Source organism: Mesocricetus auratus, unplaced genomic scaffold (assembly GCF_017639785.1).
Source record: "Mesocricetus auratus isolate SY011 unplaced genomic scaffold, BCM_Maur_2.0 Super-Scaffold_100010, whole genome shotgun sequence".
Taxonomy (NCBI): Eukaryota; Metazoa; Chordata; class Mammalia; order Rodentia; family Cricetidae; genus Mesocricetus; species Mesocricetus auratus.
The window spans coordinates 69461259-69605437 of NW_024429194.1; the positions used below are offsets into that span (position 1 = coordinate 69461259).

Genomic DNA, 144179 nt, shown 5'->3' on the forward strand with positions numbered 1-144179 from the left:
TCCAGGGCAAAAGCAATGATGACTTTTGTGAGAATTCTTGTTTTCTTTTCTTTTCTTTTTTGTTGTGAGAGATAAGGTCTTCCCATGTCAGGACTTGAACTAGCCATCTTCCTGCCCCCTTCAACTCAGGACAGACAGTCCTGGAGCCATGTACCTCCCAGTACAGCCTGTTTTCCCGGTTTTAACAGGAGCCTCCATCAGCTTTTGATGTTGGCTGTGTGAAGACTTTCTAAAAATCATATTTAAAAAGTATCTTTCTATTCCTGAATGATGCTTAATTATAGTCCCAATGGGAAATATGAAAAGGCATATTTTTGTTAATTCTGTGAGATTGGGCTGTCTTTACACATAAAGTTTGCTATAGAACTTGACATCATCTTTTATCTGTCTAGGCCTTTTCTTCTGGATCTGTCTATGAACATCTCATCTTCCTCCTGGGCTAAGGCTGAGGAGATGAAAGCATGGACTTGCTAGGTGGTCTACAAGACTGGATCATTCTGGGAGAATGATGGCTGAAAATGTGCCTGTTCTTATTTGCTTTTATTCCCTTGCTCTGTCCTTCATGAACTGTGTATCTAATTTATACTTTCAGATATATTGTATGCAACTTCTACTTACGTAGTACATTTTAGGGGCTAGCCTTATACAAGTTACTTTATAAGGCTGATCTTGTTTAATGCTTTTAATATTATATTATTTTTCCCATTTACAGAAGATAAAATTGAGACTAAAGGGAGTTTATTTACATCAAATAACACAGCACTGATTTGGGCCTTAGCAGTCAACTTGGTGTCCTGTGCTGTTACTGCCTCTTACACGACCAATAAGCCACATTTAAGTCTGAAATTTACTGGAAACTAATTGCCATGATTGCAAGACTCCACAGGAAGTAGTCAGTAGATTGGAACCAATCTCAAAATGAAATGACAGTAAATACGCACAACTGTATATAATAAGGTATTGCTGTCTTAAAAGCATTTTGCAAAGTGAATGACACATTCAAATGAGAGGCTTTCATGATAATTTCTCCTTTATTTTAGCATCTGTAACAGATGCTTGCCCTAAAAATCCCCATGTTACTAGGAAGCTAATTATTATCAGAACTTTCTTAATAATGAGTTTGTATAATGTTTTAAGTCTACAGCCACCCTGAGAAGATTATCTAGAATCTCTAACATAATATTGTTTTCCTGAGTGATGGTAATGAGCCCACATTTGTCTGTTATCATTTATAACCACCACTAGTACATTATCAAAATGAAGTCAGGGTGTTTACATTTCCATTATAATGCTAAGGTCTTAAGAAACATTTAGAAAATGACTACCTACAAACAAGTGGAAACTGAAAACAACATAGTCATTACCCAGACTTAAGATTCCAAAGGGACAAAATGATCTCATAAAGAACGACACTTAAAACAATGATAAAATTCCAGTCAGCATAATAAATGGCGAAATCTATTGAAATGCAAGAAAGTCACAAAACGGAACATTTCACCCTCTCAAGCAACAAGACAAAATCATATGTGAATTAATATCTGGAGTTATGCTCTTTAGAAACTGTAAGGCCTTTCACTAGTGCTTACTAAACCTCATGGCTTCAGGGTGCTCTTGTGGTGAACATTCCAGCTAAAGTTGGTTTCAGCCAGCTCAGATCAAAGCTTGGTTGTTACCAGGCTGTTGCCAAGACTACAGGTTGCTCTCCACAAGCTGACAGCAAGGCCACATTGCCGAAGACAATACTTACACAACGCATTGAAGATGGAGAAGTCAAACTGGTGTCTACATTCTAGTATCTTTGTTACAGAGAGGTACTCTGCATGCTACCAAAGGAGAAACATAAACACCAACCCAGTCACACCTTTGGTCTCCATTGGTGCCCTGCCTGCAAAACGTGCTAGGGAAATGGTGGCTAGAAACCAACTCAAAATCTGGTTTGAGCCAAAATCCACTCCATGAGATGGAACCCATACCCCACACTGCTTGGGTTGACCAAGAACCTGAGACTAGACAGCTCAGAAGCCTAGGGTAAAACCAAATGCTAGTGTTCTAATAAGCAAACAAACAAATCCATAGATAAATAAAGCAGCAATGAAAGGACTCCTAATGTCATTGGCTATACTCATAGATCAGTTCAGCTGTCATCAGCAGGGCTTCCTCCTGGAAAAGGAAGAGTGCAATGGTAATCATGATATGGGCTTTCATCACTTCCTAGCAAAAGGGCTGTGGGGAGGATAGTGATGGAATGTTTCTGGGGGTTCGTCTGGGGTTCTATCTGCCTCTCCTTTCTACCTCTCAGCTTCCCCAGGTCTTAGAAGTTGCCAGTGTTTACAGATTAACTGCAGGTGGGACTGCACCACAGCTTCTTTGATGGGGTGGCCTTTTCTGGGATGCAGCTGTTTTTTTTTTTTTTTTTAAAGTGACCAGTGAACCTATAAGACCAACAAAGGCACTGGTTCACCAAGCTGGACTTAGGAAGAACTCTTTCTTTGGTCTGTCCTTGGTGCTCTTTCTAGGGAAATAGCTTATTTATGTCTCCCCAAGAAATGTAACGTTGTTTCCAATGAAGCTGCCTGAATCCAGGTTACCTTTTGAAAGTTCATATTCAAAACTTAAGGATAAGTTTAAAGTACCCAGAATCTGTTAGAGAATTCAGTTTGGTTTTAATCATCTCAGTTCCAGAAGCTAGATTAAAGAGTTTCCTCCGACTGCCAGGGCCTCCAGCTCCTTGATTAATCCTATTAGTTGGGAATGTAATGTCCTTGACACAAAGTAGTTCTCTGAGTATTAGTGAGCACAGTGTGTAGCATAAAATAACAACAACAGCAAAAAAATGAACCTGTACACAAGATGTATTAAACATGACAGAAAATGATCCATAGGGGGTCCACACCGGGAAGTTACCAGGCATAGACCTTAAACTATACACACTAAATTCTGTTTAAGTATAACAAGGTCTCTAATTTAGGAAGGATATTAAGAAATATACGATGGGGCTGGAAAGATGTCTCAGCAATTAAGAGCACTGGCTGCTCTTCTAGAGGTCCTGTGTTCAATTCCCAGTAACCACATGGTGGCTCACAACCATCTGTAATGAGATCTGGTGCCCTCTTCTGGCATGCAGACATACATGCAAGTAGAACACCGTATACATAATAAATAAATCTTTTTAAAAAACTATATGATATGGTACAATAAAAATAGTAAAAATTAAGTTTTCAATAAATGTATTATGTCATCGATATAGATAAAGACAGAACTGAAAGTTTGGTCAGAAAAGAATGTCTGAAATTATCTTTGAGAAAATCAGAGTGGCTAATACATATAATTATATAGTTGGAAAAGCTAATGCATATATATACATATATAATATATAATGCATACATATATAGTATATAATGCATATATATAAACTATGTAATTTTATGTTTAGTTCTCTTTTTAAAGGCCAGAATAGATACACTTTGCTACCTAGTATTTCATGTCTGGTCAAAAAAAAATCTATTATTATATAATTTTTGTTATATATCTACTTTTATTTTAATTTTGTTTATTTATGCATTTATTTATTTTGAAACAGGTCTCATTATGTAGCCCAGACTGGCCTGAACCTTCCCAGTGCTCTGTTTTATATATATTTTATATATTATATGTTATGATATATATATACACACACACATGTATATAATAATATATATATCTATCATGGGGGACTCTAGACTCGAGACCATGTCTTAGTCAGGGTGTATACTGCTGTGATGAAACACTATGACCAATAAAAGTAATTTAGGGAGAAAAGGGCTTATTTCGTCTCGCAACTTGTAGTCCATTACATCAGGAAATCAGCAGAAACTCAAGGCAGAAGTCTGGAGGCAGAGACAGATGAAGAGGACATGAATGAGCGCTGCTCACCGTTTTGCTACTCATGACTCGCTCAACTTGCTTTCTTAACCCCTCCAGGATCACCTACCTTCCCAGGGATGGCCCCACCCACACTGGGCTGGACCCTCCTGCATTAATAGCTGCGTGAGAAAATGCACCACAGGCCAATCTGGTGGGGATATTTCTCAACTGAAGCCCCCTCTTCTCCGATGACTCTCTCTCGTGTCAACTAGACAAAAAAATTAGCCCTGACAGTGGGCCAAAAATAGGAATGGAAGATAAAATGGCTGGTGGATTTACAAAAATCATTAAGATAAATCAAGTAACAGATTCTGAGCGCTGGAGCCCAGAACAGAAGAGACAAACCAAGAGAATCAAATATCAGACTTTGTAAAGCACGGATCCTCCCCACACATTTGTTGAGGTGAAACCCTTATTCGAGGTCCAGCTGCGCCTGTTACTTAGGAAACCTGACCTCTTTTGTGATTGTGAATTCGGGTTTTATTATCGTTGGGTGGTCTTTGAATTTTGTAGCTGAATGTCTTTGCTCTTATTAATGGAAAGTAACATTTTTCTTTTTCTAGTAGGAACTGGCAGAGTCAGATTCATGGTTGTTTGAAGATCAGGGAGCAGTTCCAACAATGGAGGAAAATTTTGAAAAAAGGAGTAGTAGGGTTTCCTGAGGACACAAGGTAATCAAATAGATTAGTTAAGATTTTCAAATGAACTATTTTCAAATAAAAATGTCTGTATATATGTATAACCTGAGCACTAGGAAGGTTGGGGCCAGCCTGGGCTACATAATAAGACTTGTCTCAAAATAAACAAATGTACAAGTTAACAAAACTAAAAATAAAAGTAAACACATCACAGAAAAATAAAATACAAATCATAGGTATTTTTGGCCTAGAACTGAAACACCAGATAACACACTTTTATCTATTCTGGCCTTTAAAAAAAGAGGAATAAACATAAGATGACACACTTTCTATGCCTTATTTTTATATTTTAAAACACATAGCATAAAGATTCCCTTGCAGAGACATTTTTCCTGGAAGAAAAGGAAGACGGTTCCAGAAGTAGATGAGGAAGTTAAAACAATCGAGTCAGCACTCACTGTTTCTCATCAACTGCTCAATTCATCTTTGCTGTTGGCCCTTAAGAAAGAGTTGGAGACAGTTGACCTATCTGCCTCCTGCGACCACGGATAGAATAACTTTCAGGAAATCTGAACTCCTGGGGGTGGAGCAGAGTAGCTGCCTGCTTTCAGGAAAGTTGGCTGGAAGCTGCATTTCAACCCTCCCCATCCCATCAGCTCCCCTGTCCCCCATCCAGACTACTGATAAGAATCCATCCCCAATTTCTTTAATCTGGAGGAATTTTGAGAGAGGAGTTAAGAATTTTAAAAAATTGCCCCATGATTTATAATGAGCATACAGCTGAGCATGGTCACGAACATGAATTCTGGGAATGAAAACCTAATTATACTGATCTTTCCCAAGAATCCATAGAGTTTTAAAATAGGTTCCTTGTTAGGCTAAGAAAGAAAGTGGCGGGCACCAGCACCCAGTGTAGGTTTGCCGTGAGTAACCAATCCTAGATGTCCTGTTTGGTTCTAACTTACTGACCTGGCAGGTTGGAGGAATACATCTGACTGTCGCAAACAGTTGACAGGGGGTCCGAGTATTACTGAAGATGAGATTTTAAAAAGTCTAGAAGATAAAAATGATGGGTTGATTCATAATGGGATAATGGTTGGTATCTCAGGGTCTCATGCTAATTACAGATTATCAGCCAGTGGAAAGTTCAGAGGCATTTAGCTGCTAAAACTGTCAACTTTAGGTGGGTGAGATGACTTAGTGATACAGTTGCTCAAGCATGACCACCTAAGTTCCCAGAACTGACATAGAGGTGGGAAAGAAACAACTCCATAAAATTTTCCTCTAACCTCCACTTACATGCTCCCTCAACACACACACACACACACACACACACACCACACCATATTACCCCCCACACACACCATATACCACACCATACAGGCACCCACACCCTCCATACCCCACATATATACTCACCACATGCACATGCCCCCCACACCCACAGACACCACACCACACCCCACACATCCATCTCCTTCTACATACCCCCCACATATACACATCACACCACACACACACACACACACACACACACACACACACACACACACACTTCTACTCACTTCATTTTCAGATGCCATCATAGACATTAATGTATTGAGTGGTAAAATGAAATTTAAAAAGATGGGGATCATGTGTGACAGTGGATTGAGAAGAAGACATTTAGCAAGTCTAAATGAATGCAAAGTAAACACTCCTCTTACATTAAAAATCAACTGTAGGGATAGAGTTGGCTCGATGGTTCAAAGTAGTGACCACTCTTGCAGAGGACTTAGGTTCAATTCTCAGTCCACATGGTAGCTAACGACCATCTGCAACTCCTATTCCAGGGGATCTGACACTCTCTTGTGGACCCTCTGGGCACTGCACACACATGGTACAGACATACATGCAGGTAAAACATCCATACACATTAAATTAAATTAAACTAAATTCAACTCTACACTAAATGTAGAGTGTAAGTTAAATGTAAGTTTGTATGAAGAAAGATCTTGAGAGTTTAATTGAAAGCAATGAGGACATGATCAAGCTGTGTAATTTGTCCCCCAAATGTCCTCAGCCAAACAAAAGAGGGGGGTGGGAGAAAAGGAAAAAGACCTCATGCTCTTAGGCCAGACTAAGAGAGTGTTCCATGAGAGATGTATTTGCGGAAGGTACATTGTTTTATGTTATATGGAAGAAACATTCCACAGGCTATCAGAATCACAAATACAATCAAGCTTGATAAATATTTGTTTGGTGGTTTAGTGAATTATCAAAGTGGAAGACGATTGTGGCAATCACCATTCTGTAAGGACTCAAAATTCATTGGAGTTGGTGATGGCAGAGTGATCTTTCCCTCCTGACAACAGGGAAGACTTTCTCTCATTAGAGGTCGTGTGTGTGTGTGTGTGTGTGTGTGTGTGTGTGTGAGAGAGAGAGAGAGAGAGAGAGAGAGAGAGAGAGAGAGAGAGAGAGAGAGAGAGGAGGAGAGGAGACAGAGACAGACAGAGAGACAGAGAGAGGAAAAAAGAGGGAGAGACAGATTAATCAGTCCATCATTTTCATGCTCAGGGAATTGTTCCTGCTAGGAGATGAGGGAGCACAGGTGTTGTTCTGAAACAAGGCATGCCTTGGCACACCATGAACTCATCTGCCTCCACTTATTTCTACAAAACTGACAATGCTTCAAGTAGTAAGAGTAAAATAGGAATCTCTTTGTTCTCATCATTATGCATTTTGTGGGGCAGTAGGCACTGTATTGGTGATTGACAAATTTGATAGCAAGCATTCCTACCACAGTACACCTGGCCAGCAGCTTGCCTTTCTCAGAGGACTCTTCAGTAGTCACTGTTAATAATGAAGCTAGTATCTTTCACCCAAGATATTCCATTATAATGGAGGGCTGTTTGTAAGCTCAGCACTATGGTCTGCATGTAAGCAATCGCATTGCTTTCTAGAGACAAAATCAGTTAGGATGTCAGGAAATTCTGATGTGTAGGAAGCACATATAAGTGCATGTATCAACTTTACTTAAACTTACTGATTGTGATATCACAAGTACATCTATCCATGTGAAAGGACTTTAGAGATGGTGTTGTTTCACATTACTCCATTAAAAGAAAAGCAAGTGGAGGAAATACACTGGTATACAGCTGGAGGGATTCATCAGAGGCCTCAGCTTGGAATTTTTTTCTATTTCTAAAGAGTGCATAGGAACTGGCACTGCTCATTCTGATTTTCTCTTTCCCTTTATAAGAAGACTTACTTTATTTTTAAATTAGTTTTTATATTAGAATGCAAAAGGATGGGCTCACTGTGGCATTTCATTTATAAGAAATCTCCCCCTCTGCTCCCCCTCCATCTTGTCCCCTTGTTGGTCCTCTTCTGTGCCCTAAATAATCCCTCCTCTGATTTCTTAGCACACGAATTGCCCTTAATAGCTCTTTCTCCTTTCTCGTGGTCCCCATTCTGACATTTGTACACACAGGAATTTAAACACGGAGGGAAATTAAATATGAGAGAACACGTTCAGTGTTTGTCTTTCTGACTCTGGCTTAGGTCTCTCCACACACCTATTCCCTGGTCCATCTATCTTCCTGAAACTGGCATGATTTCACTTTTTTTGTACAGCAGGATAAAATTCTACTATATATATGTACCACAAAGTTTTTAACCCATTCATCTGTTGATGGACACCAAGGATGGTTTCATAGCCTACTTGTTGTGAGTAGAGCAGCAATAAAGGTGGTTATGCCAGTATCTCTGTGGTAGGTTGTTACAGTCTTCCGGTGTGGCCCAGAAATGGTACTCCTGGATCGCATGCTGCTCCTTTTTTTTTTTTTTTTTTTTTTTTTGAGAAAACTCCATACTGATTTTCAGAGTGGCTCTACCAGCTTATGTTTCTGACATCAGTGAATTCAGCTTCCCTTTACCCACATTCTCTCGCTTGCCAGTAGTTGCTTGTTTTCATGATGACAGTTGGTAAAAATTCTTTCCCCCATTGTCTTAGTCAGGGTTTCATTGCGGTGAAGAGACACCATGGCCACTGCAACCTTTATAAGGGAACATTTCATTGGAGTTGTGTAGGAGGAAGCCTGTATGCCGCCATTAACCATGTGACTTACTAGAGGCGCATACAGATGAGGTAATAAAAGAGCGGTTTACCACACTGCTAACCACACCCACTTTAGGCATGACTAAAGACATATACGGATGGACGTAAAGACGTATACGTACATAGGTGGTGAACTACGTCACTAGCCAGGCCCATTTTTGGGCATGGCTAGGGGGCGTTACGGGGGAAGGCATAAAAGACAGCACAAAGGAAGTCTTGGTCTCTTTTCCCTGGATTTCGGCTTCCAGTTCTGCAGCTGAAAACTACTGGGCTCATCTGCGTTACTTGCTTGGTATCTTGTGAGTAATTTCTACAATAAATACTTTAAGTGTGCCGTTTATTGTTACAGCATCAGAGTTGACTTACAGTTCAGAAGTTTAGTTCATAATCATCATGACAGAAAGCATGGCAGCACACTGGCAGACATGGTGGTGGAGAGGTAGCTAAGAGTTCTACATCCAGATCAACAGGCGGCAGGAAGAGAGAGGAGACACTGGGCCTGGCTTGAGCATCTGCTTATTTGTGTATTCTCTGAGGTCACAGGTCATTTTTACTTTGTCTTTTGAAATCTTTATTTGGCATTTTACCTCTCTTGATATCTTTGAGACAGTAGTTGAGGTGTCACGATCTATTAGAATAGCCATGTTGCCTTGTCTTTCATGTTTCTTGTGTTTTCTGTGGTGTGGTTTGAGTGTCTGTTGTTCTGGATGTCCCTCTGTCTTTATTTTGGAATTTCCATATCTCGAGGGCACAGTTCCCCAACACTGCTCAGAGAGAAAAAAAAAGTACCACAATCAGAACAATTTCAAACTATAAAAGGCATAGAAATACACTTAAGTCAGTTAAGACCCGCTAATACATAAGCAATCACGATAAAATAGAAAATGCCAAAGACAGTGTCGGATGTCAGATAAAGTTAAAAATTATTAGGCTGGAGATAACTTTGAAGTCAAGAGCGTGTACTACTTTTGCAGAGGACCTGGATTCAGTTCCCAGGACCCACATTGGATGACTCAAAGCTACCTGAAACTCCAGCTTCAAGGGGGATCTGATGTCTCTGACCTCATTGGGCACCTACACTCATGTGCATATACCAACCCCCATTGGGCACCTACGCTCCCACAAATGCATAATTGAAAATAAAAATAAGTATTTTTAAAAGGTTAAAATTTATTTACAGTAAATGTGGGAAGAAGTGGATGAGATAAAAGGAATATGACAGGTACAGGAGAACAAGGCTAGAGAAATGAAGGACAAAGGGTGTAGAAGAATGTTATAGAATAGGAGACAACAGAGCAAGAGAACCAGCTGTAGTGGCGCACACATTTGATCCTGGTACTCAGGAGGCAGAGGCAGGTGGATCTCTGTGAGATCCAGGCTAGCCTAGGCTACAAACTAAATTCCAGGACTAAATTCCAGTGCCTAAAAAGCCCAAACAATTAAGTCTCAGAGAGAAACTTCAAAACTATCAGAATAATTTAAGAAGGTACAAAATACAAGCATGAGACCTTTTTTAATAAGGTGGTCGATAACTAGAAGCCTCACCTGTACTGACGTGCATTTGTGGTGCTAGAATAAGCTATGCACACTAACCAGAAAAGAAAAGTTAATCATCAGTATCACCTATCTACCTACAAACCCTGCAACATACAACAGTGACCTCCCTGCAAAGTATACTGGTGCAATAGTGGCACAGACATTATGGAAGTAACCAACCATTTCCTGATTGGATTTAAGGCCACTCCATGAGATGAAACCCATACTTGACAGTGCTAAAGTGACCAAGAACTTGAGACTAGACAGGTATTAGATTCAGGGGAAAACTGAATACCATCATTCTGCTAAAAGAACACAGAAATTAAATGATTTCTGATAATATACTCCTACACTTATAGATTAGTGCCTCACTCAACTCTCATCAGAGGAAACTTCTTTTTGCAATAGATGAGAATTAACACAGAGACCCTGTGATGATTTGAATGAAATGCATAGGCTCATAGATTAGAATGCATGGATACCAGGGAGCAGCACTATTAGAAAGGATTAGGAGGTCTGGCCTTGTTGGAGGAAATTTGTCACTGGGGTGGACTTTGAGGTTTCAAAAAGTCCATTCCAAGGCCAGAGGCTCTCTCTTCATGCTACCTGCAGATGTGGATGTAGGACTCCAGAGGCCCTCTCTTCATGCTGCCTGCAGATGTGGATGTAGGACGCAGCTACCTCTCCAGCACCCTACTTGCCTGCATGCTCCATGCTTCCTGGGGTGATGATAATGTTCGAAACTGTTAAGAAAGCTCCAAATTAAGCACTCACCTTTATAAGAGTTGCAGGGATCATGATGTCTCTTCACAACAATACAACAATGACTAAGGCAGACCCACAATTAAAGTGCAGAAAATGAGAGACTTTGGAACACTCAATCCTAAATGGGATGTCTTAATAAAACCCTTCCCTCAACACTTAGGGGATCTATGTGGAAGAAGAGACAGAAAGATTGAAAGAGCCAGAGGTGATGGAAGGAAATGATGTCTTCCAGCAGGACTGATGTGTATATGAACAACTTTAGCAGCACACTTCACTTTCACAGGGTCAAAACATAGTAGGTTTCAATGGTGAGTAGGGAAAGTAGATTTGGAGTCCTACCCCTCCTCAAGAAGCTATTTACACCTGGTAGCCTAGGGCAAAGGGAAAATCAGTGGAATTAACTACCCAAGCAGCTGGGTACATCTGGGAGATATTCTTCTTAATTAAATCATCTAAAGTGTGAAGACCCACCCTAAATCTGGGTCTTTTGAGGTGAGAAGATCCATCTTAAATCTGGGCCACACCTTCTGTTTGAAATCTAGATAAAGGACACAAAAGAAGGAAGTTTGTTCTACTTGTCAGCTTACTCTCCCTTTTGCTAGCAAGTCCATTCCTTCACTGGCATTAGAACCCGATTCTTCAACATTCTGGTATATATCCAAGACCAGCTAAGACATCCAGCCTTGTGGACTGAACAGCTACTGGATTCTTAGATTTTCTATTGGTAGACAACCATTGTTGGACTATCTAGATCACAGCCTGTAAGTCACTCTAATAAATCTCCTTTTATATATATTCATTCTATCAGTTCTGGTCCTCTAGAGAACCCTGACTCATGCATCTGTTTTCTCCAGTAGAATCTCATTGGGTATTTCAATGGTCCCAGAGTGGTCATCCAACACAAAATGAACTCAATGGTATTTCTGTGGACTTTTAGAGTCATTTTGTTTTGCTTTTGAATTTTTTGTCTTGTTGATTTTGATTTTCATTTTTGTGTTTCTTGGATTTTTTGAAACAGAGAAGTCAGGTGGGAAGGCAGCTGGGGAGGATCTTGGAGGAGTTGGAAGAGAGGAAAATGTGATCAAAATATTATGGCTATCTGGGGGGTTATCCTCTAGGCAGCACAGGGCTCAAAGGGAAATCCACAGCTTCAGCTTGAACTAGACTTTTTTAATCTATGGGGGTTAGGGAAAAAGACAATCACACAATCTCTTGGTGGCTTCCTCCTTTATTTACCATTCTTCTCCTTCTGTATACTTTCTTTTGCAGCTTATATACCTCAACAATATCTTTCAGGCAAGATAGAAATTGTAATATGAATACATTCTATTTTTCAAGTGAATGATTATAATGAATACAGGTAGAAACATGTTTTTCATCTCCCTTATATGATTGAAAACAAAGTCACCCCGATAACCCAATATAATTACATCTAAGTAAATTGTTAACAGATTAACAGAACATGAGCAAGCAGAAAGTATTTTTTATAGCCATCTCTTTTGTTGGCAGACTGCATATTGCAATTACAAAGATCCAATCACTTAATTATCCATCTTGAAAGGTAATCTTATAAGGAATTTTAAAGGAGTCACAAACTTAAACTTTTATACAAAAAAAGTCAGCTGAACTTTGAATCTTTAGGGTGTACAGCCATTCATCAATAGTTTATTGTATCAGAAAGTTGAGGTCAGGAATGGGTACAAGGAATTAATCATCACCTTTGATTATAAATCAGACCTAGCAAGGAAAGACAGACCATCAGCTAGCAACAATCAGGCTATTTGTATTTTCAACACTAGCCTAATGAATCAGGCAGCTCAGCTGTGTGTCCTTGTGAACTTTAGATTGTTTTCTGGGGTTATTTATCTGAAGTTATTTTGAATCTTTGTTTCAGCTAATGATGCACACTGAAACCTATGACTGTGTCTTTTAGCATTAAGAGAATTAGAGCCAACCTGGCTCCTGGGGATTCAATTGTTTTCCTTAATCATTTTAAGCTATGGTCTATGCATCTCCTTAGGTGAAACTCATAGGTCCTGGCTGTGCAGTATTTCCTTGTATTCATCAAAATTCTGCAAAAGCTAACATTATTATTATCAACTAGACAGTACAGCTTAGGGAGGGATCATCCTCATGACAACCCACAGATAAAAATGCCCAATAGAGTGGATGTTGAGTTATTAGCTGGCTTCAAACATCATGCACTCTGTTTTATGGACAGCAGGTAGGTTACTACTGATGTTGCTTCATTCATTGACCTCAGGCCTAGAGCTGTTGAACTCCAGGATTATTCTCAGCTGATGAGATAACTGCAGCCACAGAACACTTTATGCCTGAGTTGAGCCTCCAGCTGCTTCCACCCTTTGAATGGTCAGCCTGTGTCCCCCTTCCCAATGCCTGCCCCACACCACACACACACACACACACACACACACACACACACACACACACACACACACACACAGTTTCCTACTGGGATACCTGTCACCCTTGTTAAATTCTTTTGGTTGTTCCTTGTTGGCTGCTGCCTTCTGAGTCCTCTTGAGACTCTGGATTGATCTCTCCACTGCTGACCTTGTCCTCTGAAAAAAAAAATCAGTCTCTGAAACCTGCAACTGGCTCAGCTCTGGGCTTGTCCTGTGTGTAGGACTGCTGGTTTGTCTTTTTGTGTTCCCTTTGTGGACTTCCAAAGAGCCTTTTTCCTTCTCTTTGCACTAGCTTCTATATTTCCTTTGTTCTGAGTCACATGGAGAGGAAGCATCAGGTCTGCCATCTCATGTGGAAATCCGTTTATTTTCTTTAAAATCCTTTATCAGTCTTAGAAGAAATAGGACCTAGACACGGGATTTGTTTTTAAATGTAAATCTTATTCTAAAAGAGGTTTGGAGACTCCCCTGCGGGGTTTATGGGGTGCCTGGTATCAGAAAACAGAGCTATGTGAAACACTTGGATACCAGTGAAATGTGTTTTTCCCACTTGTAAGCAGGGCTGTGAAAGGTATCTAAAAATACGGTCACACGCCTTACAAGTAAGCAGGTTACAAATAGCATTAACATCCAAACTCAAAAGAGTAGTTCAGTTGTTAGAGGATGGAGAGCGTGTTCAGCGGTTAAGAGCACTTATTGCTCTTTCAGAGGACGCAGGTCTAGTTCCCGGCACCCACACGGCAGCTCATGACCCACAACTCCCATTCCACAGGATCTGACACCTTTTCCGGGCTTCAGTGGGCACTGCACGCATGTGCTGCACAGACATACATGCAGGTGAAGCACCCATGCATATAAATGAAAAATAAATAAACCTGTAAGAAAATGTTTGGTTTAGAACTTATAACAATGATCTAAAGTTGCTCATATTGCCCAGGAATAATGACAGCATCATTTCCTTTCCTCCTCAAACTCTCTTTTAAGTTCAGTAAGTTTGACAAACAGGAAAGAATTAAATAGGTTGATAAAGCATCAAGTTAAATAAAAAAGGATCTAATTTATAGTTTTGCCTGGGACTAACACTGGAAGCAATAACATGCTCTATTATTACCTCTCTAATGAGATTCCGTAATACACACAGATGGTGTTTTAGAATTTCCTTCCTGTTTGTAGACCTCTGTCTCCCATAGTGACATACATCTTGGGTTTTTGCTCATATTTCTTTTGCACTTATTTGCTCCTTTCCAGGACTAAAGAGTGTTGGTTATTTGTTATTCTTTAAAGTGAATCTATAAAAGATACAGGATGTGTTTGGATACATTCTTAGATACACTCAGTGTCTCACAATGCAGCTGTGTTTAGAATGAGAACTCTGATGACATATGACATCTCAATGGTCAGATGGTTCAGTGGTCATTCTCTCTCAGCAGGTAAAGAACGAGCCACCTAGACTGATGACCTGAATTCTATTTCTGGAACCCACATGGTAGAAGGAGAACATTGATACCCATAAGTTTTCCTCTGACTTCCAAGTACATGCAATGGCACTTGCACACCCCCACACAGATAGATAGATAGATAGATAGATAGATAGATAGATAGATAGATAGATAGATAAAGTAAAAAGTCTATTACATCTGACTTCTCTGGTGATTTTGAAATTGATAAACAAAGAAATGGCAATTTTTGAAATCTTCAAAAACATTCATTCCTATTTTTAAAATGTATTTGGAAAACTATAAAAGATCAGTAAGAAAGATATTTTTAAATGTCTACAGCCCAAGCATGCACAATTACTGTTACATAGTGATATATTACCTTCAAACTTTTACTTTGCATTTTCCACATAATTGATACAATTATGTTCATATTCTCTCTCTCTCTTTCATTTCTCCCTTCTTCCCCCACTCCTCTACTCTTCCTCTGAAAATTCCGTACTCATATTTCATATGATAACTGTAACCAATGTTTGTGTAAGATTACACCAGACAATATGGATTGTGGTATATATGAAACAAATAAATTTTGAGTATGTATTTGGGTCTTATCCCCAAGATATATATTAGACATGAACCCCAAATCTAAATAAAAATTGAAATTCAAAACACTTCTATCACAAGCATTTTAGATAAAGAAATTTTTAACCTATGTAATCTGCCTGTACGTTTTAATACCAACTTATACTTATTCACCTTTTCCTATTTCCTTTATCCCTACTTTCGTTGAGAAGCCTGGCCCCTTGCATTTTCCTATATGAGATGTTGCCAGGCCAGTTGGTGTGGAAGGAGACAGGATGATAGGATGGAAGCTAGGCTGCTTCCCATCATTTGGAAATGGTACTGCTTGTTTTGGATACTGAAAAGAGGGAAAGAATGCTTTGGAGGATGGGGGAAGAAAAGAAAAGAAAGAAAAGTGTGAGTGACACAGGAAAGTGTGTGTCTCCACGGTGAAGAATAAACACCATGATTTTAATGTGTCACCCCCAGGCTACATCAGTGTATCCAAGGAGAAAATGAACTGATGACAGATATCAGTAAAATGTCACAGGATGAAAAGAAAGTAGAAAATTGCAACAATGTTACCATTAAAAAGGGGCCGCTGAAGTCTACTTTCTTTTTCTAGAAGAAGTCATTAAAAGAAATGGCCAGTTTATGTCACATAGCCAGGGTAAACCACAGGCACCAAGGACCATGACAGGAGGTGAAACACTGGCCTGAGCTAGGAGGACCTGAGCTAGGTGGAATGCTCACCTCAGAAATAACAACCGGACCTGGTGCAGCTGGCTGGCCCACTCTTCTCTCTCAAGGAACTGAAGTACTCAAGTTAGCAGGGAATGACCGGAAGGAAAGCAGTAGTGATGGGAAAGGCAGCAGGCTGGAGATGTCTGGTCCCGGGAAGGGTGTCCTGCCCTGACAACTGAGCTGGCCCAAGGAAACAGTTTGAAACCCACAGCGTAGGTAAAGAAAGCCTGTTCTGAGGAGAACTGCGCAACAGTAGCCCTGGGAGACTCTTTTAAGGATCAAGAAACTTCAGGCTGGGTAAGAAGAGAAAGAATTTCCAAGGACCCGTTGAAATCTATGCCTTCTTGTTTTGAGCTGTGCATTCGTAAACAGGTTTGAGAAAAATGAATGGCCTTCATGTGAAGACAGTACACACATGGGGACAGACAGCTGCCGGGCAAACGTTCAGATGCACACGTGGTCCAGAAGAGATGCTTGTGTGGACAATAAGATGCTTGTTTCAAGTAAAATTAGCTGAGAGAAGAACGAGGATGCCCAGCGCCTCCTCAGGGGTGTTGAAAGAAGCTCCGGTGTCTGCTACAAGGCAGGCACACACCCTATTATTGTGAGGGCACAATTAGATAGTGTTCATCAACAACTTTGAATTTACTCATTACCTTTGGCTCAAAAGTTCCAAGAACCTCACCTAAGGAAGTAGCGAGAGATATAAATAGCTGTGAATGCTGAAAGATGTTTATGACCCAGTGTCCTTCATAATGTTCAATACATTGAGTTTCTGACAGCAAATGGCCAAACGAATTTTTACCTTGAAGTACTTTAGTAGTATGCCGCCATTACAGCTTACATTTACAGAGGCTGTAGCTTTGAAATGCTGATATAATTATGTTTAACACAGCTGGGCCTTGTGGCACACTTCTTTAAGCTCAGCACTCTGGAGGCAGAGACAGGCAGATCTCTGTGAATGCAAGTCCAGCCTGGTTTACAGAGTGAGTTCCAGGACAGCGAGAGCTACACAGAGAAACCCTGTCCTGAAAAATGAAACAACCAAACAAAACAAATCATGTTTGGCAGCATTAACAATTGTATCAATTAGCCAGGCGGTTAATCCCAGCACTCAGGAGGCAGAGGCAGGCAGATCTCTGTGAGTTTGAGGCCAGGCTGGACCCAACAGCCTCCAACAATACAGAGAAACCCTGTCTCGAATCCCAGCACTCGGGAGGCAGAGGCAGGCAGATCTCTGTGAGTTTGAGGCCAGGCTGGACCCAACAGCCTCCAACAATACAGAGAAACCCTGTCTCGTAAAACAAAACAAAAAAAAACCAATTGTATCAATTATGTGGAAAATGTAAAATAAAAGTTTGAAGGTAATATATCAATATGCAACAGTAACTGTGCATGCTTGAGGCATAGACTTTTTTTAAAAAATCTTTTTCTTATTGATGTTTTTAAGTTCTCCAAATATATGTTAAAAACAGGAACGAATGCTTTTGAAAATTTCAAAAATTATTTCTTTGGTCGTCAACTTCAAAGTCACAAGAGAAATCAGATAAAATAGACTCTTTACTTTGTTCTACCTATCTGTCTGTCTGTCTGTCTGTCTGTCTATCTACCTACCTACCTGGGAGAGAATAGCTAAGGAGATTTTGGAAAGAAAGAAGAGACTTTTGCTAACCAGAGTTAGCAAAAGTTTGCCTGGAGATATGGTCAGACCCAATGGGGCAAGCCTGGTCCTGAGAAGGGTTAGGCAAGCATCTTGGAGGGGGCTGTTTCCCTGGGTGGTGAGGAAATTAACTCCTTCCTTCCTCCCTTCCTCCCTCCCTCCCCCCTCCCTTCCTTCCTTCCTTTCTTTCTTTCTTTCTTTCTCTCTCTCTCTCTTTCTTTCTTTCTTTCTTTCTTTCTTTCTTTCTTATTTCTTTCCTTCCTTCTCTTCTTCCTTCCTTCCTCCCTTCTTTTCTTTCTTCCTTTCTTTTTTTACAACAGTTTATTTATTTGACCAGCTTCTGTTATGTAACAAAATGGAGAAAACAGAATGGACAGTCTTTCCATGCTCCTGTCCCTCCCATCATAGACAGCCTCCCTCCTAACTGATGTTATGGATGTGTTTTCTGCCCTTCCTAATGCCTTCTCACTACATTCTCCACAGCCATGGAAGTTAGAATCTATCTTTTAATAAAATGGGTGCTGAAGACTGACTCGAGACAATGTCCCCAGAAGGGTCGCTCCCCATCTGCCTGCAGCCTCCCTCCCTTCCTCCCCACTTAAGGTCTCCTGTGTAGCCCCTCCCCACACAACTAAGTAGCTTTTGGTGTGCAGCTCAAAACATGCCCTTCCTCCTTTTTCATTTCTGGAGGACATAGAGTGTGAAGAAACATAGTGTAACTCTGGGGATGACCACCATTCATTTGAGAGTCCCCAGCAGCATGATGTCCGACTTGTGTTTCACCCTACAAACCCTGCTGTGTGCCCAATCTTGCTGTGGAATATATGTCACTATGATTGGTTTAATAAACAATCTAACTGACCAATAGTAGAATGGAATGAAATTAGGTGGGAAAGTAAAACTGGGAATGATGGGATGAAGAAGGGTGGAATCAGACAAGTCACCAGTCAGATGGAGAACAAGTTGGACACACAAAATGGGATAGAGGTAAAAGCCACACATCTCGGGGGTAGTACATAGATTAATAGAAGTGGATTAAATTAGAAATGAGCCTGTGCTATTGGCTAAGCATTTATAATTTATATTAAGTCTCCAAGTCAGTTGTTTGGGAAACAGCTGCTGGTTATTTGGGAGTAGGCAGATGGGACAGAAACTTCCACCAACACAATCTATAATAGGCCTTCTTGTCTAAATTATCTTTGTCATGCATAGGGAACTAGGAGTCTATTTAAGACCCAGTGTCCCAACCATCCCTACAGCTACACTTGGAACCCCCATTATCACACGGGTCCTTTTCTGTCCTCAAACCAACTTGACTGATGCCGACACCTGCTCTTTGTGTGTGTGACTTCTTGGCTATGCCCCAACTTTTGTCTGAACTAAGAATCAGCCATTAGACTTTTCCTATCAGATCAAAGCCATGGTTCCTAGGGCCATCCTGCCTCTAGGGCAGTGTTGGGGCCACGCTGAGCCTTTCTCCACATGCCTGTGTTTCTGTACACTTGGGGGTAAGCCCAGAATTGCTGTAGGTAGGCACCAGAGATACTGTATGACATCAGGAAGAAAAATTAGGATTCCTTGAAGAAATTGGGCCCCAACAGCATGTGTCCTGCTGCTACTTTTGTGGAGGACCAAGAGTTTGTCACTCTTGGAAACACATTTAAAGGTTGCTGTGAAGGGCGACAGGGCTGTGTAGAAGAAACCAATACCCACTGAGCAGACAGTGTACACGCAGGGCAACCGGCATGATCGCTTTATTTTTACAGTTGAACAATTCAAGAATCGGGGAGGATAAATAAACTAGAGTGCAACAGAGTCCGAGTTCAGATCTACATCCTCCCAAGCTCCATTTTCGATTATATAGTATTCTGTATCGAATGCTTAAAGAGCATGAACCAAAGTCAGATCAAAGAACATGGTCTAGACCTGAAACCACTCGGGGTCCAGCAGCTGTGGATGGTGGTGCTAGCTTGTCTTTGAGTGTTTTGTCTTCAGATGCAGGTTCCTTCTCTGACCATAGAAGGGCATGTATATCTTTCTCACAAGCGAGAAAAGAGTTTCTTCCTGATGAAACAGAAAATGCAAAGTCCTGGACACACTCTGGAGAGGTATGATTCCAGATACACTGGAAGGTTTGCACGGCAAAACCCGAGAAAGTATAAAACAGCCAAGTGTGTTAGTTTCACACCACTCGGGCCTGTTTGCCGTTATAGTCTGGTAAGGCTCAAGAAATGGAATGCATGCACCATCTATGCATTCTCGAGGGGAAGGAAGCCTTGTTTAAGCCTGTGCATCCTTACCATGGGAAGGAGCAGAGAATCCTGAATCATCAGAGTGGCCTTGTGTTCTCATAGGTGTAGGAGGGAATGGCTGCCTGTTTGTAGCTGGTGTCTGTTGTGGAAGCCTGGGCACACTGGCCTTGTCATCCAAGGCTGTCTGCTCTGGACCAGAGAAGGCATCTGTGGCCACTCTGTCAAGGCCTTTCCTTGGTCTCCAAAGCCTTCTGTTGATTGAGTCGAGGCAGAGAACTGGAGACAGAGGCCCCCACTGAACTGATGTAGAGTGAGCACCAGCCTGTCTCCTCATGGCTGGAAACTTGCCTTGAATTTCTCATTCCTTCAAGCAGCTGTGGAAATAATTAGCCTTTCATCTTATAAGAATGTAGATTCACGAGGCTACCCTCCCTGCTCCCTATGGCACTTGCCTGCTTTCCAGTCATCTACCAGGGCGCAGTGCCTTCCTGGGCTCGTGGTGACACAGTATAGAGCACCATGTGTATTTTGCACTCATCAAAAGGAAATCTTGCCTAAAAATTCCCTAATTAAAAGGAACTTCGGGCCACGCTTTTAAATACTCTCATAGCAATGACGACTCTTTCCAGGTGTGTTTTTGCCGTCGGTACTGCTAACTTGCTTCTACTCCCGGGCTAGAGAGCAAGCTTGAGGAGAAGGGGAAGAGAGAGGTGTGTATGGCAGAGTCACCTGGAGGAATCTGCTAACCAGGACGCTTTTCACGTCTCATTCTCTACTCACAACAACGCCCCCAACCAGTCATCAGCCTCTGGGATGCCTAGTAGGGAACTTCCTAGCAATCTGGGCTTCTAATTATGAGGAACGAGATGAGGTAGATGATTCAGCGGACCCCCGGGGACCTGAGAATGTTGGAGTTGGAGAGAAAAAAGACAACAGAGACATTTTAATTCCAACTGGCAGAAAACAAAAACACACGAAAACAAAACAAACCCACATTTCCCAGCCTCACTTAATACACCCACAATGGGAAGATTAGAATGCATGCAGCCCGTATTGCACTGCGTTCTGAATTTTCTGTTCAAAAAGTGAATGCTAAGTTTCCAGAAGGGGTGTCTGAGGGCTGCCTGGGGGCAAGATATGTGGGGGTGAGGAATGGGGGTATTGAGTTTGGGGGTGGGGTGGGGGTAGAGGTGGGGGATGGGGAGTGAGTGTGGGGGTATTGAGTTTGGGGGTGGGGTGGGGGTAGAGGTGGGGGATGGGGAGTGAGTGTGGGGGTGGGGGGTGGGGGGTGGGGAGGTGAGTACTGGGGTGGGGGATAGGAGTGGTGAGTGTGGGGGTGGTGAGTGTGAGGGTAATGAGGGTGGGGGTGGATTAGGGTAGGGGTGGGGTGAGGGTGGGCGTATGGTACTTTCTAAGGAGCTAGGCTCAGGGCGAGGCCCCCATCAGAGCAGGCCCTGTGTGACTGCCCTAATGGGTGGAGACATGAGAGCTTTTGCACCTTCCCTTTTATATGTGAGAAATTTCAAGTCAGGCGACATGATCATATTGAGCTAACTGTTAGTGACAGGGTACTTCTGTGACTGCTTTCCACGCCATCATTTCTTCGTTTGAATTTCAGTTACTATGAACTGGCACTTGGCTGAGAATTAGAGAACTTACAGGAACTTGTAGAGGAGACCATCCATTCCTTACCCCACGTGGTTTTGGACTTTGACAGCTGATTTCACAGTTCAGGGTGTGTTTACCTCTCTACTCTCAATTCACCGCTCTTGAACAACACTATCGACTGCCCACTGTGAGGGCCCAGAGTGTAGTCCACCCTGCTCACTATCAACCAAGGGCCCAGAGTGTAGTCCACCCTGCTCACTATCAACCAAGGGCCTAGAGTGTAGTCCACCCTGTTCACTATCAACCAAGGGTCCAGAGTGTAGTCCACCCTGCTCACTATCAACCCAGGGTCCAGAGTGTAGTCCACCCTGCTCACTATCAACCAAGGGCCCAGAGTGTAGTCCACCCTGCTCACTATCAACCCAGGGCCCAGAGTGTAGTCCACCCTGCTCACTATCAACCACTGAGTCACTGTGCGCTGACTTCTCCCTCCACCAGGTTTGACAGCTGAGCTAGTATTTCCAGCTCTTCGATTGGTTACTTCTTATCTTCAATCAATACAAAGATGAGAAATGCTCAACCCTGATCTTCTCATTCTATCACTTTTACCAGATCTGAAAAAGGAAGTGAAAAAGTAATATGATGGACTTTTAACAAAAAGCTAGGAAAACTTTACACCTGATGGTTAGAAATACAAAGTCTAGAAGTTTATATCAGGTGCATCATAAGAAAGATTGTGCCTCACAAGAACACAATTGCTATCTGAATTCTTGGAACAGAAGCCAAATAGTCTGCATGTGCCTCCCCTCTGTTGTTCCTGACTTTGTGCCTTCTGCTTGGCGACAAAGGGTAGAAGTCAAACTACCAAGTGAAAATGAAAATGGTATCTGGTAGGCCAGATTCTGGCCCTCAGTGTGAGAAAGCTTTCTCTGAACATGGATGGGAGATGCCCCAGAGACGGTGAGCGCCTCATGGCTCCAAGTGTCTAAGCAAAGGATTGTTGGCCACTCACCCAGGTTCCCACAGAAAAGTAAATGCCCTTTAAATTATTATTATCCCGAAGGCTTTTGATTTTGTTAAATCAGTGCTAATCTCTGTGGTAAATAGTGTGTGCTAGACCATGTATTCTCAACTAGGGTAACATTGTTTCCAATGAGGTGAAAATTGACTATGAGGTAAGTGTGAAAAAACAAACAAAAAAGACCAACAACTGCCAGTATAAAGATTTGTGGAACTCCAAAGGGCCAGAGCTCATAAGCAAATGCGTAGTGTATCTGTATTATTAAATGTTCATGGTAGATAGGTAAGAATGGGGAAAGTTGTCTGAACAGACCAGGGAAAGTACTGGAATCCTAGTTAAAGAATATTTTGCTAGATCCTACATTAATCCATGAGGCAATCATGTTGCTCAAAACCCCTTGTGGGGACACCAGACCTTGTTCAGAGACCCACTTCCCCATCAGCCTGGGAGTAGGCAGCTGTAAGACAATGTTTACTAAAAACATGTTTACTAAAAACAATACAATGCCCGGGGCAATAAGTTCCTGAAAAGGGCTGGCCCACGGGAACCGCCCTGACCTCGACCTTGTCCAAAGACTAACCGCCTCTTCTGACACACACAGATCAGTTTTTGGTGTCAGAGCAGAACCAGACAGGGGAGAGAGAGAGCAGAAGCTTTTCTGGAGGGAGGCCTTTCTTGGGAAGTTTTCTTGAGCCTTTTTGGGGCCTGCTTAAAGTTTTCTTTACATCACTGAACAAGTCTCTGTGTTGTCAGTCCCTGACACCCTCCGCACGTTCTCGGACACAGGCTGCGCAGCAGACTCGGCAACCCCTTCTTTGAGAAGTCTTCTGTAGCTCTGTGGAGAGTGGTGAGCTAAGCCTGGCATGTGGAGAGTGTGGTGCTAAGTTTGAATTTGTAGTCATTTCTAACATTTGCAACATGGTAGAACTAGTAAGTCAGGCATCTCCAGAGACAGAGAACCTATGGGATTTATGGGAATTGGCTCACACGACTGTGGAGGCTGAGAACTTGCAGAATATGCTGTTTGCAAACTACAAAGCTGGGAATATAATGGATTCTGGGGCCAGAGGTCTAAGAACTGGCACGAGAACCTGGGGTTCTGGTACATTAGGCAGAAAAGACAGAGGTTCAGCTCTGGAAGACAGAATGAAGAAACCCTTCCTCTGACTTTTGAATTTACCCATGTCTTTGGTATACAGGGTGATGGCCACTTATATTGATGGAGGTGATATTTACTGAAAACACTGCCCTCTCCTAGAAACAACCACATTGACTCCACTCATATTTTACCAGCTGCCAGGACATCCTTGAATCCTGTCAAGTTGAAATATAGCCTCAGGTCCATGTCTGTAGACCTGTCATATATAAGCATTTTAAACAATTTTACTTAATCTTCAAATAAGGCATCAGGTCATAACTTGACCTGAAATAATAAAATTGACCTGTGTATATTCAATAGCACATTTCTTTCCCTAGAAGATGAAATAAATCATTGGCAAACATTGCTTTTTCTCTTTAATGTCCCATAATTTAATATTACAGTGTAGAATTAGTAATACTTTAAAACCATATGAATACATTTATGTTACATGATAAAGGAATAAAAGAAAGAAAATAAAACATTTGCTTTATTTAATATAGTGTATGTGTATATATATACACATATATAGCTATATACACATCCAACATATTTATGACAAATAGGGAGCAAATAGTCATGACAGTTATAGTCCTGAGTTATGTAACTGGTCACGTGGTATAACTGACTTTTATAGCTATCTTCTTCAACTACCAATCAGATTTTACCCTTTGCCTTCTGCGAGCATCTCAATTGTTTATGACTTTTCCTGGTAGTGACCCAGACCTTCATGACCAAATGGTTTGAGTCATTCATAGTTCTTCCTAAGTTGGGCTATTGTCATTTTCCATTGATCTGAGTCACAGAGTATGACAACACTGAGAGATGCCCTAAGGAACCCCCCCCCCCGCACATACCTTTTATTACATCCACTGTAGACTAGTAGTCTAGTCATCTCTAGTAGACTGGGTCAACCACCACCTCCAGCACCTTAATTCCCTTATTAGCCAATTGACTCTGAAGTATGAGGAGATCCAGTGGCTGAGTAACTCCTTGGAAAGGGCAGGAACATTGATAACAAAATGGGCTGTACTTGAAAGAGCTGGCAGTATTTACAAGATGTCCTAAGTAACAACAACCACGCCCCACAGATAACAACTTTGACCTCCAGCTGAGTGGACTCATCATTGTATCTCTTGGTAGAAATCTCTCTCTCTCCCTCTCTCTCTATCTGGAGCTAAGGCTACTTGGCCACTAGAGCACAAAGTATTGGGAACAGGAAACAAAAACCTTGCAAGTAGGTTACTGGGGTAATGGTGAATGGTCCCACTCATTTTCTGTTTCCTGAGTTTTTAGATTGACAAATCCTGGATATGAGAGAAAAAAATTTCATGTATTGGATACTGATGGCCATAGACTGACCTCTAGGGAATCATATTCCATCCTTGAAAGGTGTTGCTACCTTGCTAGTACTATGACAGAGTGATAGATATCTATCAACCAGATGCTTGAGGATAGTGTGAAACACAAGACTAGTAAATTCCATGATCAGAGACACATTGCTGTTCTTTCTATGTGATACGAGTTCCTGGGTCAGAAGTGACACTGTGTGGAATAGCGTGACAGTAGATAGTAAAGTTTCTCTAAGTCTTTTGTTTGAAGCATTGCATTCAGAGAAGGCAAATCCATATCCACAGTAAACATCAGTTCTAGCAGTGACACAATGCTGTCTTTCCCACGAAGGTACTGGAAATGATGCAACAGAGTCAGCCGGTTGCTAGGAACTAGAGGATTACCCCAGAGAATGGCTCAGAGTTGGTCTCTGATGCTGGATAGCTGGAAACTCAGCACTGCTCACAGTATGAATGATCTGGTAAGTTGAAGTCCACGTTGCTGAGTCCATGCATAAACTCCTTCCCCACCACTGTAGCTGCTTAGTTCCTGAGCTCACTGGGTGATGATGGGATGGCTTGGGAATGAGGATAAGTGAAGTCTCGAGACCATAGAGTGCATCCTTCCCTCTTATCTATTAAAGTCACCGCTGAAGTCACATTTTGGTGTGTACATGAGACAATATTATCTTTATATTTTTCTCCTTCAGAGAGGCCAGTTCACATATCTTTCCCCCAAGTTTTCCTGCCAGTCATTTGTTCCTTGTTTGTTTTAGGCCCATTACCCCAGCCGAACCATTGGGTGCTACTCATGAATCAATATAGAACTGCACATTTGACCAGCTTTCTGTTTATCTAACAGAGCCATTTCTAAGCCCAGCCTGGGCCTTCTCCCTATCATCTGAGGGCAACAAATTCCCCACGAGGTCACAGGTGCAGGTTGTAGCAGGAGTGGAGACTAGGGGCAGTCGGGTCACCTCCTAAGTCCTCCTTGTGCCTCAGGACCTGTGCAGGTCTTGTCATGTGCATGTCATTTCTATTTGAGGGAGAAGTGTTGTATACACACTCAGTTTTATGGAACTGGTGGGTCAGCCATCACCTCAATCCTAATGTAAGAGTTGAATTATGTAATTGCACTCAACCCTGGTTTCTTTTTCTTTGGTGCAGACAATGCTAGCTCCTTCTGTTACCTTATTGCTTAGGGGGTCTTGGTTGATTCATTTTTCTCTGCCAGTCAAAAAATTTAAAGGCAGGGAAAACATCTCAAACACAACAGGTGGCAGCTGGGGAATTCTCAACCACAGCACACAGAATCTTCTGGTAAAGAAATACTTCTGTTAGAGGTGAAGAAATATATACATACAACAAAGCACACACAGAGAATGCCCTCCTATAAAGTAGAGAGTGTTTCTCCTTGAGGGATGAGAGTTTTAAGGGTCTTCCTCCCCCAACTTAGGGATGGACAGTTCAAACAAAGCCAGGAAGGCTGACAGGTCCACACATTTGGAGTGCACACATCCTGATCTGACATCAAACTTGTCAGACTGGTCCTCAGTCCTCAGGCAGGGGGACCTCACTGAGGGGAGAGAAAGCCTAGCAGGCCTTTTTTTATTAAGTAGCTAAACTTTTACCTCAGACTAGGAGGCTGAGGAAGAAGTGGCCATCTTAGAATTTCACCATCTCTGTTACCTCGTCATGCCTGTCGGGGAATCTGTCTGACTCCTAAGCTCTTACTTCCACACAGGATCCTCAGTAGAGTGAAGTTCTAAAACCCGTTACACGGGCATCACTTAGAACTTTCTCAGAAATGCAGAATCCGTTACTCCTTCCCATTACTAAACATCATCATGTATGCTTTAAAATGTCCCAGATGTGCTGAGTGTGGTAGCTCACACCTTCAATCCCAGTGCTTGGGAGGCAGAGGCAGGCAGATTTTGAGCATTCAAGACCGGTTTGGTCTATGTAACAAGATTCAGGCAAGCCAGGGGAAAATATTAAGATCCTCTAGTTAAAAAAAAAATCCCCGGTGACTCATAGGTATGTTAAAACATAGAAAGATTAAGACTAAATGAAATAATGCTGGTAACGGAGTTTACAGTGTGCTGCTGAAAGTCAATACTATGAACACCTTTCTCCCATACTCCACTCATTAGTGGTTCCAGATCAGAACCTTGTCTTGTGCATTGAAATGTCTCCAGAATCCAAAGAGAATCTGGGAGATGGCAGCCACTCAGATTTATGTGGTCACTAAAAATCTGTTAGAAAGAAAAGTGAATGAGAAAGAAACAGACAGACCGACGGCTAGAAGATGTTCTCCTCCATCTTCAAATAGAGGACTTTTAAGTGTGTGCAGCTGTGGTTCTCAACCTGTGGGTCAAGACCCCTTTAGCAATCTTTTACCTCCAAAACTATTTCCATTACGATCCATAACAGTAGCAAAGTTACAGCTATGAAGTTGCCACAAAGACAATTTTAGGGTTGGGGGATCACCACAACGGAGGAACTGTATTAAAGGGTTGCAGCATCAGGAGGGTTTAGAGCCACTGTTGTACGCAACAGCCTTGAAGCCAAGAAGCTGCCATCTTCAGGAGTACAGCTGTGCCTGCTTCCAAGCGATCACAGCTGGGTTTGATGACTGTAAGCATCCGCTCACAGAAGGATGCGGGTGGGAGCATCATGGGATCCTCACCTGATCATCCAGGCTCTCCTGCCAACCAGTTGTATGCAATTCTGCCCTAATTGCTTGGGGCTCTGGGGTCTTGGGGAGGGGCTAGAGTATATAAGCTGGGGAAGATGAAGGTAAGAGGGCCTCATCTGTGTGGAGCCATCATCTATACTGGGCGAAACTTTTCAGTGCAGCTGCTTCGGAGGGCTTCATACTCCTGCCTGTAACCAATCATCCCGATCTGTAAGTAATCCCTGTGAACTTTGGTTCCCCAGAAGGATGCTAGTGGAATACAACTTTGCTTTGTCATTAGGGCCTTAGAAGGAATGGGTAGACAGTGCCCATGCCCTGTGCCCAAGGACAAAGTTCTTGTAACATAAGGCCACGCACATTGAATTGAGAAAAATTTTCAAGTTCTCTTTCCTTCGTGTGTGTATCTGTCATATGCGGACAAGAGCACAAATCCAAGCAAGGGCCGGTTCCCACCCTTTGCCAGCGTGTGCCTGTTTGTATTTTATAATGAATCTCTTGCAGTACTCATTTCAACCTTATCTTGGCTTAAAAGATAAGGAAAGAACCAAAACATATGGGGTTTGTTGGCACACGGGGGCTGAGTTATGAATACTGTCACAGACATAGGAACTCAAAGGTTCAGACAAGGAAAACAAGCAGAAAAAAAAAGGCTCCAGAATGTAGGCACCTCCTCCCTCCTCCACCTACCTCCCTCCTCCCTCCTCCAACCTCCCTCCTTTCCTGCAGAAAAGAGCCTCTGAGGTCCAGGAACACACCCTCTTCCTTCTTCAGGGCTGAGGATCCAATCCATCCACTTACTACTTTTGTGTGTGCTTGGTGCAGGCCATTTTCTCTTCAAATAGGCAAACTATTTGACAAACTCTCCCCAGCCCTCAGTGCAAGCTGCTCACCCTAGGATGGGGGAAAACAAGCTTCCATACCACCCTGAAGTATGGAATTACTAGAACCAGACCTCCCTCCCTTCCCCTTTCTTTCTTTCTTTCTTTCTTTCTTTCTTTCTTTCTTTCTTTCTTTCTTTCTTTTTTGAACAAAGAACTTTCTTTTGTTGACTAATCTACTTTAACTGATCCTCTTCCCTCATACATATTTATATCAAATTCTTTTCTTTAAGCAGGCTCTATTTTCTTTCTGAAGATATTTAGGATTTCATTGTGTGTACAGGGAGGGACCAGGTCAGCTCTCAGAGTGGATGGTGGAGATGCTTACCCAGATGCTCCTGGTAGGGAAGGCACTGGCAGTCTGGAGTACCAACCTCCTGCTGAGTCACTACCATATGTCCCTCCCTTCTACCTGTGCCTCTCTCTCTCTCTCTCTCTCTCTCTCTCTCTCTCTCTCTCTCTCTCTCTCTCTCTCTCTCTCTCTCTGTCCTCCTGACTTCATCTTACATTCTATGGCTTTTCCCTGTCAACTGGTTGCTCGTTCCATTTCTCGACCTATGGTTGATTTTATTTAATCCTGTTTACAATACTCAAGCATAAATCTCTGGATTAAAAGTGTGTGCTAGCCAGGTGTTGGTGGCACATGCCTTTAATTCCAGCAGTCGGGAGGCAGAGGCAGGCAGATCTCTGTGAGTTCAAGGCCAGCCTGGTCTACAGAGCGAGTTCCAGGACCTCTTCCGCAATGATCCCTGAGCCTTTAGAGGAGGGAATATGATCTAGACCCCCCACTTAGGGACAAGCTCTCCATAGTCACATATTCTCTGCACCCTGACTAGTTTCGAGGCCTCTCTTTTACAATCTGTTGAAAAATGAGGCTTCTTTGCTGAGGATTGAGAGAGGCACTAATCTGTGGATATAGTGAGGAGTCATTAGGAATCAGTTTAATTCTGTGTCCTACTAGTAGAGTAATAGTAAGTTTTTCCCTGGGGCTTTTAACCTGTATACCCACAAGTTCTTGGTCATAATAACTGTATCAGGTATGGATTCTATCCAGTGGAATAGGCCTTAAATCCAATCAGGAAGCCATGAAATTTATGCCATTGTTACATTATTGGTGATATCTTGGTGGGCAGGTTATTATTATAGTTTGTATTGTTCATAGCTAGATAAGGTTGGTGACTGCTTTATTTCCTTCGGTAGCATGCATAGCAACTTCTAGCACTATGGAATCTAGATCATAGAGATGAAACTTCCAAGTCAATGCCTGTTTGATATCTCCATGTTCTATCACTGAAGTAAGCAACGTCTTTAGCAACAGGTTCAGCATCAAGTTCTAACCAAGAGGACAGGTGGGTTGCTGGTAGAAAAATGTATAGTTCAGGCTGAGAGTTGGGCTTCAGAATTAAATGTGATCAATATATAATGTACATATAAAGCCATGAAACCAAGTTCCCATAGTAGGAAAGTCCAAAGGTCAAAAGGACGGAGACCTAGGACCCTGACTTCCCAGTGTTTGGGATATAAGGAAAAATAAGCCAAGGCCACTGACAGGGAATGGCTGGTGAAGCAGGAGAAAGAAAACACATGGAAGGCATATGGAGAAGGTATGTCAAGGAGGAGTGGTCAGTTATACCAGATTATGCTATTAGGTGAGGATAGACAAGTCTGCCACTGCTTACAGAGCACAGAGTCATGTGATTTTTTTTCCTGGGAGTTGTGAACAAACATCTTTGCTCATGATATCTAGTCTATAATAAGTCAAAGAAAATATTCTACTAAAGTCAAACTAGGTGAATCAAGTAGTTACCTGGGTCTTCTTACAGAAGCATGGATGAATCAGAGGCACCTGTATCACTGAAAAGCCCATTCCAACATGGGTGGCAACTCACAACATTTGTAACTCTGGAACTCTTTGCACAACTTGCAGACAGCTGGACAGGTTGGAGTATTTTGTATTCAGTATCCCTTACTTCTTGTATAATCTTGGGGAATGTGGTAGTTTGAATAAGAATAGTCCCCATAGGCTCATATATTTTAATGTTTGGCTCCTAGTTGGTGGAACTGCTTAGGAAGGATTAAGAGGTGTGGCCTTGTTGGAGGAAGTATGTCACTAGAAATGGGCTTTGAGGTTCCACCATTCTCCCCTGCCCTGTCTCCTACCTGTGAATTGGGATGTAAGTTCTTGTGCCATGCCTGCCTACCGGATGCCATACTTCCTGCCATGATGATCATGGACTAACTCTCTGAAATTGTAAGCAAGCCCCAAATTTTCTTTTATATGATGCCTTGATGATGGCGTGTCTTCAAAACAATAGAATAGTAACTAAGACAAGGAGGAACAAGCTTTGTAAATCTTCTAAGTTTCAGAGACATCCTGAGATTTGTGAGTTGTTTACTTCCTCAATCTGGTGAACCCCCCTTCCTCCCTCAAGAAAGGAATGTTTCAATTTGGAGGAAATCCCTGCACAACGCCTAGAAACATGGCAGCTTCTAGTGTTCTTGTTAAGAGCAGTTTTAATGTTGTACATTCATAAATGAGTGGGAAGAGAGAGCTAGAAAGATGGCTGAGCAGGTAAAGTCACTTGCTCCCAAGGCTGATGACTTGGGATCCACATTATGGAAGGTGAGAACTGATGTTCATATGATCCTTCCATATGCAATCCATAGCATGCTCTCCACACACCAAAAAAAAATGTAATTATAAACTTAAAAGAATGAATGGGAGAAAAAAAACCACAGAGAGTGGTATAAATTACTCTTTTCTACCTCTTCATCGGGGTCTTGTTTATATTTTACCCTGACTATTGGAGTAGGTTCCTTGCCAACAGTCCTTGAGTTTTTAATTATGTTGTTTGTTTATTGTGTGGGTGTGAGGGGGTGTATATGTGTCATGGCATAAGTGTGGAGGTCAGAAGACACTTTGTGGGAATGGAGTCTCTGCTTTCCCTGTGGGTCTCAGGGATCAAGCTCAGGTTATCAGGCTTGGCAGAAAGCACCTTTAGCCGTGGAGTAATTTCGCTGGCCCGGCCTCAAGTCTCAATGAAATCTTTAGCAAAGCACTCAGTTTGGCTTTGACAACTGCACAGCCTTAGAGCCTCACAACACTCCAATCACAAATCATTGTGCCAAGACTTCTCATAAGCATCTGTAGCATCATACATCTTTTTCATATGTTTCTTTGGGAAAAAAAATCCCAATCTGAGCCTTTTCAGTTCTGGTCATTGCTAAGTTGTAGCTCAAGGTCATCTGTGGCAAATCTTTCTTTCTCTTTGTTTCTGGGTCGCATGATTTTGGTATCTTAGCATTTATCATCTCGTCGTGCTGTAATTTGAACACAGCATAACTATGGCCTAAGAGTTCCAAGGTCTAAGAGGCAGACCATCAAACAGCTGTTTGTTGAATGATTACTGTTGCACTGTGGATAACCTTTTGCCTCTTTTAAAATAGCACCATGAGGTACTTACTATAATTATCCTTCATCTTACATGAGAATAAATGTGTCTTAGCAAGCCATGAAACCTGACAATAGATCCACTAACAAGTAATTTGCATTCAAGACTCAAACCTAGTTCTGCCTGAATTGGAAGCCCATGTTTAATTCAAGCACCCACACAGCTGCCTCTGAGAGAGGTGCTAGTATGTCTATGTCTTTACTGTTGCTCACATGTGAAGGTTTATGAATTGAAATCAGCATTGCACCCCATTGCTCCAGAGAATTTTCTGTAACAAAGATATCCACATTGTTCAGTCTTCTAACAAACAGGCACACAGGGCCACTGAGTGTTTGAAATTTGCTTGGTGCCACCAAGGAACCAATATCTCACTTAATTTTAACTAGTTTACGTGTAAATGCCTATGTGTGACTTGTGGGCCAAGCGACTAGTTCCATAATGGGCACTATAAGTCTAGGAACCAACTGTTTCTCCATTGCTAGGAAAAAAGCATATGACAAGATCTCCCCCCCCCTCCCCCGTTGGACCCGTCCCCCATAGGGATCTGCTGAACAGTTTGTGACTAGAAGCATTTGCAAATATTTCTTATTCCCCTCCTTCCAGTAAAACCTGTATGTAAGTTCTTGTTTTCCACCTATCCTTATTGCCAGAGGGCCCTGGGAATGTGAACTTCTGTCCTTGGTAGTTTTCCACCATGCCTGCTAACTGGTATATAATATAATGATCCCCTCTGGTTGCAAAAAAGAACATTCTCCTTGTAAGAATGACCCGCTGTCTTTTGTCTTTATTTCAATCCTCAGGCCCTCACCCAAATCCTTGAAGTGTTCCACCTTTTGGGCACTACATCTGTGTGTGTGTGTGTGTGTGTGTGTGTGTGTGTGTGTGTGTGTGTGTGTTTCTTTTAAATTCCATTACTTTAATAATAACCATGAGCAGCTAGAGAGATGGCTCAGTGATTAAGATTACTGGATGTGCTGGATGTTGGTGGCGCATGCCTTTAATCCCAACACTTGGGAGGCAGAGGCAGGCAGATCTGAGAGTTTGAGGCCAGCCTGGTCTACAAAGTGAGTGCCAGGATAGGTTCCAAAGTTACACCAAGAAACCCTGTCTTGAAAAACCAAAAAATAAAAATAAAAAAAATTAAAGAAAAAAAGATTACCAGATGCTCATGAAGAGGACCTGGGTCCTTTCTCAGTACTCACAGGGTCCCTCACAATGGTCTGTAACTCTAGTTCAGGAGATCTGGCACTGTTTTCTGGACTGTTTGGATACTAGGCATATATAAGGTGCACATTCATACATTCACACACATAAATAAAATAATTTAAAAATAAACACTAAAAAGTGTCCATGAGCAGTAGCACATGCAAAACAATGGTATGCAAAACCCTACACCCTGGGAAACCCCATGACCCCAAACTACCATATTCTACAGAATATGAAGAAAGCATATTCAAGCTTCAGATACATTATTATTTTCATACTGCTAAGAAAAGATACCATCAGTTATAATCATAAGGTACCCATGATCATACACATCCCAATTCCATATATTTTTAAATGATGGGTAAAATTAATCTTGGTACAGTGGAAATGGAACCTTAGTTATTTTTATGATTTCCATAATGATCTTTAAATATCCATTTTTTTTCACATTAGTCCCTAGTGTGATTTAGGTCACTGCTAGAGAATTAACACTGGGCACTATCACTTCCAGTTTAGTTTCATTTTTAAGGTCAAAATATCTGCAGCAGGAATTGGAATAACCCACGTCTTCAGGATAATCAAGGCTTGACATATTATAATAATATTACAAATAGAGTATCTATTTTTAATTTATTTTTCTGTGACTGTTTTTTCATTTATCTTTATAAGATTCCCCCCCCCCTTGTGTGTATCACACAGACTAGGATGTATATGCTAAGGTTTGTGGTAAGACTCAGGCAAGATCAACTAACCTCAGAACTAACTGATTATGCATCATTTCTCATTTGTGGGACTAGGGATTGCACTCTGGGCTTTGTACAGGCTAGCAAGCTCTATCACTGAGCTAAATACACATACACACACACACACACACACTTTTTCTTTTCTTTTTTGGTAACATGGTCTTGCTAAATTGCACAGGCTGGCCTTGAACTTGCGATCTCCATACCTCAGCCCCTCAGATGCTAATTTTACAAGCTTGCACCACCACATCCAACTGGATTACATATTTGCGGGACAGGAGCAGGGAAGTGGAGACTGAGACACTTGGTAGGTAGCACTGTCAACCTTCATCTTTTAGCTCTAGGCCGTTTGCATGGAATCTTACATGCCACTGTCCTTGCCCCAGCCTGTACCTAGACTATCTGTGGTTCTTCCTTCAGTGTCAGAGGCATCTGAAAAACCAAGGCACAAATCTGTGTTTTACCAGTAGAACATGTCCAGCTTTGGAGTGATGTAAGCCTGGATGGCATGTCTTTTAATATTTAGGGCATTAAGTCCTAATCCATCTGTGTGCTGCCTCGACTGTCACTTTAGATGCTAAGAAAATATTCCATCCTTTACTCAGCTGTAACAAATTAATAAGTAATTTCAATCAATAAAATCATTTTAATCCTGAAATCTATTCCACATGCTCCAATGTCTCGGACTTTAACAAAATTGTTAAAATGTGTATGGGACTTAAAAAAAAATACTTGAGTTTTTGAATGCAGATGACCCACGCCATTCATATTCTGATGGCATTTTAAAACTTCTAGTGAGCAAAAATCTTTCATCTAATAGATGATTTTATATTTCAAAGCAGCAAAGGATTGGAACTTACTACGTAAGTCCAAGATCAGAGCATACATGATAGAGACGGGCTACCAGGTAACAGAATCGTTGAATATGAGTCACAGGGCATTGAAAACAATCTGGCCACACCAAACAGTGGAGAGAGCTCAGCATCCTAACCTACAAAGGCAAAGAGCCAGTTACTCCTTTCCTTGCTGAAGGACTGGGCGACATGGAAACAGCCCAGGAGCCCAGGGATCTGCGAACCACCCAGACACCCATGGTGATTGCTTGTTTTAAAAAGAAGTTCGGTACTGTTAATAGTATCTGATGCCATCATCACCCCACCCTTGCCTAGCAGCCTTGAGGTCTCAGTGGTGCTTGTCCCAGCTAGCATGCTTAGGTAGTCCTCTCCCTGGGTGAGGAAACAGAGGCCAACTAGAATAAGTAGTCCCCATTATCCCATGATGAACAGACCTCAGATCTGCAGTCAACATCACTTTTGAGAACATCACAGATAAGGACCATTTGAGCCTGTCTCTCCCAGCACCATTCTGTTTTCTTTTGCGAAGCAGTATGACTATATCTTGCCTCGCCTCTCATCCTAATACTAATTGCACCCCTTGGGTACACCTTGGCTGCTGTGTTAAACACACCTAGAGTTGTTTTCCTATTACCACGAAAACTATTTGACACAAAAGACTACCTGTGGAGGCACTAAGGGACACTGCAACAAACTTCTATCATTTAAAGGACTAAACAAGTTAAGGGTGCTGGAGAAGGTGCCCTGCCTAGAAAGAGATCGCTTAAAGTCCCCATTGGGTGGGTTTGTTAAGGGAGGGGATGAAATTAATATTATGTATCGAAAACACACTTGCCAGTGTGTATGTGATGGTGGCAGGGGCTGTGTGTAAGGGCGAAGGTGGGCTGTGTCTTCTATTCGGAATTTCTCTAGGATTGATTTGCGGTTCTCACTTGATGGGTATTACACTGCTGAAGTAAGATATTCAAGGTAGTTCAAGGAGTATGGAAAAACACTGTTCACCAGTTACCTAGGGCTGAACTAAAGAGTAATCTCAAGACAATTCAGCGCCTTCCCCTAGGGGCCCTTGGGTGTGGTCCCTGAGGGTTACTCCTCATGGTGCCATCAGATGTCCTCACAGGCTCCTAGGCAGACGTCCTCCTGCTGAGCCTCACAGCGGTTGGTGTGGGTTCCTCTGAACTGTCTAGGTTGTACTTGGGTCCCTAGAAATGTCCCCAGCCTGCCCCTACTTAGGCATCTTAAGTGCATGTTTCTTCTGTGCTGTGACCTGCCCTGCTTGGTTCCTGGAACCTTGGCTAGAGGTGGCAAGGGACTGAAGAAAAGCAGACACAGAGCTGCATGCACGGTAAAACAGGGATCAGGTGTGGCTCTGCTATCGCTCCCCGCAGCCCAGAATCTACGTTTATTAGGTAGAGCACAGGGGAAGGGGTTAATTAGTCTCAGTAGGAGGTCTCTGTAAGCCTGCAGTCTCAGGCTGTAAACATCCAGGAAGGGAAAGATGCAGTTGCTAGTCTCTGCACACGGTGATCAGTAGTCATAAACACTCATACTGGACTCTTAAGGAGTTTTGCCACCCCTCTTCAGCCTGGGCCATATTTTGCCAATTTCCCATAGATCAGAGACCTTGGAGTCCTCGACATGGCCATGGCCATGTCTCAATGAACATTCACTCAGGCCTTCCTCCACTCTACACAGGAAAGTCCCTGGGAAAAGGTGCTCAGGACTTAGCTCACAGACTCAGCCTTTTGGGCTCACGACACAGTCTTGTGCCTCAGTTTCTTCCCCGTGTACCTGGGCTCCGACAAGCGAAGGAAGAGAAAACATCCTTAGATACGGCACTGCACTGCTTCCTAGAGCAATCTTGAGTTCCCTGTCCCCTCCTACAGTGCCCCCTCCAAGCTCCCTCCCAGCCTGCCTGTCAATCATTATGCATTTTTTTTCTGAATCATTTTTCTCTTACCTTGGCCTCACTCAGGACTTAAGCTTATACCACTCAAAACACAAAGCATTAGAAGTCCAAAAGTCTTAGCTTTTGACTGAATCTTTCGGTCCCAAGGGTATACATTGCTGTTCTTATACCAAATGTGAAAGAAATAGCCAGAAGGGTCTTCTAGAAAATGACGTGGATCTGAGATCAAGGAACTCACAGTAAAAACCCAAGAATATTACTCCATCACAGTTTTCTTCTACAAAAAATCCTTTCCCACCTTATACAGAGGTGAATTTATTGAAGCAAAAATCAACACCCTGCAGCCGTAGTGTATCCTGCAAGCAAGAAGTACTTTCTCTGCCTCCATAAGTATATTTCTTGCCTTTTACTCCATTTATAGCAACTTCCTTTCTATCCAAGTGTACTTACTCTTAGTTCAAATTTCTGCCTGAGTCATATTCTCAGGAGTGTAAAGAATTTCCTATGAAGTAGGATGGTGTTTTTCCCGTGTCTCTGATTTCCACCGACAGTATTCCACGAAAGCAACTCCCTAGTCAACTAAGTCTCAGAGCTTTTCAAGAGCTTACAGTGCAGATCTGTGCCTCAACTTCTCCTCTCCATACCAGAGCTCTGGACGATGCAAACCATGCCTCCAAGCCACTGTCTCAGGAATGTCTTGAGGTCCCCATTATCCTCCTGTCTTGTGCTCCCCTCATCATCCTCTTGTTCAGTGCTCCCCATCATCCTCCTTTCCAGTGTTCCTCCCTCCCCATCATCCTCCTGTCTAGTGCTCCCCATCATCTTTCTGTCCAGTGCTCACCCCTCACTGTCATCCTCCTTTTCATACTCCCCCCTCCCCATCATCTTCCTGTCTAGTGGTCCCCTCTCCCCATCATCCTCCTGTCCAGTGCTCCCCTCCTCCTTGCATTCCAACTATAGACCATTATTTCTTCTTGTGCAGGACAAATGTTATCTGACATTAGATAACACATGGAGTGCAGACTAAGAGCATTACTCACACCTGCCTAGAACCATAGGTGCCCTTAACTTAAGAAAGTACAACTTCATAATTTTTTCAACTTTGATATGGTGCAAAAGCTGTGTGCATTCAGTTAAAACTGCATTTCCACCTTTGAATTTTGATCTTTTCTGTAGTCAGCAGCATGCTGTACTTGCTGCCTTCTTCTTCTTCTTCTTCTTCTTCTTCTTCTTCTTCTTCTTCTTCTTCCTCTTCCTCTTCCTCTTCCTCTTCCTCTTCCTCTTCCTCTTCCTCTTCTTCTTCTTCTCCTCCTTCTCCTCCTCATCCTTCTCCTCCTCCTCCTCCTCATCCTTCTCCTCCTTCTCTTTCTCCTCCTCCTCCTCTTCCTCCTCCTTCTCTTTCTCCTCCTCCTTCTCTTCCTCCTCCTTTTCTCTGTCTCTGTCTGTCTCTGTCTCTCTGTCTGTCTCTGTCTCTCTCTCAATTAATCACTATGGTAAAAATAGGCTTCATATTAGATGGCTTTTCCAAACTGTAGATTGCAGCACATTCTCTGGGTTTGCTTAACCTAGGTGAAGCTAAGCCGTGATGTTAGCTTAGATGGCTTCTGCTTCTTCTTCCAGGCATCTTGTCTGGTGTCAGTCTTCCTTGCAGCTTGGTTTTTTGTGGGAAGGATTCTCAGCTTTTATTTTTACTCTGGGAGGGAGGTGCCTAGTGACTACAGTCAGTTTCAGGGACTTCCTGAAGCTATTTTGAGTTGTTTTCCTTCCTGTTTAAGGATCTCTCCCTGAAGTGTTTCATTCAGTCCTGGAGGAAACTGTTACACTACACCACAGCAGAGAAGTTCTCCCCACTCACACTTCCTACAAGACAAGAGATCAAGCCTGGGCCCCCTTGGCCTTCTCCAGCTTATTTCAGAAAATTTAAATTGTGGCAATAATAAAAATGAAGAGGTGGCTTTATCAGATATTATTATACTCCAGAAATTTATGTGTAATATAATGTCATATTTACTCCTGGCAGTGAGTATCTGAAGTTTATAGTATTAAGTATTCCCATTCCATAGGTCAGATAACTAAATTTCAAAGAAATGAAACAATTTGTCAAAAAAAAAAAAAGAAAAAACAACCCCCAATAGGGAATGTCAAACCCCAAACTCTGCTCCATGTAACTCACAAGCCCTAGCTACTTAACACTGTTATTAACCTAAAGGACAGGCATTTTATAGATAGGCATACTTAGTTTCTAACAATAGCTGCAACGTCCAAGGGCAGGGGGCCTCAGCAAAGACAGATCTCCTTCTACACTCTCACCAGTGTTGGAATCCTGGAGAAGTCACCATTCACATACGCAGTCAGCAAGAGTGTCTTTATTCCAGCATGCTGGGGCCTGCCATCCCACACAAAGGCAACATGGCAACGACTAGGGAGGAACTTGCAGGCTCCTTTTAAGCACAACCAAGGGGCTGTCCTAAAGCAGTTAGGTCATTTTGCATCGACTGTGGGGGCTGGCTCAGGGACCCAGGCTTGGTGAGTCCCATTCCCCCTTGTCCCTGTTTTTAGGGGCACCAGTGAATTATTGTCCATTTTTTTGTGGCTCTTTCAGAAACTGCTTGCTCAGTCTCAGGAAACTGAAACCTAGGACTGATTTCCGATAGAAGACTGAGTATCCTGTTATGGTGTATGCCTGGTCTTCTCATCCAGAGCCTGGGGTTCACAGGGCTACTTCCCTTCCTTGGTAAGCAGCACTCAGCACCATGGCTTTAGACAATATAAGGAGTAGAATGCCCCATTCCTACTCAAATTTGCAATCAATTTAGAAGATAGACACAGGAATCCATTAAGATTGAAATGTTGGCTTCTATTGCAGACAGAATTGTATTAGTGGCATGGCTGTAGTGTGTGGTCAAATGAGCTTGTCTACATGCTTTACTCCACCTCCTGTGTCCCACCCTGACCCCAGATGATGACACTCCAGTCTGGGAGAACTTTGGAACCATAGACTACAAGGATGAAATTACACAGGGACTCTGGCTCAAGGCAAAAAGGAAGAATAAACCAACTCTTTAACATTTCTTAATTGAGGACAGTAACTTTATTACTTAGTCATATCCTAACAAGTCCATCAAACATTGATGGCATCATAGGTAGACCATGCATTTCATAACAACACAACTTAGCTGCATCTGAAGGGGCCAGGGAGTCAGACCAGAGTCATGATAGGTTTCTAATGGCCCCTGCCAGGGATCAGGCCTAAGTTTTAGTTCACTGGAACCAGCTGGAGCTGAGCAAGCAGTTCTTGGGAAAGCCACAACCCAGGGACAACCAATCGGAGGGCACCCCCCAACCTTGTGCAAGCTTAAGAGAATTAACGATAGCTTTTCCTATACTGCAGCTGAAAAGCCTCTAACCACTGAGCAACCAACCAATCCTGGAGCAACCTGTAACCTCCCCTCCCCGGATTTCCCCTAATCTTGCTTAAAAGGAGACTCTGGGCTTCTCTTGTCATCACCATGTGTCACTCCAACATGTTGAAATCTTAATAAATGCTCTTGCTGATTGTATATGTGACTGATGGTCTTCTGTGAGACTTCTCATGGATCCTAACATACCTATATCAAAGAAGCTCAGAGCACTTGGCAGAAGGACACAGAAAGGTGGGCTCAGGTGGTCTGAGCTCCTGCTAGAAAAACTGCAGCAGCAGCCCAGAAGCTCAGTATGTTTATTATATAGAACTGGACATGGAGGTGGGTTATTATATAATGATAAACAAGAAGGCATGGCTTATAGTATACACCTGGAACAAGGAGACTGTTTTAGCTAATTTTGGTAGGGGCCATCCCTGTAGGGGAGCAGTCTTTAGGCTATAAGTACCCAGAGGCAAAAAGCCATCATGGACATCTTCTGCACACACTAACAATACTCAAACTTGATTTCCCCAAGGAAGGCTTTCTAGCACTCAGAGCCTGAGGCAATGGAGTCCTTGGTATAGTCATACCTATATTAAGAACCCACATTAATTCAGGACCCCACACACTCAGGGCTTCCTCTGTTCCCTCCACATGCCCATATAAATTCAAAATGCATTTAGTGTAACTTCAGAAGTCCTTCACTGTCTCACTGTCTGAACACTGTTTAAAGTCCAGAGTTCAAAGTCTTTTCTGAGATTCAAGGCAGTCTCTCAACTGTGACTCCCTATACAGTCAAAAAGATATATATTTCTGAGACAGGATTTCTCTGAGTAGTTGTTATCCTGGAACTCACTCTGTAGACTAGGCTGATCTTGAACTCCTAAAGATCTGCCTGCATCTGCCTCCTGAGTGCTGGGATTAAAGGTGTGTGCTACTACTACCTGGCTGGCAAATCATATACTTTTAATATACAATGGCACAGAGTATTCGTTACCCCTAAAAAGGAGGAATTGGAACATAGTGAAGAAACAATGGATCACAGCAAGACCAAAACTCATCAGGACAAACTACAAATCCTGTAGCTCCATATCTATGGTGAAAGGACTTAGAGGACTCTACCCCTCCAGCTTTCTACCTACAATATGCATTTATCTCTTGGGCTGGGTCTACTCCATGTGTGGAGTTCTCCTTGGCTGATATTTCTTGGCTCTGGCATCTCCAATATCTTGGGGTCTCCACGGAAACACAAGTCTCACTTTTTTTTTTTTTTTTTTGGTTTTTCGAGCCAGGGTTTCTCTGTATTGTTTTGGAGGCTGTCCTGGAACTCTCTCTGTAGACCAGGCTGGCCTCAAACTCACAGAGATCCGCCTGCCTCTGCCTCCCCAGTGCTGGGATTAAAGGCGTGCGCCACTAACGTCCAGCACAAGTCTCACTTTCATACCTTTGCACAATGGCTCCTCAGGGACACCTACCCTTTCAGGGTCTTTATGTAGGGACTCATCTGTGCCTGGCCTCAGTGACTCTAAAACTATGGAGGAAGAACCCATGCTTCCTTCACTGTTGTGTCCTCTTGCCTCTGAAGCCAGCATTGCATGGATGATACTGCTGAGGTTGACTGCCAGCTAGGGATGGGCTCTTGCCCCCTTGAATCACATTTGCAGAAGCCTTTGAGTTGTTTTATGTTCCTTTATCACAAGTTAGAAGGGGTCTTACGCTGGAGGCACTCTTCCCTTTATTCCTGTAACAAGCAAGAGACCTCTCCTTAAAGATACTAGTCTCCTTATCTCTCAACTCTAGCCTTGGCTATAACATTAAATTTCTGGTCCTCTTTTTCTCTCCAAACTGTACACATTATAAATCTGCCTAAGAGTCATTAACAATAACCATGCCACATACTCAATATTATGCTGCCTTGGAAGCGCCTCGACCAAAGAAATTAGTCCACTGCCTTTTATGTTAGCTTCCAGCAAGTTCTTAGGGCAAGGGCAGCAAGCAGGCAGATTCATTGCCAAAGTATCAGAGGAATGGTGTCTAGCCTGGGTGATAATACTGTTCCCCTCTGAAATCCCTTGAGTTGGGCATCCATGGTCTTCATTGCTCTCAGCACTGCTGTCTTTCAAGCTCCTAATAGAGACAGCCCTTTAAGCTCTACTTACAGCCTTTTCTACTCCAAAGTCCCAAAGTCTTTCACATTCCTCCAAAAAATAGCAGGGTCAGGTTCTTCAAAGTAAAAACATACCCTCTGGTACCAATGTCTGTAGTAGTTACTTTTCTGTTGCTGTGATAAAATACCATGACCAAGGCCATTTAAAGAAAAGAAGGTTTATTTTGGGTTATGATCCCAGAGGTATGTGTGTGTCTGTAGTGATGAATTGGGGGTGGGGAAAGTAATGGGCATGGTGGTTAGGAGCTCACATTTTGAACTGAAAGCAAGAAGTAGAAGAAATGAAATGGGAGTGCATGGAGTCTCTAAACTCCAACAAGAATGTGCGTCCTACACCGGGAGGGGAACAGTCCCATTCAAACCACCACAACCGTGAGCTCCCTCCCCAGTTCTGGACACTGTTGAAGCGTTGAAAAAGTTCCTAACATTCAGTGTCTGCATGTTATACAGGTGGTCCTATCTGTAATTCTCACATGTGGTATCTATCCCGACTGGAATTTTCTTGCTTAATTTAACTTGTCTAATTTGGCTTTTTTTTCCCTCAGATATGTGGGTGTAATGGGTCTTTCTTTGGACTGCCAGCTCCCAAATAATGACATGGAGGCTTTTTGTTAATTATGAAAGCTTGGCCTTCGTTTAGGCTTGTCCCCAACTACCTCTTATAACTTAAATGAACACATTTATATTAATCTATTTTCTGCCACGCGGTATGGCTCCTTCCTTCTCCTCCATTCTGTATGTTCAACTTCCTCTGTGTCTGACTGGAGAATCTCCCGTGCCTGATTCTTTCCCAGAGTTCCTATCTCTCCCCAGGAGCCCCGGATATTCTCTTCTGTCTAGCTATCAACTGTTGAGTTCTATATTAAACAAATCAGAATATGCAGTAGGTAAGGTTAGACAGAGACACATCTTCACAGTGTACAAAACGATTATCTCAATGTATGGGGAATCCACTTGTATCTTTAGTAATTTAAATTTTTGCAGCTTTTTACTTTTACAAAAGTTACCTTTACTAACTTGCAGTGAAAATTTATGAATCTCTTTGTGAAGTGACTAGAACCTTGCAACCAGAAGAAACAGTATAAAAGTGAGAGCAAAATAATTTTTGGTTTTTTTATAACAAGTAAGATTTTCTTTGATTCAAAAGACAATTTATTTCAATTTATTATCTACATGTTGATGAAGATAAGATCAATGAAAATTTTAGTAAAAAACCAGCAGCAACAACAACAGGGAAATAACAATAATGGGTAAATGAAGAATGTCCCTACTTCCTGTATTACTCTTGGCTCCTTTAACTTCAAAACCAGAGGATGGTTAGAAAAAAAAATCATAAAATATAGTTATGCCATATGAAGACCATTTGCTGTTTGGTTGAAAGCTAAGTGGGTTTTCTTTTTCCTAATTGTTGTTGCTATTACTATTATTATTACTGCTGTCATTATTATTCTTATTATTATGCCAGAGAGATGGCTCAATTGTTAATGTTAGTAGTGCTTTCTGCTGTTGCAGAGGATCTGGGCTCAGTTCCCAGCACGCACAGGTAGCTCACAAATGCCTGTAACTCCAGTTCTGGAAGGCTGACGTACTTACCCAGCTTATGTACATGCATGGTACGTACTCAGGCACACATGCATGCACATAAGATAACTGATTAAATATAAAAACGTATTTAATTTTTATTACATGTGTTTGCATATGTGAGTGTGTGTGTGTGTGTGAATAGTAGTAGTAGTAGGCACATTCATGTGTGTGAAGAGCAGAGGACAACTTGTGGGAGTTGGTTTTCTCCTATTGAATTGAACTCAGATTGTCAAGCTTGGTGGCAAGAACCTATTCACTAAACCTTGACAGGCTGGGGTTTTGTTCAGGAACACACTATATAGAAGAGTAAATAAATGTGTATCCCACACACATAGGAGCATGGCTATCCTTCCGTTGGTCTGTAGCAAACAGACAAAAGGCTGTGGCCCTGCTGTATTGTTTGGAATGATTTGTCATCCTACCCGAGCTCTGTGATCTTCACCTTGGCATTGCAATTACTGCTCTTCCTTGGCTTTGTGCCTGGCCACCAGTCAGGAACCACCTAGGTGCTCTGCAAGGATTAGTCAAATGAGTGAATATATAGCCTCCAACTCAGTTCTTTCCAAAGACTTTGTGCAGCTGAGAAGCAATTTACTAGTATGAATGGATGCGCCTGAGTTCGGCTTGAAAACCACATCTATGTGACTTTTCTGGTTCTGCCGGCTCAGGTATTAATAAAGATTTCCTTAAGCTGTGGGTGGACCAGAACTTCCAGTAAGGGAAGCTTAGTAAACTTCTCCCTCCCTCGGGAATGGGCGTTTGAATTCAGGTAGCATGAAATCAGAGCCGTGCTATGTGTGTACCTCTCAGCCCTGAGCGTGGACTCACGGATGTAAGTCCAGCCTTTCGCTTTGGGTGAAACAGGATGGAATTAGTGAATGCATGTGCTTACCTCTCACTGTCACATATCTTTTTCAAAGTTAGTCATTTGCTTCTGTGTCTGTAGCCAGATAAGACAGAATATTTGAGGGACAGGTTTCTGTCTTCCTTAGTTTGTCTGGAATGGTGCTTGATAAATAATATTATGATTAATACTATTTTGTTGTTGTTGTTATTTGCACATGGGGTGTTATTTTGATTTGCTCAAGACAAGGTCACCCTATGTAGACCAGGCTAGCCTTGAATTTAGAGATCTGCCTGCCCCTGGGTACCCCCCACACCAGTGCTGGGATTAAAAGTGTTTGCCACCACATGCAGCTCAATAAATGGTTTCTGATGGAAATTAATAAAGGCAAATAGAATAACTCCTTCCCTTTGTCCAAGAACATAATTGGTGTTCTTAGTAGTCATCTTGTCTTTGAAGTTGTAGATCTAAACCTATCATTCAAAGTCAGGCTTTTATTGACAAGCATTGAAAGTCACATAAAAGCACTGTCTCTTGATAAATATTATTTTGCATGTTTGGTGTATTCCAGGTGCTTTGTGTCCAATGCAAATGAGACAGAGCTCCGACCTCAATGATGTCACCATATTATTAAACAGGTTAACAGCAGCCATTAGCCAATGATCATCATAGGTAAGTGGTTTTACTTAGAATATCATCTATCTCTAAGATCTTGGATGCTCCAAGAAATTACTGGGATGGGTTATATATTTGTGCTAGTCTCAACATAAGGAGAATAAAATACTGTTCTGACAACACATTTTTTTTCCAGAACTGGAACAGATACTCAGAAATAAGAATCATTGAAACCTTTACCAACAACGTGTGCATTTAGGTAACCAAAGGAAACTGGAGATGCAATGTCATGCTTCCCAGGCAGAAAATTTTCTTTTTAAGGGAAAAATGCTGGGTTGGTAGGTCAGTGACAACAAATAAGGACATTTAAGTCTTCTCATCTTTCAAATATATCAGGAGAAGTTTGTATTTGAGAATAACTTTCTCAGACACCAGGCGAGTGCTGATCAGCTTGTGCTGTAGAGAGAATCGATTGTATTCTCAGCAGGGAGACCTAATTGCTTTGATGATGGAAGAGACGAGAATAGAGCATCCAGAAGGCTTGGAAGAGAGAGGCATTTTTTCACTGATAAGGGTAGATCACACCAACCCAGAGCAGAGCAGAATTACATATTGCACAAGGGTTGAGTGCTAAGACAGTAAATCCTGGGAAGTCTCCTAGGGAGATGTCTCTGCTGGATGCTGCAAAGGATGTACAATGTGTCAGCTTAGTTGTTGGAACTTCTTTTCCTAGAATTCCATTCCATGTATGGTTCTGGGTTGGAACTGGCCACATCCAAAGTTGCTTGCAATGTGGAAGGCAGCAGGGAGGTGTCTGGCATGACTGTTGGGCCCTGAGCCCTCATGCGCGTTGTCTCCTGCCTACTGCTTCCTTTGCTGGCTGTGGGCTGCAGCTGGGCTGTGGCTTCATCGGCCCCAGCCCACTCTCCATGCTGAAAGGCACCTGCTCTTTCTGTAGGCCACCAGTCTTATGGAGGCTGGCATAGTGAGAGGCAGTCATGGAAACCCTTTGGTTCTCTGAGTTCTATCTCACCCATATGGGTTCTGGTTTCTTTGTCCTCTGCTTCACATGCAGAGTTTCTTTTTATATTAGTCTTTCTGAGCTATATCAGCTTCAGGCCCACTGCAGATGCCAGGGCAATGTCCTTTGTACCAATTTCCATAGTGAAATCTACCCCAATCTCCATAGTCCAGGGTCATTCAGAGTGGTCATGCCCTGTAGTTCTTAAGTCCCAAGTGATACACACTGAAGCATGAATCTGTTGGTACATCCACTCACTTGATTTCCATTTTGCCTGCTGTGAGTGACTACCCTGAGTCAAACCACTGCCATCTTGGGGCATTTATCAGTGCCCCTTTGCAAAAGACCATCCCAACTGGGCTTGCTGAGTGTTTATACAACAACCTACACACACACACACACACACACACTCACTCACACAAAAGAGATACATACTCAGACACATGTACACAGAGACACACACATGCAGACATGACACACACAAATGCACATGACACATACACAGACAGACACACACACAGAAATACACAGACATGCTCACACACAGAGACACATACACAGACATACAGAAACATACACAGAGAGACACAAACCACACACAGACATGCTCATACATAGACACATACATAGACTTATACATAGACAGACACACAGAGATACATATACAGACACACAGACACACACACACAGATATACAAAGACATGTACACATATCACATACACACACACACACACACACACACACACACACGTTGAAATAGACATGGGACTCTTGCCTAAGTATTCAGCAGTTCCATACCACCTGACATCTCTGTTTATGGCCTGGGAGAAGGGCTAGAGACAGAGATGGGAGCCCATCTGTGCAGCTAAAAGGGAGCTCTCATCCATGCTGAATGGGGCTTTTCAGGCAAGGCAGACCGGGGAGGAGTGTCCATATTCCTGTAAGGAACCCGTCACGGATGCTTTGTAAGGAAGCCACTAAACTCAGTGGTTCTCCACAGTGGACTTTGTGGAATCCTGCCTGTTTGTGGTTGGGACCTTAGAAGGGGCAGCCATTGCTTGCATCCCACCCCTAGAAATGCCTGTGTTGGCCCCACTCTCTGGTCATTTGATAAAGTAGGTGGCTTGAGTTTTGAACCCCATGTTGTTGGGAAAGTACTTTTTTTTGTTTTGTTTTTGTTTTTGTTTCTTAAGACAGGGTCACACTCTAGTCCAGACTGATGTGGAACTTACTTTGTGGCTCAGGCTAGTCTCAGCCTCCCAGTGATCCTCCTACCTCTCTGCCTTCCTGGGATTATGGGTCATTTATCTCCTGGGTGCCCTTGCACAATGGGGAGCTGCATTCACTCTTGTCCCTTCCTCTCTCTCTGTCTCCTTAGCCCCCTAAATATTCACTCCCAAATGGGTACACTTTAAGATTTGCTTGGTTGCTACTTCAAAGCTGTAACTTGAGCAGATTGCTGCTTTGGACCTTGTCGGTGAAATGAAATGAGCAAGCCCAGACCCCCCCCCCCAAGACATGGGAAATGTGCGGGGAGGACTGGGGGAGGACCCACCAGCCTGCTGTTCTGGAACAAGAGCAGGGTATTCTGGGGAGTACATGTGTGGTAACAGATCAGATCCATCACCCCAGTGTTGTGTAAATCTTGCGCTTGGCGGTGAGTTTTAATTAATGAACTGCCTACCTTGAGGCTGGGTTTCTTGATTTATAGAGATTTAGTTTCACTCACATTCTGCTTAACCAAGTCTAGAGACCTGGGGCTTCACTGTTTCAACCAAAACCATACTCCCTTGATAATATTTAAGCTTTCTCAATGGGGGAGGTATTGCAAATCTAACCTTTGATCTCTTTTTTTTTTTTTTTTTTTTTTTTGGTTTTTGGTTTTTTCGAGACAGGGTTTCCCTGTGTAGCTTTGGAGGCTGTCCTGGAACTAGCTCTGTAGACCAGGCTGGCCTCGAACTCACAGAGAGATCTCTTTGATTTCTATTGAACTTTAAAAATCCAGTATCTTCTGCTTCACTCCTTACCTAAAAGCCCCTCAGACTCTCTTTGTCTGGAAGAGGTTTCACCCTGTCCACTTGACACATGGTCTAAAGAATTCTACTTGACTATAAGGAGTCTTTCTTTGTCCCATCAGCTAGTTCCGAAATAATGACACGGAGACTTCTTATTAATTATGAAAGCTTGACCTTATCTTAGGCTTGTTTCTAATGAACTCTTATAACTTAACCTAATCCATTTCTATTAATCCATGTTCTGTCATGTACCACCCATCTTTCTTCTTCTGTGTCTCTTCCAGTTTCCGATTTCTCTTCTTCTTCCTCTCCCCGGAAATCCTGGCTGTACTTCCTGCCTAGCCATTGGCCATTCAGTTTTTTTTATTACACCAATCACAGCAAATACATCTTCACACAGTGTCCAAATATCCCACAACACTTGACCAACCATTTTCCCTGAGTTCCACTGTCCCAAAGAGGCCAATGTTCAGGGTGGCATTGAACCCACACCTTGGTGGCCACACTTTAACTGGGGTCCTCTTGATTGATGGGCCTCACATGCACTGGGAGTGTCAAACGAACTCACAGCCTGGGCTGTTTCTAGTTCTAGCCTGTTGCTTCCTGCCTTGTCCAGGGACTGCAGCTTGCTCTACCTACCATGGTGACTTCAAAGTGATGCTTCTAATTAGCAGCTAACAACAGATACAGACTTCTCTAATTTTTTTCCAGCCTTACTAAGAGCAAGGTTGTGTAGTAACTTTATTGGAGTTCAGGAAAAAACACAGGAAATCGAAGGAACTCATAGCTAAATTTGGGGACTCTTCAGGTACTCATTGGGGATCATAGTTCTAGCCTGTCATAATCTTTTTTTAATTTAGTTTATGTGTATGGTGCTTCGCTTGCTTACATTTTAATGTGCCACATGTGTTTCTGGTACCTGAAGAATGCATCAGATCCCTTGGAACTGATGCTATGGATAGTTGTGAGGTACCATGTGGGTGCTGGGAACCCAATCTTGGTCCCTGGTAAGAGCAGCCCTCCATCTCTGGGATATCCAAAGAGTCCTCACTCCCCAACTTAGTTCTCCTCAATTTAGCTGTCATCTGCTGCCCTGCTGAGGACATCAACCTTTCATGCCACTAATCATGCAGCCTGGGTGTGTTGAGCTCTCAGCTGGAAAAGTTCAGCCCAAAAAACTTCACTCTGTGGCTCCAGTCTGAGGTCTTGCTCCCAGTTCTGAACCCACCCTCTCCCAGAGTCAGCAGCCTATTTCATGAAAAGACAGCTCATGCCCCAGCCATGGGACTTCTTTCTTAAAGTGAGCCAGGAGGAACACAGCATCCCTGCTCTGTGCTGTGGCTAAACAGACCTAAGAGAGCTACTTCCTCTTATTTCCCTCTTCCAAATTACAGAGAGGAACCCTTTCTTGTTGTGGAATACTCCCTTACACTGTGTGAAAATATGCTGTGGAATAGTCCCTTCGTACACTGTGAAGATTTGTCACTGTGATTGGTTTAATAAACAAGCTGGCTGGCCAGTAGCTGAACAGAATAAGTTTAGGTGGGAGAGCCAAACTGAGAATGCTGGGAAGAAGAAAGGCGGCTTCTGGAGTCACCAGCCAGAGGCAGAGGGAGCAGGAGATGAATGTGCCGTGCTAATAAAGGTACTGCCACTTGAAAAGCATAAATACAAATATGGGTCAATTTAAGTGTAAGAGTTAGCCAGTAACAAGCCTGAGCTATTGGCCAAGCATTTATAATTCATATTTGGCCACTGAGTCAGTTATTTTGGGACCAGACAGCCAGGACAGGAAATGTCTGATTACAAAGATATGTCACTGTGAATGGTTTAAGAAAAAAACTAAATGGGCAATAGCAATAGGCAGGATTTTCAGGGCAGAAAGAACACTGGGAGGAAGAAGGTGGAGTCATGAGGAGACACCAGGGACACAGAACACGCAGCATGAGCATTACAAAGAAAAGGTAACTGAGCTACATAAAGGAATGTAGATTAAAAGAAATGAGTTAATTTAAGTTATAAGAGCTAGTTAGAAACAAGCTTAAGCTATTAGCAGAGCTTAATGATATGTCTCCGTGTGGTTATTTGGGAGCTGGCTGACTGGACAGGGAAAGATGCACTACACTTTCTTCCTTTCCTATTCTCGAGATCTGGGTTGGATAGTTTCAAATAGTATCAGACAACTTGAACATCATGCTGTCATTTCTCTTGTGGCCTAGGTCGTTATTTCTCAGTGGCAATGACTTGATCAGAAGCCCACATAGAGTGTTAAGGTTGCAGGCATGTTACACCCACACTTAGGATGAAACCTATTTCCATGAGAAATCAATCATTTGAAAGCTATAAAGCAACTTTAAACATTCCAAATCTTGGACCTGAGGAGGAAGCTGAATGGCAAGTTATTCCCCTAGGATTTCTGAGGCTTTGGGTTCAATCCTGGAAAAATGGAAATATAATCTTTAACCTTAGACCCACAGCTTTACATGGGTTCATGTTATTTACATAATTAAGTGATTCATTAACGTGTCTGTTAGCATAGTTCAGGTTGTGCCATAACAATACTCTTCTCTCTATCTCCGTCTCTCTCTCTGTCTGTCTCTCTGTCTGTCTCTGTCTGTCTGTCTGTCTGTCTCTCTCTCTCCATTATATTCTAAGGTTGGCATGGAAGCTTTGCTCACGGTGACAATACAGGGACTTGGGGTAGTAAAGACTCGAACATTACCAGCTTTGGTGCAACAGGGGCAGGATACACAGAAGATCCTTACTCTGGGCATTCATTGTTTCTGATTCAAAGACCCACCCCTCACTCCATCCTAAGGACGCCAGGACAGTCCTTCCCATAGTAGCTGTACCATGGCCTCTTTTCTGAGATTTGACAGTTGCCGTATGTACAGTGACCATTGGAGATATCTTGGTGCATACTTATCAAGATAAATAATAAGCTTCATCATCTCCCATGGTCCACACCATTAAGAATGAAGACCTTACAAATGTAGAAGTTGAGGTACAGAGGACATGGACAGCTTCCTCTGGGTTTGAATCCTGTAGTCCAGTTTCATGAGCTGTGTTCTTAAATGATCCTACACAGTATGGATCCTGTTTGGTCTGGCAGCATTGAACTTGCTACCTGTGTACCATCTCAACAGATGCTACAGCCCAACCCTGGGAGTTGTTTTGGATTTCTCTTCCTTGAACTTGCTCCTTCAATACAAGTTAGTTCTGAAGGCTGACCGCCACACCCTCTCCTCCCACTTGGTGCCAGAGGACCCTCACAGTAGTCTCCAGATCACAGTCCTCTGCAAGCTGCTTTCCACCATGCAGATGGAATGGGCTTCTGGGACTCTGGGCTGAGCTCTCTGAGTGTGTTACTCCCTTGTTAAGACTGTGTGCACTTCCTGTTTCCTATGAAGGAAGGCCTGGACAGTTAGTGGTGTTCTGTCTACTGGAACAGCCTCACAGCTGTCAGAGTGAGTGTCACTTTTGTAAGCACACTTCCAGATTGGGTTAGGCTCCTTCTTTGAATGTTTCCTCAAGGCAATCCATATTTTTAAGCACCCATCAATCACACATGCTGATTTGTTCAGTGTTTGTTTGCATCATAAGAAAATGGACTTCGTGAGGGCAGAAAGAAGGTTGCTTCATCCTTTACCCATCTCCCTGTGGCCCTTTACCCCAGTGCACACTGTAGACCAGACATTCTGTGTATACGTGAATGAGCACAGGTGACTCGAGACAATTGTTAGCATCACAGTGGATTACAGCTCCTGGGCTGGTGAAGAGTGGTGATGAGCCAGGAGATGCCCTGGCTCTGATGTCCTACCCAAGTTTGGATGCCCGATTGCCATCGGCAAAGGCTGCCATAGGCGAGTTATCTAATGCTCAGCGGTTGATCCCCCCAGCAAGTGGGGAGACTTACCAAGGAACTGGCCAGGAAATTCAGCCATGCAGTGTTGTGTTCCTTCCTGTTTTGTTGTTCATTTGCTGAGCTAGCAGTATGTTACCGTGTTTGATAGCTGCTTTGTAGACAATCATGTCATCTGAAGCAACAGGTAGATTTACCTCATTCCTTTTGAAACGCATGCCTTTCATTTTTTTTCCTTGCTTTTTTTTTTGCACAGACTAGGAGCTTTGGTCTAGAACCAAAAGAATATAGTGATAATGGAAACCTTTGCTTGGTCTTGACCAAGGAAAGATAGCAAGTCATGGACAATTTTCTGCTTGGTTTTAAGTACTTTTGGTAGTTGCACACTCCTGGGTTGAGGGCATTCTCTTCCAATTTGCTATAGTTTGTATTTTCATTCATGAATGGGTCTCTTCTGTCTTCATTGCGCCAGCTGCGTGGCTTTTCTTTTTTACACTGTATTGCAGCTGAACTTACCTTGTAGTCTGAGGATAAACCTTACTTGATCATACTGTGTTACCCTTGTAGATATCACTAGGTTCAGTTCACTAATATCTTGTGTGGATTGTTCTGTTTGTTTTTATGGGGAATATTGTATATTCCCAAGATGCTGCTGTTCTCACAGATGAGTTGACCAATACTCCCCTACATTCACTGCAGTTTTTTTAAAGATCTTTGCATAAAGTTCTGCGGTTTTGTTTGCTTGGTTTTTTGCTGTTTAGTAGACACCATTCATTAATGAAGTCATCTAGGCCTAGAGGCTTTTGTTTGTTCACTCAGTCTTGGGAGGAGGGCAGGCAGATGCTTTTCAACTCTGGATTTAATTTCAATTTCTCAAACAGCCGTAGACTTATTCCTGTGTAGACATATCCCTGCTAATTGAACCTTTTTTATTCATTTTTTTCCGATTAGTTTTTTGAAAGTTCTTTTTGCAATGTTCAGCTTCAACAAGTGAACTATGTGGGTCCAAAAAAGCAAAAGAGCCATCTTACAGTTAGTCTACATGTCACATTCGACAAGATGAAGATGAAACATGGCTGCATAGTGGCCTGTCACCATGGGGTGTAAACTAATCCTGGCTGAGATGAACAGCTGTGAAGGAATAACTCCTTCCTAGACAGGTTGTGTAAATTAATTAATTCCTTAAATAACAATTGATTGTATTGGGCTTGCCAACTTTGCACAGGAACTCTGCAGCCTGCAAAAGGAAGGCATCCCCTCTAGTGAACGAGCCTCTGTCCAGGCCATCCACTGGAGAACAGCGGCAGTGCCAGGTGTGAGCAACCAAGTCAGGAGAAGTGAATGTCCCAGTCGGCGTGCTAAGAAATGGGTAAAAATGCGAGGACATTTTGAACTGAAATGCTAAAAAGTGGACATGTTTTGTCAAGAAAAGGTGGCTGGTGTTTCTAGCATAGGGGGCAGAGGCAGAACAGCTGTTTTGAGGATTTAGCAAAAGACGGTGTTAGAAAACCAGCAATTAGGAGACAAAGACAGGAGGGTCACAGTTCAAGTCTAATCTGGCTTGAAAAAAGTAGATGAAAGGAAGGGAGGGAAGGAGGAAGGGAAGGAGTCAGGGAAGGAAGGAGAAAGGAGGAGGCATGGACAGACCTAAGGAAAGAAATTGCTGTAGAAACTCCTGGATGAGAGAAAACAACACTGCATGGCTTAATTCCCTGGCCAATTCCTTGGTAAGTCTCCCCACTTGCTGGGGGGATCAACCGCTGAGCATTAGATAACTCGCCTATGGCAGCCTGTGCCGATGGCAATCGGGCATCCAAACTTGGGTAGGACATCAGAGCCAGGGCATCTCCTGGCTCATCACCACTCTTCACCAGCCCAGGAGCTGTAATCCACTGTGATGCTAACAATTGTCTCGAGTCACATGTGCTCATTCATGTACACACAGAATGTCTGGTCCACCGTGTGCACTGGGGTAAAGGGCCACAGGGAGATGGGAAAGAATGAAGCAACCTTCTTCCTGCCCTCACGAAGTCCATTTTCTTATGATGCAAACAAACACTGAACAAATCAGCATGTGTGATTGATGGGTGCTTAAAAATATGGATTGCCTTGAGGAAACATTCAAAGAAGGAGCCTAACCCAATCTGGAAGTGTGCTTACAAAAGTGACACTCACTCTGACAGCTGTGAGGCTGTTCCAGTAGACAGAACACTACTAACTGTCCAGGCCTTCCTTCATAGGAAACAGGAAGTGCACACAGTCTTAACAAGGGAGTAACACACTCAGAGAGCTCAGCCCAGAGTCCCAGAAGCCCATTCCATCTGCATGGTGGAAAGCAGCTTGCAGAGGACTGTGATCTGGAGACTACTGTGAGGGTCCTCTGGCACCAAGTGGGAGGAGGGGGTGTGGAGGATGTGTGTGTGTGTATGTATGTATGTATGTGTGTATGCATGCATGTATGCATGAATTTCAGTTTGATAAAGGATTCATAAAAAGATTGCACACAGGACTCTAAAAAGTCAATGTAGGAACTGGAGATAATTCATAAGCTAAGGGAACTTGCTTCTCTTGCAGAGGACCTGAGTTTGGTTCCCAGGTCCTATGTCAGAGGGTCCAAAATCTCCTGTAACCCTAGCTTCAGGAGATCCAACACCCTCTCTGACTTCCACAGGCACCTGCACTCTCATGCATATAACCTACACAGACACAGACACACACACCTGCCACACGCATTTAAACTGAATTTTTAAAAAGAGATATTTGCAAGTTCTTAAAAAAAAACTTTAATGAAAGAAGTCAAGCCAGTTTCAAACTGATCAAAATTCCAGCATTCTGGGTGGGGTGGGGTTGGAAGAGGCTCAGAAGGTCACACCCTTTGCTGAAGAGCCCTTAGCAGTTGATAGCTGCTCAGGGAGGGAGAGTCGGTTTTCTTCAAGGGTATGACATCTGCAAGGCTACCCAGTGCTCCAGCGGGTGGCCCTACACACTGTGTATATAAGCAGCATTAACTGGACTCAGCGGGCCGTAAACACAACAGCAACCAAGTCTACAAAGCAAATCAATTGTGGGCAAAGGATTTGAACAGAATATTGTCGAAGACAATGACACATGGCAAAGAAGCACGCAAAGACTCACTGAGCATCTTCACCAGTAGAAAATTCTAAGAGCAGCACGGGAGTCCTCCCCACACCTGAGTGATTGCTCAAACAATGGCAAGCTGGCACAGTGACTGATTGGAGGGTATTAGGTAATTCTACATCCGTTGGTAGAAATGCAAAATATAGCCGGGCGGTGGTGGCGCACGCCTTTAATCCCAGCACTCGGGAGGCAGAGGCAGGCGGATCTCTGTGAGTTCAAGGCCGGGCTGGACCGACAGCCTCCAAAACAATACAGAGAAATCCTGTCTCATAAAAACAAACAAACAAACAAAAACAACAACAACAACAACAACAAAAAGAAATGCAAAATATAAAGCTACTTAGGGAAACCACTTGACAATTTCTTTTAATGTTATGCACACCTTGCTATATGATTCGGAAAACCTGTCCTGAAGAATTTATCTGAGGGAAATGAAGACCTAGATCCACACAGAAAGTTGTGTGTGGATGCTTGCAGCAACTTTTCTCATAAGTACTGAAAGCCAGAAAAGAGATCAAATATTGTATGTGTAGATGAATATGTAGTGGCACGTATCTATGATCATACAGGAAGACTATTCAGAAACATAGAAAAATGAACTACAAAGGCACTCACAACATTGCTGAATTCAAAAGAAAAGTATCAGATGCGAAAGTATCCATGCCATATACTTGCACTGATTTATCCAGAAACAGCAAAAGCAGAAATCAGACCTACAGGTGTCATGCTGCCAGGGGCCAAGGAAGGAGTAGGAGATGGCTACACAGGGACACAAAGGATCTTGTCAAGATGTTGTAAATAGGGAGCTGGAGAGATGGCTCAGTGGTTAAGAGCACTGGCTGTTCTTCCAGAGGTCCTGAGTTCAATTCCCAGCAACCACATGGTGGCTCACAACCATTTGTAGTGGAATCTGATGCCCTTTTCTGACCTGCAGGGATATGTACAGACAGAACACTGTATACATAATAAATAAATCTTTAAAAAAAATGTTGCAAACATTCCATACTTTGTTTGGTGTAAGTCACATGACTATATAAGGTTCTTGGAATGTACTGAATTATATGTTTTAAAAGATGAATGTTTTGCTAATTACTATTCAGTTCAAAGAATGACATTTTGCAGCTTTGTGAAGAAATCCTAAGTGAAACTAACCAAGTATGGAAAACAGTTCAGTGTAGCTGTTCCAAGCTCTCCTCCAGATTCCATCCCTCCTAGAGCCGGGGTTGTTGTCATGAGCTGGTGGAAGCAAGAGAGAATGAAAACAAAACAAAAAAAACTGTTTTCTGAGCATTAGCCTGGGCTGAAAATGATCTGCTTCACACAGAGAAGGCTCTGTTCTGCTTGAAGACAGTAATCAAGGTGAAAGCAATGCTCTATAACATTTAAGAGGCCTGTCTGACACGGTCTTTTAGGATGAGCCCTGTTTGGTAGTGGACGAAGGGCATTTTTTGAAGGGATGCCCATCTCTTTCCCTCATTAAACATTTAAAATCCTGTGTGATTTCTACCATGTCAAAAGCAATAGTCTTGCCTTAAGGCACAAAGGAAACTTACAGTAAGTTTTGCCAAAAAACAAAACACAGCAGCAGCAAGAAACTTTGCCAACAATCATGTCAGGGAGTGACTGTACAACTGTGAAAAGCTGTGACAGACCATTCAGGATGCTCTTTAGACCAGCTGTGAAATACTTGTAAGCCAAAGAGATCAGCTCAGACATGACCCTGGATGCCATGCCCCGCCCCCGACAGTCTCCATAGGTGGTCAGCATGTCTGTCACCGCCATTCTTAAGAACCAAAGACCTGTGCCAAGCCATCTTATTCTACTCCAGCATCTCCTCATCTCTCATGATGGTCTCTCATCTCCCTTTCTGCATGTATGGCCTGACCTTTTATGAGAGCAGGGATGAAGGTTTCACTGACAGTCTCCAGCATAGAAATATAGAACATATTTCTTCTGTTTTCTTGGATTTTCATAATTGATTTTTTTTCTAGTCAAACTTCCTGTCCTAGATTTTAACAGAGAAGTGCAGTCATGTTGTGGAGAACACTAAAGACGGACTGAAACGTGACAACCCCAAATACTCTTCAACATCTCTTAGCTGTCTGTCACTGTAACAGGGCCATTCAGTTGATATCTTTATGAGGCAATAGGGTGATACTTTGTCTTATAAAGATATTGGGGAAATGTTACTGTCTGAAAAATGACAGTTTCGCATGTATATAAATGATAATTACCTAATAGATCTGCTCAGCTAAGAACCAAATACCCTTTCTAAAACTAAGACAGGCTTTTTTTCAATTAACTTTTTTTAGGATTTCCCACTGGAGTATTTGCATAATTTCTACTCTCCCCTCCCCTTTCAAATCCTCTCACGACCTCCCCATCACTCTCAAATTAATTGGCCTCTTTTTAAATTATTATTGTTACAGATATACATATGTGTCCATTTAGTGTTGCTTATATGTGTCCATGTTGTCATTGTCTAGGGAATCATATTGTTGAGATGTCGTGGATGCAGCTTCCCTCTCATAGACAAAAGACACTGTCTTGCAGTAGATGTCCTGGTCCTGAGGCTCTTAGGACTTTTCTCCATCCTCTTCCATGATGGTTCCTGAGCCTTGAATTTAGGGCTTTCATTGTATGTGTATCAATGGGTGATGCACACTCCACAGACTGTTGTTTTTTGCCTTTTGAACAGTTGTGGATTCCTGAGGACCTATTTCTTATAGTATCCAAAGGTGTTACTCAAACTTCTAAGAGAGAAGAACAATCAAGAGCCCTAACCAGCAGTAATATCCACAAACCATAACAATGACCAGCCTGGCAAGATACACACAGCGATACTTACGTTTTGGCAGCAACCAACAGCTGTCTAATTGGATGCAAGTCTGGCTTTCAACAGGAAGAGATTTATGCCTGTCACTGTAAAACTAGCCCACTGCTCATGGCTGGTGACGTTCTGAACTCTACATGGGTACCCACTAACACTACTTTCCTAAACCAGTATAATTTTGATCTGAATTTTAAATTCCCATCTTTACACAGATAAACGCAGCTCTCAACCTCATCAAAGAGGAGCCGGGACACTCAAACGAATACATGAAAACCAGCAACGCCCCCTTTCTATCTCATCATCTACGCCTGGTAGCGTAACCAACGCTACTTGCAAGCGAACAGTGCAGGGTGGGGATGAAGGGGCAATAGACCATTTTACGGATCACTCTGACATCTTGAATGATAAGGGATCACGTCAGGAAGGAATAAAAGAAGAAATGATATTAAGCCTCTTCTGTGGTGAGCAGGTTGTCTACCAAGTTTCTTTTTTTGGAGTAACCAAATGGAGTCTTCAAAACGAATTCGTGGTGGAAACATTTCTGATTCAGAAAAAGACTGCTTCACAGCAGTATGTGAGCATGGGTCAAACCTCTGATTTTTAAAAAACTTTTAGTATTTGTTCAATTTAAATTTTATGTGCATGGTGTTCCCCTATGTGCTTGTCTGTTCACCACCGCCTGTGTTCCTGGTGCACTCAGGGCTAGAAGAAGGCATCCAATCCCCTGGGCCTGGAGTCACGGAGGCTGTGAGCTACCATGTGGGTGCCAGGACTTGAACCCAGGTCCTCTGCAAGAGCACCCAGTGCTCTTGACTGGTGAGCCACCTCTCCAGCCCCTTTCTTGCTTTTAACAAATGTCACTCTTGGGGTTAAAATTTGGCCTTCACTTGCTCTGTTTTCAGGGTGGGCAATGTCCAGACTTGCAATGGCGTCGGTGGCCGTGGTTTCTGCTTCTGCAGGTATTCCCTAATGATGTTCTGCCACAGTGGTTTTGTGAATATGTGCATTTTAGCCCAACGTTATTTTCTCGTGAAAGACCTTATTACAAAATTATAATACATAAATATTTTAGCAGTAATAACATGGGTAATCATCCTTAATGGCCCGATCTGCCTATAGGCTTCTGGGTTAGGATATAGTATCACTTTAGGCGGCACTATGAACAGGATTTTTATGTTGCCTTGCTGTGAGCATCTTCAAGTCAATAGCAGAAGAGATGCTCTTCTCTTTTTTAATTTTTTAATAGCTCCCTAACCTACATTCAGAAGCCTCACTCTATAAAGTGCAGTGAAGAGGCAGCCTCAGGATTGAAGCCATCCAGTCTTGTGCTGTTTTTCTTCTAGTATAAGCTTCCTGCACGCCCCAGCCCTGAATCCACTCAGAAAAGTGAAAATTGGATTTTTCTGAAGCATTAAAGAATTGGAAAGAAGATGTGTTTTAAGATGGAGGCATACTATTAATAATTTACAGTGCTTGGTGGCACCTGGAGCCTGCGCATGGCAGTGTCTGGCCCAAGCTGCATGGTACCCTGGCTTCTTCTCTGGTCTGCAAATGTCCTGTCAGAGAGTCACTTCTTCCAAGTGTGATGATTTAGGATTGTTAGGAGACAGGTCAGAAACTGGACTTCTCTTAGAACTTTAGACCACTCCTGTGGTTGGGATCCGTTCCCCACTGCTAGTGAGGACAGACATCTAGAAACATTCCTGGTTCTTTCTGAGACCTGCTTCTGAGCCGCTTTGGTTCTGAGAGTGGGTTCATGTCCTTCCATTATAGGTTCTCTTGACTACGGTAGCTGCAGTCTAGGCACCATGGTAATACACTCTACCGTCTACAGCATGAGCTCCATGTTTTAGAGCTCTGGTAGATCTGCACAGGACACAGCACCCTGTCTTCTCTACGCTGATTCACAGATTCTCCTGGTTTTATTTGGAGTGGAAATTTGCCCAGTTGTACATGTTCAAAGCTACGGGTGGCCGTGTGATATGTGGTCCTACGGGATGGCCTACAAAAGGAATTCTTGTGGGATTGCTTTCCTAACTCTCTTAAAGCACCCTTCCTTCCTCTGTCTCCTTTTGCTTATGTGAAATGAGGGTGTAACTCCTTAGAGGGAATAGGCATGCTGTAAACTTGTCCCAACTGCCCAGTCCCAGATAACCAACTCAGAGGCTGAATATGAATTAGAAATGCTTGGCTGAGCCGGGCGGTGGTGGCACACGCCTTTAATCCCAGCACTCGGGAGGCAGAGGCAGGCAGATCTCTGTGAGTTCGAGGCTGGGCTGGACCAATAGCCTCCAAAACAATACAGAGAAACCCTGTCTCGTAAAAACCAAAAAAAAAAAAAAAAAAAAAAGAAGAAGAAGAAGAAATGCTTGGCTGATAGCTCAGGCCTATTACTAACTAGCTCCTACATTCCAAGTTAACCCATATTCCTTATTTATTCTCTGCCGCATGGCAGTGCCTTTTTTAGCATGGCATGTTCATCTCCTCTGCATCTGGCTGGTGTCTCCTGACTCTGCCCTTATCCTTCCCAGCATTCTCACTTTGGCTTTCCTGCCTATGCTTCCTGCCCAGCTCCTGGCCCGCCAGCTTTTTATTAACCAATGAGAGTAATCCGCATTCACAGTGTAGAGAAGGATTCTTCCACAGCTGCATGCTACGGTTGTGAAGTGAGGGTATGATGTAAAGGGCCACCCCTTTCAGGAGAGTGAACGGAAGGAATATGGAAACACGATCTGTGAAGGTGTCACAGTCGTCTGGTGGTCTTGGTGGCCTCCGTGAAAAATTATCAAGCCCTCTTTGGTAGAGTCACCAGACTTGGGTTTGTGATTTTTATTACTGGGTGCTGTACATGTTCCTAACTGGTATGGATTTTTTTAAATTAAGTGCCTTATAAAATAATGTCTGCTGTCAAGTAGTTATTGAAACATACTTGTTAAATGAATAATAAATCATGAATGACGTTAACAAGAGGTTCTGTATTTGTGTGTGTAACCTCAAAATTACTTCCATCGACAGGAAAATGGTACACAAACTGTACATGCAGCTAGTTGCCGAATCATGCCACTTTTTTCATCATTCCGATGCATCAACTTTATCTACGACCCCAGGAAAACCCTGCCCTGTAGAGCCTTGCCATATTCCCACCTATCTTTGGGAGCTTTTCTTATAACCATGCAAGCCTGAACTCATCGCTAATTTCTGAGACTCAGGCCAATTCTCTTCCCTACAAAGGGGTATGGGAGGGAGGCCTTCATCCAGAGAACAAGTGCTGTTGGTTAGGATGTTTTGTAAAGATGGCAGTTGTTATTGTCCAAGTAGACAGCAGGGAAGGAGGGGAAAGCAGGGTGGTAGTTAGAAACCCTCAACTCAGTCTTCTGCCTAACCTCATTCACAGCATCTGTGGGGCACACTCACTATATCATCTGTGGGTGGAGCACACTCACTGCACCTGTGGATGGAGCACACTCACTATATCATCTGTGGATGGAGCACGCTCACAGCACCTGTGGATGGAGCATACTCACTGCACCTGTGGAGCACACTATATCATCTATGGATGGAGCACACTCACTTCATCTGTAGGTGGAGCACACTCACTGCACCTGTGGATGGAGCACACTTACTATATCATCTGTGGGTGGAGCACACTCACTGCACCTGTGGGTGGAGCACACTCACTATATCATCTGTGGATGGAGCACACTCACTGCACCTGTGGATGGAGCACACTTACTATATCATCTGTGGGTGGAGCACACTCACTGCACCTGTGGATGGAGCACACTTACTATATCATCTGTGGGTGGAGCACACTCACTGCACCTGTGGGTGGAGCACACTCACTATATCATCTGTGGATGGAGCACGCTCACAGCACCTGTGGATGGAGCACACTTACTATATCATCTGTGGATGGAGCACACTTACTATATCATCTGTGGATGGAGCACACTTACTATATCATCTGTGGATGGAGCACGCTCACAGCACCTGTGGATGGAGCATACTCACTGCACCTGTGGAGCACACTATATCATCTATGGATGGAGCACACTCACTTCATCTGTAGGTGGAGCACACTCACTGCACCTGTGGGTGGAGCACACTCACTATATCATCTGTGGGTGGAGCACACTCTCAGCACCTGTGCAAGTGTTAGTAACTTCTTTGAGCATTGGTTGTATCATCTGCAAAGTGGAGAGTGAGAGGCACCCATCTTTCAGATTATGTTATCTCAAATGAGGCAAGTTCTTATACTGCTTTGTAACTGTGGATTGAGGTGTTGGATGGGGTGAGTGGTCTAAATGTGCCTATTAAGTTTTATATGGTCAGCAGTGTCAAGGCAAAGACACAAAAACACTTGAGTGTTTTCTCTTGAATCCTTGGTCTCTTTGGACTTTTTTGATATTCTGATTTTTGTTGTAACACAACTGTTGAGGTCTCTCAATGTCCTAATTCATGCTATTACCTCCATATCTTTGGACACTGCCAAATGCTCATGAGAGACTCTTACAAGTTATCCATTAGCCTCTGGAACTTGGCCAGGCTCCCACTGAGCCAAAGAATTCAGGAATGTATTGATCAGACATTTACGTAGTTATGAAAGAGTCCATGGTCACATTCCCATGGCTCTCCAATACTGAGCCTAGGAATGAGGATATTGGGTCTTTTTTTCATTCTTTTTCTCTCTCTTTACCTAATTGTTTACACAGTGATTTTTACACAAGTTTTATAGGGCATCTTTGACAAGGTATTAATTATGACCTATATTTTTGTCAAGATCCTACCTGGTAATCCAGTCCCTTCCATTTCAAAGAATTGTTTTTATTGCCGAACCAAACTAACCTGGTGTCATTCTGTTCTGAGACCTACTCGTCTCAAAGTTCTCCTTTAGGGTTCTGGAGATCTGATCAGCTAGACACAGCTAATTATTGGGTAAAAGTTCTTTGGGATACAGAGGCTGAGGCATGGAGTTGAGTGCAGATGATTCATTTGGAAGGTAACTCAGGGTCCAGTGTGGAGAGGGCAGTTCTGCAGAACCCACCTGCAACACCCACAGAAAGCATTCTAGACCTTCCTCTTCCCAGAATCTCACTCTCCTGCACTCCTAGGCTGTGTGCTTCCTGCCCAAGCAAATAGGCTCCTTGGCATAGGAGCTGGATGATGTTAGCACATGGTGGGACAGCCTGCACATCCTTGTCCAGTACAGGTGTGTCTGATGGCAGAGGTTGGCTGAAGACTAGTGACTAGCGCAGAGGGGAAGCTGTCACCCGGAAGGTCTGTTTTTGTAAATGTAGGCTGGTTGTTCAAGGGCCTTGGACTGACTAGAACATGTGCTGAGTGGAGAGGCATGCCAGTTGGGGGGTTCTTGTTCCTCAGGGGACACAGGTCCTTCCAAGTTCTAGGAAGCTTGTGCTGTGGAGTGGGCTAAGATCAGTGAGGTTTTGCTTACCATCCAGGCATGGTGGCTTTTAAGAAGTGGGAGTTAAGTATTTCCTTATAGGCAAACAGATAGGGAGCATGACTAGGGGATAAAGCTGGCGGACTTCCAAGATGGCGGCTTATTCCTCATCCTCCTAGCTCAGACAAAGCCTGGTGACTTAAAACTGGCCCCCCCCCATCCAATGAGTTCAAGTACATGTTTATACAACAGTGGGCCACTCTGCCTTGTCTTTCTTCAAACTGACCAACCCTAAGTCATGGCAAAAAAAAAAACAAACCAAAACATGCCTAATTAAAGTTAAACACCTCATCCTCACCTGGGATTTCCCTCTTTACCTTTATAAACTGCTGTTTTCCTGTGGGCCACATTCTATGGCACCGATTGTAAGCACAGTGAAAAAAGTGGACCACTCCATGGATAGAAAGGCTTACTGGGGCTTAGCCTTTGTCACCATCACTGCCATTTGGGGGCGCTGCTTTGGACGTATGGAATCATCTTACCTGAACATCAGAGGCGGCAGAACAGAAGGAGGCTTGCCTTAACCCTCACACATGTTTGCACAGTCATGTAAATTTGATCTCCCACCTTGCTAATTTGGTTTGCTGTTCACCAGGTGCCTAGACGAGTATGAGCACGTTGTTGATTTGTGAGCATGCGGCATGAGCTGTCTGTCATCACCCTGGGCTTTGCAGTAATTCTGGTGGGACTCTTGGCACTTTTACAGGCTTTGGCTCCTCGACACCATAGTAAAATCCCAGAGCCAGGCCAGATAAGCACTAAACTCACACCCAGCTGCACTTTCCGTGTAAGATATGTTTCTTCTTGTCTTGTTTGGCATATAAAGGGGAAAGAGCAAGGCAGAGAAGTCCCAGAATGCCAATGAATTTTAAAACCAAATGCAGGTATGTTTGATAGCAGATGGTGTATACGCTTAGACACCTGCTCTCAGAATTGTAGACAGGCATTGTTCCGTGTCTCCGATAAGGGAAGATGGTTACTTCCTTTTATTTTCTTTTTCATGTGGAGAGAGCTCCTGTTAGTTTTTGTGGACTTGTTATGAGCTAGAGTCACCTGAGCAGAGGGAACCTTGACTGAGGATTTGCCTTCATCAGGTTGGCCTGTGGGCAAGCCTGGAGGGCATTTCCTTGATTGCCGACTGATGCATTAGGGCCCAGCCCACTGTGGGTGGTGCCATCCTCTGGGCTGATGATACTTGGTTGTATAAGAAGGCAAGTAATGTGAGTGAGCCAGTAAGCAGCCTTCCTCTGTGGTTCCTGCCTGGACTTTGGCAGATGAACTGTGATTGTGACTTGTAAGTCATTGTTTCATCAGTCACAGAAAGGAACTAGGTCAAGGGGTTAATGCCGATTTTTCTCCGTTCTCCCAAACTCACTCCAGCAGGGAAAAACTTAAGAATTACCTGAGAGTCAAGCTTGGATGTGTGGGGTCCACATTTGTCTCTTCCTGCCTGGGCTCCACCTACCTGTAGGGAGCATGTGCACTGATTAACCAGGGTTGTCTAGACCTTTCAGTTAACATGCATTTTTCAATTGCCTCTAGTAAATGTGTTCTACCCAATCATTGAGCAGTTCTGTTTGACTCTCAACTATAAAATTGCCCTGTCAGCCAGGTGCATGTCAACAAGCCCAGTTGTTTACCTGGGTGAGGGGCATAGGAGCTCAGTAGAGCAAGCACTTTATTGAGTGGGCCATGTTCTCAGTGCCCTCCCTCCCTGTCTGTCTGTTTTTTTTTTCTTTTCTGTTTTTCTTTTGCGGGGAGGAGGGGGCATGGTCTTGTGTATCCTAGACTGCCTTCAAATTCACTATGTAGCTGAGGCTGGACTTGAACTACTGATCTTCCTACCTCCACCTCCTAAATGCTGGGATTACAGGCATGTGCCAAATTCTTAAAAACTTCAAGCATAATTTCTCAACCCTGGGAGGGGGGGATGTTGATTGACCGTTTCACAGGGGTCACCTAAGACCATCAGAAAACACAGATATTTACATTATGATTGATAGCAGTAACAAAATTACAGTTATGAAGTAGCAACAAAAATATTTTATGGTTGGGGGTCCCCACAACATGAGGAACTGTATTACAGGGTCTTGGCATTAGGAAGGTTGGGAACTGCTGACCTGAATTCTCTAAGTTTGGGAGTGTGGGGGGCAGGCTCTGGGTATAGGAGGGCACGCTTATCTCACATGTGCTAATGTGCCCAAGCCTGGCGAACACAGCAACAGGTGTCCCTGGGAGGAGTCACTCCTGCTGCCCCTCCTGGATGCCAGTGTGATTACTAGTATGAACGCCCCGCCAAGTCCAGCTGGGATATGCTAGGCTTGATAAGGGAGGAGGGGTTACACCTCAAAGAGACTGCAGATATTTGTTAGCACTCGGGAGCCAGGGAGGAGAGCCAGGGAATACATTCTGATGGGACTTAATCAAAGAGGCAGAAACATGAAACTGGATAAGCAGGAATTCACTGACCGTAGAGAACTTTCTCAGGATATGACATTTAACATTAGCAAGGACCTCAGAGTCTGGGAAAAACTTGATGCTAAGTGACTCTTAGAGAGATGGACCCGTGTTTCAGCTGGCTGTGGGGAGCCTAGGAAAAAAGGCACCGTTTTTCAAGGAGACGACCCTTGTTTGGATTGCAGTTCAAGAACCGGAAACTCCTTTTATCTTGAAAGAGCCCTTGGTGTCCATTCATGGGGAGCAGCATCTATTCTTGGCATGACGTTGCCTGAACCTGAGGGGTTCAGGACTTGTGCAGATGCTTGTCCCAAGTGTGGAATCTTGCCCAGGATCCGACCATCAACCCGGCCACCTCACACAGGTGAGTCAAAAGCAGCTGGCCTGGACATATTTCCACACTTTGTCATTAAGAGTGAAAAGCAAGAGTCGGCGGCTCAGTGGTCTGGTGCTTCAATAGCTGCACACCCAAGGCCCTGGATTTGATCTCTAGCCCTAGAAAGAGATGTGTAGGAAGTGTGGCTTCAGTAAGAGTCAAGTTTGAGAAACAGCGGCAACCCACGCCGTATGTAGATCTACGATTTTTCATGACTCGAGCAATATGGAAAATGTCATGGAATGATACACACCGTTCTTAGAAATATGTATTGGCCATTAACACTGACTATGTGGGATAGAGTTAAGTGTTAAGATGCTCTGTAGAGAAGGGGAGGATAGCTGGGAGGAAGCAGTTTTAAAAAACATTGCATTTTAAGAAACTGCCCAAGACAAAAAGAATGTTTTTGCTATTATCTCATTTGTGTGACTAGCATAAAATATGGCTTCTAAGATATGAATAGTAATTACCTTAAAGTGCTCAAATTCCAGAATATACCAGAATCTATAGTCATCTGTGGCTTTTTTGGCAGTCAGTCGGTCTTCAATTACAAAATGAGAGACTAGAGCCAAGGCTCCTATAATATGCAAGGCAGAAGCATTTACAATATTTAAATATGTATATATATATGTATAAAAATTTAGTACAGTCCCCCAAAATTTGTACTATTTTCTCGACACCCTCGAGCTGCAGAGCTCTGGAGTTACAGATACCGTGGCATTTTTGATATACATTTATGTACATCATGTAGTACATTTTTATAGATGGAGATCCGAACCCAGTAACAGGCTCCTTTGTAGGAGAAGGGCTGCACTCGGAGAGTGGACATGTCTTTAGTCTCAGTGCATGGTGAGGAACCATGTAGTGCAGCCCGAGAGACTGCAAAGAGCAAATGGTACATAGAACAACCCCCACTGCCACATGGACAAGTGGCCATCTTCTTTGCCTCGGGGCTGTGCGATATAATTGCAACTATTTTAAGAAAAACACTGCTTTAAATAAGGATCCAAAAGAAATATGTCAAAAATCTCAGCTATGGTGAGAGAATTACTAGTGGCTTTTCCTACACTTTTACACTGTTCAAAATTTCCCTAATTTGTTCCAATGAGTATGTAATGGGGATGATTTTATTGAATTTTATCAGTTCAGGATGAGGACACCTGTACCTTATGTGAATTATTTCTTTTTTTAATGAGTGGGGGTGAGGAGTTTCTTTATTACCCTTAGCACAGGCAGAGTGGACATGTAATACCGTCTTCTAAAGAGTGTAGTCGATGGGACCATTATGCACTTGACCCATCCCCAAATTTCAATGCCCCTGTGGATTCCTTACAGGCCAGGGAAATGCAGACAGTAACTTCAATTACTTTCCTAAGTATCCCAAAAGATTGGTATTGTTTGGAAACCCAGGGGTCAAATGACTTGCCTAGATGTTTTCCATTCTAGGACTAGATATTAAAAGGCTTAGTCTTCATCCACAAACCTTGACAGCAGGTCAATCTGCTGCTGCTGCTTGTACTACAGTTAGCTTCTCATCTGGACTATGGTAGAAACTTAACTGGTCATGACATCCCTGTCTTGAGCTGCAAAGCATCTAGTATTTCTGCCATAGAACTCATCAACATTATTAGAATTATACAGTGTTAGACTTCCCAACAAACTACAAGGTTTTTGCTTTCTTTTCAGATCCAAGACTGGTTGGTATAATTAACAGCTAAAGTATTATATATAAACAAATAAATCAATGTGTGATTTTTGGGTTCTGGTGATGGGCTACATGCTTTCAATATGTCAAGCGCTGTAAAAGTATTTTACATGTATGGATTCAATTGACTTCCTAACAGCCCAAGGAGATAGGTACTGTTACTATTTGCTTACACAAGAAAAAATTAAGGAATATTGGTCAATTAACTTGCTATATTTCACAGCTAGCAAGTGGTAGAATGGAAGCATGAACCCAATGTGTCTGATTTTGTATTTTATGCTTTTAGTTTTGACTTACTGCAGTCAGGGTCTCATGTTGCCCAGATTGGCCTCAATCTTGCTATGTAGGCCAGGTTGGCCTTGAACTCCTGAATTTCCTACCTCTGCTTCTGAAATTCTGTGGGTATAGAATACAGACACATCATGTTCTATTATAAATTTTCTAACAGAAAAAGCTGGGCGTTGGTGGCACACGCCTTTAATCCCAGCACTCAGGAGGCAGAGGCAGGCGGATCTCTGTGAGTTCGAGACCAGCCTGGACTACCAAGCGAGTTCCAGGACAACCTCCAAAGCCACAGAGAAACCCTGTCTCGAAAAACCAAAAATACATTTTTTTCTAACAGAAAAAAGTTAGTAATGCCTATTAACTAGATGGTTGGGAAAAGTTTAAAAACCTGAAAGTACTCATAAAACTTTTTTTATATATAGTATGAAAATTACTCTTACTGTATAACTAATATCAATTATTTATACTGATATTTTAACAACTAAATACTCTTGACACTAAACCGAATCAAATGATTATTTTTATTAAAAATTCAGTAGATAATTGATAACATTTGTTTTTGAGGTGGGGTTTTCATGTAGTTCAGGTTGAGCTTGGCTATGTAGCCAAGGATGTCCCTGAACTCCACATTTCTCCTGCCTCTATCTCAACTGTTAGGACTTCAAGCGTGTTCTACCACAGCTGGCTTTGGGTTGTGGCTCTCTGATTTTAATACAAGAAGGATTTTCTGAACAACATTAGGAATAAAAATGTTGTCCTGATGTTGGGTTTCATTGATCCTATCCCATAACTGGCACCTGCTGCCCACCCAGTCCTTCTCAGTAGCTGTTGACCTTGATCCTTGCATTGGTTTCTGTAGAAGCCTTGGATTGGTTAGAGAAGGGGATGGATGATGTCTTTGGCTGAGAAGGAGAGAGTCTCCCCCTAGTGTTGACATTTTCAAAGATGCCCCTGCTTCAGCCTCTCACCTGCCTGCAGTTTTAACCTAGGTCTCAGGAATCCTGTGTTGCCCCTGGAAGCTAAGAGAGCTGAGTCATTTCAGAGCTGCAGAAAGGATGGGTTTAGCCTGCACAATTAGACCTCACGTTTGTGTTAAGCAACGATGAATGGAGCTCTATGGTTAGCCAGGATTCATAGATCCTCAGTCTTGGTTTTTAATCTTTTAGCTTTAAAATCTTGCCATGTTATCAGTTTAGGATTAAGATAATTATTACCCCCACATAGGGTTTCCATGGGGCACCTATCGGGTGACAAGCACCTTCAAAAACATTTTCTTTTCAATCCCCAGTCACTTGGGAAGCATGCATTCATCTGCCCAGACAGTTGGGGGCTGAGTTCCAGAGAGAGATGAAGGCTTGCTGCATCCTGAGGCATTCACTATAGGATAAATGTGGTTTTTGTGCCCACTTCTAAAGTACCAGGCCAGTCCATTATGGTTTGCTTCTCAGCTCACTGACCTTGGCCTTGGTGGGTCATGGTGGTGTGAGGGTTCCTGTCACACTGGGTAAAGCTTTGCACCTTTCTCCCCTCATAAATATCTCCCTTCCTTTAGGTAACACACTGGCCCTAGGACCCAGAGTCTTTGAAATTCTGTTCTAGGCTTACTTGGAGAAATTGCCGCTGCTACTTAAGGATTCTATTTTAGCGCGTGGATGATGCGCTATGGAAAATAGTCTCACTGAAGAATGTTACTATAGAGATGCAGGAAATTCGAGCTGGATGTGGTATTCCTTTACAGCAATTTTGTTTTAAATAAGCTTGGCAGTTGGAGATTAAATCCTTCAAACCCTGGATTTGTGGTGACAAAAGAATAAAAGCAACACTTGCTGGCGAAAGGGAAGGCCTTGCATTATGTCTTAAATCACAGAAGGGACCTTTGGGTGAAGAAGCATGGTGGGCCTGAGTATTGTCTTGCATTCTCCTAGAGATTTAGGGTTTAACTAGAAGTAGGGATGTGAGGGGAGAAGGAGGAAGAGGGGATGCTGTTCGGCAACTGTCCAGTTGCGTGAGCAAGTTCTTGGTATTATGGGGAGCTGTGGTTGTTTCAGTGAATAAAGTGTTCATTCAGATTGCCTCAGTTGGCTATCAGCTGACATAGAATGATGGCCAATTACCAGGTATTCACATTTGGATCGATATCCCAGGCATGAGCTCATTAACCCCCAATCCTATTATCTCACACATGTGAGGCAGATTGTTTTTAATGTGATGACATTTTCAGTGTTGAAACCTGGGTCCTGATGTGGTAAAAAGCCTGAACACAAACTGGCATCTGTGCTACTATCTACACAGCCCATAAAGTGATGCTTGCAAGTTAATAGGGGTTGTCTGCTCACAGTGCACAGGGTTCAGTGTGAGTTGATGACCTTGATGGATTTCCGGCTGTCCCTTGCCTTATTCCCCATCTCCTTGGGATTCTAGCTCTTTGATGGAATCTGGAGACCTTCCTTAATATCTGCAGACTACAGTTCCTTTTTCCAAGATGTTAGTACTTGAAGCCCATCAGTGTTATGGTTTTTACATAGTTTAATCTCCTGTGTTTTTCTTTAACCATGTTAATGCACAGACTTGATGGGTGGGATGTACGTACCCCCTAAAGATACATTACCACACACCTCCTGGAGTCATCTATTCACACGGTACCCCATTTTCTATCTCTGCAGGAACAAGTAAATTATTCTCCACTTTATTATCTCAACAACTAATGAATTCAACTTAAATTACTTCTGAATCATATGGCTGCATCTCTTGTTTTTATTTAGGGGTTCTCTTTGATGCTAGCTGCATGATCGTTTCTTTTGTGGCGCTTGAGTAAGGCATTTGCTGTTGGTGTTACTAATGTAAAATTTAAAAATCAAACTATTCTCATTTGACCTGTCGTGACATCTTGACGACATCAAATGTAAATTTTGATTTCATCCCATTTAGCAGAAATGGTTTGTAGTTCCCTCATCTCTAACCGGATGGGGAAGGATATCTCCGTGCCTATACACAATCATGAATATTACATGTGTTTGGCACATGTAAAATTCTATACAAAAATCCATATAGACCTTATACTAGGGGTTCATCAGAGATGCCTTGGGCCCCAGGAAATGTTTGGTAATATATGGAAAGAGTTTTGATTGTCAAAACTTGGTGGAAGAAGATCCTATTGGCATCTAGTGGGTAAAGGTCAAGGATGTTGCTAAACATCCTGAGACATGATGGAAAGTCCTCTACAAAGGTCTCCAGCCTTGGAAGTCAATGGGAAGAAACTTGGGGATGGTGGAGAGTGTAGTATAAAAAGCAGAAGCTGGTCCTGTTCAGCAATCCCCCACTCTCTCACAGTGTGCCACTGTGCTTTCTGAACTAATCGCTCATCGTAGGCAAGCTGAATGACATAATGACACATTGATCACAAGCGCTATTCCTTCTATGTCATCAGATGTCTTTTTAGCCTGGAAGTACCATGTGGATCATTTCCAGTTGTTGAAAGGATCATAGGAAGAGGTTATCTCTGAATCAGTTCCTTGCTGTGGTTTACCTTTAGCTGAGTTACCTAGTCATTAAAGAATAGAATCCGAGAGCCAACGTAGGTCTAGAGATGTTGACTAAGACTGGAAGTAGAGACTGTGCAGCAGGACTACAGAAAGAGACCCTGTCTCAAAAACAACTAAACAACCATAAGAGCCTAACGGTGCTCTTTGATTTCAGACAACTGCAGGGCTTGCCAGTATCTACTGAGTACTTAGTAGAGAGCTCAGGTTTATTCGTGTGTTTCTTTATCTTGTCTTCAGACAACCCTAAAAAATAGACACATCAGGCTTGTTGAAATCTTTCCATTAAGAATGCTCCAGCAATGGTGGTGCATGCTGAGGCAGGGGGATCTCTGTGAGTTCAAGACAAGCCTGGGATCTATGTGAATTCAAGACCAGCCTGGTTTACAGTGAGTTCCAGGATGGCCAGAGCTATATAGAGAAGCCCTGTCTTGGAAAAAACTAACAAAACCAACCAACCAAACAAACAAACAAAAATGCTTAGAAAAAGATCAGAAATACAACTTTTTGCAATTAACTCTCACCACAACTTTTACAGTTCTCCTAAAATGGCCAATTTATGAATATATGTATATATGTGTGTGTATATATATGTACATATACATAACTTGTATACCATACATATTATATATAAAATGAGCTTTGATAAAATAATTGAAAAAAATTATCACACACCAAAATTTGGGAGTTTTTATTTTTGGTGGTAGATAAGTGTATAAAATACATTAAATACTGAAAGTGTAAAATTTTTTTGTGTAGGCCCACAGCCTTCATTCTGAATGCTTATCTGGATGTATGGAATTGCAGTGTGCTGTATAGACTTTGGGTGTGGTTAATTTTGGTGTGTGGTGTTTTATATACACACATACACAGATCTTTTTATCTATGGAAATATAGCATGAATTCAGGAATGTTTTCTTTTAAATATATGTGCCTCAGTTTGGTCTCTGTGGCCCTGCTCTATAGGTAGTAGATAGTCTACATGCCAACAAATGAAGAAATGCTTGTATTAACTGTGAATCTTTGCACACAGATCCCCTGAGTACATTATGCAAATGTTAACAGATAGGCTACCTGCAGAACTGTATGCATGGCATAAAGCTTTTTTTTGCCAAAAATAAATCTATGAGTTTAAAAATTATCATCAGAAGATTTGCCAAATTAAACTGTGGCTGTCTTTGGAGTAGAAGTACACATTATCCTTCTCTACATAATTTAAATCTTTTATAATGATTGTATGTAATTCTAAAGAATAATAAAGATATTTCTGCCTAGACTGTATATATTAGTTAGAAAATAAGAATCACAAAACTCATGCAAAATATCCCTCATGATGAAGTAGCAATCATAAACCAAATAGCCTGTGTTAATAGAATATATACACAATGCATATGAGACTTTAAACATTTTATAAACACAAGCTTATTTATTATTATAATACATATATGAAAGATTTTAATTCCTACTCTGCAAATGAGAAAGCTGAGATGTAGGGAAGGCAAGAAAAGTTACCCAAAATCACAGAGGTGGCATTTGACTGACTGAGGACTTGAACTCAGGCTGTCCGACGGCAGAGCTCATAGGCTGTATGTTCTTCTGGCACCACTGAGGAGTGGAGCACTGTACAGGGGAAGCAACTTGGGGACTTCAGCTCACCAACGTTTCCTAGGCCAGCAATACCAGGTTTGTACCAGACTTTTAGGCGTCTGTAAGACAGGCCTAGTGTCCAGGTTCCCTTTATTTATCATTATAGCACCCTGAATAGATTTCTTATCAATGACGGGCCTTTAGAAACTGCTTGAGACATTAAAGTTTTAAAAACTCACCTGAAAAAAAAAATCTGCTTTCCAGATGACTAAGCATCTAACTCCTTTTCCTTCGCTCTTCAGAATGAAACTTTTGATTCAGAAAGCTGGCTTTGCTGTTGTGTGTGCGACCATGAGAGGGGAGGGTGGTCATTTTTGCTGGTCGTTTGTCACGCCCCTTTGAACACCTCCAACACGCAGGCCCTGTTGTTCTGGGGACACAGTGTCTCTCCTTTGCATGACTATTACTTAGTGCTAAAAAGCTGTTAGACACAAACTGGGCGAATGCTGGCGAACAGTGCGCGCTCAGCTCTTGGCAGCGTCGAAGACCCTGAAAGAAAGGGTTGTGAAGTATACATTTTATAGTAAATTAGATTATTACTTTAATAGATAATAGAAAAAAAGTTCTAATGCCAGACAAAGCACTGATGCTATATTATTGAAATAAGAACATTAAACTTAATGGCATCAAAGGGGAAAAAAAACTAAAAAAATTATTTTTTGGTCACATGTTATTAACCATACTACAATAAGCAGAACCACGGGAAGTGACTGTTCACATCCTTAAGGAGCAAATGGCACATGAGCAGCAGCAGACAGCTGCTTGCATCCAACTCAGCTGTCTCCCGGGCTTCATACAGCACCCAGGATGGAGTGTTTGGTTTTCCCACGGGGGCATAGAGCCCACCTCAAACGATTCTCATCGCTAGCCTCAGAGTTATTTTATGTTGTCCTTGGAGACAGAAAATAAGCTTTTACCTCTCTCCTGGATTCATTTTCAAAAATGATTCTTGGAAATGAGTTTTCCTTAGACACATTTATATATAATGACAAGCTAATATCTTACACACCGTTACTGTATGTAATAACGGTGCGCCAAACTGACAGGAACTAGGCCAGGGGATGGAAGGCAATTAGCTACAGAGGGAGCACAGCCCAGCTGGAATGACAGAGCATCATCCACTGTGTGGTGACTTAATGGTTACCCAGTGATAAATGTGAACATCTCCAGAGGCAAAACCTCAAAGAAAGCGCAGTTTGTCCTTAAGACCCCACTTTTCATTTCGGCGTATACTTCCTAGCTGCCAAGTCCTTTACCATATAGACAGTCACAGCTCAGAGTCCAACATTTACTAACTGATTATAAAAACTCTTTATTTTGACCTGAGTGCTCAAGCCTGGTGAATGGATGGGCAGGTGAATGGTTTGCTTATTCACTAGAAGATATAAGGAGCTTATACCATCCACTTTTTAGTTTTGTGGCGAATTGTTGGTTATGGGATTTGAGGGAGGGGTGATGAGAGGTTTTTTTTTTAAGATGGTAAGAACTTCTGGTTTATAATTTTATTATTACGGGACAACATGCATGCACAGCACACATGTGGAGGTCAGGGGCTGACTTTTGGTAACTGGCTGTCTCTTCCCACCGTAGGTTATAACTCAGGCTTATGTAGGAAGCACTTTTACCCACTGAGCCATGTTCCTGGCTCAGGAAGGACTTCCTTCGGTGCTGTTGGCTCTCTGAGTAGTGCTGCATGTTAAGAAACACAGCCAGATGACAGGGCTCTTAGGGATGGGATCTCTAGGATAGAACCACCTATTAATTTCTCGCTATGTCATCTTGGATTGCTTTCTTGCTGGTGAAACAGGGATAAGCAGCCTGTCCACCTCCCGGGCTTACATTGAAGATCGAAGGGTGAGGCGTGGAGAGTCACCATATGGTTGGAGCGCAACAACACGAGCTCACCGTTGGCTGCACCCTGTGTCAAGAGAAGCCATGTGTAGCTAAGGCAACAAGAAGAGTTAGACGTGGACAGAGCATGTCTGTGCCCAGACTCTGGGGCTCCACTGCTCTTTCCTCTTAACTCTCCTTTTCTTGCAAGAATCCAATTGCCATTTGAGCCAGTTTCTCCCGCTAGGGTAGAATAATCACATCCGAGTCCTTCCTCACTCGGCCATGGCCACCCAGCTCCTCTCAGTTTTCTTCCAGCATAGCCTCATTCTACTGCAGGGCTCCCTACTAACTGCACACCTGGCAGGAATGAACCTCCCAGGAGTCCCACAGGATAACTTCCTTCATCCATCTAAAGTCCTTGTTTAAATGTCACTTTCTGATTGAGGCTGGCTTGGACCACCTGGAACACTGGTACCCTATCCTCTTGACCCCCAGTATTTCTGAAGACACTTACCCTGCCATTTCCTCCTTCTTGGTGTCTAGAACCATATTCTTATATAACCCATACTTGCTTATTTATTATGTTTGTTGTGCATTTCTCCATCAATGAAGAGGTGAGAACCTTGACAACAGGGATTTTTGTGTTACCATTCAATTTTCCCAGACCTCCAACTATTTTAATGCTCTGACATATGGAGAAGTGTTTGGTGAACAATGATCAAAACGGATATTGAAATGTAAGAAGCAAATGGGCCTCACAATGACCTGAGCTTTGTGATTGATCTTACAACTCTTTCCATCCATCCATCTGTCCATCCGTCCATCCATCCATTCGTCCGTCCGTCTATCCCTCCATCTCCATATCCCAATGGAGGGGAGGGGTTCATTCTGCCTCAGAGACATTCTTCAGTCTGCTTCCCCTTCTCCATTTCTGCACCAACTGCTTCATTATTTCCTATTGAATGACGATCTGCATTTTTCTTCTTCGATGTCTTGTTACATTCAGATCCAAGTGTTGTTTATATACAATGCAGATTTATTTATAGTACTTAAGAACTATACTTAAGAACCCTCATTGATTCCCTGTCAGCAGGGATAAAGGCTGAAGGTACTCCATCCTGACAGCTCTGTGACTACTGAGCCACATGAGGTAGGCAGAAAGACAGTCTCCTCTTCCAGGCATCTGGGTCTTAAGCTCTGGAACCCATCAACATGCCAGGTCATGTGGGGAATTGAGAGTGAAATCAGCACTGATAAACAGCTGATATGAAAATAAGGTTTCCTGGTTAGGACCCACACAATCAGAGGGGTGCTTAGACAAGATAAACCATGGTGGGCAAACATTGCCTGCAGAGTCTGGGGATGAATGGGGAGGACCTCACTCCAAGGATGCAGCATCTTCTAGGAGTTAGAGAAAGAGAACAAGCATTCCTTTAGCTGTCTTGATCTAGTATGAGTGAGATCTGTGCCAGACTAGAAGTTTAGAACCTTAATGAAATCAATTAATACACTCTAAGGTCTACCCCCCCCCCCTTCTTGGGCTTAGCTCTTTATTACTTTGCTGTGAACTGGGGATTAATAGTACCAACCCTTTATGCTATTACAAGGATCAAGGAATCTGCAATCACCAAACATGTACCACATGCAATGGGTACTTAATGCACAGTAGCTCTTCACTGTTGTCTCCCCAGTTATCTCTAAGCACAATCCATCACTTGCTCTTAATGTACCTGCCTGGAACCACTCAACACGTGACTGGTAAATGTCTTCTCATTTGGTTTTTGTTTTGTTTTGCTTTTGTTTCGAGACCGGGTTTCTCTGTAACAGTCCATGCTGTCCTGGAACTCACTTTGTAGACCAGGCTAGCCTCAAACTCACTGAGTTCCACCTGTCTCTACCTCCCAAGCTCTGGGATTAAAGGCATGCACTGCCACTGTCCAACAGTCTTCTCATTTTTTTTTAAGACTGAGAAGGCCTAGTGTCTTGTCATTGGACAAGTGTTTTCATGTCCTCCTCCCCAAAGCAGACAAATAGAGTCGGCCATCACTTTGCTTCTTCAACTCTGTGGTTGAGTAAAATAGCGAGCAAGGTGCCTGATACAACAATTTAAGAAGGCATTCCCTGCCTGTGCCAGTGTCTCAGATACCCCACCTTAACCTCGGTCCTAACTAGCTGTTTGAAAGGAAACCCAAGTTCAAGCAGGTGTAGATGATCAAGCAGATCAATCTATCAGATCTTGCAGATAGGTGGCAGAAGGGACAAATGCTGTGTTCTTACTTTACTATGAAGAAACCCCTAGGAGGGACCGACACATGTCTGAAAATGTGTTAGATGAGCAGACTGAGGTGGTAGCTACAGGTAGAAAAGTGGCCAGATCCTTGATGTAGAAGTAGTGATGGTATTGATGACTGTGATGACAGCGATGGTATCTATGGTGATGATGAAAATCTAACCTGTGTATGCTGTGGTTAAGTACCTGCTCTGTGTACAAGTCCAAGTTCCTCATGCCTCCGAGTTTGGCAGGATTAGTAAAATTTTTACTCTGACGTGAAGACACTGTTTCCTGAGGTCTTAGTAAGTTCTCATTAAACGGAGTGTGGGCCAGAGCATGCTGACTCAGCAGTTCTGACTTAATTTGACCATTTTTATTTAAAGTACTGACTGAACACTTCAGCCCTTTCGTACTACCCAAAGGCTCATAATTGAGCTTAGGATTAACGCTGATTTCAAGGGGCTAAGATAATTCATAACTCCCGAGGGAGCCAGCCCTCTCCCCTGTCAGGAGGCTCGATGGAAGTTATATTTATGAAGACGCTGAGCTAAAAGGAGGTGAACTGAGGACAGTCCCACCCTGCCCTCTGAAGTCTGTTTACCCCTCTGCTATGAGCTTGCTCTAATGCAACTTACTTTTGGTGTAATAAATTGTATTAACTTTATGCTTGAGTGAGTTATCTTTCAAGATAGAAAAATGTGTATTTCCAGGAGTCTTTTTTCATTTACACATGGAAGTGTATAGGAGTTTAAAAAATGGATTTTAAGAGTTCCTGTGATGGCTAAGAAATTGCTATTTCAGTCTTGAAAATTGCCTTTTCTACCAAAAACACTGAGCCAAGACATCAGACCATCTGATTTTGCTGGATTGGAAACATTACTCAGCTGCTGAGATGCCTCCAAAATATGACCCCCTTCCTCCCTGACATTGTAAAAAAGAAACCTGGTGTTTTCTCATTAGAATACTTAATGGAATAATGCAGAAAGTCAACTTTATTTTAAAGATTGTAGGCTCTAAAACATCCTGAGGCTTTTAGAAACAGCTATTGTGGTAAAATTGAGATAACTCTACTGGGTCCTGTAGTGGGTAGACACTGACATTTTAAATAAACTTGTGAGCTCTATCTTAGTCTCCTATTTTTAGCCCATTGCTACTCTGTTAGGCGTGAAGACAAGCAGCTGTAACAGTAACTGTGGCTCGGCAATTTGGGTATCCCAAGTCTTTATGGCTGTCCCTGATCTTCCCTCCCTTATTAGCCACAAAAAAATAATTATTCCTCTGTTAAAATGGACTGTGGGAAATTAAAGATCCCTGGCAATCAAATCTCCCCAGTTTGGGAAGAAGTGCTTATGCATTGCTGGTCCTCACACTTCATCCTAGATTGCAAATGCCTGCTGCCATCATTTTCTTATCATTTCTTGGTCATCTACCAGACACTGGCTTCTTTCTGCTGCTGAATTCAAAGTGCGGTACCCTTTCTTTCTTGGCAGAATCTCTGTTATCAAAACTATAGGGCATGATGGACTTTGAAAGTTAGGATCCTGAGGGAAATGACAGGACAGCACTAGAAGCAATCTATACAATGCATACTAGAATTTCAGGGTTCTAGCCATGATGTAAAAGTGGAAAGAGTGTTACCAATCCATCCCCAACAACAAGAACAGGCTAGATCATTGACAAAAATCACACATTTTCTTGGATCTAGGAGAATGTGGTGATATCTCGCTTGTACCAATAAAGTCTGTATGAAGGTGAGAGAATGGAGCTTGCTGCTAGTTCACCATAGAGGTTTGGAGAGCTGTACAGACAGACAGGAAGTGAGACAGCTGGGTAGAAACAGGATATAGGCAGGGAGAAACAGGAACTCAGTCTCTTGTCTGCTGAGATATCAGGAGGTAAGGTATGGCTGTGGCTTGCTCCTCTCTGATCTCTCAGTATTTTCCTCTTTTTCTGACTCTGGGATTTTATTTATTAGACCAAGTAAGAACTCCTTTTACATAGAAAATTGAACTCACAAAGAAACCAGCTATCCTGAAGTCTAAGGAAAGGCAGGTGTCATTGAGAAAAGACAAGGAGACAGAGAGAGAGACATAGAGAGAGAAAGAGAGCTGTCAGTGCTCAGGGAAAGGGTGGGTCACTTGCCAGCAGTCTAAAAGAGTTTTGTTAAAGACTTGGATGAATTGCTGAAGTTTGGATGTGGGTGCTACTCAAACAAGGATGAGTCATACCTATTTATGGACATTTTGCTTTGCCATAGTCACAGTATCATTTAGGGTAGGAGCCTAAATAATGCCTAAGTTTGTAATCAGGCCTGGAGGAGGGACTATACTATAAAAAAAAAAGCCAGGATCCTCTCTCTGTCTGAGTCCTTTTCTCATTGAGGAATGAAGGCCTCAAAACACAGAGACATCAGCAAACCCTGGAAATCCTAAGTCATTGTTGCTAGGGGCTAAGTTAAAAAAAAACAACAAAACTACAAGATACCATTGTGGGCCCTCACCATTTGAGACCTCTTTTGTGGTTTATAAAGGAAGAGAGATCAGAATCAAAAGATAGCCTCAGCCTGGGGACCCAGATAGACAAGAGGCAACCTATTACCTCTCTCATGTCACCTTCTACCACACCAGACAATATTGAGAACAAAACCAGCAGTCATCTAAGGCAGAAGGGTCTAGAAGCGCTGATTATTATGTTAAAAGATATTTTTTGAATCTCATGGACATGGAGCCCTAAAGAAATGGTCAAATAACCATGCAAGGGGTTGGGGGGGTATGTGCTAGAGAGAGAGATGACTCAGTGGTTAAGAGCACTGAATACTCTTCCATAGGTCATGAGTTCAATTCCCAGCAACAACATGGTGACTCACAACCATCTACAGTGAGATCTGGTGCCCTCTTCTGGTGTGCAAGCATATGTGCAGGTAGAACACTGTATGCTAAATAAATAAAATCTTAAAAAAGAAGACAGATCAAGAGCCTTTAATCCCAGCACTCGGGAGGCAGAACTCTGAGTTCAAGGCCAGCCTGATCTATAGGGCAAGTTCCTGCACAGCCAGGGCTACACAGAGAAACTCTGTCTCAGGGAGTTGGGGGGTGGGGGAGGCAGAACAATTGGTACTCTCTATTGAAACACAGAGAAAAGAATGAATGGGGGAGGAATAGTACCAGAGCTGACCATTCAGGCACTGTTGGATGAGAACACAGCAGTTTACGTATGAACTTTGGAATCCCAAAAGGAAAAGGGAATGAAAAAGGAGCAGATAAATACTTGGAGTGATAATGACTGAGACTTTTCCAAAAGTAGTAAACTAAGACTTAAGTACATTGCTTGTCAAAGCTTTGCAAGCTAGAAGACAATGTGGTCCTTCAAAAGCTAATGGGCAATGGAAGTCAGCTCAGAATTTAAGGGAAGTAGCTATCAAAAATGAAGACTTTCTTTAAAAACCAAAACCAAAATAATAATAAATTCCTAGCATAAAACATGTTAGAGGATTCCTTCAGATCAAAAGAAACTGAGAGGAAGTTTGTCCTACATGGCAGCTGGAGAGATGGCTCAGCAGTTAGGAATGCACTCTGCTCTTTCAGAGGAATTGTTTTTAGGTTCCAATAGCCATGTCACCTCACAATCGCCTGGAACTCCACCTCCAGGGTGGTCTTCTGCCCTCTTCTGGCCTCTTCAGGCAAATACACACATGACATCACTCATAACAGACATACATGCAAATGCTTAAATAATATAAAATTCCAGCACTCAGGAGGCAGAGACAGAAGGATCTCTGCTAGTTGGAGGCCAGCCTGATCTACAGAGTGAGTTTCAGGACAGACTCCAAAGCTACAGAGAAACCATGTCTCAAAAAAAAAATCAAAGGAATAAACACATCTTTTTAAAAAGTTTGCCTTACAAACAAATGAAGAACTCTGGTACTAGTTCAAATGGAAGCAGTATGAAAGCCTTTCTTTAACTTTAAGAACGGCCCTAATATAGAAGCGACCAAGAAATAGCAATGCTGCATGCTTTAAAATGGACATAAAAATAGCATAGATGTGAAGAGGAAAAGGGAATAATGAAGGGGTGAGGTTTATGTGGTGAGGAGGGAGGCAGAAAGATTGTCAGAGTCAGCGGTGGGCAGGACTGGGGTAAAGCAGTTTTTGCTAGGCATGCCAGAACCATTGAACTCATGAACTCATGGCAGATATGGTGGCTTATACAAGACCTGCACATACAGCTTAAAGCTGTGTAATGTTAATTTCTTGGAAGAAAAAAGAATAGCATCATATAAAGAAACAAAACAAAAAAATGGCATTCTGTCATGTATTATGGCAGAGTAAAATAAACTCCATAGTGTTTTTTTTTCTGTCTTCATCATTCTTTGGTATGTGGTGTGTGTGTTTGTGTGTGTGTGTGTGTGTGTGTGTGTGTGCACGTGTGCACACGTGTGTTAGTACACAGGTATGTACAGGAGTATTTACACATTCATGTTTATGCATATGGAGGCCAGAAGTCACCTTTAAGTGCTGTTCCTTAGGAGTCAACAACCTTGTTCTTTGAGGCAGTCTCTTACTAGGGCCTGGCGTTTGCCAAGTAGGCTGAGCTGGCTGGCCAATGAGGCCCAGGGCTCTGCCCGTCTCCACCTCTCTAGCACTGGGATCATAAGGATGTGCCTTCCAGCCTCCTTTTAAACATGGATGCCTGGAATAAAAGTGAGGTCTCCACACCTGCCTGATGAGCTCCTAACTGGCTGAGCCATCTCCCCAATCCCATTACTTCAGTCTTTATTCCATGCTCACCCTTGTTGGCCTCTTGTGAAGACTAGACATCTGTTCAGAAACCACTGTTATTCAGCCATGCAGACATCTCACTGAGAGTCTTCGAGGCAGAGGAGATGTTGCATTGCCTGATATGTGTGTGTGAGAAGCAGTAGTGGAACAAGCATGGTTGGAGCATGTCGGAGAGGACGTGAGTGCAGGGTGGTCAAGTCAAATGCAGGAGAGCCCAGAGGGTGAAGTCCTAGCAGGCCATGTCATTGTAAGAAGGTTCTAGAGTGCTTGATTTCCTTACCCACATGCATGCTCATTCTTCTCCTTTAGGTCGCAACTGGTTTCTTCCTCCTAGGGAAAGGACATCTGCCTCTGCATAGAGTAGGCTCCTGGTTCTGAACTATGGTGTATAATTCATGCTTAACTGTTTTAATGGCTACATAGCCCTCGGCTTTATGTTTCTTAATGTACCAGATGCTAATTATTAGACTGTAAGTCACACCGTGTGAGTTCTTACTGCTTGTCTTTCAGGGGACATATGGCTGGGAACATATAGTGCCTGTGAGTGACCAATATACTCATTTGGCAACAGGCAAGCAATTATAGAGAACACCGGGGAGGGTAGTTGTGCGAAGAGAAACGGCAGCATGGTCTTTAAGGGACAAGGGTCATTTTTCACAAAGTTGCCGTCATCAGTTAATTGACAGTTGCAGCAATGTCTCTCAGTCTGCTCATACAAAGGAAATGTGGTTTCCTCCCCCAGAAGGTCTCCCAAACTACACCTGCAGCATTTGAAGGAAATCATGAAAAGCATTGGTGTTTGCCTGGGAATTCACCTACAGATCGGATTAATCTTTTGTGACAGAATTGGGGAGCCTATTACTTTCTCATAGCTGAGGGGAGAAGCTGCGCTGTCTTTGGGGAGTTCAAGAACTAGACCTTGAGAAGCCGTGGGAATGAGATGAATTGGTAGGAAACAATAACATTTGCACAGCTGGACCATCTGGCGCGTTATTCAGACGTAGCTGAATTTGTCACCGAAGGCAGCCATAAAGCACCAGAGGAAGATAAGAGCTGACATCTCCCTCTCAGTTTCCAAGGCTTAATTACTTTCCTTCCTCACATCCTGGCAATGAGAACTTCATTTGCAACGGCCTTAGCATTTTGCAAAAATGCGACGCTTTAGAGCGCATCTTGAGGTTAGAGACACTTAGGTCAAGAACGTTACATCTTCAGAGTCAACTCTCTGCGTGGCCTCCTTCCACACGGGCATCTCTGTACACTTCGGTATGGAGAGTACCTGCCTCATCTACCTTTGATTCAAAGGCATTCCCTTCCTTAGACTGATAGCACGGGTCCTCTTTTGTTTGTTCTGGATTTTGAGACAGGGTTATGTTGTGCCTCAACCTTGGGATCCTCCTGCCTCTGCCTCCGAGTACATCTGGTTGAAGGAAACTGCTGGAAGCAGATTGCTGGTATGTGAGTCTTTCCTGATAAGTCTGGGGCAAATCACTCGCCCTCTTGAGGTCTCAGTTTCTTCATCTTAAAATGAAGATAATTCTAAGTACACTCAGGAGGTTTACAAACAGAGAATGTGAAGTTGAGGGGAAGTAATTGTGGGGTACGGAAGGAATGGAGAGGAGGGAATAGGGGTGGGCTCAGTCAAAACACATTATATGCATGTATGAACTCTTCAAACAATATAGAAAACTTAATGTAGATAATTCTTTGATAGTATGTGCCTCATAGACTTGTTGAAAGAAACAAGTGAGTTAATTCAGAGCTTAGACTGGCATATGTTGCGCAGTAAATACTGTAGCTGCTTTGGTCATCATAACAACAGTAATAATAGTTTCTGTTACTTGGCTGAGTTGGATGTAATGTCACTTTACAGTTCTTTTTAGACTGACAGTACAAAGATTTCACACAGAAGCTCACCAGCAAGTCTACGTTTTATACTATGAATAGAGGTCTACGTTTTATACTATGAATAGAGAAGATTCCTCAACAAGATTATACCAGCAGCAGTGGTCTGGGCTCTCTTATTACACTATGGTTCTGTAGCAGGTGCTTTCCAGTTGGCAGGCATTTGCTGAGTTCCTCTGCTTGAATGAGATATTGAAGATCCAGCAGTGAACCCAAGGGGCTACTTCCTGTCTGGGATGGAGGTGTTATTAGTTTCTTCTGCTATGAAGAAACCGAGTCCTTATGACTCTAAACAGCTTATTACCAGGTTGCTGAGTGGAGTTTCTGAAGAGCTGTTTGACTCCTAAGTCTGTGTTCTGTTCACTCCATTTTGCTTCTCCCTTGGCAGACCAAAAAAAGAGTTTTTGAGATTCAACCATATAGGCACATTTGGGATATTTTGACTATTATACAGAATAATGCTGATAATGTGTTGTAATGCATTATCTTAAAATACCAACAACGCAACAACCCAAATCCCGTGTCATAAAGGGATGTGGCAGAAGAAAGTGAAGGCTCTTCTTCTAAGACAGACACATGAAGAACTCATGAGGGTCTGGAGAGATGGCTCTGTGGTTATGAGCACTGGCTGCTCTTGCAGAAGATCTGGGTTCAGTTCCTAGCATCTGCATGATGGTTCACAGTCATCCAGTAACTCTAATTCCAGGGAACACAAGCCCCTCTTCTGATCTCCAAGGGCACCAGGCACTTACAATGGTGAACCACATACATCATTAATGAATCCTAGTTATTGGATAAAATTGTGATAGGGATCTGGGTGTTCACAATCTTTTTGTACCCCACCAATTGTGTTTTCCTTATCAAGTAAAAAGTTATTTTTCCCCTAGTGGGTCAAGTTTAATGTGTCTAATAATCAGAGCACCCAACCTCATCTAATGCTTTGAGGGCCACAGAGCAGTGTCTGTATATACTTCTAAGGGCTTTGTATCATACAATAAGAAGACATCCAGGCAAATGTGGAATGTGGAAATGGTAATTGGTCTGGGCTCTTCAAGAGCAGACAGTGTCATGTGAAACAAAAAGTCCAGGAGAATACAGTCTTGATTGAATTGGATGCTGGACCAGGAATAAAATGAAAGTTTATAAAAGACATTTTGTTGTTAAACGGGAAGATTTGAAGATGGACTCTGTATCAGATCATAATATTAATGTGGATTTCTTGGTTGTAATAATGTCAGCGTGAGGTTGCAAAGGAGATGACCTAATTCTTAGAAGTTACATGCCAAAATGTTTAGGGTGTCACTGTGTCATGATGTCTGCAACCTGACTTTAAATACCACAGTTCAGTGTGCATTGGTGTGGCCATCGAGGAAGAGAGGGGTGAGAAAAAAAAAGAGAAGAGATATTGATATTAAGCAAAGTATGAATAATCTAGGGAAGGTATATAGATGTTCTTGTATTATTCTTTCACCTTTGAACATTTTCAGAATTTGGGGTGGGGGGGCAAAGCCTGACACTACAGTTCTTTTCAGACTAAGTAAAGCCTGGCAACCTGCTATATCCATAAGGTGGAAGGGGGAAGGTCTCCCTTTACCTCCAGGAAGACATGTTTACTGCATAGCTTCCATAATTGCAAGCCTTTGCACGCACTGACAAATAGAGTTTAGCTAATGTCTCTGAATTCCAAATTCTGAGAAAGTAAATCTAGTTAGTCTAACTCTGGTTCAAGGTCAGCCGACTCTAGGCTAGTCACCAGCAAGGGAAGGGCTAAGAATGTCTTAACTGCACAGATAGATGGCGGAGCCAATTTCTGGAGTGGGAAGGGATTGGTCATCTGCTGGCCGGGTCCCTTCCAAGGGTCTATTACAGAGGGTGACTCCTGAGCTACGATGACATGAAGAGTAAGTGGGAGTTTGCCAGGAAAGCCAAGTGTGGCGTTGACATTGGGGAAAGGGTTCACTTAGGCATTTTCTCTAAAGCAGTTCCCACAGCATATACAGCACCTGCCCAGACATTTATATACCAACAAATTAAACATCTATTTACTACTCTGTAGTCTAAAACATATACACTGCTACAACTTAGTATGTATGAAATAAAACTGAATTGGAGTTCATAGATTTCCTTCCCTGACTCCAGTGTTTTATGAACTCTATTTTGCAACACTTCAGCAGTTTCTATTTATGGCTGGGATGCATTTGTGGCCATCCACACATTTATTAGCACCTACAGGGGCTTTTAATTGGTTTCATAAAGCAAAATGAAAAAAGTAATTAAAATCTTGATGCTTACTTACTTTGAAATGAATTGTATATAGTTTCTTATTTTCTCCATTGACGGATTAGACTTGCCAGTACACTAGTCTTTCCTTGAAGTTATCAGACAGTGATCTCTTTCCTTTGAACTGGCTACCGTTCTCTGTTCTCCCGTGGATTTTGTAGTTATTGTTTGGAATATTGATCTTCAAGCACTTTCTCCTTTTTTCCTCTTTGGAGCTTTTTCATCAGATACTTCTGTTTTCTAAAACTGGAATGTATAAATATGTATACACTTAACCTGAAGTAACACAGCATATGCTACACTAATAAATTATATGTCATAGATGTCTCACTAAATTTCATAAGACGGCAACTAAAATAAAGGTAAGTAGATATGCTAATGGATTCTCCACGGACAAGAACAAATGGGGTATGTCTACATTTATGATGGATAGGATATCATAATTATATACTATGTAGTATAATACAATATAGAATATATTTACACAGCAGAAAGAGAGATAGAGAAGAAAGTTTTTGAGGATTATGACTGTAGACCTCTTAAGTTCAAACCTACAGATCAGCCGCTATGCTGGAGATGGAGAAATCACGTCCAAGGGCAGTTTGCTGGGAGAATTTCCCTCAGGAAAAGGCTAGTCTTTTTCTCAGGCCTTCAACTAAGTAGATGAGGCCCACTGGCACTTTAGAAGGTACTCTTTTTTTTTCAGTGATTTATTTCATTTTATTTTTTGTGCATTGGTGTGAAGGTGTCAGACCCCCAGGAACTGGAGTTACAGACAGTTAGGAGCTGCCATGTGGGTGCTAGGAATGGAACCCAGGTCCTCAGGAAGATCAGCCAGAGCTTTTAACCTCTGAGCCATCTCTCCAACCCGTAGAAGGTAATGTTTATCTGAAGCCTAGTGACTTTAATTTCACTTAGAAATTATGTTCACAGCATCATCCAGCTGCATTAACCAAACATCTGGCCATTGTGGCTCAACCACATTGATGTAGAAAAGTGACCGTGAACGTCTGTATTCTCTTAGATTGCCATGATTTTTCATTCATCACAACCTGAGACCCATAGACTTGACAATCATGTTTACTAAGTTGTTAATAGGAACTGTTTCTACTTGTCTCTGCTTTCTTCTGGGTTTGTCTTTTCATTGAACTATTTCACTGTGGGCGATTTCAAAGTGGATCTCCATGTGCTAGCCTTTAAAAACATTTAATTAAATGTATATGACTGACCTGTCTTCATGGACATCAGAAGAGGGAATCAGATCCCATTACAGATAGTTGTGAGCATGTGGGTGCTGGGAATTGAACTCAGGACCTCTGGAAGAATAGCCAGTGCTCTTAACCACTGAGCCATCTCTCCAGGGCATGTATAAGCCTTATTATGCTTGAAAACACCCTTACTTCAACTACATATATGTGCAACATTTTAGCTGGTTATGAAACCCTGGCTTCAGCAATGTTTTCCATCAACTGTTGCAGATACCTCTCTGTCAAGCTCTTACACTGGGTGCTAACATCCCTCCATCAAGCTCTTACACTGGGTGCTAACATCCCTCTATCAAGCTCTTACACTGGGTGCTAACATCCCTCCATCAAGCTCTTACACTGGGTACTAACATCCCTCCATCAAGCTCTTACACTGGGTGCTTGTTGTTAAAATGTCTAGGTTTATCCAGTAACGAGACACAGACGATCATCTTTGGGGGAACCTGAGAAAGCTGGGGTGTTGCCACATCTGGGGTAGCTGGTTGTTCCATTGTAATCCTGGCTGTCTGGAACTCTGGCATCTCTGTAGATCTGGCAAGATGTTAGCAGAGTAGAGGACAAAGTTTGGTTTAAAATTTTCTTTCTTAGGTCCTGGTATTTGAGGGGAAGATTGTAAGATGAGGGAGGGGTTCCCCAGGGGTCCCAAGATGAGGGAAGGGAATCCCAGGGCCAGGGAGAGATTGAATAATATCTGGAGTGAATCTGACCTGTTTGGATGGGTCCAATTTGGCTTTCTGGAACTTACAAAAATCCTTTGAATTTGTGAAAACATAAGTATTAGACATATTAGCAGCATCAGAAAGCAGTCTTAAGAACTCAACGTCCTGGATCCCAAACCTGCCACGCCTCACACTCCCATCTCTTTTTAATCATAAATAAAGGTGGGAATGAAAGGTTCAGGCATTACGCTGGCCTGCCCTGTTACCTGGCAGGATGCACTCAGGCAGCACTCTGGCCAGCCCAGAGTTCTGTGAGAACCATGCAGGTGCAAAGGACCCCTTTAAAGGACTGACCCCTGCCTGCTTACACTCTCTTTTACTCTCGTCTTACTCTCCATCTCATCTCCTCTCTTACTCTCATCTCTCTCTCTCTCATCTTCTCTCCTCTCTCTCAGCTCTGCGTGGTTACCTCTCACCTTCCTTTCCCTCCCTGTCTACCAATAAACTCCACGTGGGATCGTTGAGTCACAGTTTGTGTCTCGTTACTGTATAAACCTAAACATTTTAACAACATTGGTTCCCTGACCAGGAATCAAGACATTTTAACAACATTGGTTCCCTGACTGGAAGCCTAGACATTTTAACAACAAAGGGTGCTTGTCATCAAGCCTATAGTCCTGAGTTTGATACCTGGGTCCTACATGCTGGACCCAGCAAGTTGTCCACTCACCTCCGCACTATGTCTTCCCCTACCCTACCCTGCCCTGCCCTGCCCTGCCCTGCCCTACCCTACCCTACCCTGCCCTACCACAAACAAACAAAATAAACAATTTGAAAGAATTTAGTTATAATTCTTCTGTATTTTATGTGGGTTCTGGTCTCTGATCTTTTTAAATTTGAAGTGTTGTATATTACTTCTTTTCCTGATCATTTATTTCCTATTATTTTCACTCCGTGCTGCCTTCTTCGGTTTACTCTTACTTCCTCCCCAGCCTCTGCCACATAAAGCTTATCATTTTTATTGCTTTTCTTCCTATCTTTTTTTTTTTGTTGTTGTTGTTGTTTTTGAGACAGGGTTTCTGACTATTTAACCAGAGTTTTAGTCTTCCAGTCTGCCCTTTAAGTCTGCCAATTCTGCTGTTTGATTTGTTAAATAAGTTCTTTATTTTTATCAATGGTTGTTTCTATATCCAGGGTCTTCAGCTGGTTTTCCTTCTTTTATTTCTCTGAGAAGTTTTTCCTTGTCTTTTATTTTTTTCTGTCCTATGTACAGATTCCACTTTCTCTCCTATGATTGAGATGACTTCTTTCCCAGTGTCTATGCTTCTCAGATATATTATATTCCTTCCATGGTTCTCATCCACTATAGTGTGCCAAATGCCTTGGACAATGATGTGTCCCTGAGGGACAGACACAAAGCTTAGACCTCAGCTGGGTCCCATCATTGAATGCCAGGAGGACCTGAGTTTGAATCTAAGGACTCTGTTTATCTTGCTCTTCACATCACACACACACACACACACACACACACGCACACGCACGCACGCACGCACAGAGGGATCTCACATTCTCAGGGAATCTGCTCACACACACACACACACACACGCACGCACGCACGCACGCACAGAGGGATCTCACGTTCTCAGGGAATCTGCTCACACACACACACACACACGCACGCACGCACGCACGCACAGAGGGATCTCACGTTCTCAGGGAATCTGCTCACACACACACACACACACACGCACGCACGCACGCACGCACGCACACACGCACAGAGGGATCTCACGTTCTCAGGGAATCTGCTCATTTCCTAAGTGTCTGTGTTGTGATTATCTCACCTGCCATACACTAGGGACCCTGACTTGCTGCGTCCTCTGGCTTGAGAGAAACTGGTTCTGTTGTTTGCCTCTTCCACTAAGGTCCTAAGACACGGCTAATAAATTGTGAAATACAGAAACACACACACACACACTACAAAAACAAACAAACAAAAAACACCAAACAGAAAACCTAAAGCAAAACAAATGAGACTGTCTTGTGCAGAATATCTTGGTCTCGGTTCTCTGGCTCTCCCTGTCATTTCCTCTCCAGACTGGGACTATTTCCAACTCTCTCTTTCTCTCTCTCTCTCTCTCTCTCTCTCTCTCTCTCTCTCTCTCTCTCTCTCTCTCTCTCTCTCTCTCTCTCTCTCTCTCTCTCTCTCATCTACCCCCCCACCCAGGCTCCAAAAGTCTCACTCTTGCTTTTGTGACACATCCAGGGTGGGGGTGGGGAAGGAAGTTGTTCTTTTGGTTTTTGTTGTTGTTGTTTTTCTCACTTCTCCGGCAGCCAATCTATGATCCGCATGCATGCCGGCCAGAAACACTGTGACACGTGGGTCTGGGGCTGCTCAGCCTGTCTGTGGCATGTGAGGCTCTGCCCCACTAGGGCATTTGTTCCACGTTGGTCTGCAGAAGGCTGGGTACTTTTCCCTCGGGGAGAATTAACAGTCCCTGTAGCTACAGGGACACAAGGCTTGGATTCTTGGTTTGTTTTTTGAGGTAAAGTCTTGTGCAGACAAGTGTCATATGTGACACATGGCCCAGGCTGGCCTTGAACTGCTGATCGTCCTGCCTCTACTTCCCAAGTGCTGATTTTATAGGCATGCACTGCCACACTGGGTTAAAAATCCAGTTCTTGGTTGAGATCATCCACTAACTGTAATTGCATCAATGTGAGTTCAAGAGCATCCTGGAATGTAGGTAGGCTTCCTGGTTCCTAGAGAGAGGCTCTGTGGGAATCTGCATTCCAGAGCAGATTAACACTTAAGACGCTGACTCTTTCCATTCGTATGCACTCTATACCAGCTGGAGAAAGCCTGGCTCTTTCTCCAGAAGAAAACTCCTTCCTATTCCTCCTTTAGGGACAGATTAGCTGCAAATCCAAAGGATGAGGCCCCACTGGAAAAGAACGTGCGACAGGGCACAGATTCCATGGCTTTTGAACCTTAACCTGGCTGCTATTATTTTGCCTTTGGTAAGTCTTTAAGCCTCTGTTTCTTCACTTGTAAACAGCAATGGTACTCATTTATACACTAGAGGGTTGTTTTGAAACCAAAAGGTTATTTAAAAATTAAAAGCAGCCACCCAGAATGGGGCTTGGCATGAAGAATGTAATTGCTCTCATTTTTATTTTTATGGCCTCTCCAAGGTTTCTGAGCCATTGGGATCAGGGCCTGCTAACGCGTGAATGTTGGTATGTGGCTCCTGCATGTTACAGCCACCCCTGAGGAGTTACATAAGGTTAATGAGTGGCTGGGCTGCAGTGTCAGACCAATTTATCCCCATCCTCTGGTTCACACGCTCTTGCCCACCATTTAGGTCACTCTGTGTTAGGACAGTGGCAGACCTACTAGACAGCAGAAAGATTAATAATATTTATGTACTCAATGATGTGTGTATCCTAGCATTTGGATTTAGGCAGTATAAGTTTCTCCCCTGTCATGGAATACTTGAATCAAATGCTTGCCCTGCAATGGAGTGATTTCACAGCTCCGAACAGCACCTGTCTAGCGAGCCCCTGCACCATGCTCAAGTGCATCTTCAGGAGAACGCAAACTTTTTAACCCTGTTTGATGATGTTGCCAGTAATGTGGACATACATTTGCATAATCTTCGAAAGATGGTTTGAATTCAGATGTTCATTATAACCTCTTAGAGGCACTTGAAATGACTTGAGGCATGAGCTGTGCCTGTTGCCATGGAGAAATAATTAGTGGTACATCTGTATTCGATTTCTTTGCCTTGTGAAAAGACCCAGTTTTAGCCAGGTTTTCAAAATCCTTAATTCTAGACCCCAGGAAGCTTAGTTGGGAGATTTTGAGTTCGAGGCTAACTAGGCTAGGGAGTTCCAGTCTGGTTTGGGTTCTATAGAGACTATGTCTCACTCCCCACAAAACAAACAAAAACTGTGGCCATTGTAGGTAAATGTGTTCTCTTTAAACCATTTTTAGTGCTCTGAAATACTCACAGAACCTTATTGCATATTGATCATAAAGCAATAAGTTTGGGTCATCTTATATTTTAGCATATATGATTGTTTTTTCTTTTATTATGCTAGGGTAAGCTAGTACCTTATTGTGTTATAATAAAAATTAACTGAGATAATGTAACTAAGGTCCAGGGGACAATGTCTGAAGCATGGGGGGGAGGGGTCCTAAATGTTATATTGTCATTAGTAGTTATTATCGTCACAGCTAATTGCCTATGCTCCCTCCCATCGTCACGCAAGTGGGAAACAAGAGAAAACCTTTGTCATCACTGAAGGGACCACCCCCCCCTCTGTTTTAGCAGCCATGACAAGCTAACATGTGTTCCCCTGACCTTGCCTCTCCTGTCCTGGTCACTGGGAGGTCAGATGTCCTCCTCGTGGCAAGGAACCAATCAGAAGTTAGCTGGCAGGGATGTGCTTTACAGCTCTGGGTGTGCTTTACGGAAAAGTGCACAACAGTGATGTGCAGAGCATAGCAACCGCCCTGGGAGGGCATATGGGTCATAACAACCAATTGACCAATCAACACAGGGCTTTATTGGAAGGATAGCCCTCCTCAAATGTGTGTTATGTCTCACTGGCATGCACCATATGTCCCCGATATGGCTGCCAGTTGTGTTTGTCTGAGTCCTATTAGGAGACTACAAACTCAAGTAAATGTAATTATTAGGCTGAGTTGGGAGAATCTGGCAATGTGACTTACTGTCATGCTAAAGAAGGCGGTACCTCAGGGTCCAAAGAACGGAGGGTACTTTAAGACAATTTTACTCAAGTTTGGAGATCATTTCACTATCAGAATGGATTTGGGTTTGACATGCACAGCAGGCAGACAGATGTGTATCAAATAGCATCTACAGCATATGAAAGTTAATTTTTCATGACCAGTAAGATATAAATATAGCAATGTCCCTCATTTGAAAGTGTCATTCACATCAAATGGGAGTGTGATATATTGTGTGTGCGTGTGTGTGTGTGTGTGTGTGTGCGCGCGCACGCACACTCAGTCTATAAATAGTCCTGTTAGAAATCCCCATCTTGGTGTGGTTGAGTAAGAGAGGGAGGGTAGTGGAGTCCTCTGTCTGCCTATGAGTTTCTAGCTGCCTGCAGCTCTGACATTTGGTTGTCTTGAGAGTTCACTGGGCTCATCATTCTCTCTCTCAAACTTGGTCCCCTTCCTGCCTTTGTCTTTGTAGATGACGTCATTGTCTGGTTAGAAAAAGAAGAACAATAAGCCCAGGAATCATCCTAGACTTTGTCTTTTCCTCACACCTGTATCCAGTTCATCTCATTCCTCCTTTATCAACTGTTAGCCTTTTTTTACCCTTGACCATCACCATTACACCATTGGAAAAGGCCCGCCCAGCACAGGGCTCTTGTGTTTGAAAGCGAATCTGTTTCTAGTCCAGGGTCATAAGGCATGTAGGCACGGGAAGGAAGGAAAGCTGTACACACAGGTGTCTATCTAGAACTGGATGCATGGTATGCCATGTGGGGGGGGGGCACATGGGGACATTCAGGTTTGACTGGGAGTGAGGATAGACATGAGCCGTAGACTTGGTTGTGGTTTCCATAGGAAGGACTGGGCAAGGCAGACTAAAGGTTGGCTACTTAGGTTAGTTCTGGCAGGTACCAGAGCATGGGAGCAGCCCCTAATTGTCTGGTACCTGGTCCTCAGAGATAAGGAAAGTGGCTAGAAGCTAGAGAGAGGAACTAGAGGAAAGAGGGTGGTTGGGGATGCAAAAGAAGAAGCTATGTAATTGGTTGATCCTGAAAGGGGCTGTCCTCCCAGGATCATCAAAAACACAGTTAATATACCATTCCCAGTCTCCTCACAGCCACTCTTCCCAGCCAGCAGGAGAGAACCCTGAAGAGAAAGCTTGTGAGCCTGGTTGCCTAGTCCTCATTCCATCAGTAATGGCTTTTTCTAAGATGACCCTGAGTGACCTGGTCCTGACCATCCCACCTTAGCAAGCCTCTTGGTTTATGAACCCCAGCCATGTTAGTTTGTGTCAGGTCCTTACATGGCCATGTTCTCTCCTGAACCTGTACACACATGCACACGCACGCACACACGCTCACGCGCGCACACACACACACACACACACACACACTCCTCTCTACACGGAATGGCTTCCCTACTTCCTTGTCTCTGCGGTTGTACCTAACCTCTCTGGCCGTTGCCTGAAGCATCGCTTCCTCAAGGAAATCTCTCCTCCCCGGGGAATGTCTGTAACATTTCATGCCTCTCCTTCCATGTGCCTAGCAAGATTCATGACTGCATACTTATTTTTAGGATTAATTTTTGCTGCTGGGGAGGCAGTACTGTGTCTATTTGATTCACAGTACATTATTGACCCCTAGCAGGCCACCTCAATACATGTGGAAGCCTCTAGTATATGTGCATGGAGTGAGTGACCAATGCCATTTTTGGTTTAGGGTACAGACTGTATTTCAACTTAAAGACTCAGTTGGAAAATTAGGAATGGTTTTCTTAAGCCTTTTTTTTTTTTTAATGTTCGAAGTTGATGCCAAAGCTGAGTGACACATTTTTGGGAGTGATGGAGACTGTACCAAACTGTCTTTCTTGACCTTTTGCATCATAACAAGCAGTAAGGCATCTGGTACAATATGGAACATGGAGAAATAGATTTTTGAAAGACCATAAGTACATGGGGAATTTTTTTTCTCATGAGAATCATCTGAAATTCATTCTCAGTGCCCAATGGCATGTTTCATGACTATATTTATTTTGTATATATGTGCTGTGTGTGTGTGTGTGTATGTATATGTGCTCATATGTATATACATGGAGAGCAGAGGAGGGTGTTTCTTCCTCTTACACTCTTTAAATTTTTTTAATCTAAGAAGGTAAAGTATGTGTGTGCTTTTGCTTGCATGTATGTCTGTGCACCATGTGCATGCCTGGTGCCTGAAGAGGCCAGAATAGAGTATTGGATCTCTTGGAACTGGAGGTACAGACAGTTGTGAGCTGCATACAGGTGCTGGGAATTGAACGGGGGTCCTCTGGAAGAGCAGCCAGTGTACTTAACTACTGAGCCATTGTTCAGCCCCATCCACCTGAGTTTTTGAGACAGCATCTCTTTCTGAAACTGGAGCTTTACTGTTTCAATGAGGCTGACTGGCTGGTGATCCGTTGGACCCTACCTATGTCCACCTTTAAGTGCTGGGATTACGAACACATGCAGCCTGGCTTTTTCCGTGGGTATGGGGATTTTAACTCAGGCCTTCTTTCCTGCATAGCAAGAGTTCTTATTTACTGAGACCCTTCTCCAACCCCTTATGGCTATCTCTTTAGGGGATGGGGATCTGTGTGACAATCATTTTAGTTTGGAATAGATAGGGAAATTTTGTGTGTTCCTCTTAATCATTTATAAAAGTTTCATTATAAAAATATGACAGACCAACCTCTGCTTGATGTTTATTAAGAAAGAAAGCATAAAACAAAGAAAGAGAAGAGCATTAAATTTCACATTTTTGTGAAGGGAGAGTTTCAGATGAGTCACTTAGCTTCAGTGCCACAGACCAGAGAGGCCATCAAGGGGTTTCAGATCTGGTCAGAAGATGCCAGAACTTTTTGCTTTACATCACTCTGAAAGCACAGGGGATTCTAAAAATGTTTTAAAATAGATTTAAGATTTTATGTGTTATGTGTGAGTTTCATGTATGTGGATGCTGGGTGTCAGGGAGTGCCCATGGAAGCCAGAAGGGGAGCTGGATCCCCTAGTGCTGGAGTTACAGGTGGGTGTGAGCTGTCTGACACTGGTGCTGGGAACTGAACTCAGGTCTTCTGCAAGAGCAGCACGCACTCCCACCTGCTGAACTGTGTTTCCAGCCCCCTAATCTTTTCCTGCAGTATAACTCTCCATTGTCTATATATCTTCTGTTTCCTCTCTAGGGTTTATTTTCCTTGGAAATGTAAGGATATACTATAATAAGATCCGCAGGTAGGGGCAGGGTGAGGTGGCTCAGAGGTTAAGAACACTGCCTGGTCTTCCAGAGGTCCTGAATTCAATTCCCAGCAACCACATGGTGGCTGCCCATCTGTAAAGAGATCTGGTGCCCTCTTCTGGCCTGCAGGAATATATACAGGCAGAATACTGTATACATTAAAAAAAATCCTCAGATTAAGCAGAGATTTGAACTGGACATGTGCACACACATTTCCTTTCTCATTGGGGCTGACATTGTTCCCCCAAGATACAGGACCACCTACCAAAACTCACAATAACCAGAGATAAGAAACCCTCTTTTGAGTTGTTGGCTAGACCTGCCTAAGAGACTCTCAAAACATACTACTGTCCTTGATTATGCCCAAGAGGTGGAAGGCAAGTCCTATTGTGAAAACACCACACACTTTAGTAACAGGCCCAGAGACCCTTTAGCTAGAGCTGACCTGAAACCCCTTCCCTGATTCAATACTGGCACACCTACCTTAACACTAACCAATAGCTCTCTAATTAGACATAAGACCTACTCAACAAGAGGGAAACCATGCTGGGTACTGGAAACCTCGCCAACCTAGTGAAGTCATGGTTTGGGGAGGAGAACCTATTACCACTAATTTACTAAGCTAGCATAATCCCTTGCTAGAGTCCTTATACCTACAGATAAGTGCAGTCTTCAGCCCTCATCAAGAAAATTTCTCTTTGTAACAGATGGGACACCGTGACAGAAAATCACAACCAGTCAGAATACAGAGTTGCGTTGCCCAGTCTCAGTGGATACCCTAGCCTTTTCACTTTCCTGATATCTGCTTACACACGAAGATTTGGAACTAGAAATGAGCTCTCTGGATTTGGATTTTCTCACTCAATATAATATTTTTTAGTTCCATCCACTCACTTGCAAATCTCATGGTTTCATTTTGCAAATAATCATCAGGTATTTCCCATCATCTCTGTGATACAGGAAACTGTCTGGGCCACGTGACTCCTAAGATCTAAAGGATGGCGTGCAATGGCCGTTTATAAATATCCCAGTGCTGTTGCCTTGCTTTTTCTTTGTTGCTGTTGTTTTTTCCCGAGACAGAGTTTCTCTGTGTAACAGCCCTAGCAGTCCTGGAATTTACTCTGCAGACCAGATTGGTCTCAATCTCATACCTGCATCTGCCTCCTGTGTGCTGGGATTAACACCGCCCAGCTGCTGCCTTGTTTTTTAAATCTCGGGGTGTGGACATCCTTCACTGTTATTACTACTGTGGTGTCTTGTGCTCACCTAGCCCATTTGCTTCTCCTGTTACTTCTACGTTCTCCTTTTGAATAGCTGGCATAAAATGAGCGCCTAGGCATCGGAGGACAAGAAGTACAACCAAGACATGCAGAAGGAGAGAAAATATGTAAATCAAGACAGCTGTATCTACAGAGAAAACTCCTGTTATTAGTGGTCCTTATTAGTCTTACTAATTTACATACTGATGAATAATTTAATCCACAAAGTGGGAAATTAGGTTATCTTTCAATGACTCCTTAACACACAGTGCAGAAACTAGTACTTTGTAGATGTCTGGTAAAATAGAAAAACAAATTAAAAATGGCTTTTAGGTAAACAAATATATATACATATCCATGAGGGAGCATGGTTGCTTGTATGAAGGCCAGATAAAAGCTATAACCTTGACCTTTAGTGTCTGCAGGCTTCACATGCATAGATTCCAGCATCTGTCAATCAAAAAGGATTTTTATCTGAACTGCAGATGAACACACATTATTTCCTATTATCACACCCTGGATGACACACCACAATAACTAGTTACATAGCATTTACACTCTGGAAGGTGTCATAACTAACCTAGACATGACGATATACCATAATAACTGGTTATACAGCATTCACACCCCAGCAGGTGTTATAACTAACCTAGACACGATGAAAGTGTCTGAGAATATGTGTAGGTTATGTGAGATACTTTGCCATTTTATATGAGACTTGAATATCTGTAGATTTCATCATATGTGGATAGTTCTGGGAACAGTTCTCTACAGATACCAAGGGATGGCTGTACATTCTAGTACATTAAAAACAAAAACGAAAACAATCCCACTTAATGACAGAATGGACTTGCTTTCTTTGTTTGTATCCTGAAATTCTTATGCTTCTAAAATGCACATCTGTGCATCTTTACCTATGAACATTAACAAGTATAAACATCTCTTTGTTCTTTACTGTTTACCTCAGAGAATTATTCTACACACAGTAGTAGCTTACATTTCATTGTGTTTGACTAGAACTTGAGTTCCAGTCTCCTGTCGGCTTCTGGGAACCTTACCTTTGGATCTATTCAAAGGACTCTCTTCGTTACTTCTGCTGTTACTGGTCATGTACCCTGACCAGTGTAGTTATGTCAGCTTGTTTCTGTAGCTTCGGATTTCTTTTTATGTTGCTTTTAAAAACAGAATGGCAGGGCCTGGGAAATGGCTCGGTGGGTAAAGGTACATGATACCAAGCTTGATGACCTGAGTTTGAGCCCAGGACTCCTGAAAATTGGTCTCTGACCTCCACAGGCATGACATGGTATACACATACACACACACACACACACACACACACACACACACACTAAAAATAAATTTAAAAAATAGAGAAATAGAATACAAGTTTCTGATTAGATCAGATTGGATTGAATTCCAGTCTCTAGATCAAATGGTCTTGTTGTGTAGCCCAGGCTAGCCTTGAATTTATAATCCTCCTGACTCAGCCTTACTTTCAGAGTCCTAGCATTACAGGCATATGCCACTATGCCCACCTACCTAATCGTTTGTGATAGTAGGAGTCATGGGTCACACTGCCCGTTCTCCCTAAAGTTATGTTAAAACATGGCATTGTGCTATAAGACATTTTGTTGAAGTGTTCGCTCTGAGTGAGTTGAGCTGAGGCTAAAGGCAATAGACCCACCTGGAAGGTACAGGATTGTTGGAGAATGCCACTTGTACAGCCTTGAATGAGGCTTGAAGATAGACGACAACTCGAGGATCCAACAACTTTCAAATGTTGGGGCAGACCTTGTTCTCAGGTAGCAGGCAGGCTATGACATTCAAATAGGGGTAATGAATAAATAATGGCAGCATACTTGCTAGCCAGCCAGCCCATTAGCACCCAGGCGATGTGAAAATGTCCACCACTGGGCCAGAAAAGCCTTCTCTGCCTAGCAAAATGAAGTGTGGTGATGTTCTTACTGTAACTTAAGCAACTTTCTGAGTTTGATAGGAAAGCATGGTTCAGGGCCCAAGGGTTTCTCAGAGTTTCTGGAGGGTGGTCCCCACTTTCTGATGTCATCGATGCATGTTACTGTTTGAAAAGCTCCAGCTTGTTCTACAGGGTCTCCCTTTCCTGGTTGAAGACTATAGAGATGATGTGGGTCGGAGCAGGGTCGATCTTGGGAGTGGTGTGAGAGGCTAAGTTCTGGACTCTGAAGAGACAGAGATCTTCGGGATAAAAGGAAATTTTAAAGTAGTACCCCAGCTCTGCTAAGGGGAAGGTCGCTAACCCACTTACCCATGAGATGGGTCCAAGCTGAGTTGCTTGCTAGAGATGAGGACAACAGTGAGCCACTTGTGAGGGCTTGGCTCTCCTGACCTAGTCACATTTCAAGGCTCTGCTGCTGGAATGATCACATGAGGGATTAGATTTGAGTCCATGACTTTTGGGGAAGACATAAGCATTTAAATCATAATATACCTCTCTTATTGTATGAAACAAAGCTGCTCTCTGGAGCTCCAGGTACATGTTGTTAGCCACAGGAGAGACTCCAGAGTCCTCTGCCTCCCCGGTGTAGATTTTTATGAAAGGCATGTGAACTAAGGCTACATTTATGCATGAGGGTGTGGGTCATCATGAATTCTCTTTCTCCCTATGAACAGTAGGTCAGTGTTTTCTGCCAAGAGTACATATATTTTTATAACTTTTCTCTGATTTAAAAATATTTATGTGTATGACATATAATATTATGACACCGACATATACACATGTATGTCTGTGTACCATTTATATGCAGTGTCTGTGGAGGCCAGAAGTGAGCATCAGATCCCCATGGATGGGATGAGTGGAAGGAAAAGAATACAGCACGTTGTGAGTTGCTGTGTGGATGCTGGGACTCAAACCGAGGTCCTCTGGAAGAGCAGCAAGTGCTCCTAACAGCTGAGCCAACCTTCCAGCTCCAGGAACAGCTCTTTCTACCAGCGTCAATCACCTTAAGCATTTTTATCTATTTTCCAATAGCATTCTTTCCTGACATGGTTAATAAATCAGGAGATTTTGATGTTAATAGCCACACATACTAAAAGCTGCTACAATAGTCATGACTATGATAAACTACTTCAAAGATGCATAGTCAGAGAAATGTTCTATGATCAAACACTGTGCCACACGCCTGATCCAGGCCCACCAACAACGCAGTCTCAGAAGATACTGATTTTCAATTAAATACAAAATTTAATCTTTTCCATCAAAACAAAAGACCACACATGGAAACAAAAAGGAAGATGGAGTTTGGAATTTTGAAAGTAAATAAAGATGTGACCATAGCTCCCAGACTAATCTCGGTGGTACGGGAAGAGGAACCCTGCCGTGAATTACTGGATGATAGTGGTGTATGTTTTAGGATGTTAGCATATTAGCTTACCTTTTTAGGGAATCCCTTTTATTGGCGAGACAGGTGGGGAAGAAGATCAGTTTGCATTTATAATTTGTACTGCTTCTCTGTCTTTATACAATGCTGTCTGTGACAGGTCACTAAATTGTACCGCTTTCTTTCTAATGTTAAACTGATGGATCTCAGAGGAGCCACAATGTGGCCGATGGCTGGATCTAGGATGTGCGATTCACTTGACAAAAACTCCAAATAAAATGTTATTTCATATAAAGACTCTAAGAACCATTGCACTTTATTATTTCATCAGGCTCCACAGTTACTTGCTTTTAAAGTAATGGCTATTTCTTTCAAGTCCTGATTCTGGGCTATGAATGTCCTTCATGTTAAGTTTGACATTTTAATGAAGTTTTCCGCAAAATCTTTGAGGCTGTATGACCCTGATATATCATGCTGGAGGCCAGAATCCTGTATGTTAGCTGAGGACAGATGGAGCTGTCCTTTCCATTCCTGATTAACACCATCTGAATATAGATCCAGGATCCAGGTATGAATCCCCAGTGATCAATCCATCATGACTTGCTAAATGAATCTGCTGTTTTGTAGATATATTAGTTATGAATATTTAATTACATTTGGTAAAAAAGAAATCCTGAGCCTATACTAAACAGAAAGACCCGGCTCTTCCCTGCTTTCAGAGTGGTCCATTCATTGACTCATTTGTCCTTCATAATTCTTTACCTCTGTTAATAGTGACAGACCCCAGAGTAGAGCCTATCTCCCACACCCTCCTGTCAGAATTCTCTTCCTCACACTTATCTCTGTCCAGCCTGCAGCAGAGTCATTGATCTGTTGCCATCTGGTCTTTATTAATGAACACTGGGTGGTGAACACCAGTGTACAAAGAATTTCCTAGTTGCTCTTAACACTGGCTTGAAAGATATCGTCTGCCAAGTGACTCTGACCCAGGATGTGCCAGGTTGACAGTGTCAACAGGTGCAAGCCGTGCCATCATCTGTCACTGTAACAATGTCACTTCCATTCTTTACAGCCTTGCTCTGAAGTATAGTGCCTTTGCTAAAACTGTTTTGAGTGGAAGGAAAAGAATATGTCTGTCTTGAGGAGTATGCCTGCTCCATCAACTGTTCCTTGGGACAAGTCAAAAACATGTTCCTTCTTTGTGAAACCTCATCTCAAGAATGAATTGGAGAGTCTTAGTTAATTCCATCACAGCCATCTAATTTTCAGGAAAATGCCAAAAATACATATTGGAGAAAAAGACAACCTCTTCAACAAATGATGTTGGCAAAAACCAGGTATCCATGTGTTGCAATGAAACTACACCAAAAGAGATCATTAATAAATTTAAAAGACAGTTTATAGAATGGAAGAAAATCTTCACTGGCTGTCTGATGGAGGGTTAATATCTATAATATACAAAGAGTTTAAAAACCTAGATGAGAACTCAAGCAACCCAAGCAATATGTATGCTAATGAAATGAACAGACTGTTCATAAGAGATGACATACAAATGGCCAGGACAGATATGAGAAAAATATGAGACTGAACAGTCTCACTAGCCATTGGAGAAATGCAAGTCAAACACTGAGATTCTATCTCACCCCAGTCACAATGGCAACCATCATGAAGGCAAACCACTGAAAACTCTGTAAGGATATGGACAAAAAATATCCTCCCATGCTGCTGGTGGGAATACAAACATGTCCAGCCACTATGGGGATCCATGTGGAAGGTTCTGAAAGCTAAAAGCAACTCCACCTGAGCCAGCTGTATTGAAGACCTCCAAGTCAGCACACACAAAGACACCTCACATCACAGTTTATTGCAGTATTGCTCACATCAGCCAAGTGTGGAACCATCCCAAGCATTCAACAGCTGAGAAATGTGTAAAGAAGGTGTGGTCCATGAGCACAATGGGATGTTCTCATCTGCAAGAAGGAAATTGTCACTCGTAGGAAAATGGATACAACTGGAAATGATTATATTAAGTGATTTAAGGTTGTACCAGAAAAAGAAACACCATATATTGTACTGTGCATTCTTTCCAGCCAGCCTGGTCCCAGAGCCGCATCAGTCCCAAATGAACATGCAGGACGCTATATTAATTATGAAGCTCTTGGCCGTTTGCTATGGTTTCTTAATGGCTAGCTCTGACTGAATTATTAACCCATGATTGCTAATATATATTTTTATAAGGTCTTTTCTTACCGAGGACGCAGCCTCATGCGTCTTCTCTTCCTGGGATCACATGGTGACTCTCCACTGTTGACAACATTCCCCAGAATCCTCCTTGACTCCTAGTCCCACCTATCTTGCTTCCCTATTGGCCAACAGTGCTTTATTTATCAACCAATCAGACAAACATATACACAGAAGGACTTCTCCCATCAACATATTATTTCATTTGTCATTTGTGGGTCCTAGTTTTTAATAGGGAGGTAAGAGATAAAGACACACACACACACATACACACACACACAGAGAGAGAGAGAGAGAGAGAGAGAGAGAGAGAGAGAGAGAGAGAGAGAGAGAGAGAGAGAAACTCTAGAAGAAGATGGGGATCAACAGGAGAGGGGAGGGCTTAGAAAGGGAAGGTATGTGGAGAGAAATATACTCAATGTACAATGTATACTTGGAAGAAAGTGTTCTTATGTGACATAGTATCACACACAAAACACAACGAACAGTAGTAATGGTGACAAACTAAGAAACACTTCTGGGAGACAGGAACACATTTCCCTTCAGGCTTACAGAGGGAGCACAGCCTATGAACACCTTGATTCTAGACTTGTGGCTTCTAACACCATGTGAACTTGACTTTGCCTCATCTTAAACCACCAAGTTTGTGGTAATTGCCTCAGTCACCATGGGAAGCTACTACACTATAGTTAGGGTTTTCTTTTTCTGGGGTCGATTTCTAAGGAAACTCCTACCTGTTTTTTTTCTTGCTCTTGAGGACTCAGCTCAGATGCCACCTCTGAATGAAAAATGCTCCTGACACTAGATAGTTTTCCTTCAAGTATTGCTTAAAGTGGTAAATTATTCTAAAAACTAAATCCTACCTGAACATAAATGATGCTTAGTTTAAATAAGTTTCATAAATTAGTATATTCCCCAGATATTTCAAAAGATACTCTTACAAAATTACACTTTATAAAAAAATACAAATTTAGCTGGACTTCTTGCTCCCCACGTAAGACCTGGCAACCGTGTAATAACAGAAATTGCTATGTTTCTAGGGAGCAAGATCCAAACTAAGAGGTTACAAACCTCTCCTCCAAACATCCTTCTTTGTACAGTTACTCTCTAAAGCCTCAGGTGGTGTGCCAGTGAGTTCACCCACCTTCCTTTGAAGCCAGATTAGAGGAGGACCGCTTGGTGCTCACACCACCCAGGGAGAGGAGGGCTCTGCTGGGAGAAAGCGCAACCAGCTTCAGGAATGGATCTCCACTGGTGATGGTGCGATCAGGTCAAAATCCTGAATGGTCAAGGGCCAGTGGATTTCCTTATACTCAAAACAACGTAGAAGATGTCACGGAAGATGGGAGACTAAGGAATGCTTCTGTTGGTGCACAGAAAACCATAGACAAACCTTGAGATAAATGGCACAGTACTGAAACAGAATAATGGACAGGTTTTCTCAGAAAGGCTGTGCCCTATAAGGGGGTAAAAAACAGCTGTGCACCACAATGTGAGACTTCAAAATAGTTAATGATTATGAAAATCGGCCATCCATTCCAGACTACCTCTATGTAATTACCCATAATCTATACTGGCTAAACACCCTTTCAGATGTCCAATTTTCATTTTTAAATGGTCAGTATTATTTTTCCCCCAATTCACTGTGGTATGTAGTTCATCTTCACTTCATTTCCAGAGTTGGAGGTATAAGTTATGTAAAGGCTGCCAGGCAGTGCTAATCTTTTTTTTTTTAATTTTATTTTCCAGTTTAAATTTAGATAAGAAACAAGGTTGCTTCACAAGTCAGTTCCAGGTCCCTCTCCCATTCCCTCCCTTCCTCCCGAGCCCTTCCCCACCCCCCCGTTATCCCCTCATTTCCCCAGGGAGGGTGAGGCCCTCCATGGGGGTGTGCATAGTCTGTCATTTCATATAGGGCAGGGCCTAGACCCTTCCCCAAGAGTTCGGGGTGAGAGTGCACCTCACATTATTCTATGGGAGTCCACAGTCCGTGTGTATACTTGGGATGGGTACTGATCTGCTGCCCAAGGCTCAATAGATTCCCTAGGCCTCCTCACTGACACCCAGATTCAGGGGGTCTTGATCAGTCCCATGCTGGCTTCCCAGGCTGATGCCTGGGATTCAAGAGTTAACCTTTGTCTGGTCAGCTGCTTCTGGGGGTTAAACCAGCCCAGTCTTAATCCCTTTGATCATCAGTCCTCCCTCTCTGTTACTGGCTTTCTTGAGTTCAGCTCAGTACTTAACCAAGGGAGTCTGCCTCTTCTTCGATCAGCCACTAAATAAAGTTTCTGTTTCCCTGACTCTCTGGCCATAGGATTGTAGGCTGGCACTCCCCAGATCTATGTCTAAAATCCATATATGAGAGAGTACATGCCATGTTTCTCTTTTTGTGACTGGGTTACCTCACTCAGGATGGTTTCTTCTAGTGTCATCCATTTGCCTGCGAATCTCATGATTCCATTATTTTTTTCTGCTGAATAGTACTCCATTGTGTAGATGTACCACATTTTCTCTATCCACTCTTCAGGTGAGGGACATCTAGGTTGCTTCCAAGTTCTGGCAATTACAAATAAAGCTGCTATGAACATAGTGGAACAGACATCTTTGTTGTATGAATGGGCATCTTTTGGATATATGCCTAAGAGTGGAGTTGCTGGGTCTTGTGGTAGGTTTATTCCCATTTTTCTGAGGAATCTCCATACTGATTTCCAAAGTGGCTGAACCAGTTGGCACTCCCACCAGCAATGGAGGAGTGTCCCCCTTTCACCACATCCTCTCCAGCATAAATTGTCATTGGTGTTTTTGATTTTAGCCATTCTGACAGGAGTGAGATGGTATCTCAGAGTTGTTTTGATTTGCATTTCCCGGATGGCTAAGGATGTTGAGCACTTTCTCAAGTGCCTCTCAGCCATTTTAGACTCCTCTATTGAAAACTCTCTATTTAGTTCTGCAGCCCACTTTTTAATAGGGTCCTTTGGTGTTTTGGAGACTTGCTTCTTGAGTTCTTTGTAAATTTTGGAGATCAACCCTCTGTCGGATGTGGGATTAGTGAATATTTTTTCCCATTCTGTGGGCTGCCTTTTTGTCTTGCTGACTGTGTCCTTTGCTTTACAGAAGCTTCTCAGTTTCAGTAGGTCCCATTTATTAATTGTTGATCTCACTGTCTGTGCTACTGGTGTTATGTTCAGGAAGCTGTCTCCTGTACCAATTGCTTCAAGGGTACCACCCACTTTCTCTTCTAAGAGGTTCAGTGTGGCTGGATTTATGTTGAGGTCTTTGATCCATTTGGACTTAAGTTTTGTGCATGGCGATAAACATGGATCGATCTGCATTCTTCTACATGTCAGTCTCCAATTATGCCAGCACCATTTGTTGAAGATGCTTTCTTTATTCCATTGTATATTTTTAGCTTCTTTGTCAAAGATCAGATGTTCGTACGTGTGTGGGTTAATACCCGGATTTTCAATTCGATTCCATTGGTCTACCTGTCTATTTTTGTGCCAATACCAAGCTGTTTTCAGGACTATAGCTCTATAATAGAGCTTGAGGTCAGGGATGGTGATGCCTCCGGACGTTGCCTTGTTGAACAGGGTTGTTTTGGCTATCCTGGGTCTTTTGTTTTTCCATACAAAATTGATTATTGTTCTTTCAAGGTCTGTGAAGAATTGTGCTGGGATTTAAATGGGGATTGCATTGAATCTGTAGATTGCTTTTGGCAGGATTGCCATTTTTGCTACATTGATCCTACCTATCCAAGAGCATGGGATATCTTTCCATTTTCTGAGGGCTTCTTTAATTTCTTTCTTTAAAGATTCAAAGTTCTTACGATACAGGTCTTTCACTTGTTTGGTTAGTATTACCCCAAGGTATTTTATGTTGTTCGTGGCAATTGTAAAGGGTGATGTTTCTCTGATTTCTCTTTCAGCCCTTTGATCATCTGTATATAGTAGGGCTACTGATTTCCTTGAGTTGATCTTGTAGCCTGCCACTTTGCTGAAGGTGTTAATCAGCTGTAAGAGTTCCCTGGTAGAGTTCTTTGGGTCATTGATGTAAACTATCATATCGTCTGCAAACAGTGAAAGTTTGACCTCTTCCTTCCCAATTTGTATCCCCTTGATCCCCCTTTGCTGTCGTATGGCAATAGCTAGAACTTCAAGTACCATGTTGAAAAGGTATGGAGAGAGTGGACACCCTTGTTTTGTTCCTGATTTTAGAGGAATTGCGTTGAGTTTCTGTCCATTTAGTTTGATGTTGGCTGTTGGTTTACTGTATATAGCTTTTATTATGTTTAAGTATGTCCCTGTTATCCCAGATCTCTCCAAGACCTTTATCATGAAGGGGTGTTGGATTTTTGTCAAAGGCTTTTTCAGCATCTAGTGAGATGATCATGTGATTTTTGTTTTTCAGCTTGTTTATATGGTGGATTACGTTGATGGATTTTTGTATGTTGAACCATCCCTGCATCCCTGGGATGGAACCTACTTGATCGTGGTGAATGATTGTTTTGATGTGTTCTTGGATCCGATTTGCCAGTATTTTATTGAGTATTTTTGCATCAATGTTCATGAGGGATATTGGTCTGAAGTTCTCTTTCTTAGTTGTATCTTTGTGTGGCTTGGGGATCAAGGTTATTGAGGCCTCATAGAAAGAGTTTGGCAAAGACCCTTCTGCTTCTATTGTGTGGAACGCTTTGAGAAGAATTGGTATAAGCTGTTCTTTGAATTTCTGGTAGAATTCTGCACTGAGGCCATCTGGACCTGGGCTTTTTTTGGTTGGGAGACTTTTGATGACAGCTTCTATTTCCATAGGGGTTATAGGTCTATTTAAATTGCTTATCTGTTCTTGATTTAATTTTGGCAATTGATAGCTGTCCAGGAAGTCATCCATTTCCTTTAAATTTTCGAATTTTGTGGAGTACAGGTTTTCAAAGTATGACCTAATGATTCTCTGGATTTCCTCAGAGTCTGTTGTTATGTCCCCCTTTTCATTTCTAATTTTGTTAATTTGCGTGTTCACTCTCTGCTGTTTGGTAAGTTTGGACAAAGGTTTGTCTATCTTGTTGATTTTCTCAAAGAACCAACTCTTCGTTGCATTGATTCTTTGTATTGTTTTCCTGGTTTCTACTTTATTGATTTCAGCCCTCAATTTGATTATTTCCTGGCGTCTACTCCTCAGGCAGTGCTAATCTGTTTCATAGTTTGGACAAATCTGACGACATGAAAGTCCACGATCACAAGGCTGACTGTACAGGTAAACACAGAGTGTGGTTGTGGAAAACACTGAGATCCGGGTGTTGTGGGTGTTGTGGGGCACGCCTGTAATCCCAGAACTTCGGAGGCAAAGACAGAAGGCCAGCCTGGGTTGCAGAAAGAAGTCATGTCTCCAACATGCGTACGCACACACCATACACAGAGGGAGGTGGGGGAGGGAGATAGAGGGATGGGAGAGGAAGAGGGAGAGGGAAGGGGAGAAGAGGCGAGAGGGGGAGGGAGAAGGTGGAGAGGGAGGGGGAGAAGTGTAGGAGAGGGGGAGAGCTCCTTAGAAAGTTAAAGTTTTTTTATACATAGCCTCTGTGAAAGAGTTCCCAGTGGAGTGCTTATCTAGCAGGCATGAGTTCCTCAGTACAATTTCCAGGACACTAATGATCTGTCTAGGTGATGGCTCTCTGGGTGACACGTGGCCCATCTCATCAGGAAGTTCACTGGTGCCTAGTGGGGGGCGCTTGCACATCCTACCTTTCATACCTTTCTTTCTGAATGCCACTGGTCTGCTTGTTGCTGTAATAGCTACTGTCGCTTTATAGCATTTATGCCTGGAGGGGAAGGAAGAACATTATTGTCTGTTTTAGTATACAAGCCATCTTTCTTGCTTTCTGTTTTTGTTTTTGTTTTTCGGAGACAGGGTTGATACGTAGCCCAGGCTGGCTTTAAACTTGTAATTCCACTGCCTCCATCTCCCAAATATTGAAACTTCAGGTGTTTCACTAGTATGCCTGAACTTAAAATTGTGCATAAGTATACTTTAAACAATAAAAAAATTATTTTTCTAGATGGATTCCTGGATTTTGCTCTTTAGGAATTTGTAACTTTACAGTTTGATTTTTGGTCATTTCACCACTCTGGACTATGACATTGGGATTAGATTTTGTAGGATTAAGACTCAGAGTTCACCTGGGCATAGGCAGAATCTATGTCATAGAACTATTTACATCTATGACATTAATGTATTTTGAGAATGTTTCATCTTTGTTGAGATTTTTTGGGCATGTGCTGTTCCCCAGGACCCTAGCCAGTAGGATAAACAGAGAAGATGATGTTTCAAATGTCACTAGGGATTTTTAGTGATGACCATCTTGTTGACTGGGGTCTCTTTGCAGCTCACGTCCATGCATGTTAGCAAGTTGAGAGGGAAGTCAGAACTGGTCACTCTGCCAGGGCAGGCCATGTTCTCTGTGAGATCAGAAGAATCACCTGAGCCAAGAGAGCAAAAGACCATGCAGGGAGCTCCAGTGGCTTGTAGCCAGCCAGATCCATTAAGTACTGCCTAGTGGACATTAGGTCTGTGTAACCAGGTCATTCTCACAGGGAGGAAAATCTGGGGGTAAGAGATATGAGCAACCCCCTAAAGCACTGCTCTGCCCACAGAAAGTGCCAGCATTCCTTTCTCATTGGGTTAATGCAGGAATATGAAAAGGAGAACAATTACTTCCCACTAAGATGTTGCTCCGGAAGACAGCTTGTATTGACAGAACAGAGTCACCAGTGCTGTGGACAGATCTGACTGACCTTTGCTGGCCAATGTGAGAGAGCCACTATGAGACCAACCACTGTCTGCTTGACAGTGTGACAGCTTGGACATTTAATAAAGCACACTCTGAGACTTGTGTTACCTTCAAGTCCCTTAGACTCTGATAATAGGAATTCAGTGTTGGAAGGCTTTCCATCAGTAAGGGAGCAGAGGGTCCAAATGCAAGCCTAGCCTCCAGGCCTCAGTCTACCCCAGGTATAAAATGTGTGCTCAAGTCTGCTTCCATTTTCTCAGTTAGTTCTACCCAGACAGCTAATGAAATGTTCCAGGGGAAGACACTCAGTGACTGAAAACTTAGGGGTACCGTTAGGGACAGTGCATCTTTTTCTTATTCACTTGTTTATCTTTAATTTTCATTGTGCATGGTACTACAATACACAAGGACACTTTTCACAGAGTATACATCGTACAGCGAGCACACCCCCGTATCCTCACCCCCTCCTTTCACCCTCAGACCTTCTATTAGTCTTCCTTGTTTCCCTAGACAGCTGCACGTCCATCTTCTACTTCCAGGTTATATACACATTCATGATTTTAATTTTCTAAACACAGTCTCAGAACAAAGAGAATTAGAGAAATACATTTGTTATTCTGAGGCCGGCTTACCTTGCCTAATATCATTATCTCCGGTTACATCTATTTTCCTGCCAATGGCACAATGACATCCCTTATGCATGTTTGCATGCATTTTCTTTACCTGTTCCTTGGCTGTGTGGCTCCCTGATTTAGCTATTGTAGCTAATACTGGAATAAGCATTGACATGCAAGGCTCTCTGGGAGGCATTGACTCAGGCCCTTTGCATGAACACCAACAGGTAGAAGATCTGGGTCATGTGGCTGATCTCCTTTGAGTCTTTTAAGAAACTTCTAGACAGACTTGTACAGTGACTGCATAGGTTTGCACTCCTACCAACAGTGTATTAGGTTTGGCTTTGGACCACTTGCTCACAATCTGTGAGGAGTAGAGGAAGCCCTGAGCGAATGTGTAAAGAGCAGAGGGAACTCATGGTGAATGTATAGTGTTGACGTGAGCACGACCTTATCAAGGACCCCCATGCCTCAGACCCATGGGAATGGCAGCACCTTCCTCAGATCAGGCTCAGGGAACTGGGCAAAGCCTTCCCTAGCCTGTATGTCCAGAAGGTACTGACTGCAGATCTCTCTTTCCAGATGTTTATAGTTTGAGTGATCCCTTGTAGAGATCTACTACCAAGATTCGCTAAACCTTCCTCTTTGTTCAGGTTTATACAATAAACCCACGTCCTCAATTCAGATGTATAAGATGGATGCCCAGAGTTTCTTTGCATCTCCACCAGAGCATACCACCCACCTGATCCCAGTTCACCCCCCCCCGTGTGTGTGAGCATGCGTGCGTGTGCGTGTGTGTGTGTGTGTGTCTGTGTGTGTGTGTCTGTGTGTGTGTGTGTCTGTGTTGTGTGTGTATGTGTTTTGTTCAGTCACTCATTGCCTTGTCAGGGCATCCCCAAGCTGTGCAGGTCATAGCAACCAGCATTTGCTGTTACTGAGAGATAGGTTCTCCCTTCATTCTTCTACATGTGGGCATCTACTTTTTTTTTGTAAGATTGGTTTTCACATTTTTACTGGGAGGCACAACAGAGAAAGGGATCTCTTCCATCAGCAGGAGTATTTACAGGTTCTTCAGTCATTCTAGGCTTGGGCCCTCAGGGTCCTGGGGTAGCCAGGTACATCAGGTATGTTCCCATTATTTTGCACAAGCACTGGTAAGTTGTAGAGTGTATCCTGTTTGATCAAGGCAGCAGATTGGGTGTAGGGGCTGACTATGGACATAATTATAATCCCAGCCCTCTTGGTTTTGGTAGCAACAAGGCCTAGTATATCTACTTTTTAAAAGCATAACTTGTTTTCTTTTCTCCATTGTGTGTTTTTATGTGTTTGTCCAATATTAGAAGACTGAAAATACATAGGTTTATTTGGGTTTTCTATTTTGTTACACTGATGTATGCATCTGTTTTTTGTTTTTTGTTTTTTTTTTTGCTACTACAATGTTGTTTTTGTTACTATGATTCAAGTATAATTTAGAATCAGGTATGGTATGTTCTTTGCTTTGGCCATTTGAGATCATCTGTTCCTTGCAAATACATTTTTAAGATACTTTTTTCTTTGTGTGAAGAATGCTGTTAGAATTTTATTGGAATTACATTGAACCTGCAATTTACTTTTGGTAGGATAGTCATTTTCATTGTGTGAATTCCAACAGTTCCATGAGTTAGGGAGCCTTACCATTGTCTAATATCTTCTTCAGTGCCTCTCTTCAGTGCTTTGAAAATTTTCATTGTGGAACTTCCTAGGTTAGGTTTATTCCAAGGTAATTTAATTTTATTTTGAGGTCACTGTGAATATGATATTTTTTATGATTTATTTTTCATGCTTTTTTTATAAATGTAGAAATGGTATAGATTGTTTTGTATATTGATTCTGCATCCTGCCACGTTGCTAAACGTGTTTAACAGATCTATTTCCTGTTAGAGTCTTTAGGGCCTCTTGTTTAGAAAACTTAGCAACCTCAAATAAGAATACTTTGACTTCTGCCCTTCCTGTTTGTATCCACCCCCTTTATTTCTTATCTTACTGCTCTAACTAAAGACGTGGGCACCATACTGAAAAGATATGAGTGGAGATAGTGGAGTTCTGTCTCATTCCTGATTTTAATAGAATTGTTTTGAGAGTTTCTCCATGTAGTATATTAGCTGTAGGTTTGTCATGTATAGCTTTTATTATGTTGAGTTACATTGTTTCTATTCTTAATATCTTTGGGGTTTTCAATTATGTATGTATGTTCGATTTAGGCAAAGGCCTTTTAGTCATCTATTAAGATGATTGCATGATTTCTGTCCTTGGAGTCAATTTTAATTACCTTCATTTATTATATATGTCAAACTATGCCTGCATCTCTAGAATGAAGCCAAATTGATCATGATGGATGATCTTCATGTGTTCCTGAATTTGATTTGCTAAAATTTCATTGAGAATTTTACATCTATTTACTCTGTGTGTGTGTGTATGTGTGTGTGTGTGTGCGTGTACGTGTGTGCATACACATGAGTATCATGACATACATGTGGAGATTGGGGGACAGCTTTCAGGAGTTGGCTCTCTTTTCCCACCACGTGTATCCTGGGGGGTCAAACTCAGGCCATCAAGCTTGGCAGCGAGTACCCAGTACTTGCCAGCTATAGTCTTTTGACTACTTAACTGAAACCATTCATACTCAGAGTTATCACTGAAGAGTGGGCACTCTAATTACTGTTATCTATTGATTTGTAGCGTTTGTTATTTTCTTGTTCCTCAGTTGTAGAACTAGTGTTGTGGCACAATTTTTTTTTCTTCCCTGTAACTTCACTAATGTTTATCTTTTTCTTCAGCCTGAAGGATTTCTACACAGATCTTTAGTAAAGCTGGCTTGGTGCTCATGAGGCCCTTCAGCCTGACTTTGCCATTTTTCTTTCTTCCTCAGTTATGACAGGTGTTTTTCTGTGTATAGCAGTCTGGGTTTACAATTATTGCCTTTCAGAGCTTGAAGTACACCATACCAATCCATCCTGGCTTTTTAAGTTTCTGTTGAGAAATTTGATATTACTGTGATGGGCCTGCCTTTATTGTCCTAGTGTTCCTCTATCATAGCTTTCAATATATTTCTTTCTTCTCATTTAGTGCTTAACAAATAGCCTTATATGGGTAGTCTCTTTTCTGGTCTGTGTTCTAAACATCTTTTGTACCTGGATGGGCATCTCTTTAGCTAGACTTGGCAAACTTTCTTCTCTGAGTTTATTGAAAATGTTTTCTATCATGAATGTTTTCTCTTTCATATATATATATATATATATATATTTTTTTTTTTTTTGGTTTTTTGAGACAGGGTTTCTCTGTGTCTTTGGAGGCCGTCCTGGAACTCACTTTGTAGACCAGGCTGGCCTCAAACTCACAGAGATCCACCTGCCTCTGCCCGGCTTTTTTTTTTCTCTTTCTTCTATATTAATGGCTTGTAGAATTGGTATTTTAAAGTGTTTCTGAATGTGATGTTATTTTCTTATTTATTTTTCATGATCTGAATGTTGTAATTCTTCTAGCTTCTTTTCAAGCCCTCTCATAGCTTATATATCCCTTCATTTATTCTTTTGGTGAGGTTTTCTAAGGAGATTTTTATTTGACATATTGAAAAATTCCAGTATGTCATTTTGAGCGTTCTTCAGTATTTCTATTTCTTTATTCAATTCTATTTTCATATCCTGAATTGATTTCCTTCAGCTCATTTTTTGTGTTCTTTTGGAATTCACTTAGTTCATCCATGTCCTGTTTTATTTCTTTGCACGTATTTGTAATTATTTTGAATTCTTTATCTAGAATTTCATCTAATTCACTGTCATTGGGAGGCAACTGCTGTGGGATGAGTCATTTCTGGAGGAATTATGTTGCTTTGAGTTTCCATGTTTCTTGTGTTTTTGCACTGAGTCTTGAGTATTTGATGTTAGGTCATTATTTAGATTTTTTTCAATGTCTCCTTATTCTAGTAAAAATCAATTGCAATGATGAAGAGGAAATAGATTGTAGTAGAATGGAGGCGCCATTTTCTTCTCTTTACCTGGCGTTGAGGGTATCAGGATCAATCCCCAGTACTTCCCCCCAAAGTAGAATATTGCCTTCAAAAACAATCACTGTCATAGACACACTATGAAAATAAATTGATAGTCAAATTAAAAACACTCACCCCTTAAACACCAATCACTTTAGGAAGTCTAGGACCACTGACAGTACTGTGTGTGTGCTAATGCATCAGTTATGTAAGCATGAATAGAAGGTGAAATTCAGTTCAAGACTAACAGTATTGAGTAGATAGAGACAGAAACAGAAGAGGGAAAACAAATAAGAAGAAGGACAGAAAGCTTAAGGGTAGAATGAAAGGAGAAGAGGGTTAGAGAGGTGCAACCAGGGCTGGTGAGGTGGATCCGTGTGTGAAGCCACTGACTGCAAAGACCTGAGTTCAGACCCTGGAGCCTATGTGGTGGAAGGAGAGAATTTACTCCTGTAAGCCATCCTCTGACCTTCACATGTACACCATTGCATACACACACACACACACACACACACACACACACACACACACACACACACAATGTTAAGAAATGCAACTAGCTAGCCTAAAATAGTTCAAGGTCTCAGGAGACTTAAAAATGATTCTTTTACTGTTTATTAGTAAACAAATCCTGTGCACAAATATTAAAGGAAAAGGAAAACCTTGGATGGATCCAAGCTACCGCAAGAGCATCCGTAGCTATTCATTTCCAGGCTCCAAAAAGACCCAGACAACCTTCTGGCCTGGCCTCTTCCCTCTGGGTCACTCTTTTTTCTTCTCCTTGGTCCTCTAAGAATCGCTGATCCACGGACCATCAACATAAACAAAAAACCCAAAACAGAGACCAAGACATGGAGACTTGACAAACTAAGCTGACCTATGAGTTGTGTGACACTATGTCTGTTCACCCCAGACAGGGAACCAATGACAGAGCAAAGTAAGGATGCCACAAAGTACAATTTGATGAACTAATGAGTATTGCTAGGGTTAATTACAGAAATTCAGGTGACGGGTTACTTTTCTAAACAGAAATGACTCAAAGACAGCTGCATCACTGAACCTGCCCATCCCAGCACGGGAGACAGACATCTCACAAAAGGTGGGAACCCTAAGTCTACTGTACTCCCTGCGCAGCCTGCAGGGAGCTCAACAGACTGGAGAGTGTCTTTTCCAGGCAGTTCAGCTAACCTTCCAGGAAGCGTGTCTGATTTTTGTCTCTTCTAGGCAGTTTGGCTTATCTGAGAGAGTTTTGTTTTGTTTTGGTTTTGGTTTTTTGAGACAGGGTTTCTCTGTATTGCTTTGGAGGCTGTTCTGGGACTTGTTCTGTAGACCAGGCTGGCCTCGAACTCACAGAGATCCTCCTGCCTCTGCCTCCCGAGGGATTAAAGGCATGTGCCACCAACGCCTGGCTTTTTTGTTTTTTTTTGTTTTTTTGTTTTTTTTTTTTTTGAGACATGGTTTCTCTGAGTAACAGCCCTGGCTGACCTGGAACTCACTCCGTAGACCAAGCTGGCCTTGAACTCACAGAGATCTGCCTGCCTCTGCCTCCCGAGTGCTGGAATTAAAGGTGTATGCCACCACCTCCCTCTGAGAGAGTTTTTTAGCAGTACTTTCTGGTTATATATGCTTGTGGGCAGGGGTGTATCTGGTGAGTTTCAGGGACTTCCTGAAGCTTTTGAGTTGTTTACTTCCAGAGTTTTAAGGAGCTTCCTTGACTGATGGACTATTTGACTTCACTTTAGCACATCCTGTGTCTTACTGAGCTTCCCTGCAAGATGAAATACTTTATTTGAAGGAGCTTGCTACCCACTGTGTTCTTTAGGTAGGCCTATCTAAGAGGATGTGAACTAGGAACGATAAGAACGATGAAGAGAGAGTGAGAACAGCAAGACAGAGCAGGCCTGCTAAATTGCCATTGAGTACTAAACAAAGGAAGAGTAAATGTGAAGAAGAGTCTGCATGCAGACTGCCTGTTTGCTGGCTCCAATCTGGAGTTTCTCCTGGGTTCCCAGATGATGGTCACAATTCTGGGCAGTCCTTTGCAAAGTAGAGTTACAGTGTTCCCAACAGCGGAAGGTCTTCCACACACTGAGTCATAGATGCTGGTCAAATGTCTCAGTGGTCCTTCAGCAGTCTGTCCATGTGGGCTCCAACCTGGGGCAGTCCTTCCTAATATCTGGCATGTGTGTTTGGAACCTGTTTCTGTGTTCCCCTGTGGATTCTGACTCCACACAAGTTTGTAGGGCAGTGAGGACTGCAGTTCTGATTCATAATTTCTTCCCCACAGCTCAGAGGAATCCTCTTGACTCTGCTCCTTCAGTTTCCCTAGAGCAATGGGTCTGGGATGACCAGGTGGCTGGCTCAACGGTGATCTTTTTGAGTGGTATCTTAGTGTTGTTCCTGGTTAGTGCATGGAGAAGTTTCTGTAGCTACACACACGTTGTGTCTCCCTTCCTCCCCCTTTCCCTTTAAATGCTTGTTGCTGGGAGTGCAGTGCCTGAGATTCTCAAACCTCAGCATGGCTCTGCTGACTGCCCTTCACTGGGCGATGGGGTGGGGAGGCCCGTACCTGCCAGTCTCTCTGGGATAGACTGGGATTGTTCCCCGCTCTGTTCTGTTTTGTGGTTTCTTATTTTACCTTGCTGTTATACTAGATATTTTCAGCCATCACTCTCCCTTGTGATAGGCATTCCCCAACTTCCTTCAGTTTATTCCCTGGAGATTGGAAGACACTGTGCCTGTGTGTCATCCACTGTCTTCCTACACTAATTATTGTTTTCTTCTAAACATCATTAACACAATTTCCCTCAGTCCTGCCAGGAGGAAGGGGAATGAGAAAACAAAACCAACCAACCAACAAACAAAACCAAAAAACTGTCTTTGACTGGTTCCTTTCCTATCTTTCACAATATATATATATTTTAATTTTGTCTTTAAGAGATTACAGATCATCCTAGAACTGTTTGTTTTTGCTCAGAATCAGCTGAGGATGCCCTGTGATTTTTGTTATGTACAACACATTCATTTTCCATCTTACAGAAGAGACTGAGCCCTAGTGGCTGTGACCAGAAGTGGAGTGACATTTTCCAAACACCAACACTAAGAACTGAGCCTGGGAGGAATTTGTTCTTCAGGATCAAGTGCTTGAGATTTCTGGTACATAATTTGCCCATTTGTATTCTGATGACTTAAAAAAGGAAAATCTGACAGACAAGCCCAGACATTTAAATTATTGCATTTGTTCTAAAAGAAATAATGATCCAGGAATTAACAGCCACATTGGTGTAGCAATATCAAACTTGTTTTCATACAGTGCTAACATGCCATGTTGAGGGGTTATCTAAGAGCATTTGATCACAGAAATTGATATTCTCTAGTGAAAGCAATAAGATCTGAGTCGAGTCTTATACAAAACGATTCTCAGTTTTAGTTTCACAACACCTATTATACAACTCTCCTGTAAATTTCTAGCAATATTTAAAAATCTTTAAGGTTGTATGCATATAAAAAATTCCTTTACTGTATTATCAACTAATTAGAAAAAAATTCATTTTGAGAAGCGAGCATATTCTTCTATTGCTTTTACTACTGTAAAAGCTTTCTCTTTATATAAAATATATATTTGTAAAATAATTCATTTTATCAAGCAAGAGGTTCCCTTTCCTTTTCTTTCATCTCAGTCCTACATTTGAGTGATAAATAGTATTGGTAATTTAATGCAGATACTTCCTGGTTTTGTTTCCCGTGCACAGAGAAATGTTTTTGTTTACTTTAGTCTTTGTTATGGAAAGTTGGAACTAAAACAATAATAATATAAGCTAGTTTTAACTGCTGCTGAGCTACAAATATAATCAAAACATAGTCTTATTTTTTTTCCATTTCCCACTCCCACTCATTTCCTTCATACTCCACTGGAGAATTTGCAAGCCAATCTGCGACCTAATATCTTTTCCTACCCCTGGCATCACACAGGCATGATGACTGTCTCGAAATCGGACATACTTACTTTTGCCATCATGCTCTCTTTTTGCAAAATGGACTTATCTATACTAATTCTTTTTCTTTTTCAGACACACTAAATGATTTGTCCTTGCCTACAAAAGCCTTCCAATTTTAGTAAGAATTCTATCAAATCTGTGTGATGGCTAATTTTACATACAATTTGTCTGGGCTATGGCATGCCCAGAAAACTGACTAGCCATGAGTTCTGGATGTGGCTGGGGGTATTTATTTTAAGGAGTTAGGGTTTCAATCAGTTGATTGAGTAAATAAGCAAATGCAGCACAGGCATCATTCATTTGCTGCTTCGATAAAACAAAAAGATGCAGGAAGGGAGGATTCTCTATTTGGCTACTCAAGCTGGGAAACCCCTCTTTCTTTAGATTGGGATTTATAGCATTGGATTTTGAGTTCTCAGGCCTTCAGGCTTATAATAGAATTGCACACAATCACTGGCTTTCCTGGGGTTCCTGCTTGCTGATAGCAGATCACAGGACTTGTCATCCACTATAGTCACAGGTGTCAATTGTCCCTTTATGTATAACAGCATGTAAATAATCTCTTTATGAATATATATTAACTGAGTATAATATGAATTTCATATAAGGTGACAAATACGTATGTATTTCACATCTGATTTTAGAAAATAAATTTTGTGATCAATTGCCTTATATTTGTTATGATCAGTAATATTTATTTATATATAATATATGTGTATACTACATGAATACAGCTTGTGTGATAGTTTGTGGAGAAGTAGCATTTTTTTCCGTGTTTTAATTTTTTAAGGTAACAAAGTAATGGGTTTCGTTGCCGTATTGTAGTACATAGGTGTCACACTTGGTTTTCATTTGTGTGCTCTCCACTGCCCTCTGACCCCATTTCAGCTGGTTCACCACGTTTCCCTTTACATGTATTTTACAACTCTTCTATTTTCTACCTCCCTTAAGGGCTCTTCCTCCCCCTTCAACAGCCTTTGTCCTAGCTTGTTGACCTACACACACACACACACACACACACACACACACACACAAATACACACCACACACATTTTGAATTGAGGTTCTGCAGATGAGAAAAGACATGGTTGATATTTCATGTTTTACTTAACATGATATGATTTCCAGTTGCATCTATTCTCTGTAAATGACCTAAAATTTTTCTTTATGGCTGTATAAAGCTCCTTTATCACCTGTACCTTGATTACATTAACACTTTTTTTGCATTTATAATGTATAGTATATGCTAAAATTGTTTATTGTTTATGCATCAGACTTTCCTACTGAATTGTAAGCTTGTGAGAGATTAAAGCCACTATTTACCTTGTGTTCATCAGCATCTCAAACCCTGACTTCCAATAAATGACCAGGAGAACAGAGAGAGTTTCCTTAACACGATTCTCTGCAGTTGCACCCATTTTCCTGCACATGATCTTGCTGACTGCATCCTTCGCTGAAGCTTCTTAGTTTTATGCATTCCCATTTGTTAACTCTCAAGGTTATTTCCTGTGCCCTGGAGTTCTGTTTAGAACATCCTTGCCCATGCTTATATCTTCAAGTGTGTTTTTCCTCTAATTTACGTATGTCTTTTCTTTAATACATACACACTGTATGTTTTTTCCATGTAAATCTGCTTAGGTTGATTTCTTTAACATTTTTAGGTTTTCAGAATACAAGAATCACACACCCTTAGACTTATAGTGAGGTATCTTTTTTAAACAATTTTAGCCCCCATATTTTACAAATTTGTTTTTCTCAACATACTCTCAAAAAATCTACAAAATTTTATAAATAATAAATGGAAGGTAAACATTTAAAACTCAGGAATGAAACTACCTTCGTTAACAAAGATTAACTCATACACAACGACCAACTCAATGAGGACCCAAAAACTGAATATCAAATTTAAAAGCATAAAATTCTCCAAAACCACATAAGAAACAACTGAAAAATCTGGTGCTGGACTTGATAATAATAATGAGCTGCATAGTCCACCCAAAATACAGTCGGTGGAGGAAACATTTTAAATTCAGTTCCTGAAAATTTAATATGTCTATACATCAGAAGATATAATCAGCAAAATGCAAATGCAACCAATGGGATGAGAGAATGTTTTCAAATTATACCTCTGGACAGGGTTAGTACCCAGTGTGCATAAAGAACTACAATTAAACCTCAAAACACCAAATAATATAGAAATTAACAAATACAAACACTCACCATTACTCATCTTCAAGGAAATTCGGATCAAAAGCACAGGAAGCTTCCCCCTTGTGAGTGCAGGGCCACAATCCTTCAGCCAGTCTTTCTCACCCTTCTGAGAGTCCCTCCATGCATGGTCCCATCAGTTAGTGGCATCTCATGTCCCTCTTAGCTCTGTTCACTCTGTTACTTTGTCTGTTCTTGATCATTTCAAATGGCTCATCTCCGAGCTTACTGACGGTTCCTCCTGCCCCTTAACTCTTCTGAACCCCTTTGCTGAAAATTTCAACTCACACATGATTTTCAGCATCAGAATTTCATTTACTCTTTTTATTCTATGGATTTTGCCTCTGAAAATGTATATACTTCTTTGGGAAGGAATAGTTAGGATAGATGCCATGTATTACCACTGTAATTATCTCACCAGCATTTTGCTTGATCATCATGGACTCGAGTCCCAGGAGTCTGACCTAAAGGGGAAACTGACAAATGGAACTACTTGCCAGTCAGGAATCGGGATTTACAGAGTGCTTCTCGGACTTCAGTATAAACATGAGTCACCCTGTGATCTGTTTTAAGATAGCCTAGGGACAGAGCTAAGAGTCTTCATTTCTCATCGGTTCCCAAAGGCTTCTGAGCCAAACCCAGAGAGGAGATTTTATAAGCTATGAAATTTCCTGAGACCAGACATTGTAACTTCTAGAACAGAAGGTTCCAGTGTGTGGTACAATTTTATCATATCTGCATTCACACATGGCCCAGAGACCTCAGTCAACCTGGGTCCTGACTGCATATCTGAATTATTTAGAGGCATGTTAGAAAAGATCAAGGCCTGGGCTCCTTTATCTGAGAAGCGTCTTGAACAACCTAGACACTGATGTGACGTAGGTGCTTAAACCGCTGTTATGTTTGAATCAGCAGATCTGAGTCAGTCTGGCCTGCAGTTTATCAGCTCACCTATAGATGCAATACATAAGCAGGACTTGGCATTAAAATCATTTAAAAATAAGTCTTTTTACTTAAGATTTGACTAGCTGTAGCAAGTTTTTTCTTTGGGGCCACCAACTAGCTCCCAAATCATGACACAGAGAGTGATTAGTGATTGCTCAGCCTAACTTAGCTCTTTTCTGACTAGCTCTTTTAATTTAAATTAACCTGTATCTGTTTATCTACCTTTTGTCTGGGGGCTCATTACCTTTCTTACTTTTGTATATCTTACTTTCACTGCTTCTCGTGTCTGGCTGCCTGGTGGCTGCCTCCTCCCGGCCTCGGGCGTCTCCCTCGTTCTCTCCTTCTCTTGTTCCTCCTTTGGTTTCTCCTGAGCCTAGATTTTTCCTCCTATTCTCTCTGCATACCAGCCCCACTCATTCCTCTCCTGCCTGGCTATTGGCTGTTCAGTCTTTTATTAGACCAATCAGGTGCCTTAGGCAGGCAAGGTGAAACAAATGCAACACATCTTTACATAATTAGACAAATGTAGCATAAACAAAAGTAACACACCTTTATACAGTTAATATACTATTCCACAGCATAAACAAATATAATACATCTTTGCCTAGTTAAATATTCCACAACAGTTGACTTCCTAGTTCTCAATGTAGAAAACAAAACTCAGTCTGATCATGTGTGCACAGTTTTCTGGAAACACCCATGTGCTTCAGGAGGTGATTGTTTGGAAAAAGAGAAGGAACTGATTCTACTAGACTAGATAATCTGTTGGAATCGTTTGACATCATCAAAATGGCACATTCTCAGAAATGAAGTGGCAGATCGATTATTGCTGCGGTTCTTCATTTCCTTTGGTATTACAGAGTTGCAGGACACTGTGCCTTCCCTCTGTAACTTCACTGTACCTCTCACAGGCACAGAGAGAGGAGATCCCTTGTCTCATTGGTGTGGGCTGAGAAAATGCATCACTGACACAGCAGAGATGTCCTAGGGTCCAGAGTGATTTTGTATGCTTCTTGTACTACTGACTGGTGTTCCAAGAGGTCACACTAGTGTCGGAGATTCTGATGAAGATCTGGGGGGAAAGATTCAGGTTTGTGTTAAACTCTAGACCCAGAAAGTTTGTTGAGATTAAGGCTTAGAGGATTAGAAAGTAAAACAGCTGATCCAGACCACTGACAGGGGCTTGAAGGTTAAACCCATAGAATATAGTTTATCAGCTACTGGAGGCAGTCATGGAGTAGTCACTGTGAGTCACACTGTGCGAGCCTTCACCAAGCCAAAGTATTTCATTGAAAGATTTTACTTAAAAAGTGTTTCTGCTTTCGAAGTCCTTGTCACTTCCATAGCATGATGGGGATAGCCCTTTAGCGATGTGTTCGCACCTTACAAAACCAAAATCCCCTACTGTGGGTAAGGTATAAGAATAAATGCGGAATTTTTACAGCATAAAAACCTAAAAGACTCCCTTTTACAAATCTCACAACTTCCTTCCATGTGGACCAGTCGATCAGAGAGGGGGAATATCAGTTGAGAATAGAGGCAGCTTGCAGTAGTGCCTTTCTCTGTGGCTGGTAGCATATGCAAAGTAAGACAAAGGAATCTATATTTGGATGCCACCCTCAGGACCATATTTTGTCATTTGTCTTTGCTATGAATTGCATCTTAAGCCTGTGAGTCTTCTCTGAGGAAACCAAAGACAGATAAAATAGAGTTTAGGGAGGCACATCTAGTCATGTGACTGTATGAAAGCCAGTCTTCCCAACAGTGTCGGGAGCCCCGCTAAGATGACAGACAGTCGCTTCTTTCTGGGATTGATAACCAATGCCAGACTAATGGTGTATCACCCACTGCAGTTCCAGTATTAGAAACCATTGGTAGCGCTTGTCCAACACACAGTCAATCCTGCAAAACTGAGATGAACTGTGCGGTTTGTGGGTGAGTGATCCCATGTTTATCCTTTGGAAGATGCTAAGTGCCCTGTGGTAGGGAGCACAGAGAGTGGGAAAGAGGCTGGCTGGGGCAGTTCTGGCTTTGGCTCTGGCTCTCTGGGTGACCTTGGATTCCTCACTTATCTCTGAGCTTCGCCTTAGATAGTGTGGTTTTGAGCATGTATCAAAGGAGAAGTGGAGTGACTTTGGCTGTTATTCCTAACCAGTTTCTTGGCAAAACAAGGCAACGGTCACAGAGCGGTTAATTGCCCAAACCACACAAAACCTTACACTTGGCCCCTTTCATCTGGATCTTAAGACACGGAGAGACTAAGGGCAGGATTTGAGAGCTCAAGTCTTTACATGAAATGCTGTGACTTGATGCAAGTTCACAGTGTCCCTAACTCACAGTGATTACTCCATGACAACCGCCAGCCCCTGGTAAGGGGTATTCTACACATTTAAGTTTAGACTCCTATAAGGCATTTGCTTTACTTTCCAACAACTTCAAAAAGCTGTGGTCTAGGTTTTCCTTTAGGTAAATATGAAAATTACTGTTTCTTAAGAAGTGAGATTATTAGATACAGAAGAAATACTTTGATAATCAAAGCAAACTCTTTGTAAATACGAAGTGCCCTGACCCTCTAATGCCTTTAAGGAAACCCAAGAACTGTTTGCTAAGTAACTGTCTTGTTCCCATTGCTGCTCTGTGCACTGAGGAGGTGTGTGCTTCCTTCTAGTACCTTTGTGCTCGTGTTTATTATTGCACAGGAACCACCCAAGAGCTCTCAAACACGGCCTAGAAGAAACCTTGCCGTCTTGGGTTTGCACATCAGGAGAACACAGCACAGAAGGACTCATTAATGTTCTTGAAACCACGTAGAAAATTTCAGTTAAGGCCGGGATTCTGCTACAGGGTTCCTGGTGTCGAAGACGCACCAGCCTGATGCTCTTCTGGTGTTGGCTGACTTCACACACCGATTTAAAGGACTGGGAAACACATCTTTAACAATCCCAGAGTCCCTGGACATGGGCACAGGTGGCATTCCTAGGTAACAGATGACAGGCCTTGTGCAGGAATTCAGGGACCTCAAATCATCAATCCAAGTGTGAGGACACTGAATGTCACTGACCTGTGGCCTGGGTTTGAGCCCTGGGATCCATTTCCCCCTGAGCTGACTACTCCAGATGGCCAGAGAGCATTTGTTTGTAATGCCGTGCTCTCCTGAGACTGACGTACAAGGACATAAAGACATTGTCTCTTCCATTTGGAATTTTTGTTTGTTTGCTTAGTAAAAGCATATTTCCGTGCAGTTAGTATGAACTCCCCCGAATGGCACTGCACAAATCATATTCAAACAAGTTTCCCCAACCTAATTAGAATATTGTTTTATTACACTGCACATTTCCTAAATCTCACGCTAATTAAATGTATGTTGTTCTTCATTATTACCAACAAAAACTATCTGTGCTCCAGATTTATGCTTGTGTACCGTGGTGGTTGACGGCTATATCAGCATTTCAAATTGAAATGCGTTTCAGAGGTTTAAAGCTTTTTCTGGAAAATTAATTGCAGCTGGAACCTGGCACAGTGGTGCTTGCAGATCAGCCCGGGGGCCCCTGTAGCTCCTGGCTCTTTTTTTTTCTGGAACAGTGTAGCTAGGGGAGAGGAGCCAGGAGTGTTAGAGGGGGAAGGAAAAGGGCATGGGGGGAGTGGAGGGCTGTTCCTATCCTGGAGCTGGAGCTGGAGCCTTCCCACCCTTGCTGGCTCCGTCTGCAGGGACATGAGCACTCCTTTGTCTAAGGAACTAGTGGGCAGAGCTGGTTCCCTGCCTGCCATAAGCATGTCTGCCAGGGCTTGGCCTACTGTAAATAATGAAAGAATTTTCCCTATGTGTATTATCTTGAAAATCAAAATTTTAGAAGATTGCTTATTTATAGTTGATCCCAGCTGAAAGACGGGTGTAGCTCTCCATGTGTTTACTGGGTTAAAAGAAAATTACCACCTTCTGTGGTAATTTAAATGAGGAACGTCTTCCATAGGCTGTGGCATGTGAGCCTTGGTCCCTTGTTGGTGGTACTGTTTGGGAAGGTTCAGGGGGTGTGGCCTTGCTGGAGGAAGTATGTCATTGGGGGTGGGATTTGAGAGCTTAAAGCCTCAACCCACTTCCAGGTTGCAAGTTCTTCTTCATGCCTGTGGTTCAGATGGGAATGCTCAGCTTCCTGTTTCCTCCACCATGCCCTCTGCCACCATGCCTCCCTGCCACTGTGGGCTTTATTTCTCTGGAATGGTATGCCCAAATATTCTTGCTTCTATAAGTTGCCTTGGTCATGGTGCTTTATCACAGCAACAGAGAAATAACTAATATACCTCCAAGGCACCAGGACTTGTTTCCTGCTAATTTGTCCCTTAACTTTTCCAAAAAGAAGAGAGGCGACATTAATGACTACACACTTTTGCATCATTCCTGCTTTGTGAGGTTTTATGGATTTTTATGGATCCTACACCCGCTCCAGTTTTGTTTTGTTTTGTTTTCAAACAAGGAACAAAAGATGATCTCAAAATACAAAACCCCAAATCCCACTAGTCTTGGCATAGATGAGGAACTCTCCCTGCTCATCCTGAACAATGAAAAGTAAAGAATCTCTATTGGGTCCAGATGCTTGTCAGTGGCAGCAACTAGGGCACACTGGCTTATGGAGGTGGAACCTGAGAGCAGAAGCCCAGAAAGTTTGGATTGTAAGCTGAGGAGCCCTCAGGAACAGATTACTTGGTTCCATCTCTTCCTCTCCCACGTCTCCACAGACTTCTCATTCTGCAGGGGGTTTATTCTCTGTTCATTCTGCCATCTGGTCACCCTCTGCTTACGCCACAACCTGCTTATTTCCTGTGTATCCACTCAGTCCCCAGACTATCCCAGCCTTCAAAGTCCATCCAGCCCTCTGGTTGAAGTTCTCTTAATAAGGGAATGGCTCATGTTGCCTCAGTGTGTTGAATCCATTGTGATGGGTGTGCCAGCACCATGAACACTAGCTAGGTTACTTTGCAGAGTCTTCAAGAATAGCATTGTCAAAGGGCAGGGGTTGGCAGGGTCCAAGGTTATACCTACAAATGTCTAGGTGGATATGAGTGCATGTGGCTGAGAGAGCATTATCATTGGTGAGAGATAGCTAATGTGCCGGGCGTTGGTGGCACACGCCTTTAATCCTAGCACTCGGGAGGCAGAGGCAGGCAGATCTCTGTGTGAGTTCGAGGCCAGGCTGGTCTACAGAGCTAGTTCCAGGACAGCCTCCAAAAACAATACAGAGAAACCCTGTCTCAAAAAGCCAAAAAGAAAAAAGAAAAGAAAAAGAAAGAAAGATGGCTAATGTAAACTAGCTGAATTCAGTGGCTATTGCAATCAGACATCAATACTCTTCCAAAGCCCAGGTTCCCTTCAGAGACTTTGATTGAGAGGACAGAGAACAGGAGTTTGCACTCGTGAGAAGCCCTCGTGGTGCATCTGATGAAGTGGCCACCTACCATTTTTTGAGAAGCACCTGCCTGGATGCTGGAGGTGTGCTCCGGGGTAACCAATGGTCAGTGCTGAATTTTTTTCTTCATAACAGTGTTTATGGCACTGAAAGACTTGTAGCTAGAGGTCCAATAGTGGGAATGGATGCTTCCTTATCCTGCCTGGGTGGGGCCCAAACTCACACACATGCAAACACTTCTGGAGTTGATTCAAAGAACCTCAGTGTTTCCATCTCAATCTCACTCGCTCTAGTCCCTGTCTGAAAGAGAAAAGGAAGTTAATTATCAAATAACATGGTCATGTTAATAATGCAGTCCCAGTCAGCACCAGTGAAATATGCCAGGGTTGATTACATTATCCAGCCCAGGGGCTTGATTAGGAGCTGTCAGGAGGGACGTGAAAGGAGAGACAGTTCTTCAAGCACGAGCATCGGCACAGAAGAAAATGTAATGTCTTTCATCCTTGTTTCCAGGGTGCCAAACCTTGCTGAAAGTGCTAATTTCTAATTTTAAAGAGCATGGATTTTGTTTTTTTGTTTTTTTTTGTAAATCCCAAAGTTAAAAATACAATTCACATTTGCAAGTTCACGGTTCTCTGTTTGCTTCAAGGGTGGTTACGGTCTGCTGCTGGGGCCCGAGGTTCATTGTGCTTTATTAGGTAAAGAAAATGCATGCAGGAGAATGAAATAAAAAAGAAATGAGGATATGTAGTGTGTACAGCCAAGCTCGCCATCCGCCTGCCACATGCAGCTCAGAGGGTGGCCTTACAGCAAGCAAGTAAGCACACGGCACCTGCGTTCATTTAAATGATTACATGTTCACAGCGTCTGAATGTGTGGAGTGCAGTCACACGAACTACTCACCATGCATTAAAATAAACCCGGACGAACAGCCTCTTCCCACTGCCATTGAGAAACTAAGTGAATTCAATAAAAGAATGACATAAAGGCGATGCTAGGGATTAAGATTTGACACACAGGAAGCAGAGAAGTCATAACTGTCTTTGACCATGAGCCAGTTCCTTTTAACCCTGGAGAAAAGCAGTTAGGAAAGCTACAAAAGCAAGGGGCGTGTCTGCTGCTTGCCTCTGAGCACCAGACCACCGGCTTTACACATGGCTTGGGGCAGCAGCCCAAGAATTGTGTAGCACAAAGGAGGAAAATGGTAGGGGTCTTCAGGGCGAGATGGGAGAACAGAAAAAAAAGAAATCCCTGGAGGGGGTGTATGCTTCTCTCTGAAGTGTTGTAACCGCCTCTAGTTGTTGTCTGTTCTTTTTGTTTGTTTGTTTTTACTGGGATGGGAGGGTATGTTCATGCCATGGCCCACATGTGAAGATCAGAGGACAATTTACAAGAGTCAGTCCTCTCCTTCTACCTCGTGGGTCCCAGGGATTGAACTCAGGCCATCCTGTGCGTCAAGTGCTGTTTCCAGCTGAGCCATCTTGTTGCCCTTAAAAAATATTTTAAAAAATTAAATTTGGTTTCTCCAGCCAATTTGAGGGGTTCTAACCTACACACACTGTGTTTTCTGAGTTTGTCGTGTCTGTTCTTGGCTTTATCAGCATGTAAAGGAACAACCTTTCTGAAGCATCTCAGTTCCCAGCATGCTCTCCTATCCTCCTGAGGTTCATCTTCCTCCCCCATCAGTGCCTACATGACTGGAAAGTGCCCCCTTTCTCTCTTCAGGTGGCCATCATCCCCCCCCTTAGGCATGCCCACAGGTGAGTTCATTTTTACAACTGTAGTCTGCAGGGCTCTTTGAAGTCCCTGTGTGCCTGTCTAGTAGTTTTGAAGTCCATGTGTGCCTGTTCAGTAGTTTTGAAGTCCACGTCTGAAAGCCCGCGAAGATCTGGAACTCTATAGGGCATGGTGGAACTCCACACCATCATTCTCTAGGTAACCCTCTACCTGACTGCTCAGGCAAAAGCTATTTCCCCTCTTCTCCTGCCTTTCCCTCTTGTTATATGCAGGCTGTTAACTCATTCACTGGAGAGACCTCACCTCAGTTGTCACAGGGTGACTGCCATAGCTAGCAGGCTCCTCTACTTCTGGTGACCATGATGCCCATCCCTCCTATTTTCTCTTTTCTCCCTTGCCCATCAACCTTGGTACCAGTGCTACTCACTATCGCTGTCCCTGCACTGACCTAACAAGGCAGGCAAAGAGATCCTCTACGGAACATGGAAGATAGATATGATTCCCTACCCCCCCATGTACATTTCCAAATGTACGCTCTCTGCTACATTTGGGAAATATTAAAGTGTATAGTGGCTCCATGCTCATATTTGCCTTAATTCTTAATCGCCATTCCTCAGATTAAAAATCATCAAAGTCTAATAATCCTTACCACATTGAACAGCATTTTGTCTGTTAAGAATGCGTTTGGCCCCGAGTAATGGAAAAACCGACTAATGAATAAAAGGGTGTGTTTGCTAACAACAAGGCATCACAAGTAGGCAGTTAATTGTGCTGGTGTGGATTTTTAATGAATGCAAGGAACACTGAGATTCTTTTCTTTCTCTCAGCATGCTAATGCCATTTCATATCACGCTCGATATGCTTGTCACCTCATGGGTCCAAGATGGCCCTCACAGCGGCAGACGTTACATGCATGTCATCTATGTTCAAGGCAAGAAAAGGGTAGAAACATATAAATTGTACAGCAAATACATTCCTACCCCAGAGTTTTTGCATTCATCATTTCTTCCAGCCAGCATGTGTTTCCCCTAGGTTTCTACACTGTTTATTCCCTATAACCACTCATGCCAAGGCCCAAACGTCAACTACGAGAGAGGAGTGATTAAAACTGGCATGCCTTTTGCTCTCCATCATACCTATTTTCTGCCTTTGTCTTTTCTTACAGAGATCTATGTTAATTGCTAGGACTGATGGAACCAAGTATCATGGGCTGTTTATCAATAAGATTACTGTCTCTTTTGATCTCCGATGCTTTCCAGTTCTTTCCCTAGTTCTGCATGCTGTTTCTTTACACCGCCATTTGAATCTTGGCTGTTCAGAAGCTTTTCAGTTTTATGGGATTTCATTTGTCAAGCCCCACCGTTATTTCCTGAGATATTAGCATCCCATTCAAAAAGCTGTTGCCTGTGCTGGCTAGTCTTATGTCAACTCGACACAGGCTAGAGTCGTCTGAAAGGAGGGAGCCTCAATGGAGAAAATGACTCCATAAGATCCATCTGTAGGACATTTTCTTTCTTTCTTTTTTAGTTTTTGTAGTTTTTTTATTTAGAAAAATCTTATTTTACATATCAATCCTCCCATTCCCTTTCCCTCCCATCCTCCCATGTCCCCTACTGGCCCCCCCATCCACCCTCCCATTCCACAAGGATAGTGAGACTTTCCATGGGGTGTCAAGGAAGTCTGTCACATCATTTGGGGGAGGGTCTAGGCCCTCCTCTGTGTATCTGGGCTGCAATAGTACTGGTTCCATGGTTAGAGGACCCATAGTTTGCCCAGGGCTCCTAGCTGACACTCACATTTAGAGAGCTTGGTTCGGTCCAGTGCTGGTTCGCCAGCTTTACAACTGGGGTCCCTGTGCTCTCACTAGGTCAGGTCAGCTGTTTCTGTGGGTTTCTCCAGCATGGTCTTGACCCCTTTGCTCATCCCTCCTCCCCCTCCGCAACTGGATTCCAGGAGTAATGGGTCAGTGCTTAGCTGTGGGTTTCTGCTTCTGCTTCCATCAGCTACTGGATGAAGGCTGTAGGATGGCAATTAAGGTAGTCATCAATCTCATTATAGGGGAAGGGCATCAAAGGCAGCCTCTCCACTACTGCCTAGATTCTTAGTTGGGGTCATATTTGTGGATCTCTGAACATTTCCCTAGTGCCAGATTTCTCTTTAAACCTATACTGGATCCCTCTATTAAGGCATCTCTTTTCTTGCTCTCCTCTATTCCTCCCCTGACTCAGTTTTCCTGATCCCTCTTGTTCTGGTTCCCCCCTCCTCTTCTTCCCTTCTCTATTCCCCCCCCCCTTCCCAATTTTCTCAGGAGTTCTTGTCCCTTTCCCCTTCACTGGGGAACCATTTATTTTTCTCGTAGGATCCTCCTTGTTTCCTAGTTTCTCTGGTGGTATGGATTGTAGACTGGCAGTCCTTTGCTCTGTGTCTAATATCCATTTATGAGTGAGTACATACCATGCTTGTCTTTCTGTGACTGGGTTACCTCACTCAGGTTGGTTTCTTCCAGTTCCATCAGTTTGCCTGCAATTTTCAAGATATCCTTGTTTTTTTTTTCTACTGAGTAATATTCCATTGTGTAAATGTTCCATATTTTCTCCATCCATTCTTTAGTTGAGGGGCATCTAGGTGGCTTCCGGGTTCTGGCTATTACAAAAAAAAACGCTGCTATGAATATAGTTGAACATATGTCCTTGTTGTATGAATGTGCATCCTTTGGGTATATGCCCAAGAGTGGAATTACTGGATCTTGTGGTAGATTGATTCCCATTTTCCTGAGAAACCACCATACTGATTTCCAAAGGGGCTGTACAAGTCCATCTATTATGGTATCTCTCATCCTGGTCTCCTCTATTCTTACCTCGACTCAACCTTCCTGCTCCCCCATGCCTTCTTCTCTCCTCCTCTTATCCACCTCTCTTTTTCCTGGTTCCCTCTCACCTCCCTGGATGTTCCCAATCTGTTCAGGAGATCTTGGCTCATTCCACTTCTCTGGGGTACCATGCATCTCTCTTGGGAACCTCCCTGTTTCCCAGACTCACTGGCACTGAGACTGTAGGCTGACACTCCCCTGATCCATATCTAAAATCCATATATGAGTGAGTACATACCATGTTTGTCTTTTTGTGACTGGGTTGCCTCACTCAGGATGGTTTCTTCTAGTGCCATCCATTTGCCTGCACATTTTAAGATTCCATTGTTTTTTTTTTTACTTTTTTATTTTAATTTTAAATAGCTTGTTTTACATGTCAATCCCAGTTCCGTCTCCCTCCCCTCCTCCCGCACTCCCCTTCCCCCCCTCCCACCCTATTGCCAAATCCTTCCACATAGGGGATATCTAGAGTCTGTCATTTCACTCCGGGTAGGGTCCAGGCACTCCCCTAAGAGTCCAGGCTGAGAGAGCATCCCTTTTTGTGCTATAGGCACATGATGACTGTTTGTATTCCAGGGATAGACACTGATCCACAGCTCAGGGCCCCATAGGTTGCCCAGGCCTTCTCGCTGACACTCACATTTGGGGGGTCCAGATCAGTCCCATGCTGGCCTCCCCACTGTCAGTCTGGGGTCCAAGAGCTCTCCCCTGTTCAGATCAGCTGTCTTTGCTAGTTTTGCCAGCCCAATCTTTGCCAATTTGCTCATCACTCCTCTCTCTCTGTCACTGGGTTCCTTGGGTTCAGTTCAGTGATTGTGTGTTTGCCTCTGCTTCCATCAGTCACAGGATGAAGGCTCCTGGATGGTTATAGACATCAAGTTCATTATCAGGAATGGGCATTCGAGGTGGTCTCTCCACTATTGCTTAGCTTGCCAATTGGTGTTATCCCTTTAGATCACTCGAGGTCACTCTGGTGCCTGATCTGTCTTCTAGATTCCATTGTTTTTTTCCGATGAGTAGTACTCCATTGTGTAAATGTACCACATTTTCTCTATCCACTCTTCAGTTGTGGGGCATCTAGGTTGCTTCCAGGATCTAGATATTACATATAATGCTGCTATGCACATAGTGGAACAGACATCCTTGTTGCGTGAATGGGCATCTTTTGGGTGGAATTTCTGGGTCTTGTGGTAGACTGAGTTCCATTTTCCTGAGGAATCCCCATACTGATTTCCAAAGTGACTGTACGAGTTGGCACACTACAACCAGCAGTGGAGGAGTGTTCCCCTTTCTCCACTTCCTCTCCAGCATAAACTGTCATAAGTGTTTTTGATTTTAGCCATTGTGGCAGGAGTAAGATGGTATCTCAGAGTTGTTTTGATTTCCATTTCCCTGATGTCTAAGGATGTTGAGCACTTTCTCAAGTGTCTATCAGCCATTTTATACTCCTCTATTGAGAAATCGCTATTTAGTTCAGTCCCCTACTTTTTAATTGGATCCTTTGATGTTTTGGAGACTAGCTTCTTGAGATTTTGTAAATTTTGGAGATCAGCCCTCGGTCAGATGTGGGGTTGGTGAAGATCTTTTCCCATTCTGTGGGCTGCCATTTTGTCTTGTTGACTGTGTCCTTTGCCTTACAGAAGCTTCTCAGTTTCAGGAGGTCCCATTTATTAATTGTTGATCTCAGTGTCGATGTTACTGGTGTTATGTTCAGGAAGTGATCCCCTGTGTCAATTTGTTCAAGGGTACCTCCCACTTTCTCTTCTAAGAGGTTCAGTGTGCCTGGATTTATGTTGAGGTCTTTGATCCATTTGGACTTAAGTTTTCTGTATGGTGATAGATAAGGATCTATCTGCAGTCTTCTACATGTCAGTATCCAGTTATGCCATCACCATTTGTTGAAGATGCTTTCTTTTTTTCATTGTATAATTTTAGCTTCTTTGTCAAAAATCATGTGTACCTAGGTGTGTGGGTTAATATCAGGGTCTTCATTCGATTCCATTTGGTTTACCTGTCTAAACTGTTTTCAGAACAATAGCTCTACAATAGAGCTTGAAGTCAGTGATGGTGATGCCTCTGAAGTTTCTTTATTGTACAGGGTTGTTTTGGCTCTCCTGGGTCTTTTGTTTTTCCATATAAAGTTGAGGATTGTTCTTTCAAGGTCTGTGAAGAATTGTGCTGGTATTTTGATGGGGATTGCATTGAATCGGTAGATTGATTTTGACAAGATTGTCATTTTCCTATGTTGACCCTTACCTATCCAAGAGCATGGGAGATCATTCCATTTTCTGGTATCTTCTTTAATTTCTGTCTTTAAAGACTCAAAGTTCTTGTTGTACAGGTCTTTCCCTAGTTTGGTTAGCATTACTCCAAGATATTTTATGTTGTTTGTGACTATTCTTTTTCTGATTTCTTTCTCAGCTCATTTATCATCTGTATATGTAGGGCTACTGATTTTTTTTTTTTAGTTAATCTTGTATCCTGACACTTTGCTGAATGTATTTATCAGCTGTAGGAGTTCCCTGGTAGAATTTTTTTGGGTCACTTATGTAAACTATCATATTATCTGCAAATAGTGAAAGTTTGACTTCTTCCTTTCTAGTCTGAATTCCCTTGATCACCTCTTGTTGTCTTATTGCTCTAGGTAAAACTTCAAGTACAATATTAAAGACATATGGAGAGAGTGGACAGCCTTTTCTTGTTCCTAATTTTAGAGGAATCACATTGAGTCTCTCTCCATTTAGTTTGATGTTGACTTTTGGTTTGCTGTATATTACTTTTATTATGTTTAGGTATGTTCCTGTTATCCCTAATCACTCTAAGACATTTCTCAAGAAGGGGTGCTGGATTTTGTCAAAGGCTTTTTCAGCATCTAGTGAGATGATCATGTGGTTTTTCTTTTCCAGTTTGTTTATATGGTAGATTACATTAATGGATTTTCATATATGAACCATCTCTGTATCCCTGGGATGAAACCTATTTGATCATGGTGGATGATTTCTCTGATGTGTTCTTGAATTCGATTTGCAAATATTTTATTGAGTATTTTTGCATTAATGTTCATGAGTGATATTGGACTGTAGTTCTCTTTCTTAGTTGTGTCTTTATGTGGCTTGGCTACCAAGGTAATTGTAGCCTTGTAAAAAGAGTTTGGCAATGACCCTTCAACTTCTATTGTGTGGAACACTTTGAGGAGTATTGGTATTAGCTCTTTTTTGAATTTCTGGTAGAATTCTACAGTGAAACTATCTAGTCCTGGGCTTTTTTTGATTGGGAAACTTTTGATTACTGCTTCTATTTCATTAAGGGCTTTAGGTCTATTTAAATTGCTTATCTGTTCTTGATTTAATTTTGGTAAGTGATATCTATCCAGAAAATTTTCCATTTCCTTTAAATTATCGATGTTTGTGCAGTACAAATTTTCAAAGTATAATCTGATGATTCTCTGGATTTCCCCAGTGTCTGTTGTTATATCCCCTTTTCATTTCTGATTTTATCAATTTGCATTTTCTTTTCCTGCCTTTTGGTTAGTCTATCTTGTTGATTTCTCAAAGAGCCAACTCTTTGTTTCTTTGATTCTTTGTATTGTTTTCTTTGTTTCTACTTTATTGATTTCAGCCATCAATTTGATTATTTCCTAGCGTCTACTCTTCCGGGGTGAGTTTCCTTCTTTTTGTTCTAGAGCTTTCAGTTGTGCTGTTAATTCTCTAGTGTGACTATTCTCCAGTTTCTTCATGTGGGCACTTAATGCTATGAACTTTCCTCCTCGCACTGCTTTCAAAGTGTCCTATAAATTTGGGTATGTTGTGTCTTCATTCTCTTTGAATTCTAGGAAGTGTTTACTTTCTTTTTTTTTTATTTCTTACTTGACCCAGGAATGGTGCAGTTATGCATTGTTCAATTTCCATGAGTTTGTAGAGTTTCTGCAATTTGTGTTATTGTTGAATTCTAACTTTAAAGCATGGTGATCCAATAGGATACAGGGGTTTATTCGTATTTTTTTTATCCGTTTGCTCTGTTGCCTAGAATGTGGTTGATTGTAGAGAAGGTTCCATGTGGTGCTGAGAGGAATGTATATTTTTTTGGGTTTGGATGGAATGATCTATAGATGTCTGTTAAACCCAATTGGATCAAAACTTCTGTTAGTTCCTTTGTTTCATTGTTAAGTTTCTGTCTGGTGGTCCTGTCTAGTGGTGAGAGTGGGGTGCTGAAGTCTCCCACTATAAGTATGTGAGGTTTTATTTGTGATTTGAGCTTTAGTAATGTTTCTTTTATGAATGTGGATGCCTTTGTATTTGGGACATAGATGTTCATAATTGAGACTTCATCTTGATGGACTTTTCCTCTGATGAATATGAAATTCCCTTCTTCATCTCTTTTGATTGATCTAATTTGTTGGATATTAGGATTGCTACACCCACTTGTTTCTTGGGTCTGTTTGACTGGAAAATTTTTTCCAACCCTTAACTCTGAGGTAACATCTGTCTTTGAAGTTGAGGTGTGTTTCTTGTATGCAGCAGAAAGATTAATTCTGTCTTTATATCCATTCTGTTATCATGTGTCTTTTTATAGGCAAGTTAAGACCATTGATATTGAGGGATATTAATAACCATTGATTATTAATTCTTGTTTGTTTTGGGTTTGGTGGTGGTATTGTGTGTGAATCCCCTTCCCTATTTCTTTTGGCTTTTGGTATAGTGAGATTATCTATTGTGTATGTTTTTGTGAGTGTAGTTAAAACTGTTGGGTTGGAGTTTTTCTTCCAGAACTTTCCACAGGGCTGGATTTGTGGATATGTATTGTTTAAATCTGGTTTTGTCATGGAATATCTTGTTTTCTCCAGATATAGTGATTGAAAGCCTTGCTGGGTATAGTGGTCTGGGTTGGCATCCATGGTCTTTCAGCATTTGTAGAACATCTATCCAGGGTCTTCTGGATTTCAGGGTTTCCATTGAGAAGTCAGATATAATTCTGATAGGTCTGCCTTTATATGTTACTTGACCTCCTTTTTCCTTTGATGCTCTTAATATTTTTTCTTTATTCTGTAAGTTTGGTGTTTTGATTATTATGCAGTAAGTGGGATTTTTTTTTATGGTCCAGTGTATTTGGTGTTCTGTAAGCTTCTTATACTTTCATAGGCATATCCTTCTTTAGGTTAGGGAAGTTTTCTTCTATGATTTTGTTGAATATGTTTTCTGTCCCTTTGAGCTGTATTTCTTCATCTTCTTCTATACCTATTCTTAGGTTTTGCTTTTCACAGTGTCCCATATTTCCTGGATATTTTGTGTTAGGGATTTGTTGGACTTAAGATTATCCTTGGTTGATGACTCTATTTCATCTAGTGAGTCTTCAACACCTGAGATTCTCTCTTCCATCTCTTGTATTCTGTTGGTTATACTTACATCTGTAGTTCCTGATTGTTCACCCAGCTTTTCTATTTCCAGCATTCCCTCATTCTGTGTTTTCTTTATTGTCTCTATTTCAGCTTTCAAGTCTTGTATTGTCTGAATTGTTTCCTTCACTTGTTTGGTTGTTTTTTCTTGGCTTTCCTTGCTTTAAGAGATTTGTTTGTTTCTTGAATTTTTTGATTGGTCTTTTCCTCCACTTCCTGTACTTTTTGTTTTTTCTTCCATTTCTTTAAGGACTTTTCTCATTTCCTCTTTGAGGGTCTCTTTCATCTTCATAAAGCTGTTTTTATGTTTCTTCTCTTCTGCTTCATATCTGTTGGGATGCTCAGATCTTGCTGGTGTAGAGTCCCTAGATTCTGGTAGTATCGAATTGGTCTTTCTATTGTTGAATATGTTCTTATACTGTAGTCTTCCCATCCCTTCGTGTGGGTGCAGGTGAAGTCTCTCTCTCCTGTCATCTCCCAATGGGTGTAGGTGGGTCAAGACTTCAATGTCAGCAACTCTGGATGGTCCCAGCTCTTTTGGAGTTCTCAAGCAGAGGGCGTGGGGGGGCCAGGACTGTGATGAGGTCAGGCCTGGGATGGTCCTATGTGCCCAGGGCGGGTCCACTATGAGAGGAGCCAACCCAGGAATTTCCAAGGAGAGGATTGGTGGGGGGTGGAGTTCGGTCTGAGCAGGCCCACACTCGCCTCAAGCAGAGTTGGGGGCAGGACTACAATGTGAGCAGTCTCCAGATGGTCCGTCCTGTCTGGACAGGTCCACTGCAGTCGAAGCCAACCCAGGAAGTTCCGAGGAGGGTGAGGGGGGGACTTGGGCCTTAGTGGGCCCCACACTCACCTCAAGCAGAAGGCATGGGGAGCCAAGTGGACATTTTCTTGGTTAGTGATGGTGTGAGAGGGCCCAGCCCATTGTGGGTGGTACCACACCTGGACTGGTGGTCCTGGGTTCTATAAGAAAGCAGGTTGAGCAAGCTGTGGGAAGCAAGCCAGTAAGCAGCACCCCTCCGTAGTCTCTGCATCAGTTGTTTCCAGGACCCTGCCCTGTTTGAGCTCCTGTCCTGACTTCCTTCACTGATGAACAGCGATGTGAAAGTGTAAACCAAAGAAACCATTCCTTCCCAAGTTGCTTTTTGGTCATGCTGTTTCATCACAGCAGTAGAAACCCTAAGGAAGACATTGTCCCTGACTGTATCTTGAAGTGATTTCTCTGTCTTCCTCTGTCAGTTCCACAGTTTTGTCTCTGATATTAATGTCTTTGACACACTTTGGGTTTTCTACCGAGAGATCAGGGTTTAGTTTGAAAGACCCCCGTACTAGGGATACTTTCAATCTGAGAGACCCCCCCAAGGACCAGCGAGGCCACACGTATGGATGCAATCAGCAAGAGGTTTTATTGATCACACATACGGGTACCCGGGCGTCTTGGTCTCGGGAACCAAGCGCGCCCAGATGGGGAACGGGGGTGCCTTATATAGCGAAAAGCGTGGGTACAAAAGCGGATGCATGGTCACAGGATTTTCGTTGGTCAAATTTAATGGGGCGAGAGATTTAGACTGGGGCCACCTGGCTTGAATACAAGGAAGTCGCAGGAGGTTGACTTAGCTTTCATCTCGGGCACATTGTGGATGGGAAACTCCCCGGTGTTAACTCCCCAGTTCTGGATGGCCGACCACTAATATCCTGTTTGTCAAGCCCTCGAGGCGCCAGGGGCCCTCGACCTTAGCGTGAACTCAGACAGTTCCTGGTGGGCTATGTCGGGAGGGGGTCTTTCATTCCCCCATTTCTCTTGTGACTGAATGGAATCCTTCATTCAAGTGCTTTAGTTAACTCTGGATCCATCTGTTTAAGTTGTTGATACTGTTGTGTTAAAACCATTGCATGTATGACAGAGAACCTATCTTTCACGAACTGGGTTAAACGGTTAAGAAGGCAGGGCCCCAATATCAGAATGAGAATGAGGACCATTATGGGCCCTGTTATGGCAGAAATTAGGGTAGTAGACCAGGGTGACCTATTGAACCAGCCCTCAAACCAACCCTGTTGGGCATCTAAGAATTTCTGCCTCCGATCTAATCTCTGCCTCAGCTTGGCCATGTTGTCTCTTACGATTCCAGTGTGGTCGGTGTAGAAGCAACATTCTTCCTTTAGAGCTACGCATAATCCCCCTTCCTTAAGGAACAATAAGTCCAGACCTCTCCTATTCTGCAAGACTACCTCAGACAGAGACTTGAGTGACTTCTCAAGGGCCGTTACTGATTCCTCAAGGATTCTAATGTCCGACTGCATGGCTGTCTGCAGTTGGTGGTACTGGGTGGTTTCTGAGAGAGCCTTAGCACCAGTGCCTATCCCGGCCGCTATTCCCCCAACCCCCAATATGAGGGCCAGCGTTAATGTGACTGGCTCCCTTCTAATTCGAAGTTGGGATCTTTCTTCGAACTGGCTGACAAAATATTCTGAGGTATGATAAGTAATTCTCGGCCATAGCTGGACTAGGACACAGTAGTCCCGGGACATGTTCATAACGGCGGTAGATACACAGGGAGTCAGACCTGTGCTGCACGCCCAGTAAGTGCCATTAGGGGCGGCCAAATAGTATGCTCCTGGGCCCAAGGTCTGGGTAGAGTTGCAGAGGAGGGTATGAGAGGGAGGAATTTTCCCTAGACATGTACCCTGTCCTGAGACTTCAGTTAGGGTCAATCGGTGTGAGGATCCCTCGGTACACGTAGGCGGTGGGGAAGTGTGGTTGGAGTAGTTCCCGACCACTGCAGTGCCCTCATAGTAGGGAGGGCTTGACATTAAGCAGAGCCAGCAATCCTGAGTCTTGTCAGGTTGAGTCCCATTTAGGGCTAGGTAGGCCCCTTGGATAAGGCCTATAAGCCGGTCCCCGTGCCGGGTTGGGCAGCCTCAGTGGTGCTGGTGGGGGCGAATTGGTGGCGTTCGGTGAGGGAAGGCGTTCGGGCTTAGGGCCGGATGGGTCGGAGGGATGTCGTTGGTCCGCCAGCACGGGGTTTGGCCCGATAGGGGCCGAATTAGTTTGGGAGGTTAAACGGATTCTGAGGATAACGCCTCTATCTTCCCATGGCATGTGCCATCTCAGTCCCCAGGTTTTTCCTTTTAACCACTGAGTATAGTCCTGTTTGCCTTTTTGGGTGAAGGTAATGTTGAGGGGGAGACAGGTAGCTGATTTACAGGACCAAGAGCCCCATCTACCAGGGCCATGATCACAATCAAAGCGGCCCAGAGGGGGCCGTGAATAATTACGGTGTATCTCAATCAGGTCCCAGGATGATCTGGGTTTCCAGTAGGCATCCCCCGTGGTCTCACAGCCCCAATTGGCACAGAAATAACTCTCGTATCCCCCACATCTTAAGGCTCGAGACTGTCTTTGTTGAGGACAGACGTAGAAGTCCATTTGTGCCAGGAGACATCTAGCTCTAGGATTGCGGCACCCTTGTGGCCAGGTCTTTCCTAGGGGTGGCGGGGGGACTGTATATTTTGAGTCATCTCATGAGCCCCGACTGTGGAGATATCCCAGGTCTCCAGCCCGGCGGCCAGGTGGCAGAAGTCGGGAGTGAGGGTGGGCCACCAGGTACCCGGCGCGTGGTAGCCTGAGAGAGACCAGACCACCTCCCCCGTCTGGGAGAACACCTGCCAAGTTAAGAGCTGCGGGGTGTGAGGGCTCCCCTCTACTCGCACAAGGCACAGTAAAACAATTAAACAACCCGGGAGAGTCTTATCTTTAGAGGGTTTTGGGTGCGATGGGCTGTCCATGTTCCTTGCGGCTGAGGGTCGTCTGATCGGACTGGCTTGACGTGGCTCGCGTGGATCCAAGCGGCAATCCCGTCAACCTTTACCGCGGTAGGGGTGGTCAACAGAACCAAATATGGTCCCTTCCAGCGAGGTTCGAGGTTTTTGGTCTGATGGCGTCTGACCCAGACAGCGTCTCCGATCTGATACGGATGAGGCACGACCGGATTGTCTCTCTGGTCCCGGTACGCCTGGGCTAGAGGTTCCCACACCTCCTTCTGGACCAGCTGGAGGGCCTGTAGATGGGCTTGTAGAGAAGGGGTATTAGCATAGTCAGAAACATCGGGGCCTAAGAAATTAATAATGGGCACCGGGGCCCCAAACAGGATCTCAAATGGGGTTAACCCATGTGGTCCGGGCGTGTTCCTAGCCCGATACAGGGCAAGTGGTAGCAGGAGGACCCAGTCTCTAGTGCCAGTTGCAAGCGTTAATTTGGTTAAGGTCTCCTTAATTGTTCTGTTCATTCTCTCTACCTGTCCTGAGCTCTGGGGTCTGTATGCACAATGTAATTTCCAATCGATCCCCAACAAGGTGGCCACTGTTCTGCTTACCTGGGAGATGAAGGCGGGACCATTATCTGACCCTACTACCTGGGGCATCCCGTATCGGGGGAAGATTTCTTCCAATAGCTTCTTGGCCACCACAGCGGCAGTCTCGTGCCTTGTCGGGAATGCTTCCGGCCATCCTGAAAAGGTATCTACAAAAACCAGTAGATATTTATATCCATACTTGCCCGGTTTTATTTCAGTAAAGTCTACTTCCCAGTGAGTGCCGGGCCTGTGACCTCTGGTTCTTATACCCGGAGGCAGCTTGATTTTAGAAGCATTCACTCTGGCGCAGGCGTCACAACGTTCGGTGATTTCTTTGAGAAGATCGTTCTTCTGTAGAAAGAAGTAGACCTCTTCTTCCCGTTCCAGAAGCTTTTTCATTTTCTGGTAGCTGAGATGTGTGAGGCGATGCAGCCAGGAGATCAAATGGCGGCCCATTTCGTAGGGCAACACTACCTTTCCTTGGTACACCCATTTCCCAGTTTTTAGATCTTCCCGTGCTCCCAGGGAGTGCAGAGCCTTGACATCTTGTTCCGTGTATTCCCATCGGGAGTCACCATGATGAGGTCTAGAGTCAACCGATAGGACTTCGACCCGTTTTTCCTCAGTGGCGGCCGCCCTCGCCGCCCAGTCAGCCATCCTGTTGCCTCTTGCAACTGGAGTGTCCCCTTTCTGGTGCCCTGGGCAATGGATGATGCTGAGAGCTCGCGGCAGATGAATGGCCTGTAGCAAGGCTAGTATTTCTTTTTTATTTTTAATCTCTTTTCCCTCCGAAGTAAGTAAACCTCTCCTTCTGTATATTTCGCCATGGATGTGGGCCGTGGCGAAGGCATATCTGCTGTCGGTATACACCGTCAATCTCCTTCCCTCCGCCAGTCTTAGAGCCTGGGTCAGAGCTACGAGCTCCGCTTTCTGAGCGGAGGTTCCTGCAGGTAGAGCTTGGGACCATATTACCTGATCTTCCGTGGTCACCGCCGCACCGGCCCGCCGCTCTCCGTGTTCCATGAAGCTGCTCCCGTCCGTGTACCAGACGTGTTCAGGGTTGGGGAGGGGCAAGTCTGAGAGGTCTGGGCGAGTGCCATGTACCTCGGCCAGGATCTGCTGACAATCATGGTGTTCGGGGTGCCAGGGAGAGGTAGGAGGGTGGCTGGATTTAAGGCCACCGGGGCCCCATACCGGATTCGGTCGGTATCTAATAGTAAGGTTTGGTAATGAGTCATTCTCGCATTGGTGAGCCACCTGTCCGGAGGTTGTCGGATGATTGCTTCAACAGCATGCGGGGCCAGAACGGTAAGGGGTTGACCCATGGTCAGTTTGCCAGAATCTTTAACCAGAATTGCTATCGCCGCTACCATCCGGAGGCAGGGTGGCCATCCTGCGGCCACTGAGTCCAGTTTCTTGGATAAATAGGCCACCGGTCTCCTCCATGGTCCCAGCTTCTGGGTTAACACCCCTTCGCGTAGCCCTGTCTTTCGTCAACGTATAACTCGAAGGGCTTCAGCAAGTCGGGCAGTCCCAGGGCCGGGGAGTGTAGGAGGGCCTGTTTGATATTCTCAAAGGCCTGCTGCTGGTCCGTTCCCCAGTTATAGGGGATGCCGGTCCGCGTGAGGGGATAGAGGGGAGCGGCCAACTCAGCGAAACCCGGGATCCAGAGGCGGCAGAAGCCTGCGGTTCCCAGGAATTCCCGTAATTGACGGGGGGTTCTTGGGGCGGGAATGTTCAGAATGGTTCGCTTTCTGGCCTCAGTTAGCCACCTCTGCCCTTCCCTTATTTTGTAGCCCAGATAGGTCACTTGTTTTAAACAGAGCTGGGCTTTCTTGGCCGATGCCCGGTACCCCAGACTCCCCAAGACCTGGAGTAGGGTCTCGGTGCCCCGGCGACAGTCTTCCTCTGACGTAGCCGCCAGCAGCAAATCATCTACGTACTGGAGCAGAATCAGAGAGGGGTGCTGGACCCGAAAACGGCCAGATCCCGGTGTAGTGCCTCGTCAAAGAGAGTGGGGCTGTTTTTAAACCCTTGGGGTAGCCTTGTCCAGGTCAGCTGACCGGAGATTCCCCGAGCTGGGTCTCTCCATTCAAAGGCAAATAACAACTGGCTGTTGGGGTGTAGCCTCAAGCAAAAGAAGGCATCCTTGAGGTCCAGGACCGTATACCAGACGTGGGTAGGCGATAGCCC

At 42.9% G+C, this 144179-nt stretch overlaps 1 protein-coding gene and 1 long non-coding RNA gene across 5 annotated transcripts in view; one reads left to right on the forward strand and one right to left on the reverse strand.

The window, feature by feature from the left end:
• Positions 1-27897: 27897 nt before the first annotated feature.
• LOC110340413 lies at positions 27898-101717 on the forward strand. 4 transcript variants are annotated; one of them, XR_005880030.1, is made up of 4 exons: positions 27898-28026; positions 45429-45529; positions 91713-91825; positions 100851-101717. It is a non-coding gene; the product is annotated as an uncharacterized LOC110340413 (long non-coding RNA). The 4 variants fall into 4 exon arrangements; XR_002382233.1 differs by lacking the exons at positions 91713-91825; positions 100851-101717 and adding an exon at positions 59245-60631; XR_002382231.1 differs by lacking the exons at positions 91713-91825; positions 100851-101717 and adding an exon at positions 58555-58974.
• Positions 101718-141563: 39846 nt separating this feature from the next.
• The window catches only part of LOC121142898, a 4574-nt gene continuing 1958 nt past the window's right edge, over positions 141564-144179 (reverse strand). The window contains 5 exon segments of the mRNA XM_040753913.1: positions 141564-141703; positions 142008-143131; positions 143134-143460; positions 143463-143966; positions 143969-144179. The exon segment at positions 143969-144179 is cut by the window's right edge and continues 1958 nt beyond it. Of these exon segments, the coding sequence (XP_040609847.1) occupies positions 141653-141703; positions 142008-143131; positions 143134-143460; positions 143463-143966; positions 143969-144179 (2217 nt within the window). The 3' untranslated portion in view covers positions 141564-141652.